Source organism: Thermobia domestica, chromosome 1 (genome assembly GCF_964235325.1).
Source record: "Thermobia domestica chromosome 1, izTheDome1.hap1.1, whole genome shotgun sequence".
NCBI lineage: Eukaryota > Metazoa > Arthropoda > Insecta > Zygentoma > Lepismatidae > Thermobia > Thermobia domestica.
The window spans coordinates 319,358,350-319,491,571 of record NC_137454.1 but is presented as its reverse complement, the minus strand read 5'-3'; the positions used below and the strand labels follow the sequence as shown (position 1 = coordinate 319,491,571).

Sequence of the window (133,222 nt, the reverse complement as noted above, 5' to 3'; positions counted from 1 at the left end):
GAGTTATTAGCTGATAAAATATATATGTTCTATACATATACACTGTGTAGTTCTTTCTTCTTTCAATACAAAGATCAGTGGCTTTCCCAGTGTTCAGAACTCCTCCCCAGCAATCGCATAGCACTTGATATCCTCTCGGACCAAGTGTGTTCCTTCCAGGTACCTTTCGAGTTTGAGGAAGAGCTAAAAGTCAGACAGAGCCAGAGGCGCATCCACGGTGGAAGTCCACCGGATCCAGACTTCCCCCAAAACTTCGTAAATCAACACAACAGGGAAATGATTGATGTAGCATGAATCGATGTAGAATTGATACTCCACCTCCAAAGTTTGGACTCCTCCCAACGAAAATTTCTGCGTGTGTGCCTCATACAGCCATGTCCGGACAATGGGGAACTGTTCAGACGAATCACCACCGAAATGTTATGATAAGAAAGAAACTGCATAAACCGGGACGCTGTCCTGGTCTTCGAGTTCAAAAAGTCTAGTCTGTTTGGATAACAGTTGGACCTAAGTGAACTTGATTGTATCTTTATTTCTGACTTGTAGCCGTACACCCATGGAATGAAATGAAATGAAATGCCTAATTTATATGCCACGATTTCGTCCTTTAGACTGACGGACTGTACACCCATGTTCCATCCTCTACGATGACGGTCTTCAGAATCTGTGTTCCATTCGCTTTCTTAGTGTCTAGCACGTCTCGTGCAATTTCTACACGAAGTTCTTTTAGTTGCTCTATCAAAATGCTGAGCGAAATCTTTGAGGCCATCCGCTGCATTGCCAAATCATCCTTTAAAATTCCATTCATAGCATCTTTAGTGACCAAACGATAGTACCCGACACAACCATTTTAGAAAAGACATTATATGCACTCTTCCTTTCAGCATGCTCAATGTGACCAAACCATGCTTTTAGTTTCCTTGAAATCAAAGAATATTGGGTACTTTAGAGACAGCCTCGCTACTGAAAGAGACGTTAAACTCCAAATCAACTCAACAACCCTTGAGCAATTATTAAATGCAAGTATTAACAAATAATATTATTTCTTTGGAAGGAATTACTCCCAACTACTTCAAGGAGATCAGTTTCTACTTGAGTCACGGTGATGTATATTTCAGATTAGCAAATATCTTTTACATTCAATACTTGTTTTGCATTCTTCCTTCTGTACCTTTTATATATATTGACGTTAAACTCGAAGCATCGCATAAAATTCAAGCAGCTCGTATGTTCATTTTAATTAATCGCACCACCCCTTTTCCATCCTCTCCACGTCAAATATCAAGAAACGCTGAATTGCGTGTTTAAGTATTTTAAATCAAGAGTCGAAATACCAAACTACATATCTCTAATCTTAAGGATTTTCGAGATACGGAGATCTTATTAAAGTCAGAGGTAAAAGTGAGGGGGGGACGCAGAAGGACGTCCTTCCCCCATTTCCAAAAATATGTATGTCTTTCCTCCACTTCCTAAAAAATACAATGAGCAAAGATCGGCACGGGATGCGGTGTGTGATGCCATGCGTCCCACTACCTTTTCAGATCCACTTTCACCCCTGATCATAATAATTGCAAACGGTATCCCTACCTCCATTCTTCCTTGACGAATTTCCAAGAACCCTTTCTTAGTTGTATCTGACTTCACAAATGCTATGTACTCTAGAAATTTGAAGCTTTTAGCTGAAATAGTTTGGCCTAGGCATTAATCAGTCAGTCAATACTTCTTCTTTTATACTATAGTATTATAGAGATTTCTTTTCCCAGAGAATTAAATGATGAGTGTAAGGTGAATATACGACTTAGTTGAAAATCTTAAGATAGACCACGTAGCGTAGCAACATCTATGCTTGCCTTACTCGATTGTTCTAGTTCTAGTTATCTCCCTTTCGGGAGATTTATAAAGAAAGTCCCAGCCTTATAGCCCAGTGGACTGCTTCACTAAATTTGTTTTAATCGTTTTTGAAAACGGAGATTTGTATAAAATGGCGCGTTCCAACATGGACGAATTCGCCTGTTCTAAGTAAATTTGTTTTTACACTATTTGTAAAATTACTTGGGGGTTAGAGGCTCAGGACATATAAAAATATGTAATAAGATATAAAAATTGTAAAGAAATAAAATTTTGTCAAAATTTAAAATTATAAACAAATTCACAATTGCACAATTGTAAGAGCATGACACTCCAGGTGTAAAGATGTCCGTCGCCATCTAATTACCTACCCGATTGTTAAAACAGTATACTTTGTCTTGGTTTCAGGTCTCTGGGCGTTGGTAAACAATGCTGGATGGGCGACATTTGGAGAAGTTGAATGGGTTCCAATCTCGAATTATCGACGAATTGTTGACATCAATTTGTTTGCAGTCATTCGTATGACACAAGTGTTTCTTCCACTTATCCGAGCCACAAAAGGTAAAAAACCGTGTAGATTTTTCTCTCTGTATATTTCATAATTATTTTACATTCTTTATATTCATATTTTTTGGAGATGGTATAAATATATTATCTATTGTAAACTTTGCTACCAAGTTTGTAGCTTTCTCATGTTTATTATGCGTACCGTGTTAACATAATTTGAAAGAAAAAATAATGAAAAATTTAACGGATCAAAATAAAAATTAATGAAAAATATTTGATTAAATTAATGTAAGGTGAAAGTATGGTTGAAATTAAAATTATCTTCAAAGTTAAATTCAAATTGAAATTTAAAATGACAATTTTTATTACTATGTAATAAGAATTGTCTTGATTTGTGAAAAAGTTAATCTACGAGTATAATTTAATCAAGGATGTTATAAAATAGGGGATATGCCTATACAACAAAATCGTGAAGCCATACGTCACAATTTCGCCACACCTATTCCGCCCAACAAGATCGCAATGTTTTCAGCCAACATTCATGGTAGAAACAAGAGTAGCCAATCAAACGTGCTGGTACTCTATTACCTTTTGGTTTCATTGAGTTAATACGATAAATATACATATGGACAGATCCTCTATTTTATAACATTCTTGAATTTAATGGATAAAATTACCATCATGGGAAAATGAATCGATTATTATGAAAACTTAATGTTTTGAAACAAAACTAATAATAATAATAATAATAATAATAATAATAATAATAATAATAATAATAATAATAATAATAATAATAATAATAATAATATAATAATAATAATAATAATAATAATAATAATAATAATAATAATAATAATAATAATAATAATAATAAAATGTCATAGAATTGAAAGACAAATTATCAATGAAAATTATGTATTTGCAGCATGTCAATATGGTCAAATAAAAACTAATACAATCACCGGTTCACCCACTTTTGAGGACAGAGAACATTGACCCAAGCTTCGAAACAAATTGAGGTCACAGTGTTCACTTCGGAAAAGTGGGCCTACTGTAATCCATTTCTGTAAATTTCTGTTTTGAAACTACCATCCATAAAGAATTTTTCATAAATCACAAACTATTGTAAAATTACCTGTTAGGTGGAAGGTAGAAGAAATTCACATGAAATCGATTTCTCCCACAACGAGTTTTTTGTTATGGAGTTTTCTGTTATAAAATAGTATAACAGATAAAATACGATGTCCTCTAAGTAATTAGGGTAAATAGGTGCCGCACGGTCCAGACAGCCAAGGGAAAGAATCTCCACAAAGCTCCAGGGCAAGCTGAGTGGAAGGGGTTAGGATTTTCAGTGCTCCACTGCAAGCAAAGAGAGGTTGGAGTCCCGCAAAGATCCAAAGCAAGTTGAGCGGGAAGAGAAAAACGAAGCTTCACAGCAAGCTGGATGGTTACAGTTAGTAATCTCTCAGAGCTCTACTGCAAGCTAAGAGGATTGGGTTAGGTTAGGGTTCTGTCAGAGCATCCTACACCTATGGATAGAATGTACAGAGTGTATCATAAAGTCAGATCATATCACTATATAACGTACATGTTCCTCTAGATTCAATTAAGGTTTCTACGTTCACATGTATAACGTTCTAGAAGTCTCATATATCATCGTGGAATGTGTTGTTCTTCCACTTGATGCCATAAGTGTGAAGGCATGTCGCCTGGGTATCATACCGATCAAGCCCTACGTATACTCAGGAGGATATGGCTTGTAATTATGCACTCCACGATAACAAACAGATGGACACACGAGCAGTTGAGTAACATGAGCATTATGTGGGTGGACGTCGTTTTGTTGAAAAGACACATTCCCTTGATGGTACAAAAAATAGGAACGGAATAGCTTAGATGAGGTATTGGATACAAATTGCACTAGTTAATATTTCCTGTATGAACACTAGAGGCAAATGATTGGCCAAGATCCTGATGCATGGAATGTCCTGTGTGTCGCTTCTAGATACACTATGGAAGGTGCCGCCCATCCGGTCCATGCCGCACCTGCAAACGGCGATCAGTCTTCAATCCAATATCTTCTTCCGTGACAACATTGAAAGTGGGACCACAGTCAAAAAAGTGAGAGAAAGTCTCCAAACTAGCACCCATGATCGTAATCCTACATCCAGCAAAAGGTTGGGGATGACCACGGGGACGACATTAGTCTTAATGTGATGCATTCGCTATACGATTCACAATGGTAGTTCTTTTTGATGCGATTATGTACGTGTGCATCTGTATGCACTGCCCTTGAATCACTGGTGCCAACATCGATACACAGAAAACGGTCCCCGCGCAACATGTTGCGCGAATATTCGAAACGATCATTCAATCTCTCTAACGCTCACTATAAGTCTACGTTCAAACTCCGTTAACTGTGCTCACTACGCTATCCTGGTTTGTTTTCGACATTCACAATCAATGTGACACATAATACGATCCAGAGATCCTCGATCACTCTAATGGCAAGACACTAATGCTGCTTCGAGCTTAGAGTTTTCTTGCTTGTATTCAATTCTTATGTGTGCAGAACACTACGCTGTTGATCGTTATATGTACAGCACTCTACTAGTAACTCACATAAATAATAATGTTGCTACTAATGTATTATTGCTTCTGTTTTTATTTCAGGGAGAGTGGTGAATGTGGCTAGCATATTGGGCCACGTAGTGTCTCCCTTCCGATCTCCGTACTGCATTTCCAAATTCGGTATCGAAGCCTTCTCTGACTGCCTACGACTCGAAATGCGACGCTGGGGTGTAGACGTGGTAGTTGTGGAGCCTGGAGAATATGTTGCTGGTAAGTAGATAGTAAATACTATCTAATTCTACAAAGGAATCAATTAGAAAGCGATATTTTTGCAAATACGAGCTGGCTCACGAGAAAAGTTTAAAAAAAAATTTTTTTTGTATTTGCATCCATTCAAGATACAATGTAAGATAATGTTCCCACGTTTTTCGTTTTCCATATATTCTAACATAACAAGAATAGATATATTTTTGACTTAATCTTACTGTTTTATCATAGTCTGTAAACACTATTATTGGTGTTGCAGTTTCAACTATATGTTTAGATTTGTAACAAAAAATTCTTGATATTTGAAAAAAATCCAGTGTTTTTTAGATATAACCCTGACTTTATTGTTAATATTGTACCGTTAGTTGATTAGTTGGGTTGGAGTTTATCATCTCTTTCAGCAAAGAGGCCATATGAGATGAGCTTAATTTAGGATCCGAACCACATAAGCTAGCGCCGAGGCTCGAACTCATGTCTTTCGGGCCGAACGTGTACGTTAACTATATAGCCACGAGGGAGCTAATAAAATTATATATATGGTGATAGTATTCAATGTTAATGTTGTCTTGATGTGGAAGTACTTCAAGCGGTTGTTAGAAAAGGTGACAGCCAACACGAAACCTTTTGATAAATGTGGTGAACTTGTCCTCGTGAATCGTTTTGGAGTGTTTATCACCATATAATATTTTATAGCTTACGCTCGATAGTTGGCATTACAATATACAATGGAAATTTCCTTAAGTGAAATTTCCAAGAAAAGCATATATAGCTCATGTATTTAAAAATAGAATGTGCTACAGACCAGACAAGGGCTGGCTCACTGGAACATGTCCCGGTACGTCCTCTGAAACATCACGTTATAAATAAAGGTACAACTTTTCATAATAAATTCTTACAGTTGTTAATGATAAATATTTCGTAAAAGGTACAGTGCGTCCTTTACATCAAACGCCATTGCGAAATCACATCAAAGATAAACAGTTTTATTTATCTTTCTCCATATCACAGTTGTTTACAATAAATATATTCAGTTACTGTTGATAAGAACCTACACTGAGAAAAATGCGTTCTCCGGACAGCGGTTTATTGTACAGCGGGGGACACTTCTAAATGGTACAGCCATATGGAGATTTACGGCTAAGGTGTACCATTTAGAAGTGTCCCCCGCTGTACAAATATACGGAATCCTCTTGCTTACTAAAGAAATCAGTATGAAGCATACGTTATCCGTATGCTACATAGGCACTGCTAGTGATGGACAGTGGGAATATTCCCGGTGGGAAGGAATTTAAAAATGGAAATATTCCCGGTTTTTTTCCCTGGCCTATAAATTCCCGGGAAAGAATTTATTTTCATTTTTTTTACTTTATCTTCCAAATTATAAGAACCATATGGCTAATTACTTTATTTTAATATATTATGATTTACTTCTAGGTTTTAAAGAATTTGAAGGTTACGAAATTTAAAATTATTTGACGGTACTTTATATAACTAATAATATGATTTATATAACTAATAATAAGTTGCATTTCATTTGCACTAAAAAGTAAGGTAAGTGTTTAGTATTGGGGGGCTAAAACTAGCAAAAGTAGGATGATTTACGGAAGAAATGAGTTGATAGTGATGTTCAAGTAGTTAAGAAATTTTCGAACACATTTTTTTTTTTTTTTTTTTTTTTAGGGCAGTAGGGGATTTATACAAAACGGAAAGGAAGTTGGAAGTGATTTATGTGAGAAAAGAAAGTGAATTGTTGGTATCGAAGATAGAAAACAATGTGCCATGGAGGGCTCTAACCATCCTTCATTCGCTAACGCTCGCTCTGCAATGCTGTCTGAATTTAATGTTGGTAACGTAATTTAACGTATGAAACCATAAAACAACCGCATCGGAATAGAATACGCAAAAAAGTAAATGCAAAAGCTGGCCCCCAATGCTAAAGAACAGCCAAAATTAGCAAATACTAATTTACAAATGATGAAAAGGAACCATTTTTTAAAGTAATTTAGAATTATGTAGAAGTAGAAATGAAGTGCTATTAATAAACCCTGAACCACCATTAGTAATAGACGTCGGTCTGTCTCCTCTCTCTGACTCGAATTTCTGAAGAAGTACTTGGACTTCTTTTACATGTGAATTAACGTATGGAATTTCGAGAAATTGGTAGAATGAAAGGTCTTGTATGGCAATATTACGTGCTAAAATATAAAGATAAGTACGTATCTTGCAAATTTTGTGAACATAAATGTGTATGCGCAAATGTTGATAAATTGTTGAGACATGTATCTTCTAGCATTTACCCAATCTAATTGGTTTATAACATTTATAAATTTAATGTGTTTATAATATCAGTAGTAGAGTCAAGTAGAATAAATCCACTTACATATAAATTTAAACTGTTACTATATAATTTTTTCACACATTTAATTGATAGAACATATTGTAAATAAATATACATTTATGGGTACTCTCTAAATATAATAAAGTGTTAATAAAGTAACATAGTACCGTTCAGAATATACATTTTAAAGAATCCTCTGGGGACAACAGTAATAATATGCTGTGATATAAAAATTAGTTCCACTTTGAAATCATAATATATTAATAGAATGAAATTTTCTTTCTGATTGTACATCAATTCCCGGATAAATTCCCATTTTGGGAATCTTCCCAGGGAATATTCCCGAAAAATATCTTCCCGGGAATTTACCCATCACTAGGCACTGCCCTTACATGTTACATCATGACGTTGCAGTATGTAACAGTCTTCCTTATATTACGTACATATATGTATGTTACCTTCGTCAGCTATATGTTATATATGTCCATTTGTATGTGAGATCCTGACCGCCTATATTTTTTCATATGCAAAGCACGTACAGATGGGACACTTACACAGAAGGTATTATAAAACATGCGTTTTCAGTTATACGTTTGCTGTATGTTGTCCAAAAATTACAGGAATTACAAATGTAACATACGATTTTACGTATGTCACATACATTTTTTTCTCGGTGCATGAAGGATACAGTGCACCCTGCCAAACATCACATTACAGATGAGTATTTTTTTCTGTATACCAGTTTTGCTGGATGAATTCATACATTTGCATAGAATAGATAAAGAGCGCAATCACTTTTTAAAAAATGTATCTATAAAGTTAAGTATCTATGAAACAAAGCATGTGAGAAATCAAGAATAGTTTGCACAATTAAAATAGACTCTGTTTCTAATATACGATTTTTACAGAATCGTAAATTACACAATCTTAATATGTATCCACATATCTGCTCATATTGATTGACCTATGTGTTTTAGAGCAGCGTTCGGATAATTTGTGGCTACTGTATTTCTAAAATATAGCTATATTGATTTGTTGGCATAATTAGATTTATTTTCTTTGACAAAAATTTTAAAACAAGAACTAAGAAGTATTTCTCAACTAGAGAGGATTTCACAGTATAGCTATTTACGTTACTAAAACAATTTTTGTGGTTTTAATATATAAAATGGCGCCCATATATATCTGTACATATTCCCGTTTGGTTTGTATTGGAGCCTTTTTAGTAAACTTATCCACTATCCTCGTTAATATCCTAGCCAGCCTTTTTTCTGCCTGCTAGGGACTTATTCATTAGTTCAGAAGAGCTTATAGAGTTAAAATGAGCTGTTAATTAAAAGAAGGTAGGTCATAGTTATTAGGACGAAGACTTATTCTTATAGTTGTATATATTTCTGTGAATGATAAATGAAATACGGATTTAGTAAAAGACCTCAATAATAGCAATTACCTTGCTGAACTTCATTGTAGGCAAAGTACATTTTATTCAGGTTATCACTAGAATGCAATGGCGGATCTAGCCCAGGGCCGGGGGTCTAGGCCCTTAGTTTTGTGAATGACAGAAGTAATTGAAGTTATTACTTATATATTTTTGAAAGTGTATAGTAAACTTATGATAAACCTATCATCGTCTGTGGTCTCGCTGGTCCCCAAGGTTTTACCTTATAGATCCGCCTCTGCTAGAATGGCCACATTTTCCCAAGACTGGCCTGAAAAAACAAGCCACGAAATCTGCGAAGTCGAAAATGACAGTTGACCCGAGTGTCCTTCCCTTAAATTTTTTGAAAGAATAAAAATACCTCCGTATTTATCTAATATTGTTTTCCTTAGGGCCTGTGCACAGGTATTTATAGAAAATATTAAATTTATTCTTTTCAGGAACATCCATCTACAAAGACAACACAGTGTTAGAGCAAGGTAGAGACATGTGGTCGCAGATGAATAATGAAGTGAGAGAGGCTTATGGGGAAAATTACTTCGGCTACAAAATTAAAACTATGCAAGAGTACATTAAGGATGGGGTAAGCATTGCATTTGAAAACGTAACTTTCAATAAGGTTGTTTATATTTTACAAAATAAGTACTTATTATAACATTCTCTTTAAAAGCAGAATTATTGAAAACGTTGAAACATGTGTTTAGAGTTGCTATTAATGAGCAATTTGTTAGCCCAGTTTCATTTCTCTAATTTCAAGGATGCTCTCGTGTAATTATTCTAGGCGGAAAACGAAACCTTTAACCTTCCCTTAACTAACTAACTCTATAGCCTATGGAACCCAGAAGTTCAATGCCGTGTTCACAAAATCTCTCCACTGACTTCTATCCTTAGCCAACTGGATTGTTTTTACTTTGTATTCATATTTCTGCGTGATCCGTCTTAATGTTGTCCTCCCATCTGCGCCTAGGTGTTCCTAATGGTCATTTTCCGATTGGTCTTCCAGTCAAGACTTTGAAAGCGTTCCTACTTTCTTCTGTATTGCCTAAATGACCTGCCCACTTGAACCTCCTAGACTTGATGACCCTCACAATGTTTGATAAACCGTATAAATTATGTAGTTCCTCGTTATGAAGTTTCCTCCATCCCCTATTTCCGTTCCTTTTGGGTCCGAATACTCGTCTCAGGATCTTGTTCTCAAATACTTTTAGTCTACGTTCTTCCCTCAGAGTAAGCGACCATGTTTCACAACCATACAGAACAACAGGCATGATTATCGTTTTATATATTTTAAGCTTCAAATTCCTCGATAGAATTTGCAACAACAAGAGATTTTGAACTGAATAATAACACGAATTCCCTGCGTTTAGTGGACATTTCATTTCTTCGTGAATATGATTTTCGTCTGTTAATATTGATCCTAGATATTTGAGAGTATTACCTTTATCAAAAGTATTATTTCATATTTTAACGCATCCATAATTTGTCGTATTACGATCCCGATAAACTTCCACGTACTTAGTTTTCCTTTACCCTCCCCTTAATACAAATTCAGAAAATTCTTTCTTAATTCACACTTTCGCGAGAAAAGGAATTTTCTGCCCAAATTTCACGTTTTTACCTATAATAGAATGGTCTGGATGGCAATGAGACAATATTTAACTATTAATATGTCATCATCGTAGGTTTTCTGCCGTTATTGGCAGGTCACTTGCTGTAACTGACAAGCTTCCATGCTTTACGGTCTTCCGCTAACCTCTTCGTTTTCACGTACGATTTTTCTGTTTTGATATTGTCCATTAATTTTAGTCTGGTTTACCCCCTCCCTCTGTTTACAGCCACCATACCCTCTAGCACGTCCCTTATGATACAGTTTCTTCTTGGCAATAATGTCTCAACCAGTTTCTTCCACTTTTCAATAATATCTAGCTGTTTATGTCTCCCCTGACTTTTATTTGTGTCCTGCTCGATCCAACTAATTCTCTCCATTCTTCTCCACACCCACATTTCGAAAACTTCCAGTCGTTTTTCATCATTTTTGCGTAATGCCCACATGTCTAATCCATACAGTGCAATACTAGGGTGCAGTGTTTTACCACTTCTTTCTCGGAATGAAATGTAATACCTGGCAAAAGTGGCCAATCCACATGGACATTTCAGGTATAGATTTTTTTTTTTTTTTTAAATCAGATATCTTCTGTGAGAACTATTGCCTCAAAGTTTCAAAATTTACCTGAAACTTACAAAAAATACCAAAGTTGTTCATTAATTTTAGTTATGTTAAAGTAAACATATTTTTGGTTAAATACATGTCAGTTGCTATGAAAACTGACATTCAAGTATAAAAATAGGGACATGCCCTTGGGGGTAGTAGGGGTTCCTCCTCTGGGGCCAGAAGGGGGGGGGCAAATTCAGTACAGTTAAGCGGATGTGCAGCTCCTCGCTCACCTGGAAATATAGCCTGGCCAAATGACCCAGAGCTCACCATGTAGAGGTGGCTGCACTTAGGGCTCCTCTGCTAGGCCTATCCAATCAACCAACCATATGTTGGGCCGGATGAAGTGATCCGATTAGTCACTGTCAGGAAAAATTGTCACAAATTGGGACTTTGATTGAAATTTAGACGCAGCTTGCCTAGAAAGTAAAGTTGACCTGATTATTCCGCCTCTAGCATCACTGGCACATACTCGGGAGGCTTCTTCAGTGACAAATTCACTATCCGTTCTACTGCTACCGTGTGGCACGGATGGACGGTGAAGGGCCATTATGGCACAATGTTGTCATGAAGTGAAAGTTTGACCATGAGCTGTTTGTTTGGTACCGTCCATAGAACTTACTGGTAGTACAGTTATTGAAACATCAGTGCTTTCCCAAAAGATCATTGCAGTGTAATCGTTTGCCTCAAAATCCAGTCTGGGAATGATGTTATATCTAATGGAGTTATGGAGATTCCCTGCTTCGTATTCTCGAGCACTAAGAATCTTATATAATGCATCTTGTCGGACAGCAAGTCGACCATCAGTCATCATGGCGAGAAGAAAGTTTCTGGGAGTGCAAAGAATGCATTCGTCTGAATGGATGAACGGATTACATCCTGGTATTCCCTTGGTAAGTATCTAAACTTTGAATGGCCACAAAGACGTGAGAGGACCATCGGCAATGGAAGACTATGTTCTGATACGGCATTGCATAACCACACAGCCTCTAAGTATGAATGTCGCACTTTCTATTAATTTCTTGGTAGGGTTTTGTTGCAATATACAATGTTAAAATTCTTTTTGCACTAGTCAACCAGCTAGCTTTGTTTAGTTTGCCAGGGAACATAGAAACAAGCTCTTCCGGGCATACTCTGGAGTCAATGGCTTGAGATATCTGGAACAAGCATCTCAGGTCCTTACTGAGTTTCCTGTGCTCTTCTGGACTATAATGAGGTAAGTCACATTTTATTGGTTTGAGTCTCTTTGAACTCTATATCTATAACTATAAGAATCAATTATCAAACTGAGTATGATCTTAACTTTTGTCAGTTAAATACACAGAGTAAGTTTTGGTTAACGATATACGAAACAATTATTTACACATGAGCATGCAAAATATTCTACGTCACTGATTAGAAATTTACAGAACGATTCAAGAAACAACGATTTATTCTGGAAATATCCACCTGGGTAACAGAACGCGGGTCAGCCGGTCGTGTCACTATCCGCCAACAGGCGTATTAGGAGCTTTGCAGGCCAAGTGACCGTAATATCTTTATTTATGTGACTCCCCAGTTTTCCTGCCGTTGAAAAGCGGAAAGTCCGGGGATTGAACCCAGGAGCACGTAGACATGAGTCCAATGCTTTAACCTCTAGACTATGGAGGCCCTCTACTTAATTAATAGATGAATGCTTAAAATACAGCTACAGTTGGTTAATACACATCTAACGAGTAAAAGTCTTATCGCTTTGGTACATGTATCAAGCATTAGTGTTGGTATAGAATGTAATTATTGCTACTTATATCAATGGGGAAAGAACTTTCTTTGAGCCTGAAGTTCGCCGCCTATCTGGGAGGTCGCCACCCTACCCACCCCAGCCTGCTAAGACGCTACGTGTGTAAACACCTCTTCTCTATTAAACGTAATAAAACGAAAATACGTTGCGTAATGTACATGTAGGCCTACTTACCTGTTTTGTGTTGTTATCTTCTGGAATATTTGTTGATTTCTTGCTGGTTTCCTCATTCTCTGGTTCTACGTTTTCATTTCCATTATTTTCTGTTTCAGGAGTACGAAAGAATTTCTTTAATGCTGCTGCCTGTTTCTCATTTTCAGCAGCTAATTGTGCTCTTCTTTTTCTGTATACATTTCCAGAAGGCTTCTTTTTTTCCGACATGTTGATAAAGAACACATTAACGCAACGATTCTTCTACTAAGAGTCGAAATTCAGGAGACAAAAGAAGAACACGCACAACATGAAGGCTGCACTACATGTACATGACTTCTGATTTATAATTTTCTTTCACGAGACATTTGACAGTACAAACAGGACTAATTTCTTTTTGGTTGCCGATAACTCAATATTGTTTGTGTGTATTGTTAGAGCGGCCGACATAGTTTTGTCGCAAGGAGTGCAATTGTCGGCACCGCGGCGGTTGTAAGTGTCAGAGCGTGTTATTGTTGCTCAAAACTCCCAACTCTCAACAATAGCCTTTAGCTTTGTCAGCGGAGATTTTTTATAGACAAATAAGGTGAAGGGATGAAGGGATTTCCTTTATAGGAGATTCAAGAAGAAACCGGAGTTGTTGTCAGTGTTGCCAATTTGGGGGAAAAGTCACTAAATCTAGGGGATTTGCCATCCATGATAGCGACAAAAATTAATTTTTCCGATTAGCGACTTTTTTGGGGATTTTGGAATGACGATTTGGCGACTTGCTTAGAAATCTAGCGACTTTTGTGCTGCAAGCAATTTGTCCTAAAATAAGTACTATTAGCTCGAATCAGTTCAGACATATATGTCTTTTTCCTTTTGCTTATTTGAATCAGTGCAGGTGTTGATGAGTTGGGAAAGTACACATCTATCAGGGAAAAATACACAACATTTATCTCTATATTCCCAATTTGATTGCTGTTATCTTTTACCTTCTACCGGGAACCAACTCTAGCTTTTAATGACCTTTAGTTTACAGAGCTTCCGTTTAGAGGCACAAATAATACATTACCGATAGCAAACTGATTATCTGTAGAACCGTGAATAGAAGTGAAGTAAGATTTTTTTCTAGACCTTTAATTTTTTTCGTTTTTCTAAACTCATTTTTGATTTCGTTGAAGCAAAATTGATCATAAACTTAAATATATTTAAAAGTGAAATTATTGTTAATTATATACGAGTCTTTCATACGTTCTTACATATAGTACTATAGCTTGAATTGATCACGTATCTTTTACTTACACACACACACACACACTATATATATATATATATATATATATATATATATATATATGAAAGGTAAAATTCCACGAAACATATTTTAGCGATTTTTCACTCAAAATTGGAGTCATTTCATCTCCTATTTAGCGACTTTTTGTAGCAACTTGTTGGCAACACTGGTTGTTATAAAGAGTAAGGCCTATGGCATGAGATAGTAACCAATGTTTCTACACAATTTATGAAATAGTTAATTTTTAGTTCACCGTTTACAATAATATAAATAATAGCAAAGATTTTGGCGCCCTCAAACTCCCCTAAAATTTGGCGCCCCTGGCGGTAGCCCGGCTCGCCCGGCCCTTCCGCCGGTACTGGTTCTCACAGAAGATATTATCTGATTTGAAAAAAAAATCTATACTTGAAATGTCCATGTGGATTGGCCACTTTTTCCAGGTATTACATTTCGTTCCGAAGAAAAAGTGGCAAAACGACCCACCCTAGTGCAATACTCCACACGAAACCGTTTTGTGAGTCTTTTTCTCAACTCTTTATTCATGGTACCACAAAATAGTATTTTCTCCCTCCTGAAGACTTCTTTCCCCATTCCTACCTTACTTTAATTTCACGTTCACACTTCATATCATCAGTAATAAGAGTACTCAGGTATCGAGAAGTAGGTACCTCTTCTATTTTCTCCCCTCCTATTTCTATAGTTGACACGACCTCTTCGTTACAATCACCCTGGCTTTTATCTTCCTAACATTTATTTTCTTCACAGCCCTTCCTCAAGTTTTCTAACATTTTATTGGTTTTCTCTTTAGGTTTCGCAGCAAACGCCATATAATCTGCAAACTGTATTCACCTAATCATTCTACTTCCTACTGAAGTGCCTGATCATTCTTCATTTTGTAAGCTCATTTCCACTATCTCTTCTAGATAAATATTAAATATTGTTGCCGAGAAATAGCATCCCTGTCGAAATCTTCTTCCAATTGCACTCTCCTCTGTCATCTCCTTTCAGAGGCGGATCCAATGGAAAGGCTATAGGGGCTATAAACCCCCTTGACACTTAGGTATACACAGGATAAAATGAGTTTCAATCCTACTTTCTTTACACTGGATAAAGCAGCAAACTATGGTTTAGACCCTCCCTTGATCATATACTGCATCTGCGGCTGTTTCTTCCCCTATTCTAACACTTACTTGTTGGTTCATATATAAGTTTTTTATGAGTCTTCGATCTTTCTATTCCAATCCAACTTTTTTCAGAATTTCTAACAGCAATTCCCAATTCACGGTCCCAGGTCAAAAGTCTTTAATAGATCAATAAATATCACATATATATCTCTTTCCCTTTTTCTATAAATCTTTCACCGATCACCCTTAATAATCCACTTGCATCTGTTGTGCCGTTATCTCTCCTGAACCCGCACTGTACCTCCTCAATACGAAATTACACATCAAAAGTTTTCAATAATCAGCAAGCTTAAACATTCTCGACAACGTTACTCAATTGCTATACTTCGATAATAATAATTAGCTTTTAAGGGTCTTATTGTTAAACAAATAACAGTGTCAAATGTATACCGTATGAAGGAGTTTGACTTTTGTGGTTTTGATATTTTCTCAATTAATTTTTAAAACCGGAAGTGGTAGTAGATTTCTATCACTTCCGGTTTTAGTAGAGATTAGAGTGGAGATAGAATATATTCCATAGACCTTTGATTGATTGCAGAAAACCAGTTCTCTCTATCTGTTATCGTGTTTACTCTATAGCGATTAATGTTAAAACCGGAAGTGGTTGATATCAGCCACTTACGGTTTGAAGAGAGGGTTATGAGAGAAGATCGTGTCTATTTGCTATAATGCTAAATTGATTTTTTTTAAAAAAACTTTTTTCTTATTTCTTGTTGTTTCTGCTCTACGTAGATCAATCCTGAAACCGGAAATTGTAGTGAATTTTTATCACTTTCGGTTTAATAGAGAGTTAAGGATATAGGTCAAATGTACTCTTGAACGTCTAATCGATTCCAGAAAACCACTTCTATCTATTGGCGTATGCCTCTATCGTCATCAACGTTAAAACCGGAAATAGTTGATTTTTAACACTTCCAGCGGATGAATCATCATTTCTCGAGGTGAGCAGCGCTATCAAAGAACTCGATTCGAAACTTCTGACTCTCTACTTCCTGATCAAAATTGATCCATCAAGTAGTTCTTAAGATTTTTTTTGCCTCTCCGATGGACACTGTGAAGCCCCCCCTTCCACAGGTGGGTGCCCAAATTTTTGTGAAGTGTCCACTACTTGGGTTCGCAAATACTCCCTAATGGTTACCTACATACCTACGCTGGTGTGCCAAAGTTATTATATGAAGGACCCCTATAGGCTAGGGCCAATTTGAGAGTGTGAGTGGGTTACTATATGTACTATACAAGATAGTACGTAAAAGTGTAAATGAAGCTTGCACCTATGACTTCCCTCAAGATCCAGCACTACACGTCGGTCTTTTGCCCCCTCTCCTTGAAAAAAATCTGGCGAGCATCCCTGGTGGAAGAATATTGATTTAGTGTAAACGAAAACAAATAGGTATATTTACATTTTTTAAAAATAACTACAGTAGAGTTATTTTTTAAAGATATTTTCATTATAAGACTTGTAATATTTAAGACAGCGTTTCCCAACCTGTGTGCCGTGAATGGGTCGCTGGTATGCCGCGGGGAAATCGAAACAAAATTATTAATTCTATACCAATCAAATTGCAAAACATAAGGGAAAATGTGTATTTGTATTTCACATTCCTATGAATCTACAATTTTAAGTTTCATACCGTGTTACTCTTGTGTACAATTTTAATGTTGAAAAAAGTATTTGTTATCATTGTTATGACCATGGTTGCTCCTTTATTGTTGCAGACTATTTGGTAATCTAAAATTTTAAAATATCATTCAATACTTTCGACAAAGCAAACATGCATACAAATTACCTACATTTGTTTTAAAAGTAAAAGAGATTTGTTTAGTCCGTTCCTTATTTAGTGATCTATTTTCTTAGTGAAAGGTTGGATACAGTTTTCGAAAAAGAAAGCGTAGTTTTGCAAATCTGAGTCCAATATTTCATTGAACTGTTTTCTATTTTTAAAATTAGAATGAAAAGTAAGCATAATGATTAACCACGGGGAAAAACCAGTGATCGAGCTTTCTTCTCTGTGAGAAAGATCATTAATCACAGAAAAAAATACGACGGTGTTTTATATTTACAAATAATAATATCTATGAGTGTGCCGCGAGAATTCAAGTTACACCTGTAGTGTGCCGCAAGTTGAAAAAGGTTGGGAAACGCTGATTTAAGATAATGGTGACATATTTTAATTGGATATCTAGCATGATACTCATCAATTGTCCAGGTTATTTAGATTTTCAAAGTTCTTATTGTTTGTTTACTATTTCAGGAGACTGATATTACACCAGTGATTCGCTCTCTGACCGATGCTGTTAGCCGAAGTTTTCCTTTGCCTCGCTATCAACCAATGACACCAGCTGAGAAGATTCAGACGTTGGTTGCTGACCATCTGCCACACTCAGTGTACGACATTTTGTACACTTGAACACACAAAAAAAAATTGAAGTAAAAATGTCCATCAACACATACAATCATTGTAAAAAAAATACATCAGAAGAGGACGGAATCATTGGACATCTAAAGAGCATGCTAAAAATTTGATTCCATAACAATAGTACCGTCCTACAATTTTATTTACTACAAGTTATATTACACCAAAAGATGCATGTTCTCTGGATGTCAGACATTATAGCCACAAATTCAAAATGTGCCTTAATGTTATGTGGGTTGGCTATACAAAGTTGAAAAATAGCCGAAATTTTTACTTAAAGATTATTCTTTCAATAGGAAAAAAAGAGAGGATTTCTTCCGACTACAGAAGTTTTATTACAAAAGAAAATGTATTTTGGTGATCTTTCGTTGATTATTTCAACAAACCAAAACTAAACAAGAATTGAAGCAAATAATATATATATATATATATAATAAGGACTCTTTAACCCACAAAAACCCAAACATTGTTCAAGTAAGAATTTTTGAACAAAACTTTCATGGTTCACTAAATGAGGGTTTTAGATAACAGAAATGTTCAAAAAAGTGTTTTTGAATGAATTGGAAACCCAATATGACACCTGTGACTCAGCGAGGAACAGACGTAGTTTACAACTTTAATTTAGTACATGAACAATTACTATTTTACCACAGTAATTATTGACCCTTTTAGATACAGAAAAAATAAATTATTAAGGAGTTAATACTTACTTATCATAGGAATAAATAAAATATATCCGGAAGCTGAAAGGCGCTCGAGAACTCCATGAGCCACATGCAGCTACTGACAAGAAAAGTTGAATAAAATTGCTAAAACCCGAAGAAAAGGAACGAGACAAAGCTTGCTACAAAGGCTTATGTGTGGCTTATAAAGTACAATGGGTATTTCTGTAAAATGTTTGAAACTAACTTTATAAGGACAACAGGAAATCAATGTGACACCTGTGATACACTGGGGATTTGTGGGTTAATATGCGTATATTTTGCTAGGCTATTATTTGTTTCTGTATTTCTGAACAGCTTGACGAAATTTCAGCTACTTTTCAACTGCCTTAGAGAAAGAGTAGACTGTGATGATTGATGGTTTGTGATTAATTTATTGAATTAAATTATTATTTAAATAGATAATGAATTTTTATCTGCATCATCTAAAATTATTTTGTCATCAAACGAAACGTAATAGATAGTTCACTTCTATTAGTATTTAACGTTTCTTCTTATTGATATTAAGATAATTTCACGTAGTGATACGTATACCTACAAAAAACGGAAGCTATATAAGAAAACATAACTTTTTATTGCTACTTATTGAATTAATAATGTATCTCTATTTACAAAAGCAAAAACTTTATGACTACGTGAAAAATTTGTTTTGTGAAAATCATTAAAGCAAACAGAGAAATTTTGTAATTCTACATTACTTTTATTAATCTATTTTTTATTGAAGACATGTGTATTGTGCACGTTTCAAGAATAATGATGACAAATAAACAAACATTTAAAAATGTGCAGTATTTCTGTTTAACAGGTAGTGTAGTAATTTCCCTCAATTATTATCCATTACACTAATACGAAGTTGGGAGAACATGTTGAACTTTGTAAATATCAGAAACCATTCAATTTAGAGTTGACATTGTGGCTGGAAAAAAAGAGTGCATACGTAGTAATCACATTTAAAGATATTAAAGTTTTGTTCACTTTTAAATCGTTTGCTCCTAATTTTATTTTACAATAATTGAAAATACTCTCAAATATTGAAAATACTTTACTCAAATATACTCTCAATAAGCTCAAATATTGAAAATACTTTAATCAATAATCATCCTCCCTTTGATCACCTATGCATAACCCTTGTGCATCAAAGTAAATAGAAGTTGTCAAAAATATTTGAATAAATGATTTTAAAAACATTCACACTCATATTTTCCCAAACGTCATGACATATTTTATTAACAAGTATCAACTTTCAATTATCTCGGAAATTTAATAATGAAAATTTGGAGTCGTTTTCAAAATGAGCAAAATATATTACTAATAAGCATAGATTTCTCTGGCAATTCTTCCAAACAATTTGATTCACTATACCCACAGAGTCCATATACTGTATAAATCTACTAGAATAATTCCTAATCTATTAATTAAGCGACCGATACTTTCCCCAGTATATATATATATATATCAAAGAACTAGAAAAAAATACCGATACACATACCTATATTTGAGGCAGAAGCTTTTGCAACAAGACAAGTACTACTATGTATAACGAGAATCAAATAATAAAATTCTGTGTATGTACAGATGGACCAAATGCCTTGCAAAGTATAGACCCTAACGAAAATGTCAAATGGATAAGAGAAGCAACATAGAACATAAATAAGTATAAATAGTTTAGTTTTGCAATAAACTAAAATAAATTATGACATACACACATACATATTCATATACAGACACACATTATATTCACAAAGGTCCAGTGTAACAAAATAAAATTAAATAGATAAAGTCTCATTGATGTCCCAATAACATAACAATTCCACAGAAAATTTTTAATCTAAGAATAAAATTAATATATAAAAGAAAATTAATAACTGCCCAGGTCCTTGTAAATTTTATTGAGAAATTTCAAGTAAACCGAACTATAAGCTATGGGAGAAATAAAAGAAACAAAAGAAATCATATCATACAAGTACTTAGATTACACATAAAAATGACACCGACACAATTAGGCAAGAAAAGATGATCCTAACTGGCATATTTTTTCACGCTCGACCCTAGCCATAGGAACTAAATACATGTTTCTGATTGGTTGCACGAGGTCAAGGTGGAACAAAACGAGCCCTGCGGAGCCTCTAACCCGTTCCTGCTACTACTACTTCTACTTCTACTACTACTACTACTTCTACTACTACTACTACTTCTACTAATACTATAACTAATACAGGGTGCGGCACGTAAAACCGGCCCGTAAAGTAAACACATAAAATGAAATGTAATGTATTGAATATGATTAACTACAACACATAAATGAAATGTAATGTATTGAATATGACTACTCACCTTCACAGCAGCCTTCACAGCAGGTGCTGAAAGTGTCCTCCGCCAGGCACGTATCCAAGGGGTGGGTCCGGGGGGTCCGGACCCCCCCCCTTCGGATCCAGAAATTAAAAAATAATTAAGGAAAAATGAAACAAAAAGAAACGAGAAAAAGATGAATCATCGTCAAAAATATAACGTCACCCAGCGTTTGGTTACTCTTTCTTATGAGGAGCTTTGTGTGGAAGAAACGGAGGAGTCAAGTTAAAAATGAATATTATTGTAATGGAATATTCCGAATTCCATCATCTCCATGCTAATCCTATGAACTACAAATGACGATCGACAAACCGGTAGGATAAGATAGACTCTCAGGTAGAACTTAAGCAATGTCCAGAATCACCAATAATATGAGCCATTTTGAATTTCGCGGCAACACTAATCCATTTTATAGGATGTCTTTACTCCCGAAAGAGATTTCGTTCCTATCCTTGACGGGATTAAACGAACATAAGAAAAAGAAGAAGAAAGAAGACAACTAGAACCGAGTTCGAATGACCTCGGTAGACTATATCTTTTTCAATTTATTTATTTATTTATTTATTTATTTATTTATTTATTTTTTTTTTTTTTGTATTTTCTTACTCAAGATTTCTTCATAGTTTCTTATTAAAATAATTACTAACATATTCTCATTTTATTATCCTAACAAACCAATATCGATATGTTGCCAGTAAAATAGTTTATATTCATTTATCTTCTGGTGTGTAACCACAATATTTCATGTCAGCCCCCCCCCCCTCCATTACGAAATCTTGCTAAACAAACAAATACGTGTTGCCAGTAAAATAGTTTAAAATGATCGAGCCCCTGGTGTGATAACCACAGTATTTCGTCCGGACCCCCCCTATTTCGAAATCCTGGCTACGTGCCTGCCTCCGCCCACTTCAACACACATGTGAGCACGATTGAGGAGATTCATATATACCCTTGAACCGATCCTGTACGTCGCCATTTTTCAATCAATTCCTGAATGGTGCTTTTTGCTGGCACAGAACGTCCTGGAAATTTCTCCCGAAACAAATTCTTTGTTTTCACAAAAGATCCAGTGAGAATGAACCCTTCAACAATGGCAACACGCTCGGGTGTCGAATACGGCATTATCACACACTGACACTCACCCGGCTTAACACAACGAGGCCTTTTTCTCAACTGGTTTCGACAAATTTCACTGGCTGCGGCTGCACGTGACTGCTGCAGGTCACGTAAGTCGACCCGACCTCGACACGCCATCTCTTGGTAGGAAAGTAGATTATTTAAGTGTTGCCAAAAACACAATATACCAGAATATTACGACGGGCCGGTTTTACGTGCCGCACCCTGTACTTATACTATCACTACTACTACTACTACTACTACTTCTATAACTAATACTTCTACTATCACTACAACAACAACAACAACTACTACTACTACTACTACTACTACTACTACTAGTACTACTACTACTACCAGTACTACTAATACTATGGATTCGTATAGCAAAACTTCACGTGTAACGTAAGTAAATTACTTTTTTTGAGTATTATTTTCATCTTATTTTAACGAAAAAAGTGTTATGAAAATTTAAAAGAATAAAAAAACTTTCCTTGGGTCGGGTTTAAACAAGCGATTATGATTAGTAGTCTGTTGCGCTAGCACGCTCGGCTACGAGAACCAACAGTAGCCAGCCTTTGATTTCTGCTATATGTATGTTACATGGCGAGAAACGGATAACTTCAACCAATCAGAACAGCGTATTGAGCTCCTATGGCTAGAGTCGAGCGTGATTAAAAATATGCTCCTAACTGTTGGCATAATGAAGCAGATCATATAATATCCAATGTGCAAGTAGTTTGAGAAAGAAATTTCGTAACAGTTTAACAGAATTCAAATATCATGGTCAGATTTCTTTTTTCAGTTAAGAAAATATTACGTCAAAACTAATCTTGTTTCTGTACTACAATAACATAACAGTACAAAATATAAATATTTATTTAAAGTAAAAATAATGCAAATTTCGTTGGTGAATAAGATAATATTTAAAAGAATCACACAAAAATAGACCAAAAGAAAATACAAATGTGCAATACTCTAAACATCAAAATAAGAACAATGACGGCGAAAATGAAAGTGAGCAAAAAACAGCATATTTAGCGAATGAGACTGGTCAACGCCATAATAAAATTCCTTTTAAGTTGAACGAAATGGAAATAAGGAGAATCGAGTTTCATCCATCATCTTTCATCATCACCCTTCATTTTCATCAATTTTTACATTACTAATAGCATTATTTGTGACACAGGTAACTGGAACTTAGGTTGCACCTGAGGATATAAAATCTCAATTGGAATTATGAAATAAAGGCAGAAGTACGAGATTCGTTCTCAATTTTCACATTACATTATTCATCCTATATTTAAAAAGCTCAGTGATATTGGTGACTAGGATCTCGGTCTGCATCTGATGATATAAAACTTCAGTTAAAGCTAAGAGCAGTGTTGTCAGGTTAAGGGGTAAGTCTCGCGGAGTAAGGATCATTGACCCACAAGGAATTGAGGAAATATTTTAACCAAACGCCTGAAATGAAGGGATTTTTTAATTATCCTGAACTTGAAGTATATAATTGAGTTGAAAATCTATAGGGATTAAAAATTTCTTTATCATAGCTTTTTGAGTCCCGAGCAGATGATTTTGGCTTGATAATTTAGTAATTTGGCTGGCCATCTCTTGTATCTGACTTTGAGGCATCCAAAATTCCCGAAGACAATTGACACTTCCTTAATAACCTCTTTCAAGAGGAAATCAGAATCAGGTATTTAACGCCAAGACAAATAATGAAAAAGAAGTAATCCTAGTTCTTTTCCTTGTAGTTTATCCAATAATGTAACGCACTACTTCATCAAACAAATATTATTTATGGGCTTTGGCATTGTTGAAAGCATGAGTGATTATTTCACGATTAATTTTTATATTATCTTCATTTTACAAGCAGAAATCTTTTTTCTTTTTTTTTTTAAAAAAAAAAAACTTTTGATTTCCTTATGTTTTTTCATGTTGGTACTATGATAACATAGAACTTCAAGTTTTAAACATTATATAAGTGGAGATATTTTTCTGGATGTTTCACATTCGTTTGAAGGGTTTTTGACTGAAAGAACCTGGCATCACTGGTTAAGATGGATCTAGTTTCATCCACCATCTTTTATCATTTTCATTAATTTTTACATTTAAAATTACTAGATTACAAATCAAATCAAATCAATAATTTATAACAACACTCGGCGATATAGATGATTAGAATCTAGGTCTGCACCTGAAAATTTAAAAAAAAAAAAAAAAAACAATTAAGGTTGAGAAAATTCCTTTTTGTACTGCACTTACTCCAGTTAAGTTATTTCAAATCAAGAAAAGGGATACTTACCTTTGTTGGTGCGATAAGGGTATAGGGTCCCTAGGTCATATTTTATTTGAATATAATTTCTTATCACCAAAGAGATACCTCGTTCTTCAAAAATTAAATAAAATTCTAGGTAAGGGTTCCTTTCCTTACAAATATATCATGCCATCATATAATTGGAAGGCAATTCAGTGTATGATTCAATTCATTTTACATAATGGCATAAGTTTATAAAAAATGAAATAAGTAAACAGAAATTCCGATATAAATATAAGAAGGATTTTTTTTAATCTTGTTATATTCAATTATGTTGAAGATAATGATTTAAATAGAGGACGTAATGTTTATGATGATGACTAAGTGTATTACCCTAAATATTCCTTCACCTGAAGAAGATAAATGGAAAATTAAAATCTTTGAGTTTTTTTTACGTCCCATGGCTATGCCGGTTAGGCTAAAGGAGACGGCGATGATGAGGAATGAATGAAATGGTGGAATGAAGAAAGTGGGAGGAAACGGGAGAACCCCGAGAAAACCCACGCATACGGTGTTTGTCCACCACAAAATTCACTTGGCGGGGGCTGGGATCGAACCCGGGACCCCAAGCACCAGAGGAAGATAAATGGAAATTTATGCAAATATTCAGTTGAGTTTATCTACCAAACACAACACTTATAGCCTAAGAAGCCTATTTCAAAGTTGGATTTACCCCCCAATACTACTAATAGTGAAGAAGAAAGAAAGAAACAAAGGATTCGAAAGGAAAAAGAAAGAAAACAAATGAAAATGGATTTAACGCTGATTAAATCGCTCTGAAAGCTTTTCATGAAGGGTTCGAGATTAAATGGCGTTCGATGTAGGAACAGCCATCTCGAACTCCTGTTTAATTCAATTTTATTCTTATACAAATGTTCGTTTTTAGTTCTTTTGCAGTGTGTTACGAATTTTTTCTTAGTGTGGACATTTTTAATGATACTAATATTAATTGTACAACGTTCATAGCTGAAGAACAATTAGTTTAACACGGGCGATTTCGGGCATTATGTCTGCGCCATTTTCTCCAAACTATAGTGCATATCAATGTGCTTAAAACAATTTGAAACTTTTTGACAATTTATAGTGTAATAGCTGACATGGCTTATGGCTGCAGCAACTACTATTTACAACCACAATAGTGGTTCTAGAAACAAGCTTTTCATTGAGTTGTATTATCATCGTCAGTATGGCCAAACTCAAAACCATAAACATTGTGAAACAGGTAAAGCAAAAATAACGCATCTTGAGCTAATCAAATTTGTTGTCCTATGTCAAAGATGTAGGGTCTATGATATTCTGTGTATCTATATCAAAGGCAATGAGTTTATTTATCGAAAAGCTAATATGGAATAGATCTTCATAATTTGGTATATTGTGTAGAGAATAAGTAGACCTATATAAAAAAGAAACAAAAATGCAATTATGAAACATGAAGTACAATTAAATTTGACTTAAGTTTAGAGGTGCCCCTCCAGTTTTAAACCTACAAAAAAGCAGTTGAAACATTAAAAATTGTTCGGTTAGGCTAGGTTAGGTTAGGTTACCCGTCAGAGTAGAACAGTGATTGGAAACGATTCTCATAGAAGCTTCAATTATCACTTGAATTCAGTAATCAATGGTTCTCATAAAAAATTAAGAGATTTTCTTCATTATTATTATATAATTTTGTAAAACTCATTGCGGAAATATCACATTCAATGCATCGATTCGCCATCCTATACGACTACCATGCTGCTGAATTATCGAAACCTTCGCGTCTTGCAAATAGTACCTACTTCTACATATTTTTTCGCGTATTAAACATAACCATAACTTTACTGCCAAACTTACACACCTAAACAGGGGTAAATTGCACCCCTGCAACCCCCGCTGCACGAGCTCCAGGAGAGCAATATATATATATATATATATATATATATATATATATATATATATATATATATATATATATATATATATATATATATATATATATATATATATACAGTAGGGCGCAAAACATAGAAAGTAGTAGCGTATAACTAAGGGTTGCGGGGGGGGGGGGTTAAGCTTCAAGTTACGCCACTAGGGGAAACCGTATAGTCGTTGGCACTCTGACAATTATTGGCACTTTCCTTAGTTTTTTCTCTTTACTAAGGAAAAATGAATACGTGTTGGTAAAAATTTCCTGCAGCTGGCAGCTCTGATCCTCTCTGCCCGCGTTCCCGTTGTTTGTTTTGCCGGAAACCTTTCAGTTGGAGGCAAGCTCTAGTCGACAGTGGAAGCTATTTGGATTTTTCAATTTTGCAGGTAATTCTTATACTTTTTGTTAAGGATATCTATCAGCTTAAGAAAAATGTAATTAGTTTGCTATTGTTTAAAATGTTCTAATATTTTTTGCACGAGAGGAATTGGGTCTACTAATCATTCCAATGGTACATTTTCAACCGATTTGTTTGTCCTGCGAGTGAATGCATGGGGTGCCAATAACTGTACGAATGAAAATATAAAATGTCAGTTATTGGCACTATAGTGCCAATCACTGTCTCTGATGCTGAAGAATAAAATAGCTTGAAAACTGTCCGATAATGCTTTCCATCTCCACATCTGTTCTTGGTCAAAATTTTAGTTTCCTACTCTAATAAGTAACAGTTATTGGCACAGTGCCAAGAACTGTATAAATGACCATGCCAATGACTGTAGGGATTTGCAGCAGAATAGGTTCTGGTAATGAAATATGTCTAATATGCCTATTGAAATTATTTGTTCATTTAGTCGAGTTCAGGGGCAGACTGGCAAAGTTTGGCCCACCCGGCTGAGTTACAGAGTTAGCCCACCATCAAAATTTATTATAATAGTTTGAACTTTGAGTTACAGCAAGAAAGTATTTTTCAAAACTCAGCTAGTCGGCCATAAAGTGCGCGTAGTCAGACACAAACATAGTTATTAACAATAGCGAGCTAGCCTAAGTCAATGTGAGTAACGGAGTAAAGAAACTCCGGTAAAGAAAAGTCTGCTGTGAGATTCAAAACGTTAGTCCCAAACGTCTGGACGGTTATGGACATTGTTGGTTTTAGCAACATGGGCATTTATTTTCTACTTTTTTTTTAATGGTAGGGCCTAGATCAATGTCAAACTTTAATTATTTCATATAAAATTAATTACAAAACGTTTTCTTATTGTTGCAGAAATCGGCACGCAATGCCAAAGATTGGAAGAAAAAGATATACACTATAACAGAGAAGTGCTTCCCTTTAAGCAATATCAAAAAGTGTAGGAATAAAGACAGATCGAAGCAGTATGGCGTTCCTCGGTCTACATTACAATTCCATCTGAGAAATCAAGATGCGAAATCATCTTCCGGACCACGACCCATTTTAAATAGGAAGAACCATTGTTGGTGATATTATTAATAAAATGTGCTGAAAAGAGTTTTCCCAGAAAGAAACAGGATATTCTTAAAAGTGTTCAGGACTTTCTCGTGAAACATCCTCGTTCTAATCCGTTTCCAAATAACATGCCGGGAGATGGATGGTATAAATCGTTCTTTCAAAGAAATCGTAAGGTTGCGGAAAGAACGTGCGAATCTGTTACAGGTGCGAGTGCTTGTGTAACAGAAAACGACATAAGATCATGGTTTCGTAATATACAGAAGTATTTTGAAGCCAATAACCTTACAGATGTTCTGCAGGATGCAACACGTGTTTACAACGGTGATGAAACAAACTTTTTGCTTTGGCCGAAAACTGGAAAGGTGTTAGCGGAAATGCAAAGGAGTCTTTAACAGTTTTTTATGTTTACTTTCAGTGCTGCAGGTGACGTAACACCCCCAATGATAGTTTTCCCTTATGTTCGTGTGCCTAATGATGTGGCTCTATCTGTGCCTACAGGATAGGGTATCGGTCGCAGTGAGAACGGGTGGATGAAAGCCGAAGTACTTTATGGATATATAGGTAATATGTTGTATCCGTAATTAAAATCGAAAAATGTCAAGTTCCCGATTATATATTTTGTGGACGGTCATAAAACTCATCTTACTTACCAACTTAGCGAACTTTGCTGGAAGCTTCAAATTGAACTCATTGTTCTGTATCCCAATTATACAAGAATATTGCAACCTGCTGACGTTGCCGTATTTACACCATTGAAGGATGGGTGGAAGCAAGTGGTACGAGAGTGGCAACTTTATAATCAATTGCAGTCTCTGACGAAAGCTAAATTTGCTCCTCTGTTGAAACAAGCACTTGACACTTACATTTCGCCATCTATTATACAAAATTTATTTAGGTCATGCGGTTTACACCCATTTGATCCCAACGACATAGATTACACTAAATGCTTTGCAAAAACAATACAAACAGTTCAAGAAATATGCGGTGGTAATGAGCAAACTAAGGATGTAGTATTAATCAGAACCGAGTTTGAAAGTATAGTAGGAACTGATGTAATGAGAAGACTTCAGGAAGTTGACAATGAACAAGTCCTTGTAAATAAGAACAAAGAACTCCATGTACTGTATCGCTTATTTCAACATTTTATAGATAATAGTAGGCCTAAGTCTTCGGTAGAGAGATGTGTTAATCTTCAGTCGGGGCAGGCGAACAATCAGCAAGGTTCACCTGTATCATCTGCATGTATCCAACTCAATGATTTCAACCACTCAGACACTGCTAGTGATGCTCATACTCTTTGTGAAGTAAACCCTAGTACACCTACCAATGGCAGTACTACAGATGCAAATGCTTTACAAAAAGGTTCCGGCTCAACTCCAAAAAAGTTAAAGACCGAACACCCATTGCTGCTAGATGTTTTAGTATGGCAAGAAACTCCTAAGAGAAAGGGGAAACAAAATGTAGAAAGACTGCCGTTTGTAAGAACGTCTCATAAATTTCAAGCTATTTTGCAAGACAAAAATGAAGAAAGCAATTAGCTGAACAAGAAAAGATCAGAAAGCAAACAAGGAAGATGTCTGAGAGAAAGAAACAACAGTTAAAACGCAGAGGAAAAGCATCTGCAAAGAAATCAAAGCATGAGGTCTATCTCGATTGTTCAACGCAGATAAGCGGTCCTTCAACTTCTAACCTTGAACAAGACAAAGGACTGACTGAATCATTACAAAATGGAACGCTCACAGGGATGCTGAACTTCGATTCGTCATCAGCTGCGAGAAGCAACGTAATATCCTGCAAACACTGTTTTCAGCCATTCTTTTCGGGAAGGATGGATCTTGAATGCGAGTTGTGCCACAGTCGTTGCATTCCATAGTACCATAAAGAACACATACCAGAAGACATAGAAGATGGATTTGTGTGTCAAGGGTGCTACGTTCTACAGGATGACAGTGAATGTGGTCTCAGATGAGGACGAGATTAATGAAACGGATTGACATAAATCATTGAAACATACAATTTTGATTGTGCATTTCCCATTTCTTTAATTTTAAAAATATGTTGTGCATTCCCCGGTTTCAATTTGTTTTTACTTCATAATGTTCAAGGTCTAAAATGTCTATTTCTTGTCTATTAATACATATAATAACTGATATTACTTCCAGTCAGGCCTACAAGCCTTATTTCTGTCAATCGTATCTTCTACTGTATGCTTTATAATAGTGCCAATAACTGTCCTCATTGGGTGCCAATAACTGTTTTTTGAGTGCCAATAACTGTAAGATCATTGTCACATTACAAAATATATTTTTATAGCCAAACTTTACATTTGTATTCTAATTTCTCTACATATTATTCAATTAGAGATTCCCAGAAAGTATATATTAAAAAATCTCCAGTATATGTTATAAAATAAGTCTGTTATAAAGATATGAATGAAAACAAATCCTTAAAGTGCCAATAACTGTATGGTTTCCCCTATCTAAACATTACATAAGAACTTCAAATCATCATTTCTTACGTTATGAGGTACCGTTTCTTTATGGGGTCGTTCGTAAGCCCACGTGCTTATTACGATTCGTTCCTCCATGATGAAAATGGAATCATCAACCATGATTTAGATGTGTATCGACACCATACAGGAAACAACAGGACCTTTTAAATTTATTTGGCTTTCGTGCCGTGGAGTAGGTCCAGCATGTTAAGGCATAGGCTAGCTTAGCTTAAGGTAGAATAAGATAGGTTAGGGTAAAGTTTACAACGCTCGCTCCAGTTACACTCGTTTAATTTTAACAAAATGGGCCCAAACTTTCCACACCCTAGCCTATTCTACCCTATTCTACTATGGTATACTCTTTTAAATCGATCCTACTTATCGATGCCCACCTGAAGCGTGTATTGTAAAGTTTACCCTATGTGAGTTTAGGTTGGATTAGTTTTGTTGAGGTTCTACAGGGTGATCACAAAGTCCCGTTACTCCCTATCGCCCGTCCACATATTTATAGATTGTCGCAGGATCGTAGCAGAGAACAACTTTGAAGTAGTGTGACTATTCTGAACTATTTGTTCCAGAGTGTCTGTGTGTGTACACCATCGTTTTAATAACAGAGTATGATTTTCCTCTATTTATGGTGTGAAATTCTTCTCAACATTGCTGGCGAGATGGCAGTAAATACACGTCGAACAGCATCCTTAAGTTCATCAACTGTCGTGGCAGCAACCTTTTGTTTCATGAACCCCCATAATGCATTGTCGCAAGATGACAGATGAGGACTTCGGGGTGGCCACTCAAAACGTGTAGGCAAATGAACGTCCAATCCAATTATCAGGAAATACCTCATTCTGATATTCTCTAATAATAGCATAATGGGCTCGTAATCCATCCTGCTGAAACCATACTCGACAGAGCAGTCCCGAGGTTTAAATACATTTAACTACAAATCCTTCGCCATATGTTTTTATAATATCCAGTATGAACACCCAATTGCTGTGTGCGCTTACGAATGGATTTTTTTTTTTTTTTTTTTAAGCGAACATTCGACAGACGCTGCAGCGCCCACATACGTGTCAAGTCGTGTTGGTGGTTGTCCTGAGTGGGACTTGTTTTTTATGCTACCAGTTGCAAACAGCTTTCTTCGCACCGTAAATTTGTTGGTTTTAGAGGAGAAGGTTTCTGAAACCTTACAGTGAAATCATGCTTAATATCTTTCATTGATTTTTCTGTATGGGGACGTTTGTAAGCTCACGTGCTCATTACGATTCGTTCCTCCATGATGTAAATTGAATCATCAGCCATGATTTAGATGTGTATCGGCACCATACAGGAAACAACAACAATTCATTAACATCTATGTAATACATAGGGGGTAACGAGACTTCCGTATCACTCTGTATGTTCCTGGACCTACTCTGCAGCGCTGAGCATATCTAATATTGTTAAGAAGTGATCACCATTTTCTTTATTTTGATTGATCTGATTATTAATCTGAATGGCGAACCATTCTTTATTTTCTGTTCTTTCTCTTGATGCTGATGAAAAATTTACTACTCCTTTACATTGTATGAATTTGCTTCTTTAAGTTAGAATAAAAAAACCTAAACCTCTCATAATGTTATTCTTATGAGACAGCTGACCCGAAAATCTTGCCTTTTTTATTTTATTGGAGAGATTTTAATTTAAATTTAATTTAATTTACTGAGCATCTACTAAGAAAATATTTTTACTGCTCTCTGAGTAACTGCAAAAATGAAGGGCATAGGTACAAGAGAAATGAAACACATATGGAGTGTAAGGTACTCACTTCTCTACAATTGGTCATGGTAACTCCGGTACTAGTGAGGGAGGCACAGTGCGACGTCGCAGCCAGTACAAACTATCGAGACCTGTTTTCGAATTCCGCGTGACGAACGCTACCTAGACCTCTTCCTATTCGGAATCATATTCGGAATATGCTGTAAGATATCTCTCGATGAATTGTAAGTGGCTACTTTGCCACGCCCGGGCACAAAAGTTCCGGTAGGTATCTCTTTTATATGATTGTTCCCAATGTCTGGCGTACATATGGGATTATTTTTTTCCCTGTGTACGATAAATAACAGTGTTGCCAAAGTCCCACAAAAATTAAAAAAAAACACTTTTTTTTTTTAAAAAAAATCACTATCCAAAATCGTTCTTGTCCTTGTGATAATTAGGGACGTCACTAGGGCTGCTAACCTGACGAAAAATATACAGTGTGATTATCGTAGGTACGACGTTCCGAATTTTTCTCTCTCTTGCTATTGTATCATACCTTCGCTCTTCATTTCTTTATATAATTATTCCCAATATCTGTCGTACATATACTTTTTTCCTGAATACGGCAAATAACAGTGCCGCCAGTGTCCGACAAATTTCAAATATATGCTTTTTCTTTTATAAGAAAATATACACTACAAAAGGGGCCAATTCAATACCCCCAACATTCACCCTTCTCAAGCATAATGGCAATATACTGGGTATCAGTAGTTAGTATATTCTTTTATGTCTATTGATACTAATTTTAAAGCTTGTTGCTCTTTTACAGAGAGTTGACTCCTAAATGCTGAGGAGGGAAGAGGGAACTAAAACACCACTACTTTGCCCCTTGCCCCTCCGCCGCGGGATCCCTAATATAAATGAACTGCACATCGTTGGAAAGCTTCATTCCCCCTGAAGAGACTGGCATCCAAATCATCTCTCTAGGTTAATTATGAGCTGAGCTATTGAGGTTTAAAATGGTGGTTCAGCCCTTGAGTTATTCGTCCTGAAAAGGTTAACATCTGACATCAGGGTCGGATTTCTATGTTTCGCGGTCACGGGCCCTTCCAAAATTGCCGCCCCTAACCACGACACCAATCGCATTGCTCTCCAAAACTTCCATTTTCCTGGATTTACTTCTTAAAATATTACTTTTACGTTTGCTGTTAAATTATAATTATTACTATTCTTATTGCTGTTCTTATTACTGATTTTATGTAATATATTCCTATATCTGGCCAGCATTGGGAGTAAATTCATTAAAACCTACCTGGCTTCTGCCTAACATATTCAACATTACATGGTGTAAAAGACGGCAAAATATAAATCAATCTTAAATGATATAAAGTTATATTATTGTACCTAAAAATTTACAAAATGAAGTTTCTGAAAGTTTTGTGTATCAAAACTATTTACGTCCTGCTTTGACACTGGAAAATTTTTAATAATGTCATCAAAATCAAGTTTAACAGTCAAGTCATTTTCGGTGGCTAAAACAGTTAAATGAACCAGTCTCTTCTGACAAAGAGTAGGTCTCAAATATTTTTTATTCTTGACAGTGAGGAAAATAATCTTTAAGCTGCACAGTTGGTACTGGTGTACATAAAAACACTTTAAGGCTCCGTCATACAAGCGAGAAAACTTAAAACCGAGGAACAGGGGTAAAAAGGGCGTGATTTTTGAGATGTTATTTGCGTGGCTTTTACCACTGACGTAGCACATACGTCACGAGATTGACAGATTCTCTCAAGCCAAAATCCCTTGCACCGCCGCAATGGTCAGAATTCGAGTCAGGAAATAGTCCGTACATTCTACACGTTGAAGCCAACGGCTCAGCTGACGCGAAAGTCTTGGACTTGGGGGTGAAACAAACTATTCTGTGTAGGGCGAGTGCTGCGGAGTGGTGTGGACGAGAATCCGTGAAATCCCGGCGAAGACCTCTTTTGTCCTGTGTGCTCGCATATATCTGCTTCGAAATGCAACGGGCAGGGGAGGGAGAAGTTGACACCCTGCCGAAAACCTGTTTGGCTCGAACATAGAAGCATCAAGTGCCCATCAGCCAACAAATCCATCCATACGACACGATTGCCGTGGCGCATAGAAGAGCCAGTTCGAATTGTTCAAAGTATGCGAAGAGAAAAGAAGGGTGAGGGCAGCCCCCTGCAAGATAATACCGAAGACTTTCTGACGACTCATAATCAACATTCTCCGTAGCAGAATGGTAGATAATTTAATTCTAACAAGGGCAAGTGTATATATATATATATACAGTGGCGGATCTAAGGGGGGAGCTATAGGGGCTATAGCCCCCCTCCCCTTGACGCTCAGGTATACACTGGATAAAATGGGCTTCAATCCTGCTTTACACTGGATAAAACGGCAAAATGTGGTTTATCCCCTCCCTTGATCATATTCTGGATCCGCCCCTGTATATATATATATGTCGGGAACAAAACAAAATACATTAGCTGTCCATATAATGAGAAAAATAACGCTCTTGACTTTCATCGTAAAAGTATTTTTGGCATTCTTGCTGTTTGCCTTTTTGAACTTTTCTGCACATTTTTCGCGCTTTTCAGTTTATTATTATTATTATTATTATTATTATTATTATTATTATTATTATTATTATTATTAAGAAGAAGAAGAAGAACGCGACTACAGTTTCCCTATTGTTTTTCCACAAGTCGATATAACATTCGCACTATATAAAAACTGCACTACAGTTCAACAATGACCTCTCGTGTGAACCTATAATTTTGTTTCGCTGTATCAAACATATCATAAAAGTATTGCGTAGGTATAATTTTACGTTGCAAGGAGACGTACTTTAATTCAAACTTATTTTGACGTACTTTAATTCAAATATTTGTAGTAAATCTCAGCTAAGGTACAGTGAAAATAGCATATTTTAGAATAATATTTGACGTCATAATATATTTTAAGGCTCTTTCAGTGCATTTTCCACGTTTATGACAAGCATTTTTTTACACGTTTTTAGTTTATCGTATTTCTTAAAGAGCGAGTCGTAATTATAGCAAATATCTGAGCTCTAATTACAAAAAAGACTGCTATATCTGTGAATAATGTGTAAATGCATACAATCACCAAAAATTCATGAAATGGAAACCACTGTGTTACACACTTTATTCAGTACGTGCAATGGTTGCGTTTCCGAAAACTTAGGATTCATCTCTTATAGGGTTCATACACGGTCCACGGTTTGTGCAAACAGTTTAACCGTGTATGGAGCTGTATGAACTGTTTGCGCAAACGTTTGTGCAAACATTTTCCACATCGAACTCGTTCGAAAACTGTTTACACGAACATGATATTTGCGCAATCACGTGGACTGTGTATGGGCATGTTTGTGCAAACACGAGGTTTATTTCTAAAGAGGCCCATAGATGATCCACGGTTTGTGCAAACATCATGTTTGTGCAAACACCGTGTTTGCGCAAACATTCGGCCATACACGGTTCAACTGTTTGCACAAACTTCAGTTCAATTTTGAGTTTGATCGCGTAAACATGTCCACTGAAGCAGCTCGTTTAGCGATAGTAATTGCTTGTGCTTTGGAAGCGGAAAGACCTGCGAAACCAAAACAGAAGAAGAGGATGTGGATGAAAGAGTGGTTCAAGAAACGGTCTAAGTTTAATCATCAAAATTTACTTAGGTAATATCCGAACTTGAGATAAGTTCGACTGTGGACTATAAAAATTATTTACGAATGGATTCAACTACATGTGGTGAAATACTGGAAAATTGATTGTATTCCTCACTGACTATCTATCCGCCTTCTAATCTATTTTCTTCATTTTAGCAACCAATTCCTCATACGCCGCATTTTTCAGATTCCTGTTTTTATAATCTTCACTCTTTACCTTCCACAGTTCAGGTAAATTTCGATAAAGTTCAATAAATTCTCTCCAGAATTGTTGATTCCTATTCATTGACGCTATAACGCAAGAAATAAGCGTCTGTACACTAGGCCTCTTACTCGGAAATAAAGCTCGTGTTTGCACAAACATGCCCATACACGGTCCACGTGTTTGCGCAAACATCATGTTTGTGTAAACAATTTTTGAACGAGTTCGATGTGGAAAAAGTTTGCACAAATGTTTGAGCAAACAGTTCATACAGCACCATACACGGTCAAATTCTTTGCACAAACAGCCTTGTTTGCACAAACCGTGGACCGTGTATGGGCCCTATAGGTAGGAGACCTTATGTAGAAACGATTATTTCTCGCGCTGTGGCGTTAATGAATAGGATTCAAGAATTCTGGCAAGAATTTATTGAACTTTATCGAAATTTACCTGAACTGTGGAAGGTAAAGAGTGAAGATTATAAAAACAGGAATCTGAAAAATGCGGCCTCACACGTTTCTATAATAATTTGTCCAAGCGTCTGAGATGCAATGGCTGTTTCAAATTTAAGTCCTCGTACGTGTTTCCGCACGCAAGATAATGCAAAGTGTCAAAGAACCTCTGCTCGCGAGATACTGCATCTTTCATATTTGTATCCTGTTCTCGAATAAGAGGAGTACCCATTTCCAATATTTCACCAAATATAGTTGAATCCATTCGTAAATAAGACCACAGTCGAACTTATCTCAAGCTCGGCAACAACCATGTAGCCAAGGGGGGTTTAGGGGGTCAGGATCCCTCCTTTGAGTCCAGAAATGAAAAAAAGGAAGATTAAACAAAATGAAATGAGAAAAAAAAGGATCAGCGTTAAAAATAAACTACAGGAAGCTTTTGGTTACTCTTTCTCATGAGGAAATTTGTATTACTTGCAATACATGGTGGCGAGGTGAGCGAGATATCCTGGAAGAGACAGGGAATTTGCAATTTCTATAAAAGTTACGGAATTGTCAGAATTTCTGCTACTAGTCAGGGAGATTGCAAGCTTCCGAAAGCATAGTGCCTTTGTTAAATTGCGTGGACATTTTTTTTAAATCATAATTTTTCATCGCATCCTTACAGTATCAAACATGTTATTTCAAAAACAATTTTCTACTGCTCTTTTGACATGTTATTTGGAACAGACAGTAGTTGACGGAATAATAAAAACAAAAATTTATGTGGAAAGAAAGTTCTGTTAACATTTGATTCAACAGAGAAAGGAACGCAAATATAGTTGAGTTGAGTTTAGTTTATCGTCCCTTTCAGCAGCAAGGCTATATGAGACGTGGACCTACTGATTAACGTGGAATCTGAACCACATGAGCTCCCGCCGGGAATCGAACCCGGGTCTCCCACGCCAAAGGCGCGTACCCTAACCGCTTAGCCACGAGAGGGCTCTCTTCTTTTATATTCTTTCCACCTCCACTTTCGCGGGTTGTGTAATCGCCGAAGAACCCAGACGATTACGCAGAACGCAGAAGAAGCCCCCGTTACGAAATCCTTGCTAAACAAACCAATATATGTTCCAGTAAAAAAGTTTAGAATGATCGACCACCGTATTTCATATCATGGCCCTCCCCCATTACGAAATCCTGGCTACGTGCCTGTCGGCAATTAAATTTTGATGACTAAACTAGACCGTTTCTTGAACCCTCTCTCATCCACAACCTGTTCTTCCTTTTTGGTTTCGCGGGTTTTTCCCCTTCCATGCACAAGCCATTATTATAGCTAAACAAACTGCTTCAGTGGACATATTTACGCGATCAAACTCAAAATTGAACTTAAGTTTGTACAAACAGTAGAATCGTGTATGGCAGAGAGTTTGCGCAAACACAGTGTTTGCACAAACTTAATATTTGTACAAACCATGGATCGTCTATGGGTCCCTTTAGTTTTGTGCCATAGTAGTTATGCCCATGGGTGGGGGATGAATGTAGATCGGATTACATTACACTAGAACAGGGGTGTAGCCAGCAGGTTTATCTAGGAGGGGATATACAATATACAAAGGTTAAAAAATTTGAGGCCTGAAAAAACGGAAAATTTTAGTTTCCGGCCTATATTTTCTAGCTATAATCTATATTTTTTAGCTTTTGTCTTTTTTTTCTCCATAAATATTATGTACCAGGTAGTTTTTTATTATGCTTAACCAAGAACTACTACCCTGGAAAAAACATAAATTTGTGTATAACTATTTCAATTTAAGCCCTTGTACACAGAACCTATCTACATAAGACTAAGATTTACTGACAAAAATATTTATTTATTATTCGTGATTAAAAAACACCATATTTTTTTTATTAACAGCTATATCTCACTTCCTGTTTTACACCAAGTAGCAAAAAAAAAAAAAAAAGAAAAAAGAAAAAAACTGCAAAACAGAATAAAAGCGTTTTTCATCAAATTTTCCATCCAACAAAAAATATGTTTTTTAAAACACTAGTTATAGCATATAAAAATATAAAGTACTTATAAAGCAGTTTAGTACCATTGTTTTATGGCAGTATTTATAGTACCTTGTTAAAACGTTTGTCTTCAAACTGTCAATAAGTCAAATAAATTGTGTAATCTGCTGTCAAAAAAAGTATTTTTCAAAGTCCATATGTTTATTATGCAGTTTATGTTGACACAAATCTAAAGAAGAATTACACACTCGAAAAATTATAAATGGTATTCAATAATATAGTTCCATTATCTAAACCTTTTCCTTTAAATTTGGATATAATTGAAGCACAAGTTTTTTTTTTTCATTTGGGTTAAAGAAGCTGCAACTTCCGTAAATTATTAATTATATGTACACTTTGTTATTTTTTAATAACTGAAGCGAAGTAATCTTAGGATAATGTTTTAGAAGTCGGTCATTTGTTGGATCCAGGGAATCATTTGGGGGACACGGATCTCTTCTTTTATATTTTTGATTTGATTTTAATTTAGCGTCCCGTTCAGCAGCGAGGCTATATGAGACGTGGACCTACTGATTAACGTGGAATCCGAACCACATGAGCTCCCGCCGGGAATCGAACCCGGGTCTCCCACGCCAAAGGCGCGTACCCTAACCGCTTAGCCACGAGAGGGCTCTCTTCTTTTATATTATTTCCACCTCCACTTTCGCGGGTTGTGTAATCGCCGAAGAACCCAGACGCAGAAATATCTGCAGAAGATAATCACTATTGGGTTAGGCACGATTTCTTATAACTTAGTACAGGTACAAGGCACTGACTCAAATTTGTATCGGTAACAGGTATCAGGTAATAGATAGCCAAAGTACTACCCAAGATAGGTACTGTACATGTACTGACTAATCAAAGTACCTAAGGTACTATTCTAGGTACAAGATTTTAACCAATTATCTCCATATCTGGAATAAAAGTAATAACAGAATTCGTCAAATTTTAAATATTTAATAATAATTCGGGGTACAGAATATACTGATTTATTTTACTTGTGTAAGTAATAGTTCCATATATACAGTACATAATAGTGTTATTATTAATTTGGTTTCCTTGAAGTACAAATGACAGAAAATTAAAAAAAAAAGGACGGGGGGAGGAAAGAAAGGGAAAGGTATGCTTAGCTACCAAAAAAATAAAAGATTGCAGAAAACTCCAGAATGACGTCAAATTTCACCCTTCTGGAATGTCAAGTTTACAAAACTGAAATGTCAAACGGAGTGACAATCCTTTCAACGTGTCACTAAACGGGTGTCAATGTGACTAAACAAAAGTTCAAAAGAACTTTTTGTGTGTGAGAGAGGAATAACCTCCCAAAATTTGCCGTATAGATCTTGTAACACTCTGTGTATTATTACTAATTTAGCTTACGTCAAGTACAAATGCAATAGAAATGCGAGTTCCAAGAGGCAAAATATATTACACTAAACAACAAAAACATTTGAATCATTAGGTGAAAAAGGAAAGAAAAAAAAAACATACGTTTTTAAAATCCGTAGGAAACGTTCACTATGTAATACAATATTAATAAGTTTAAAGTGTTCCTATCTTTCCTCACATTTCGTTTTGTAAGCTCCATAATACTTTAAAAAACTTAATAAAGCTATATGTACATGTACAGGGTGTTCCAAAACGTATGCGACAAACTTCGGGAGGTTATTCCGGACACAATACATAATTTTGAAACAAACATTTGTAAATAGAAAAGATATGACTTCGACAGTAATTTAGGAAGCCGCACTCTCTACATTGAGTAGTTTTAAAATTATATTCCCTTGAAATTCAATTTCCTACGCATTCGGCATCTTGCAGCTCCGAAACTAGTTGCACTAATGTTCAAAAAGTCTTTCTTTCGTGTCCGGAATAATCTTCCGAAAATTGTCGCATAGGTCTTGTAACACGTATTATTACAAATTATAACTTCCTAAGAACAAATCACTTAGAAAGGAGACAATTCTAACAAACCGCAAAATATGCTATTCTACTACAATAATAAAAACACCTGAATTAGTACGTGAACAATGAAATAAACACATACACGGGAACACACACACACAATATATATATATACTCTTGAAATTCATATACAGGAAACTTTCATTATGCAATACAATATTAAAACATTTCAAGTGTTCCTATCTTTCTCCACATTTCGTTTCATAAATCTACAGTATATTTACATGTACAGGATGTTACAATCAGTGGCGGCTTTAGCGGGTAGGCCGGGTAGGCACGGACCCACCCAAAAATTTTGAAAAATATATAAACGCAAGAAGTTACAATAAAGAGTTTAATATATTTTCCATTATTTATATTAATGGTAGATAATTATTTAACAAATAGTATCAACCACTACTGCAAAAGTAATTTCCTACTGTCATTAATCAATCAAATGTGTACAGACGTGTTCAAATTATTAGACTCACGCCCGTAAAATGCAAAGCTGATGTTGCAGCCCTAATTTAGGAGTTCTAAAACATGTGAGTTAAGGGTTAAACCACCAATAGAGGATCCTTCATTTGTTTACTGTACAGTTGAAGTGATGATATCACCGTTGAACAGCAGATGACATTAGTGGAGGAGAAAGTTCTGAAAGTGGTGTTTCAGTTGTATACAGCGCAGAGACCTGCACGAACCGAATTTTTCGGCCCGGGCCCGATAAATTTTAAAAGTTTTATTTTTGTAATATTTTTCACGGGCACACTTCTTCAGCGTTTGCCTTTATTCTAATTATTGTTTAACGAAAGTCAATAACTGTTAAAGAAATGCAATAATCGGCGCCAGCCCGGCCCGGCCCAAAGAAATAACAGAGTCCGAGCCCGGCCCGTGCAGGTCTCTAATACAGCGATTGTGGTTTCTATCAACAAGTTACAGTCTGAAGTGTTGTGGTTGCAGTCGTAAGCAGTCACAACATTCAAAGCGTTCAACAGTTCGAATGGGCCAGTTTAAAGTGATCGTGACGTGTTTTGTGTATTAAAATTTTAGTCTGTGAAGTCCTGTAATCGCTGCATAATGTGAAAACCAGAGATCTTTCTCCACGTAAAGTGGAAGTTATCAAAACGCTTCTGGCGGAAGGAAGATATACACAACGACAAATTGCTAGTAGAGTTGGTGTAGGGCAAAAATCTTTGAGTAGAATCTCTGTTGCAATGAGCAAAAAGCAAATGTATAAGCAAAAATCTTTCTTATTTTGGCCTTGCTTCTGCGCTCATGTAGATACATCCCTACTTTCTTCCTTGGCTTCATGCTGGGGACTTCAGTAAACTCTTGAAATGCACACGTCAAAAAATATTACACCTGTCACACAATACACACAATAATGCTGCTTTTCCTTGCCAGCAGACGTCGCATGCGGACCTTCCCTCGCGAACTACTTTATTGTATCCCTCCGAATTCTACTGTGGGTGGGGCTTAGGCCCTGTCGAACTTTAAGCACAAGATGTCGCTACAGTGCAGAGAAACTTTACGCTGTTACAAGGGTTTCGTTTTCCACGTACAGTATCGATATATCAAAACTGACTTTACAAGTTATAGTGCGAGTGTCAAGTGCAAAGATCAATGCACAATTCCTTCAAAACGGATTTTTATTAGCATGTGGGGTTCTGGAGATAATTGCATGTGAAAATGACGTTTATTCCCCATTTTTATACCAAATTTACTCATTAAGGATGAAATTTTTTAAATTTTTGTTCTGAAGGATTTGTGCCGACATGTTTTGTGTAGAATATAAAAAAGACTCCATAGTTCTATCTTTAGTCGTAACTGAGAAAAATGTTCAAAACGGAAGGTCTGTTCTGCGCGTTTTTGTGGAGGTATGAAGTCCTCTTAAGGCAAATAAATACATGTCAATTTGTGAAAGTACGAGTGTCGAGCCGCCTACTGCCGCCCTTTTCAGCAAATCCACCAACAACTGATCAAACAACTATAAGTAATAACCAACGGACTTACAGTGTAAAAATATTTGCTACGACTAATCTGCTACAATATTATCGTAGTCACGTCCATTAAAAAATAGCTTTCGGTTATTTTATTGAGTCGTTGGTGAAATATGTATTTTCAATAGTTTTATCGTTTTTAAATAATTCTTTTAAAAATTGCCGCCCTGATCCCGGGCCCATGCCAAAATCCGGTTCTGTTTGACATAATCCAGACAGGGTTATCAACACTTATCGTTTGAATTTCACTTTTCATCCCAGCGGCAAGATTTTTTTTTTTTTTTTTTTTAATACTTTACATTTATTTAGCTTCAGTTTAGTGCAGCCTATAAAGCAAAGAAGGTAATAGGGAATTAACTAAATGTATTAATAGAGGTGAATTGGCCTGGGGACCTGTAGATCAGTCAAATACCTGCCCGTATCTTATGTAAATTTTGGATTTGTAACTTTGTATGGAATCACATTATTTTGTTTCAGGGGCGTCATTTCAGAATTCGCTGGAGGGGGCAAGAGCACCACCGACATAAGACTTTCACATTTTGTAGTAGTATATTAGTAGACAATCGACTAAAGTATATGTATTTCTCAAACTTTTTGGGGGGTAATTGCCCCCTCCTGCCCCCTAAATGACGTCCCTGTTTTGTTTGTATGGAATAAGATCCTATCCTTTGTTATTCCTATTATTTTAAGATTAATATTTACACTATAGTTCTGTTTAACTGAATCTCGATTAATTGAATTTTCGGGTTAATCGAATTACTTTGAAAACAAAAGCCTTTACCAATGAAATGCCCAAAGAAACTATCAAATTTTTCAAAAGCTGAATTAAACTTCATTCTTTTAGTCGCACGGCTGATTTAAGTTTAGCAATGCTCGATTCTAATGTTCCGTTTTGAAGGCATCATGTGTTGCCAACAACTCTTATTATGCTGAAAATATATTAAATATCCAGTACTGTATATCAGAAAAATCTTTATACTGGATTAACCGAACCATCATCAGTCCCATCTAATTCGGCTAAACGAGTCTCTAGTATTGACACTATGCTTTTAAATAGAGTGTGAACGATTTTACCAGTCCTTCGTAAGTCAGTACGATCCTAGGACCCATAAAGAATAGATTTCGTGTAAAATTTCTAAATGACAGAAATGATTTATTTAGAAGCTGACTTCAATCTATTAGCCATTCGTAAGTATATATTTCCTTCATTATTAAGATGAGAATAGAAGTGCGCCAATCGAGAATAGATGTAAGCATCCTTCTTTTATTACGGCAAAGAATATTTACAATAACACAGTCAAATACAAAAGATATATATTGAAACTCTTATCAGTGATTAGCGCTGCTTTACATTCAACAGCCAGTAGCTAACTTGAAAAAGTAGACAGAGAAGAAGTTTAGGGATGAGCTACGTATAAAAATTCTTTGCTTGTTATTATGATAAATATTTCTCTTTTCAGCTTTATATGTACCATATATTCTTATGCATTATTCCAACGACTATTCAAGCATTTCTGAGGACTGCTGACAGTCACTTCGTTCCGAAACAGATAGAAGACACTAAATGCAGTCTTGACTGTTACTTTGATTTTCTAGCTTTGAGGACTACACATTTTGAGGAAGGTAATTCGTGGTAATATTAGTTTAGAACAACTAAATGAAGATCACAATAAGAGTATTTTTTTAAGACTACTGTATCCTTTTATTCTCACACACAATATTATGTACGTCACAAACTAGATCCCGTCAATGTGTTTCAATTTCTAGATTGAACTCAGTTCGTTGTGAGATTTTTCATACAGTGAGGATATGTCAAGTGACAGCACTGTTTTGCCATGCGAGTATTTCCCCCTACAAACTAACAGTCACTGCCAAACATGGTCTTTCTTTTTATATATATCACTTTGTATAAAATGTATTGAACCTTTTGCGTACAAGATCGGATTAGTTTCCCAAATCTCAGGGTATATGAGTTGCAGCGGGTTGCACCTAACATCATTTGAGAGCTGACATTTTAAGATAATAGATGTGTAAAGTTTGCAATTCTTATACTCAGACGTAAGGTATTGCGCCGTGAGCACGAGTGAACTTCCCGCAAAACTGCGCTACATTTTAGAATTTAATTTCGATAAAGGCGTATATGCTGCGCAGGACCGTGTAGAAATTTGTGTTGTTTGTAGGTAACATATGTTATCAACAGCAATAGCTAGAAGATGGTTCAGTCGATTTCCTTCTGGAAATTTTGATGTCCAAGATACTCCTTTCAGTGGTGACCAATCACAGCAAAAGTGGATAATATTCTGACAAAAGACAAGTGAGACCAGCATGAAAACACTCATAACATCACCAATGACCTAAATGTCCATCACCAAATACAGTTAAATCGTTTGGAGAAAGCTGACTACAAAACGAAGCTTGATGTTTAGATGCCACATCATCTAACTCAAAAACATTTACTCAATCGAATTTCTACCTGCGAATCTCTACTGAAACTTAACAAACTCGAACCATTTGTGAAGCGGTTGTTCATGAGTGATAAATAGTGGATAGCCTACAACCATATTGGGCGAAAACGATTATGGTTGAAGCGAAGAGGAGCTCCACAGTCTGTGGCAAAACACACAATGATGCCCAGGAAAGTTATGCTGTATATTTGATGGGATTGGAAGGGCATTGTGCATCACGAGTTACTGCCGTCGGGCAGAACGACAGAATTTGATCTATACTATCGATAATTAGTGCCAATACGTCCGACAATTGAAACGAAACAGCTGGAACTGGTCAACTGAAAGAGTGACATATTATGGCGTCATCTTTACCAACATTTGAAGCAACAGCAAGTTTTATGCGATCTCATAACACAAATGCATATCACAAAATTGGACTAGTATTGAAAACTATAGGAAATAATACAGATACATAGGGCAAATGGGCGGTGGAAGAAACAACAGGAAATCTAAATCAGTAAAGGGTTATTAAATTCGTAGGTTACTGAAGGAGTGTTAAATAAAATGGTGAGAAAGGAAGGAGATACGGAGGCAAGATAATGAATAGCAATAAGCATTTGAAATGGTGATTTCCAAGAAATGAAGAGAATTAGCAGGATACAAACAGAAACGAATAAGAAAATATTAGCTAAGTTGAAGAGAGAGAGAAATAATGTTGAGATCAGGGTTCCCACTCATTTTCCAAGATCAAATTCCCTGACTTTTCCAGGTTTTCCAGTCACTTCTCAGAAATTTCCAGGTACACCATTTTGTAGCACATATTTGTACCGGTGCAAAAAAAAAAAAAATAATAATAAATAAATAAAATAAAAAAAATAAATAAATAAAATAAAAAAAATTTAAAAAATGCACATGAAGGAAAAGAAACACAACTTTTTTAAATTATGAAATGCCCCCTACCAAATAGCCGAATAAGGCAAAAAGTGAAATCTGGTAACTTAAAAAAATATAAAAATAACCTGTACGCTATTTATGTACATTTTCTGGTCAATAATGTTGTCAATTAATTTATAAAAGTGCTCAACATTTTCAATCTGAGCCTGAGTTCACTCTTCACCCTGGATGGGGTATGGCTGTTTATTTTTATTTATTGCTACAAGTATTTTATTATTTTTCCTTTTCACAGAAGCAATTATAGTAAACATTTACAATCGTTAAAGTTGTTAATGGACGGATTCAGAAGTTAAAACATTTCATCATCAGTTTAACTATTTGTGAGATTTCTACAGATATATATTTTCTGTTTCACAATAGAGCATTCTGAGACTGATGATACATAATTACAAAAATTTTCGCAAGTCTGATAATTTCTTATCAACGTCCGCTTCCTCGCGAGATAAAGTTGTAATAATCTTGGACTTCTTAGCTTCAAAGTCTCTTTTTGACATTGAATGTGTCTCTTCTGCAGTCTCTTTCTATGTTCATCTGATTGTTCACTTTTCTTTTTCTGTAATGCATCTGTATATCTTGAGTGGGAGCAACGTACATATTGAAGCATCTTGTTGGTCACGTTCACTTTTAATGGACCACCCTCTACATAAACTGAGTCATACACCATTCTTTGAGCCACAACTGTCTCTTCATGCAAACTTTCCACTAGTAAGTCTTTGTTAATACAAAATCCACTTTCAACATTCGCGTTGTCATGCGAAAGCGTAAGTGTTAATTTCACGACAGATTACAATTCCTTATATTCTCTGTTGTCTGTTAATATGTTTGCGTACATTTGACAAGGATTATTATTTTCAAGAGAAAATTCCTTGAGCTGCTGATGGACTTTAGTATCTGAAAGAAATCGGGTGTACTGCTCTTTTGCCACACCTGCTTGCTTTGAAGATATGTGGTTATTATTTAACATTAGAAATGCTGAAGTCAAACATATTCATGCATTAACCCAGGAAATGCTCTGTTATATTTTTTTAAAGTGGAAATATTAAACCATTGGCTCCAGTAGCAAGAGTTGCCACCTCTTTCAAGCATTTGTCATTACATAAGATATGCCTGCTGTAGCTAAATGAAATTTAAACAATAAGTTATTAAATTCCCTGACTTTTCCAGGTTTTCAGACATTTTAGTGAAATTCCCTGACTTTTCAGGACTTTTTAGTGCTAAATTGGATTCCCTGACTATTCCAGGTTTTCCAGGTGAGTGGGAACCCTGTGAGATGCTGTATTAAAAATAGAATGAATTGAACATATTATACATAATTCAAAATCTGAGTCAAATTCAAAAGTGCTTTTATAGAGAAATTATTACACAACTATCATTTCAAAAGTCTGTTTTTTTTTTTTTTTTTTTCATCCAGGAGTTCTGTATATACGTTATAAAGTGGTATTTAGTTTTCTGTTTTTAAATGTGTATCTTTTAAGTGAAATAAATTATATCTAATGTGACTTAAGTAGTGAAATATTTTTAGGGTTCAATTTCTAAATAGTTTTGAATAGCAAACTAATTTTATTTATCAACAGAATATTTTAGGACTCCTTAATCTACCAGGGTCAAAGGGGAGCTACAAAGTGCCTTACTTTCAAAATTTGGGATTTTAATCATGAATATGTGTGATTCCATACTCAATATTTTTCTTTTGTGTTAACAAGTCTATAAAATATTTGTTTCCACGGGACAAATCTTTCTGCTCTGTTTTCTTTGTGAATAATAATAATAATTCAAAAATGATATCACAGAATGTGCTGAGGCTTGGTCCTCCGAGGGTTAATATATTTATTGACCAGATGAAGAAGCTAAACAGCATTTGGAATGATACTAGTAGAATAATTTCCCTATAAGGATACTTTTGGAGGTAAGTTTCAGATTTTCAATTTTGGAGATAGTTAAGAAGGTGACAGTAAACTTATTAGAACATAATTTTAGAAAAAATATATCTTATTCGGTTGTGATAAAGGTAAAATGGAGAGCTGAAGAAAACTTTAAATTGTGGACAATATTAAACAATAATTTTAGGAAAACTAAAAATGGATCAAAAGATTACGAGCTTGGCCAATAATTAGTTTTTGGATCAGGGGCTACAGAATTTTTGAGCAGCCCCTAAATTGAGTTTTCATATTTTCTATGGAATAAACATATCATACTGAATTAACTGATAGTTTGAGTTTGGCTACACTATATCTATGTCTCTAGATATAAAGGCTACAAAAAAATTTTTGTTGAAATATATTGGACCTTTTGATCCAATAAAAGAGAACAATTCTTAAGTCCAAGCGAAATTAGTAGACTCATAAGGCATAGAGACTTCTCAATAGACTAGAAAATTATGTTAAGAAAACACCTTACGTCTAGTGCATTTTTTTTAATTTATTCATGTTGAAACACTTGATATAACTTTATCAAATTTAATGAGTATGAATAATTTTTCTCTGTAATGATGTTGAGTGTAATTTGCCTTTTTGTTTCAGGTTCAACTATTAAATCGAGCAACAGAGACAAAATTTCAGTTTCTGAAAACTATCATAGGAAATATGTTGATCACACCTCAAACAAATCAACATTGTCATTCTGTTCTTCTAAATGCTTAGGTACACGGTTTCTCTCAACATACAAAGATGTCTATTCTGTTCTTACGAAGATACTCAACAGAACCGCACTTTCGAAAGAAAAGACGACAATGATAGAAAATGAAGCAATTCAAATGAAAATAGAGGAACTGTTTGATAACTATGTTCAAAGTAATTTCCTAAACGATAGTGGTGTATCTTTCGATATGAAAAAGACAAGTTTAGAAAATCCTTTATGTGTAAGACAAAATGGGTTTCATGTAATACTGTCCGATATTTTACTTCGGAACACGGATGATAATGCAAACAGCAAAAATATTACTATCGACTTTATTACTGAAACAAAGACGAAGAAACAGCGCAATGAATGTGAAGATCAAAATAAATACAAACATGAAAATAATATTGCTTTAATTTTCTCAATCAACAAACAAGAATTAAGAAAACTACACAAAACGATGAGAGGTGTAATTATTAAAGCTGTCACAAAATTTATATTTTTATTAGATTACTTCTGCAATAAACAGTTATTTCCAAACAATCTTAGGTGGCGGTTTACTGGAAACGACCCTCACTCCAAAACAAAGAAAAGTAATAAACATATTAGTAATTTCGATTTACAGACAATAGTCTGCACTCCGATGCATTTGATTGGCAATTATGAAAGCATTTTGTCGATTACAAACTATAGTCACATTCAAAATGAAAATTTTGATGACATATACGAGATAAATAGCAAGTTGCACATAAACTGTCATGATAATAAAGAATATATCTTACCATGTAAGAACAGCAACTTCAATGAAAAACGATTCATGCAATTTACGACGGAATATCGAAATCCTAGTGACTCAGATATGACTAATTTGTTGTCAATAATCAACCCTGACAAGTGTATATCTCACACACCTGAAACAAATCTACCAGAAGCACACGAATTTGCAAGTGCAACCCTTCTAGATGCTGACCATAAAACATCATCATTCGTCTTACCAGAACGTAGAAGAATATTGGGAAATTATAACAAAGAACATATTCCAGCGGTGATCAATAAAACAGAAGACGACAAATGTATTCCACCAGGTTTATATTACATGCGAAATTGTATTTTGTGTCAGCCATACCAGAGTTTCGAAACTGGTGATTATCAACTATTATTACTTGGAAGCGAAATAGAGGAGAAGAAATTTGTGAATGCAGCTGAATACGACAACGACATACAAGAGAGTTTCAGTAATTTCCATTTTCACATCAATCCTTCGCTACCTGTTTACTTAGATCCTCTTATTGCTACTTCAGGAGTGAATATAACCGATAAAAGTAAGATTATAAGAATTTCCGTACCAACAGCTGTCGGTAAGTTTATTATATACTTTTTAGAGTATCTTTAACACTATAACATTAATATTAATAATATTATGTAACGCTATAACATTAACGTATCAGATAAAAATGAATAAATTGACAGCTTTCGTAGCCATAGTTCTGTGTAGAGATGCAAAAAAGCCAGCCTTTTTGGGGTAGAGTTTTTATTATATATATATATATATATATATATATATATATATATATATATATATATATATATATATATATATATAAGATCGGGCTTTTGTTTTTAAAACGACGGAAACTTTCTCTTTATTTGACTTTTTATGAGTTTCTTCTTCAGATATCACCTTTGTTTTCCTGTAGTGGATTCTGCAATATTAAAGTATCACATTTGTTTTCCTGTAGTGGATTCTGTAATCTTCAAGTATCACTTTCGTTTTCCTGTAGTGGATTCTGCAATACTCAAGTATCACCTTTGTTTTCCTGTAGTGGATTCTGCAATCTTCAAATATCATCTTTCTTATCCTGTAGTGGATTTCGCAATCTTCAAGTATCCCTTGTTTTCTTGTAGTGGATTCTGCAATCTTCAAGTATCAGTTTTGTTTCCCTGTAGTGAATTCTGCAATCCTCAAGCATCGCCTTTGTTTTCCTGTAGTGGATTCTAAAATCTTCAAGTATCACCTTTCTTTTTCTGTAATGGATTCTGTAATCTTCAAGTATCACTTTAGTTTTCCTGTAGTGGATTCCGCAATATTCAAGTATCGCCTTTGTTTTCCTGTAGTGAATTCTGCAATTTAAAAAAGTGTCCTTACAACATTAATTACTTATGAATTCTATGTTCAGTGTGAGACTGGCTACCTTTATTAGTTTCCGAACTGGCATTTGATTAGTGGCCAGCAAGTCTAAGATATGCAACCCAACATATCACCAGCGGCGTAGCGTAAGGGAATGCCGGTATGCCCGGCATCCCCTATTAATAAGAAAAAATACATATTTCATTGTATATAAAATGTTTGCTTGTAATTATCACAATTATTTCCACTGCAATCTTCTGGATGTGCTCTCTCGCCTTACTTTGATAAGCGGAACCTACGCATGCGCGTCACTCAGATGCACATTTTCTATCTTTCCTCTTGTCGTATGCTATGTTCCTTGGGCATCCAAGCCTACTGCAAGAAACGGGGTTTTCGTCTGCTGTCTGTGGAGTGTGCATGCGCAACTACTTGCTTTCTTAACTCCCTTCACCCCTTGCAACTCTACATTTTGCTTTAGATATACGCTGGCATATCTTCAAGTATTTCCAACTCTATCTGTTTTGAACTAAGCTATAGTTTCTGTACAGAACGTATGACCGCTAACGTCAAGGAAAGAGAACAAAACATAAATGGCTAGTTCAATGCCTTTTTGAAGCATGTCGGTTATGTAAATAATAGTATAAAAATAGTTATGCTTTAATCGTAATTAAATGCATCGTAATTGTAATCGTAATTAAAGGCAAACTATTAACCTTCATCATAAATACATAGTATGTCCAGTGGCGTGGCCAGAAACTCTTTGAGGGAGCTCACACACACAAGCATAAATATATAAAGCATTCTGTACAATCACGGTCACCGATCTGGTAGACCAAGAGAGCCAGCATTCTCGCCCCTCGCAAAGATTGCTTGGGCCCTTCAATCATTAGCACATATCCCGAGGAGATGAGGGGGACATGTCCCCTCCACCCGATTTGAAATTGTGATGATTTGTATCCGAATGCCACAAAGGAAAGTGGGATGAAATTGTTTCCCTTGGCTTGTTTCATTTAAAAAAAAAATTGTGTTTTTTAAAATTTTATCATCATTTATTATTGTTAGTCTATTTTCAACTATTTGTTTAATTCCTGTAACGATTCCTATAATGCTATTGTGATCATCATAATTTTGCTCAAATAAGAGTATTGTTGCGCCATACATAGTTGATTTTCTTTCATAGTTTTGGGGAAGTCATTATTTATATTATTACAAAACATGTGTTCTAAAATTTTAATGTGGATCATTGTGGATGCGTAAATAGAAACATATCAATTATAAATATGCATGTATTCAGATTTCAGAATGTGTTCACGACACTTAATACGTATCACAATTTTATCTACATTGCCTGGTATATAATATACAACAGGTTCACCTCAGAAATCAGATTCATCTACCGTAATATGAGTTTCATCACCCCTCCCCCCAGAGTAAGCCTCAAATATGCCCTCCTCCCTCAAATCTGCCCTCCTCCAAATGTTGAAGACAACTCTGATCCTCCACAGCATTGTTTTTCAACTTCATAAATATTTTGAACATCGCTTTAAAAAATGGGAACAGTCTTACCCGTTCCCCGAATATTGAAGACAGATTTGCGCCCCTGCCTTCAGTATCAGGATCAGTATTTGACAACGAAACACACACTCAGAAACAGGCCCCCAGAGTTGGTTTAAGTGTTTTCTATTCACATCTTCAAATGATACACGTATACACTCAGGCCCATATTCACGAATGGGCGTCTGAGTTTCGGACTCAAGATGACAAATTTCTAATGGTGACTTTTTAAAGAACGAGATTGAAGTATGATATGCGGAGAAAGAAGCTGTCCACGAGAAAGAAATAAAGGGAACTATACTGGAAACGATGTTCATACAACAGCGGGGCCGAGTTTTCTTGTCACACGGTAGTGGTAAGAAGAAGCTGAGACAATTGCTTATTGGCTTCTGACGTAATCCACGCGTTTGCTTCTGTATGCCCCACTAGGCAACCAATTAGGGGGCCTCCCCCCTAAATTTTTTACAACCCTATATTTCCCATCGGTATAGCTATGTATTGCTGATTTTAGTAGTATTGTATCGCACAAGTGACTAACTTTGGCATTCCCATTTCGTAATACCACGCTACGCTACTGCATATCACAAGGGTAATTTGTTTGCTTAAGCATCTTACCAAGTTCCTAAAAGTTATACATTTTGTCGTGTGTCTTGTACGTGTTGCCTAAATCCAAATTGGCAGACAAGAAAAAATATCATAAACAAACAAAAAACACACAAACTCAAATTTGTTTTGATATAAAATTTCGCTTACATCTTACTCTCCGTTCGAGAAACATTTTATTGTGAGCTTCAGATATTCTTTAGCACCTAACAAAATGGGTCATAAACTGCTATTTTGAGTATGGTTTAGTTTAATGATGGTAAAAGATCATTATTTGCGTTTACTATGGTTATAATTACATTTACTATGAAAAAGGAAGAAATAATTCTTCAAGTTTGTTATTTACATTATCAGGGCTCATAGTGGTCTGGTCTCTTGTAAATAGTTGAAAAGTGCCAAAAGCACACGAAAAAGTGACCAAAAGCACACGAAAAAGTGACCAAAATCCCATCATGCCCTTTTTTTCTTTGTCAATTCCTCCATCTCCTCTCTGTTTGTTGTTTTGATTCATCTTTTATTCTTTACTTCTTTTGGAGCTTCCTCCTTTCTTAGGTTTTCTAAGTATGCTTTGTAGTTACGGTAAGCAAACTTAGCAGATGTAAGAAGCTTCTGAGTAAGTGGAACCAGTTCTGGCCTATTTCCAAATTTCTTCATTCCAGACATTATATGTAACTTACAAGGGAACCTTCCGAAAATGATAGTTGCAGTGAAAGATGTGACCTATGCCAATTGAAAGAGCTGTAACAGAGATGTTCATTCCCAAAAAATTAGCTGCCCATAGCAATAGGTTCAAGAAATATAAGGGGCGGAAGTTCGGGAAACAGCAAGGTTGGACAAGAGGGGGAAAGTGCAAATTCCGCAAAAGAGGGGGACACGGCAAAATACAATGCTGACAAATGATGTATAGAAAGAGCCTTGTCACAATAGGGAACAAATGAAAGCCACCAGTGGGGTTAACAGTGTTGCCAGCTGCGATGAAAAGTCCATGTTTTGCAAAGGGCACTATGTGAAGTGAGTGCAATATTCAGTGTCAATCTGTCATGTAGAACATAAGATATGATGTGTATAATCAGTGGTACAATCTAACAAGAGAGAATAGAAAAAACAGAAGTATGAAAAATACGGGAAAGACGGAGTTGGCCATAATGCGCCACATTCGATCATGAGCTGTGCATATTAGAATGAACAAAACAAGAAGCACCAACTATGCAGGAAACCGACGTCCCTAGAGTCGAAAAAAAAAAATCGAGTTCCAAAGTTGGCAGTACTGGCCATGAAAATCCAGACAATTCTAATATAGTTAGGCCACTCGCTTCATACAAAGAAAATTTCGGCAACAGGCATTCGCCTCCGCATCATTTGTACATGCTCGTCCACATTGTACGTGCAATTGTTCGATGAGACAGTGGTCCAAACCGAAGATACATTTGCAGTGAGCGCAGCGGAATACTGCCAATCCGTCACACATGGTACAATTATCGCCTGTGAATGTCTCGAAACAGTACTCTGGAGGTGTCGGAACCTTTGGTGGTCTTTCTATCACATATCCACACCTATAGAAAGCAAACATAATCAAAGGCTCGATCTGCTGTGTGTTGCTGTCGCAGTACTATCACCGCCTATATGATATATCCAGAGTGTCCCACCTAACTCTGCGACCGAAATAGTTTCAAAGCGAAAAAAAATGTGACACATCCAGTTGTGCAGGAATGTACCCATGTCAGCGGGCGACAAACTTCTGTGAGACTCAAGTGCCCCGAAGTCCCCCATCATAGGGTCCCAGGGGCCAACTTCAAAATTTCAAATAGCACCATCGGTCGAGTTATATTTCTTTCGATAAATCTTGGAATATGCCACAACGCATATCAGAAATATTTACTACTAGCAGCGTTCACCCCGCTTCGCTGCGGTCACCCCGGAACGCAATAAACTTTGTTACTTAGATAATTTTTACTTTTTCGCTTTCAAGTGATATGATAAAAACCATAGAAGATTGCAGTAAATGTTAACATTATATCGCCTGTCATTTATGTTAACCCGCCCCGCTTCGCTGCGGTCACCCCCGAACGCAATAAACTTTGTTACTTAGATAATTTTTACTTTTTCGCTTTCAAGTGATATGATAAAAACCATTATAACGCCTGTCATGTATGTAAACCCGCCGAGTGACACGGTCATGCGGGTTGCATATAAATACGTTTATTTTTATACCTATGATGAACTAACAAAGGATTTGTACGTAATGGACACCTGAATGGTCAATTATCTCAAGACACTGGTAATTGAAAATTAAAGTGATATGATAAAAACCATCTAGGGTCCAAATCCTAATAATCCCCCAAAAATAAAAGAAATTGGTTCAGCCGTATTAGCGTGATGAGCGGACAAAGGATTTGTACGTTCTCTTTTATATATATAGATATGGGATTTCAAAATGACCGCCAAAAATATCTGCTCGGTGACAAGAACAACGCGCATTTTTGGCGGCCATTTTGAAACCCGTGCTTCATATAGCAAATGTTTCTTATAGGCGGTGTTGTATCTATCCAGAGAAATATCATCCGCCCCCTGTTCCCATTAGAAATGTTACGGTTGACCCCTCGAGCCTTATGATGGGGGCCCTGGGGGACTTGCTTCTTACAAAGTTTTCTTGGCCCTCGACATGAGTAAATTCCTGTGCAATTAGATTTGCAACATTTCTTTTCGCTTCGCAGCAATTTGAGATCACAATGTTCGATGCTATGTTAAGACACAACATATATTTGTGGCGGCCATTTTGAAAAACATGTTTCATATAACAAATGTTTCCGATAGGTGTTGTTGCACATTCCATGATCTATCAAGAGAGTTACCACTCGGTCCCTGTTGCCATTTGAAAGTTTGAAGTTGGCTCCTGGGGCCCTATTATGGGGATCCTGGGGCCATTTGCTTCTCACAGACTTTTATCACCCCCTGACATTGGTACATTCCTGCACAACTGGATCCGTCACATTTTTGTTCGTTTCTCAAATCTTTCAGGTCACAAAGTTCCCTGTATATTCCCACATACGACCCAACCATGACATAATGTTTACTTCTACTATCGGTTGTTGGCTCAACCCAACCATTTCATGTTCCCCGACTTGACATTGCCTCAATCACTCTAGCATTGATGCATTCCGAGTAATGCCTGTTGCCGGAATTTTCTTTTTGTGAAGCGAGTAGCCTAACTATATTAGACTTGTCTGGATGTTCATGGCCAGTGTTGCCAACTTTGGAACTCATTTTTCTTTTCGACTCTAGGGACGTCAGTTTCCTGCATAGTCGGTGTTTCTTGTTTTGTTCATTCTAATATGCACAACTCGTGATCAAATGTGGCGCATTATGGCCAACTCCTTCTTTCCCGTATTTTTCATACTTCTGTTTTTCTAATTTCTTTTGTTAGATTGTACCACTGATTACACACGCCATATCTTATGTTCTACATGACAGGTTGACACTGAATATTGCACTCACTTCATATAGTGTTCTTTGCAAAACATGTACTTTTCATTGCAGTTGGCAACACTGTTAACCCTACTGGTGGCCTCCATTTGTTCCCTATTGTAGCAAGTATCTTTCTATACATCAATTGTCAGCATTGTATTTTGCCGTGCCCCCTTTTTTTGCGGAATTTGCACTTTTCCCCTTGTCCAACCTTGCTGTTTCCCGAACTTCTACCCCTTATATTTCTTAAACATAATGCTATGGGCAGCTAATTTTTTGGGAATGCTCATCTCTGTTACAGCTCTTTCAATTGGCATAGGCCACATCTTTCACTGCAACTATCATTTTCGGAAGGTTCCCTTGTTAGCATTGAGAGTTCTCAAAGCCGTGAAATATTCAAGTTCATCACCTACTCTCAAGAAGAATATATAAGAAGCATAACATGACGACGCAAGCAAGACGAGCATGATAAACCACACAAACACACATAAACAACGTTGAGCGGAGCGTTAACTATTACGAGAGAAAACTAAAAGACTATTATGATAGAAGAAAGAATAGCCAAAGAAGGGTTCTCAACCCCACCTTGAGAGCTTAAGCATCCACCAACTATCCACTGTGCCTTAGAAAGACTAAAAGCTGAACTGAGAATAAAGCTGACTGTTTCACATGTGGTAGCAAGTACTGAAGCTTTCAGAAGAGTAATGAGTAACAAGTTTCTGCCCTTTTCCATTTACTTTTATAATATTTTTCTTAGAAAACTGCCAATGCAAAACAAAATTACACGAAAAAGTCACCTTACCTCCCAAAAAAGTAACTTTTAGTGACAAATTTGAAAAAAAGTAACTTTGAGTGACCAACTTGAAAAACAAAAGTAACTTTTAGTTAAAAAAAGTGACTCGCTATGAGCATTGCATTATTTATTTATTTATTTATTTATTCTTTCTTCCTTTATGTATCATTATTATTGTTGGTAGGTTCTGGGACTAACCTTTTTTTTTCTTAGGTTCGGGCTTGAAAATGTTTCTTCCACGCTTCTCGATCTTCAGCCTGCTTTTTAACTCACACTATTTTCTTCTATTTTTCAAATAATCGATTAGTTGTGTTCTTCTTCTTGATACTCCCCGCTTTTCTTGAAGTTTTACCTCTTTGGCGTTATAAGGAAGGAAATTTCGTCGTAAAGTGTGTCCAATCCAATTGGCTTTCCTATGAAGGATGCTGGCTAAACGCATCATCTTCTCTTCTGTTTTAAAACCTCTTCCGAAATTTAAAAATAGTGTCTAAGGTACTCGTGCCCAATGAAAGACAATGAGACCTGGTATTCATTCATATGATCATCTGTTACAATCTATCTTAATAAACATTAAGCACAGCATTCAAAATGTGTGCCACATATTAAATTTTCCCGCCAAAATTTAAAATTTCGCTAAATATAAAATGTTACGTATAGTATAGTTCTTGACATTTTTTAGATCCCATACTAAAGCCTGATCAAAGAAAATATAGTAGGTCAAAAACAACCAAATTTTGAATTCTTTAACTATAAAGTGAACAATCAGTACCAACCAAATTAACAGAAATATACAGAGTACATTTACCATTTTTCACAATCCTCAAATACTCCTTCCAAAACTTAAGAGGAGTGCATCAATGTACACTCATGTCCAAAATTATTGTCGCATGTCTATAAATGTGTTGTTGTAGAAATATAATTTGATAACGAATTTGCCCGGTATTTCTTATAATGTATGTGTATAATCAGAAAAGACATGAATGTGGTAAATTTCATGTTAAAAGAGCAGTAAATAAGAACAATCACACGAAAATAAAACTTTCTTGTCCATTTAGTAACATTTTGTTTTACTTATTCTAATTTTCGTATTTATAATTCTATTCCTATAAAATTTATCACAAATATACATTTCCCGACTATACACATAGTATCAGTATGAAAAGTATCCTGCAAAAGTACCCCAAATTATATCCTTACAAGAAGACAGTTATAGATATGCGACAATCATTTTGAATATGAGTGTACGTACCTGTGTCATATGGAAAGAAAATTGACTTCTTTACTCAACCATATAACGATATTTTACAGTAATGGCTCACCTCAGAAGATAAATTAGATCAATAGCCGATCACGTTTTGAACACGTGGCAATACTCATATTTGGCATTTTTGTACTCATAGAAGGGGATAAGCAGGGCAACCAAAATTTACAAAGTTATGTGATTGAGTCCTAGAGAACGTTACCATTTTTTTTTTTGACAATTCTCAAATTTAAGCAATTGTCTTACGTACTCCTTCCAAATTTTGAAACGGGAGGATCAATATAACCACGTCCTATGAAAGAAAATGGATCTTTGTACTCAATGCCATTATCATACAATGTGTTAATGCTCTTCAAGGAAGATAAATTAGGTAAATAACCGAATACTCTGTAACACTATAGAAGGGGTACCCGCAGGACCTCCCAAATTTACAGAGTTATATATTCAAGTCCTGGAGAACATTTACCAAATTTTGTTTTTTGACAATTCCCAAATTTAAGGGGTAGTCCAAATGTATCCCAAAAATTAAGCAGAGTACACCAGGGTTCCCCGGTCATAAAATATAATGGACTCCTATATTCAACTATATAACCATATAACGTGATAAAGCCTCATGAAATGTGAGGAATTAGGTTAAAACCTCCAAATTTTGAATTTTCGGCAATTTTATACACATAAAAGGGATCAAGATGGACCACCCAAATTTACATTGATAGATATTTGGATCCTAGAGAATATTTACCAATTTTTTGACAATTCCTAAATCAAAAGGGTGATCCTATGTACCCCCAAATTTTAAGAAGAGTGAGTCAATATAGCCATGTCTAATGAAAGAGAATGGACCCTTAAACTGACTCATATAACCACATAAGGCAATAAGATCCCCATCAGAGAGGATAAAATAGGTCAACAACCTTCAATTCACATTTTTAGGAATTCTTTATCCAGAAAAGAAGAATGAGATGAAGTATCCAAACTTACTGAGGCACATATCCTGTCCTATACTACCATACTAAATTTTTAAATTTGGAAATTTCCAAAATTTAAGGGTGGTCCTATATACCACTCCCAAAGTTTAGGATGTGTGTCAAGGTACCCTGCCAAAATTTAGAGGGGTGGTCCTAAGTATTATGAGGTCATTAACTCTGGGCTAGGGACCCAAAAACACAAAAGTTATTCCAAGTGACGCTCATACTACTGTACTTTCGTTCCGCGCGGTGGCTCAGTGGTAGAGCGTTCACCTTCGGTGTTTGGGGTCATTGGTTCGATCCCAGCTCGCGCCGTGTGGACTTTCTGGTGAACAAACACCGTGCTCGTAGGTTTTCTAGGGGTACTCCCGTTTGCTCCCACTTTCTTCATTCCACTATTTCATTCATCTCTCATCTTCACCGTCTCCTTTAGCCTCACCGGCATAATCGTGGGACGTAAAACTCAAAGATTTCATTTCATTTGTGTACTTTCGTTCCTTACTTACATCTTGTAACCCATAATATTTATCAAGGATTCAATTCCAATATTTTTAATGGAAATTGATCACGTAGGTAACAAATAAAACTAGAAAGTTCCCCTAAATCAATTTGTGGAATTATATTTTGCATGTATGTTGCAATGTGAGAATTATGAGTACTGACACTCAACAAAACTTTCACTGGTGTACGTACGTGCAAAATTACTGGATGTGTTTGATTTGTTATACGTGATGCATAACACATAGCTCCTGCCGTTTTATCCAGTTGCGCTGCACACGTAGAACAGTCTCGAGCAAAGTGTTGCCGCAGGCCTGCAAAGTTCATAGTTGAAGGTTATGTTTGCCTCGGATGTTCACACTTTATATCATTGTTTTCGGGTGATTCTAGTGATAAAAATCGAAAAATCGATGTCAGATGACCTAGACACCCATTCCAGTGGGGGGTGACTTCCAATCCAATGACCAGGAAATTTCATATTGAGACATTTATACCTCCCCATGCCATTGTGATATAGGACCCCATCCTGTTGGAAGTAACAGGAAACGCTCCCATCTTTATTTAACAGGGAAGAAAACATCTCCTGTAGTATTTCCAAATACCGTTCAGCATTGAATCGGTACACCGGTTCAATAAGATGAATGTTCATGTTCTACTCACCATAACATTGTCTGAAGCAACCTCTTTGGAGATGTTTGTTCAGTATGGGTTTCACCCCAATATCTATAATTGTGATGGTCCAATTGACAAAAGAAGGCTCATTACTGGACAGAATGCTCTTAGGAAATGAATTCGCCTTTTACTAATTCAAAGCTCGGGTACAGAACGCCATACTATTTCTGTCAGGATTGTTTTTGGAAGTTTCGTGCTATTGTGGATTTTAAATTGAGGCTATTATTTGAATGCGGAATCCTTACAATTACTGTGTGACTAAACGTGAGTGTGTTCAAAGATGGTGTGTATTGTGTGTTGGACTTTTTGTGGATGCTGTGAAGATCATTCCCGGTGTTCCTTCATCAGTAATAGTTTTACGCTACCAATATAAGACTTGTCCACAACGCTTTCTTTTTCATAGAATTTGGCTCTTAATGATGTAACCAGACTATGTGAAACTGAGCAGTCCCTTGAGTGGCAAGGCACTTGTTAAAATCAGAAGTAATTGCACGGCAACTGCGTTGTTCAGACATTATCCTTTTGTATCTCGTCAATGTTACTGTTATTTGCCTGCAATGATACAAAATTGTGTTCACTTCCGTGCTTATCATTCAAATTAGAACAGATGTGTAAAATCTAATTGTATAAATGAATTCAGGCGAACGTGTTACTTGGTACGCCACACAACCCCCGTTTTATTTGTTTTCTATCCTGTACGGCGGACTTCAAGGTGGCCAAATACTGGAAGTGCCTTCGAACAAAGAACTCTATCTTGAATGGTGAACTTGGAATAGCCCATACCCCATTCGTTCGAATGAAAGAAGAGTTTTCTTACACCTTAATGGATTAAAGAACAAATGGGCATTCCGCGTTAGAACCGAGGGCCTGAAATACTGGTACACAAATGCTACTTAACTCAATAAGCACTTCAAGTATACGCCTTATATTACCCAATAAAAACGATAAATCAAGAGATAGTTCTGCAGAGAAAATAATGTCTCATGCACTTGATTTAGACCTAAAAGTGTTTTATAGTAAGGGTGCACGACATATTTCCCTACGCGCATTAGTATGGACAGGCCCGTATTTAGGTAAGTGCTATTCTGTGCTCGAGCATAGGGCGGCAGAATTTAGGGGGCGGCAAAATTTTGGAATTCTTTTTAAGATTCATAATAAAGTAATATTTAAAACTAGCAACCCGCAGAGTCCCGCGCAAGAGCGAGAAAATATGTTAATGTGTTTCTTTCGCTCTAATTACAGTAGTTACTAATTAGCTAGCATGTCTGATTATAATCATTATAATTATAATTATTTTTAAAAAAGTCATCCTCTCCCACCCCCACCCCCACCCCAAGGAGTGAGGATGAACTTGAACGTCATGAAAACCCGGCAGTTATCTTCCTTATTTTCAACGTCGAAATAGCTCTTCTCTTACCTATAACAATCACTATTAATAACACTAATATACCGTTAAACTCAGCGACCTCGAAAACTATGAATTCAACACTAATATATGTCGTTTTCGATTATTTTTTAAAACCACCCATTCCTTGGGAGCAGAGTATGACCTTGAAGTTGAATTGGATTATAACTTCACTATTCATTTCAGCGACCCCAAAAACTATGAATTCAACAATATTGGTCGTTTTCGTAAGGAGGGGGAGCGGCAAATCATTTGGAGCACAGGGGCGCACAATATATAAATAGGGCCTGAATATGGGAGATAGTCCCCACGGAACCACATAGCTCACAATGAGACTGTATGCTGTTGATAAGGGTATAAAACCAGCTCCATTAGTATTTGAGGCGTATGCTGCCAGAGAGATCTTTAAAAATAATTAGAGGAAGCGAGGGGAAAAAGACAGAATGCCATGTGTTTTCTCAGTGAGTTCCATATGTATTCGATATGACTAAAAAAGTTTTATTACACTAATCTGATTTTTACGAAGCTTTGCACCCCTTGTAAACAATGCAGACTGCAGTGCAGAAATGTTGCCAACTAATTAAACAAAAAATGTTATATGCAATTTTGTGCTAAGAAATGAATAAATAAAATGAAGGGGGGAAAACAATGAGATTAAAAATAAAATGGCATGGGCTTGTGATAGGAGAATCAGGAACCATTTTCTCTCGTTTGCAGTGGCGTACGCACTGCTCTCCTGAATCTTTGAACTACTATGTAAACGCAGACACGCACCAGGAGGAAGAAGGGCAGAACGTTGAATTTCTTCTACCAGTGTAAATTACAACTGAAACTTACTATCCGCTAGCTGAGAATCTACCTAAAATGTTAGGATTTAGAGCCACTATTACATGATGACTTGGTGTTCCTACTAGCAGATCTATGGTTGGATGGATGGATTAAAGTTTATCGTCTCCTTCAACAACAAGGTTCTAACACACAGCTGATTTGGACCCACAGCTGAACGAGTGATCCGAACTACATGAATTTCATCTGGAAATCGTACGCGGGTCTCCCGCCCGACGACGAGTACGCGGATCATAGCCACAAAGGAGTTCATTATCAGATCTAGAAACACGTACTCACGACTTCTATTCAAAATTGAGCTCTTGGGGGGCCGCGGTGGCACAGTGGTAGAGCGTTCACCTCTGGCACATGGGGTTCCTGGTTCGATCCCAGCTCGCGCCAAGTGAACCTAGTGGTGGACAAACACCGTGTGCGTGGGTTTCTTCTGGGTCTTTCAGTTTCTTCCCACTTTCTTCATTCCACCATTTCATTCATGTTTTCATCATCACCGTCTCCTTTAGCCTAGCCTGCGTAATCGTGGGACATAAAACTCAAAAGATTTTATTTCGTTTCATTTCAAAATTGAGCTCCTTGTACGTTTCCATTACAGGCGAGCGAGTGTTTGGAACAAGCAATTGTTCATTCTACAAGAACTTGAAAACTACTAAGTTTACTTATTTATTGAATAGAGAATTTATTATTTTATTTCCTTTGTTATATGTAATAAAGTACCTATAAAATACATTTTGAATCCTCGTGACTTATCCTTTCATTTGATATCTAACAGAAAAGTTACGCCATAAACCAATATCGGTCATGAGAGTATGAAGACTCTATCGACAGCTCATTCAATAAATTCCAAGAAACTTTTTAGATTCTACATAGGAATAAAGACACATTATTTAACATGCACATAGTACCTCCTCTTAATTTCACTGCAGCCAGAAAAAATAAGACTCAAAAGTTATGAACATTCCTATTCAATATTATAAAAATTCTTAAATGTTGAAGATTCCTTTGTACATTATTTCATTTCTGGCACCGAATATTCGGTCTTTGCATCTTTTAAATGGTAATTTATTCTGATCGCATTTAAAAAAAAAGTGATATACAAATTATAACTGAAAAAATAGCCTCATATTACTTCGTAATGAATCACTGAAACAGGTTTAATCTTTATAACTTCTCTCTATCCCCCTAACTCTCTCTCTCTCTCTATTTCTTTCTTTTTTTTTAATTGACTATTTCCTCATCTTTAGGTCCTAATGAAAGGTCAAACAAAGATCTGAAATACTATAAGGAACTTATTATCTTCAATAAGAACAGCGAGTACACTTGATTTTTCTTTTTCATTTTCTTAGCCCACTTTCATGAAATGACAGTTTTACAACCATTCTTTGTGAAAAACTGAAAAATAACTATGAGTTAGCAACATTGAAAATGAGACTAATAACAGTTTACTCTTCCATGAGCAAATAGTACACAACAAAGCAATGTATTATGGTAATTAATGTATTGTAAAGGCACAGTAAAACATTTAGGATCCGGCTCAAAACATGTATCTATATAGGACCGAAATCTTGAACCAAAATAGAATTTGTAAGAGAAAACTGTCACAACAAATGACAAAACATACGAAGTGCGCGCCACAACTTAAAGGTGTCGCCCGAGGAAGCCAGCAGATTACCTGCTGCTCCGAGTTATTCTGTTAAACATAAACAAGGCAAACCCGTAAGTGCAGAAGAAAAGCAAATACTTGATCAAATGATATCAACGTTGTTCAATTCACTTATAGGCAAAAGACCTATAATATCTAATTTTCATGTTCTCATAGAATATTTATTTACTTACTTGTAGTACTGAAGTTAGTATTTGTACATTCGCATGCTACACAATGAAAGAAAGCACGTCAATAAATTGAACTTAAGGGAGAAAAGTACCATCTGTTTTTCATGGATATACGTAATAATTTAGGTAATAGATGAAAAAGAAATAATCTCGCATAATGATATATATGCTTGCTGTTACATACCAGCACCATCTCTTTATCGTTCAGTTGATAATTTGACATAACTCATTGTAATTTCATCTATAATTACAGTTTGGAGAAAAATAACAATGTTCAGTTGCTCTTAAAGGAGGGGGGATTATATAGTATTGGGTCTTTTGCCCTATATCACGGCAATGGTGTGAGAGTGAGACGAGTAATGCACATTGCAGTAGCAGAAATACATGCACGTTTTGCAGCAGAAATATTGCGGGAAACAGACGAAACAATTTCCTCTTCACCAATCAGCAAATAGTCGTGCGCGCAGTGATACAACATCAAGTTACGCGGTTTGTTTTTGAAGGGTGCAAAGGACTGTGAAAAACGCTTTAGATGTGCTTAATAGTAAAGGTATTGTCGACTTGCAAAATGAATCCCTCGCGTCTTTCATGCATTAATACGTAAAAGTCAGCATTAAGATTCTGTCATCCCTATTATTACTAAGCGACGTTTTCATGTAGTAGCACAGTTTTCGTGTGCCCTACAAGAGAGTTACTACTCCACACAAGCACATCTGCACTTCCATTATGATTTAATGATGTTGGTAACATGCTCCGTCGCCTTGCTTTTCGCCAGAGCACACTTCAACATTAAAAGGAGCTATTCAGGTAAAACCTGGACTCATCAGTTAAGATACTGACTACCACCACTTGTGAGACTCATTATCATTAACACGTGCAGTGAATCAGAGGCACTATAAACTCCCTCTTCTGTGATGTTAGGTAAGTGGTGTATAAACTAACTGGTCGCTTCGCATTTTGCTCATCTTAGTGTCTTTAAACCATGCTTCTTGATTCAACGGCAGCAACAGTGTTAGCAATCAATTCGATTGATTAGGTAGGTTCATTTCTTTTATTAGACAAGAGGATTATGTCATCAATGGCCGATGCTATTCACAACCTCCACAAGAACTCTACGAGGCATTATCTGCTGTCTGGAATTTGCCCCATAGTTAGCAAACTAACGAAGAGCAGACACTGTACCTCTTAGTAGCGTTGGCCTGCCATTGCTGTGCCAGTAATCTCGCGATGACGTGCTATGGAACACATGCCTCCATATTCGATTGTTTATACTCACCAACCGTCTCTTCTCCGTTCCACAAGTATTCTAACACAACCGTAAACTTACTCCATACATTCTAACTAGAGCACCTAGTAAACTAAATTATGCAGTGGGGCAACTAAGGCGACTGTTGAGTCAGTCTTCATAGTTAATCCATCATTCATGCTTTCGTAATAATTTCTAACTTAGACAGTTTTCAAATATTTTGTGCATAATGAAACTTATTTTCTTTGCTCCTTAATTTATAATATACAATATATTTATAACTTACATTTTTCTGTTCCAGTTTTTATACTGGTTGGCTTAGTGTTATGTTTCTGCGTTCGTGAAGGAGGACGATGCTGGAAATTGTGTCAAGAAACGGGAAAAAGTAGAGCGTCTGATGTGGAATCTCAAAAACTTAGTTATGCTTCAAAACATCGCCGGTATTTATAATTAATCATACTGTTTTCTCTTTGTAGTGTAAGATTTCGTACAGTTGTAGTTTTAGTGAGTAGAGAGTAAACGAAGATGTAATAAGAAAACTACCATCTCTTTGCTGGACCAATTGCAAAAATGCTTAAACTGATCATTACCAAATTTAGGCCATTGATAATGAACACTAAAGGAGAAGTTTGAGTTACTAAAAAATTTAGATAGGCGCGACTTACAAGAGCTTGTAAAAGAGGAGGGTTAACGTTTTGTTGAAATCGGGTAAACTGATCGTTTCTTGTATTAGAAAAACGATTTATCAAGAGTCGATTTTGAGAAGACTCGTTTAGTGGTACGGTTCCAGAAATCATTCCATCATCACCAAGCAATTCTATCTGTCAGATTTCCCCTTAAACATAGGTGATGTGCGAAAATAAATGAGAAAAAAATATTTTTGTTTATGACTGTTTTAAGAGAGAAAGCTAACTTAACAATTGAACTATCAATTCCTTTCTCTTTTATGACCGCTTTAATGTCCATAATCTGAACTGAAAATTTTACCAATACAACTACATTATAATGCGATTTATGAAATATTGATATTTTACTGGCGACTGCTCTCTTCGATGTCATCATTGTTATAATTGGTACTGTGAAGAAAGATTATAAATACACTTTCAAATTATGCATCCCTCTACTGCCGACTTCCGTGACTGCTGCACTAAGCCTAGCCTCATTACTGTTGTTTCTGTGGCTGGTGAGATAAACAGATTCCGCTGTGATAGCTTCCGAAAGATTTGATTTTGAGTTTAGCGTTCCGTTCAGCACAGGGTCGGCGAGAGGGGGGGTCGAGCCGTGCCACCGCCCAGGGCGGCAAGTCTGATGGGCGGCAAAATTTGAAAAAAGAAAATAATACAGGGGCGGCAAAATTTGAGAAAATAATAAAGGGGCGGCATGTGAGAGTACCGCCCAGGGTGGCAAAACTAGCGCCGGCTCTGGTTCAGCAGCGAGGCTATACAAGACGTGCACCTCCAGATTAACGTGGAATCCCAACCATATGAGCTCCCGCTTGGGTTTTTACAATCATAGGTATTTAACGAAGCAGCAGCCGTCTATATTTCCGATCTCCCTGACTGCTGTAATGTCCATTATTTTAAGTAATAATTTCATCTCCTGAAATACCATGGAGACGAAAGTCAAAACAAATGTTTATAGAATTATCTAGTTCGAGGATAAATTTACAAAGGGGTCTTTTCTTCTACCTATTGGCATTATTGTGGCAAGTGTATTGAGAAATGCTTATTCAGGATTCATATTGAAATTCTTAAATTGATTTTCCTGAATTTCCATGACTTAGTACGTAAATTTTACCTGACCCAGACAATGCGAACACTATCATTTATGGTTAGGTTTATAAAAAATATATTTTTAAAGTGGTTTCCACCATCCACATAGGTGTCCAACTTTCTCCTTTTTTAAAAATACAGTATAAACTTAGTTTCTTATAATATATACCGGTACTTACTGTGAGCCAAACTAGTGGTTTATTGTATTCCTGTATTTGAAATACAACAAACCACCAGTATTTCAATAAATATACAAATAATGTTTAGGCTCTACACTAACGATATCTGCATTCTGAATACACTCATAAATACAAACAGCTAAACATATATAATAGTTTCGGCTATTTCTTTGATTATTTACAACCAATAAGTGTGACGAATATTTTTCTTCTGTAATATTTGAACTTTAATTTATTCTTCTTTTTTCAATATTTGAAATTTTAATTTTTTCGGGCGCTCCTGAAGATTCCTCATTTCTAAAGATAATTTCTTTTTTAAAACTTTTTCTTTTTGAATGTCTTGTTTCAAGTGTTCTTCATATCTTCTGCGGGCAATTAAAAATAAAGGTAAATATGTTTAACATTTTTTTTAATATCACACTGTATTGCGAGCGTTAAACTTGACAGAATAAACGTTATAAATAAAATTGAATCAGTGTGTCTTCTGGGATCATTGAATCTTTGGTGAGACTTTCCAGTGAATAGTTGACAAATTGAATCTCATCAAAAATCCGGGTTCGATCCCTAGTGGGAGAGCACAAAAGTTTAATTTCACAATTATTCAATTTCATTAATCATATGTCTCCTTTAGCCTAAATGATATAACGGTGGGATGTTAAAAAAAAAAATCCACCACTAATAACTCTTCCAACATGTTCACCATCTTACCCATCATCTCAACATCTTATGAAATTGAATTAAGATGTACTTGGCATTGGAACCCAGCAATGGTTGCTGTTAAGCTAACAATTCAATTCACTGATAGAAATTCAATTTATCTACATTAATTTTAAAAATAAGCAAAATGTTAATTTAAACCTATCCAGATGTTATTTGCGAGAACGCGTTAAATTGTATTTTATGTACAGTTGATCAGTGTTATTATATTCCGTAGCGGAAGAATACATTCTTCGCACGGGAAAAACAAAGTTTATTAATTTGGAAAATCTATTTTATGGTTTCAGGATACTTGATGAGTATTCGAATTAAGTTATATAAACTCCTAATACCTCTAAATAGCTTTTCATAACATCATGGTCAAATTAAATCGCTTCTAGAACCTGCAACGCATGGATTCATCAAAATTCATGTAAATCCGTAGCCCATCGCCATCCTCTTAATCTATTCTTTTAACAGACATCTATAAATGTATTTTGTAAAAGTTCAGACCAAGTTAAACGGCTTCAATCGGCCCAAGATCAGTAGATTTTCTCCGTTATATGCAAATTGTTCCTCAAAAACTGTTCCTTAGCTTCTAAAAGGAAGTTTTCAGAAATATAAGTAGTCTCAAAATATGCTTTGTAGTCTCAAAATTTTGTTAATCTTTCTTCTCGAGTGAGGTATACATATTCTGCGTATTAAAACATAAAATACCTGTATATGGGTTTCGTGGATATATGCTCAACACTTCAAAAGAGATACGTAATAGTAATTAAAAAAAACTAATTTCCCTAATCACCTTTCGGATTGGAATTCCTCACAGCTCCATCATATCTATAATTTAGAATATAAGAACATTTTGTACAAAATGAGAACTTTCTAGACAGAATAGTGAAAATTAGTGAAAAGTGAGAAAACATCAAATCTCTTTTTCCACTCTCTTACGTTATGAACTTTACACAACCCAGTTTTCCGCGCAGTCTTTGAGGAAACATTTCTATAAGACTTCGTACGCCCAAAAATTACCGGTAGGGATGCGCACGAGACGAGTCGAGACAGGATTTTCCTGACAAAATTCGAGTCGAGACACGGCTCTTCCAATAGAGCAATATAAAGTTTTCGAGTCGAGACATCACTTTTACAGCACATTTTCGAGACGAGACAGCCACAAATCTTGTCTCATGCGCATCCCTAATTACCGGAAGTCTGGCAAATTGCCAGGTTCAATTTACATAAGGAAATTTATCATTAATATCATAAATTCTAACTTTAATATATACCCATGAAGCTAGGATCACATACAGATAACTTTATTCCCAACTTCCAATGGTCTTTACTAAGCGCGGAGGACGTTTCTTCAACTCTGAACGTACGATAATTCGACCTCTACTGAACCATACTTAGTTCATTTACTTGGATCATTGAAGAAAGGTAGCATTTATTTAAATCACCTTTCGTTTTCAATATGATGAAAAAAAGGACAATTTCCATTCTATGTATAGCCTTTTCAACTACAAAGGAGATACTTCGGATTATATATTTCTGGCATAATTACTTTATAAATAACTGTGTTAATTAAAAACAATACATTAAACATTAAGATCATCTCATCTACTTACGTATATGTAGTCCAAGCATATACTGCTTTAATATATGAAAATTGCAAATAAGTGGAATTAAATTTTCACTACAGAGATTACTTAGAAATTATTGCAATTTCAGATTTGAAGAACACTTCTAATTTTAAGAAACCATGAACCTACGACGTGATGCTTCCACGTGGTACAATCAGAGCCTCTATCGAATCAAACGGGTATTGAACGTCAACGAAAAATCGTCTGTTACACTGCTTGTGTGCAAGTACACATCAACTTGTTTCCTGAAGACCGACAAAAATCCGCCTGGCACATTGCTTGATGCGAATACACACGACATTGCTGAAAGACCGTGACAAGAAAGATGCCGACGAACCTTATCCCACATATAATAAATGCGTGAGATTTCAGACAACCGTGTAGGGCAGAGACCAATTGTTCCTCAAACAGGCTTGCCATTCCAAGATACATATCAGCGGACATTGTCATGCTGAAATATGCGTCCGAAGTTGTCTGGATGAAGGGAATGGCCTGGACCTGAGAACTTCTCTGTCTTCAATGCGTAGCAGACGACATTCTGCCAGGTCACTGACTCGTGATATGAACCTTAAGGCCTCTTTTATGCACACGGTTGTGGTGGCGGTTTCTCAACCGTTACAATTCGCTAGTGTCCTTCCAACTCTGGTTGTGTCTGCAGGCGCTACTGGCAATGGTGGGAGGGCATATATCCAATTCTACCAATGTAGATAGTTTTTAAACTCAAAATTGAAACAAACATCAAGAAAATTTTTAGATGTGCTTAGTTATTTGTTTTCTATTAGAATTGAATATTTAGTCATGTAGGATTTATCGTTGTTCCTCTAAATAAGGGGAATCAATGAATAAGTCCTGATAAAGCATCAAAATTTGGATCTGTATTAAAGTCACTCATGCTTAGATTCGTCCACTTTAAACAACAACTGAAAATGTGGCTGTGACCGTACAGGACTGCGAGCAGTCGGCGAACCGAACCACTGTGGATGAAAGGTCCTACATAACCAAATGTAAATAGAACCATTCAACCGCCGCGGATCATAACTCTCAGAGGTTGGATTTTCAGACTGGGGCGGTTGGGCAACTGCTACCTCAAGCACTACTGCTGCGGATAAAAGAGATCTAAGTTGCGTCCAACGAGCTATCACTGTAAGAAAGGGTGAAGTGATACTTGTTCAAAAATCGACCGCCTGCTTCTCAGTACCCCAACGGTTGTACTTTGGCACACCGTTAAATCGTTGACTCAAAACTCTACACTCGTTACTCTTCAGCATCGAGCTAACACTATGGATGGCACTGTACGATCCATTACGACCATGGGGACCTATATGTCATTTCATGGTGTAACGACTTAACGATCCACTGCCCAACGGTCGCTGCATACAGTTTCTTTCTGTCCACACACATATTACTTCTGTACACATGCACCACTTTCCGTTCTATTGTATTTTAATACATAACCATGATATAGGAGATACACACCTAAAGTACGTGCTGTTTCGTTCTAATTTCCAAGAACGACAAATACAGGGAACTAACCTGTGTCTACAAACTCTCCCTCTTTATTGATGCACAGTAGCTATCGCTCCGTCCATTTTGTGTATCATGTGGCACAGACATCTTTGGGGGGTATGTTTCAGATATTGGAACATAGCACTTCTCAAGGATGATCTACTGGCAAAATGGCGTCCACGAAGAGAATCCTTGAGGGTTGGGGACAGCCAGAAGGCACTTGGGGCTAAATCTCGTGAGTACTGTGGGTGTAGCAGGAATTCAATACTGTGGTCAGCCAAGAATGAGGTCACAACATTAGCACGGTGTGGCAATACACTGTTCATGTAGAGGAGGAAATTGCCATTTTTCCATTTATGGTCACTTCTCAGTAAAGTTTGGCAAAAAAAAAAAAAAAAAAAAAAAAGAAAAAAAGAAAAGAAAAAAGTATCCAAAAGTGTACGAAACTACTCGCCCGTAATTGAATGACCCTTCGGAACATGGTGCGGTCATATTATTTACTGGAATCCCAGAAGATAGCGTATACAACACCTTCTCATTGGATACCACGTGATGAAATTTGGGAAGGGAGGTACACACGATCTGTGTGCTTCACTGCATCGACTGTCCTTTTGTTTCTGGGTTGAATAATGGAATCTGTGATTCATACATTGTCGCAACACTTTCCTAGAAATTGTGACCTCTTCTGAAGCGTGTCAAATTTGCATCTCTTCATCGAATCCTTGCCTCTTTTTGATTATCATTAAGCATTCGTAGAACCCAATGAGAAGAGACTTTCCTTAGGCCCAGTTCGTTTGTAATTATTCATTCTCGTTGTTCCCATTGTTAGACCCAATGTATTACAAATCTTCTGAATGATGACATGCCTTTCTTCTATGATGAAATTTTCAACACGGCCAATGTTAGCGTTAGTTGATGTTGGTTTTGGGCGTCCAGACTTCTGTTCATCTTTCACACTTGTTCAGCCTGCTTCGAACTTACGCACTCACTTCCTAACAGTGTTTTATGCAACGGTACCACACACCCCATCCAATTTTCATGATTATCGGCTATACAACGTCCAACTGCGGTAAGGAATTACACAATTACCCGTTGCTCTTCAACCGAAAATTCCACATTCCCGACAAGTATCAGAAATACTTCTTTTTTTTATTTTTTTTAATTTTATTTATTTATTTATTTTTTGTAGAAATGGTTTAACCCAGATAAACTGAATATTTGCTTCGAGATATGTGACGCTTATTTTTTTGAACTCTGAAAAGCCGTCTAAGTTCCTGTAACCAAAAGTGCATATACTTCAATTTTCATTTTACTGCATTAATTACAACCTACTGTTCCAGATTTCTAAGCTTACGATTTGAATCACACCAGAAGTGTCTCTTGGTCATTTTTATAAACAACAATTATGTATCAGTTCTCTCCACTGATCCAGTAGCTAGCGCATGCACCTTTGAAACACGGGATCTTGGCTTCAATGCCTAGTGGGAGAGCATTGAAATTTCTGTGTGGTTCAGATTCCATCTCAAAATTGTAGATTCATGTCTCTTACAGCCTCCGTACTGAAAAGGGATGCCAAACTTCAACATCAATTATGTACTGAAATGACATCAAAAAATCTTGTGAATACTCAAACATCGACCTTCTGATTACTATAGCTTTTGAAAGAGCTGTAACAACATTATTAGTGTGTGTGTATTTTCAAATATAATTCTATATTTACTAGTATAAAAGTGAATATTGTATGTTATATACATAAGATTGATTCTAATAAGTGATTTTTTTTTTTTTTTTTTTTTTTTGTATTGTATTGTACTAGTTCGACCTATGCTCAATCCACGACAACCAGTTCGAGTGACGATACCATCCCTTACGCTCAGCGATGGCCTTGAAATCTGAAGCAGTGTGCGAGAAAAGTGAAAAGCTTTAAAGAGAAAGGAAGCTTGAAAGGAAACCCATAGAAGAAAGTTCTAACAGAACATTCTACAACATAATTACAAATAAACTAGCAAGAAAATATTTTGAGAAAGTTACTGAAAGTGAAGTTTATGGTACTTCTTGAACTGAATACTTGGAAGAAGTTGTATATTCAAAATGGTTCAGTCAGATATTATAAGCAATAAAAATAGAAAATTCTTCATGAGATCTCTAGATATTTTAAAACCATGTAAGGTTTTAAATAAACATACTCTTTTTATTAAGTAAAAACCACTGTTTAAGAGTTATTTCAAATTAGTAAGAAATCTACCTTACTCAATGCAGTAAAACAAACATATACATATGAAAGGTTAATTTGGATAACCACTTATGTAACTATTATTTCTTCAAAATGTGGTTTTTGAATAAATTAGTTGACTAGTAGGGCAGATTTTCATATCCACATGAAATTTATCAAAGTAAACTACATAATAAGGGTAAGCCTATATCCATACAAGAGAGCAAAATTTGTTATATGAGTCTTTATCCAAATCAGCCTTCCATATGCATATATATCAATGGCAGATCTTGCGACAAGTCACATAGGTTATATATATATATATATATATATATATATATATATATATATAGATAGATAGATAGATAGATAGATTGGGAACAGATTTCTCATATCAAATGGGTCTGTGCTCAAAAGTGGATAGTTTCGGAGTTATAGGGTGCTGAAAACGTGAAACAAATGAACTTTAAAAATTCATAACTCAACTACTATGAGACCTATCGTAGTCGGGTTAAGACATCACTGAGGAACTGGTATGTGAACTATCCAAATGTCCATGTTTAAGAATGCTCCAGTACTTGCACACCAATTTTTAGAGGTAGGTGGAGAATGATCAAGTACTCCCGAACAGCCTCTCTAAAAATAACTGTGGAAGTACCAGAAGTTCTGAAAGATGAATATTTGGATAGTTCACATACTAGTTCCTCAGTGATGTCTTGACCCGACTAAGATCGGTCCTATAGTAGTGCAACCATGGACCTTTGAAGTTCTTTTTTTTCACATTTTCGGCACCTTATAAGTATGAAACTATGCACTTCCGACCACACGCATATGAACTTTTTTTCTTATTTTGATGTGAGGAATCTATTCCCAAAATATTGACAAATTATTGTTTCGAAAAAAAAATATTTTATTAATAAGTGCAGCACACCAGGATATTGGAACGAGAAAGTTTAGTGTGGTGCCAAGTACCTTTTATTACTTCTACTTTCTTGTTTCCACATTCCTTAAACCCAGTCAAAAATACTGATCATTCAAATAGTTTTACTCTTATGGAATGACTGTTTATCCCCAATCTCACGCACCATCATTTAATTACTTATTTCTCATATCATCAATCTTTATTTATTCACTTTTACACTCTGAAGAACTTTCTCATAACATAATCAAATAATCGTCCAAGTACTTATTATATCTTAAATACCGCAAAGCAAATTTAATACAGCTCTAAACTACTATACCTTTATATGCATAGCAACCGTACTACCATCTAGACGTTTTAACCTAATTCTTTCATTTTAGCATTCTAAATAATTTATATAGAACACTTTTTGTTTATTTCCAATTTGTACATTGCATTCAAGGCATGTGAACTCCACATTTATTCATATTTCTTGACTTCGATCCCTTTCTCTCTTATTTTGCCTAATGTTAGTGGAAAAAAAAAAACTTTAATTACAATTACGATATACACTGTGTGCCAATTTGAAATCGGGATTGGTATGTCCTATATTAGAACATTCAAGGTAGGACCTCCTGCACCCGTACGTTACTGCATTCTGTCTAGCAGTGCATGAAAGAATTGCTGGAATTTATTTTCTTGAAATCCTGTTTAAAATCCTTATCGTAGCCTTTTTGATTGTCGGTACATCATCAAAGTAGGAACTTTTCGGTATATATATAAGATGAACCGGTGAACAGATAGTATGCGACAACACATAGATTCCCTATCGAGTCAAAAACTCCTTCACAATCAAAACCTTTCGATCAGAGGCATTATCATGAAGCAGACGCCAAATGCAATCATCCTGATGCTCGGGGCTTACACGTGCTATTATTTTCATCAAACAATTTAGTACCTTAAGATAAAGTGCTGCAATAAAAGTCAGTCTTGTAGGCAAAAATTCCTTGCCCACAATACTCTCACTGTGACACAGATACATTAGTAAAGTCTCAATTTTTGCCATTAATTGGCGCAATTTTTGTGGTTTGTGGTGAGTTCGAAAACTTTCACTCACCACTTTGACAGTTTGTCGATGGGGATGGGTCATATTTAAAAAAATCGTCTGTCGTACACTGTTATGGTATTAATAGTAGAAGTCAACTCTCAGCAGTAATCAACTTGCTCCTTTTTTTTTTCCTGAATTTGTTGACGAATGAGACACGAAACAAGCACAGACCTTCCCCTTAATTACATCTTGAGTTATTATTTGCTTCAGTTTCCTTGTTCACCTTTAACTCTTCAGTAAGGATTCGAAACAAAGTATTGTGGTCTTCAGTACTCATTGTCTCACCTTCTCAACTAATTTCAGCGTTTTCGTAGTCCTTACTGCATCCGAATGACCAGTCTTTAATTGATTCCCGTTCTTTACTAGAAAACCTATACCGTTTAAATATACACGTACAAGATAAACAATGTCCCCATACACTTGCTGCGATACGAAAAATGTTTTCGTAACAGTTTTACACAGGCTCTTTATTCCATATGGAAATCACGATGTACCTTCACGACACGTGTTCATACTTAATATCGCACACGATCAACGAGCTTTGCATCGATTGTTGGTGAGATCTCCCTCACTTCTTCTCATTACTGAACGCTTGCATAGTGTCGTTACCGATCGAGAGAAAAAAATCAGTCGATTTAAAATTGCCCCACTGTGTACTTCACTGGATATAGTGCCAACAATTATCAGATTTGTTATGTTCAAAATAGTTACGTTCGAAATACTTTTCTTCCTTCTTCAATACCTGGATATCAAGTATTACGTAATATGTAACATACCGGTAATACTGTATATCATCACATCTTGTCTAAAGAAGTTTTACGACCAAATGTTTACGCTAAAACTAAGATGTATTTGAAGGTTTTTAATTCATATGCTTCTATTTACTCTAACTTGTCTTGCACAGTCAACGATAAAAGATTTTCTCCTTTTGGTAAATTTTATTTTGGGAATAACGGTGGTATGGCTGGAACTTACTGAATTACTGAAAAACTGTACTCAAATTGTTCTCCCATTCTGAAGTTATTTACGAAACTAACTTCATCAAACAGAAGAAGCTTTTGTCGCTGACTGTACATTCATACAGTAACGAAGGCTAACACATTTTCATACCATTCCTTGTTAACAAACGTAGTGTCAAATTACTAGTTAATACTCTGTGTAAGCTGTGTCACAATCAGAAACAAATAAATTCCCTACGATAAGAACAGCACAATATCTCTAATATTGCAATTTACAATATTGAAGAATAAAAACTGTAGTTTTATTTTGTACAGTAAACTTGTCACTTGAATGTTCAATGGTTGTGCTGGTCTGCAGTTAGTGGTGAAAAGTTCTATTACTTTTAAATTTGTATATTTGAAATATCGTGTTCCGATATATAAACAGAGAAAAATACGAAGTATAAATCACAGAAGCAACTATTTTTTCTCTTCTGCGATCCTTGCAATTTTAAGAGGTTAACAGGGCTCCCTCGTGACTATATAATTAGGTTACGCACCATTGCGAAGGAGCCCTGGATTCGATTCACGGTGGGAGCTCATGTGGTTCGGATCCAACGTTAAGCTCTAGGTTCACGTTCCATATAGCCTACTGCTGAAATAGTCTCTGAACTCCAATCTTGATTGATTGTTTAAGAAGTTCCAATTCTGTTGCACTTTCATATGTATAGGCCAAAAGCTGGACACTATTGGTTTATGTTGTAATAACTAAGAAGAAAAATAAAAGGCCTTTTTCAAGATTTATTATGAATTTATAGTAGTCTGTTATATACAATCATTTTTACATACACCTATTGGCGTTTTGCTACTAATGGATCACACACAGAAAGCTTATGCACATATATTATTACGTTTCATTAATCACCCAGGTATAGCCTCAGTGCTTGGTTGGATGTCTTCAGAATCTTCCTTATCTGGACTAGAATCTTTAGGAACTGGTGCAGGATTCTGAAAAGCCAACAACATTTAAGAATTCAAAATATGAACTTAAATGCCTACTTTCGTACACAAAACATATCTCATACTTTTATTTCGAATTTATCCAACTGTGAGCACTCAATACGATGTAGCATCTGCAGAACGATAGATTCCTGGTCCTCAATTGACATACACTGAAAACTGTAGTTCGAATGGAGCCAGGAAACTTTTAAAAAGGGTCTCTCCTAGTAAGATAGTGAAATCGGTCCTTGATCCAAATTGGGACGCTATTGACCCAAAAGGTTATCCTTGACCTAAAACTACCTAAAAAAAAATTGACCCCCTCCCCTTACCGAATTATCGTATCATACATTCTTAAAATTGAATATTTTTTAATTTTGGTGGGGGTGGTCGAAAAATTTTGAAAGTTTCACAGATTGAAGATACTATCTAGATGTAAATGTGCAATTTTTTTCAAAACCATCGATGCGTATTTTCTTTATTTTTTTGTGTTGAAAATTTCAAAAAAAAAAAAAAAATGTAGAAAAAATTGGGGGGAGGGGGAACACGTTGCTGATTTTTTGATTAAAACATATATTTTTTTCGGGGCCTGAAAGTGATGACAACATTGTCAGACAGAAATAAAACTGAAAACAAACATGTTTTTCGCACAGTTTTTCCACCATTTTTGAGTCCTTAAGGTGAGGGCTTCTTCAAATCATTCTTTGCCAAAGTTCACAATTTTCATTTCTCTTGCGTTCCTTTCGCTTCTGTCGTTCTTCGGCTGCTTCGATTGTGTCCATATCGGAATAGAAACACAAAATTTATCTCCGTAACAGTGCTTCCACTTCAACCGACTCTTGCACAACAAAGTTACACAGCTCGCGGAAGAGAGCGCCACAGTGTATGTGGCCAGTGAAGCAAGGACTGATAGATACGAGGAGCCGACGCGAGGTGTGTGTAACTTCATTGTGCAAGAGTCGGTTGCAGAGGAAGCACTGTTACGGTGATACATTTGGTGTTTCTATTCCGAAACGGACACAATCGAAGCAGTCGAAGAACGACAGAATCGGAAGGGACGCAAGAGAAAGGAAATTGTGAACTCTGGCAAAGAACTGTTTGAAGGGGCCCTCAGTGAGAAAACTGCGCGAAAAACACGTTTGTTTTCAGTTTTATTTCTTTTTGACAATGTTACCATCACTTTCAGGCCCCGAAAATATGTATGTTGTACCTAAGGGTATAACAAATTTTTTGACCAAAAAAAGTAGCGACGTGTCCCCCCAACAATGTTTTTCTACAATTTTTTGAAATTTTCAACACGCAAAAAAATAAAGAAAATATGTATCGATGGTTTTGAAAAAAAGCACATTTACATCTAGATAGTATCTACAATCTGTGAAACTTTCAAAATTTTTCGACCACCCCCACCAAAATTAAAAAATATTCAATTTTGAGAATGTATGATACGATAATTCGGTAAGGGGAGGAGGTAGGAAAATTTTTTTTAGGTAGTTTTAGGTCAAGGGTAATCTTTTGGGTCAATAGCGACCCAATTTGGATCAAGGGCCGATTTCACTATCTTACTAGGAAACACCCTTTAGAAGTTTAAGGAATGTACTGCAAATTACTGAATTACTTTAAATACTTATCCAAAAACCTTTAAAAAAAATCTATTGAGAATATATTCAGTTTATTATGGCTTTTCGCTAAGCTCACACCATTTTTTTTTTTAATTTTATTAAATAATGTAAAGACAATGAAAAACAAAAATTTTAGAAAGTGAAGCAGATAGTATCTACAAAATGTTATAACAAACTAATATTTGTTTTCAAGGCCTTTCGTATAAATTTGAAAAATGAAATGAAATTTTCCAGTTCAACGTCCCGCGACTATGCCCTTTAGGTTAAGGGAGACAATGATTAAAACAAGTAAATGATAATAGAAGAATTGGTGGAATAAGAAAGTGGGAGAAAACGGGAGTAACCCGAGAAAACTCACGGACACGATGTTGTCCACCACAAACTTATTTGGCTGCGGATCCAACCAGTGCCCTACACACCCGAGGTATGCGCTCAACCGCTGAACCACCGTGCCCCCTCTGTGTGTAAATTTGGAAGCCCAACAATTATAGCGTCATAAACTGAGCACCCAACTTTCTAATCTACAAGAAAAGTTTAGTAACAATTATTAGTTCACATAATATCATTTTGTAGACACTACCTGGCTTACTGGCTACATTTTATAGATAGATAGATATACAGCGCCTGATTTAGGGGATTCACCGGAGCATGTGCACCCCGTTTCATCGTAAATATACACTATCTCAAACGAGAAGCTAGCAGTGAAAATAGCAACATTTTCCGAAATTTTCTGCTGTCAAGTTTCTGTTGGGGCTTAAAAGAAAGCGAAGTTTTACAAAAGCAATACTTTAAGTCGATTTTCTAAAGGATGAAGGAAAAGGATTCACCAACCAAAACAATATTCCTCATTCACACCACAGAAGACTAAAGGCATTTAAAAAATTCAAATATTGGTAGTTACTGGTGCAACCCCCGCCAGAAAATCCTCGATCCGGCTATATATATATACATTCTTGACTGTCTTCAAGTTATTCACTACAGTAACAGAAAAGGGTGAGTTTACTGAAGAGTTTTAAGGAATCCTTTACTTTATACTTACATTCACTGCCATATTACTAACGCAACCAGAATGAACTGTTCAGGAATAGTATAAGTCCATAAATAATATCGTAGTATTAATTTCAACATTAATAGATCCAAACCATATCCACAAAGAAATTAAATGTAGACTGAAAGCCGGGAATTCCTGTTACTATTCGGTCCAAACTCTTCTGTTTTCGTAGATTCTATCGAAAAACTTAAAGCTTAAAATACATAACACGATGTCTGTTGTACTGTATGGTCGGTTACGAAACATGGTCGGGTACTCTGAGGGAAGAACGCAGACTGAAAGTACTTTAGAATAAAATCTTGAGGCGAATATTTCAACCTAAGGAGGAACGGAATGGGGAATCGAAAAAACTTCGTAACGAGAAACTGCATGATTTATGCACCATTTACCTAACATTGTTGGAGCCATTAAGTCTAGGATAAGTCGATTTTCATATTTCTATGCTGTCACGAAACCTGGTGTAAGCATACCAGTAAAGTGTTGCTTGGTCAAAACATAGTAATATTTCTTTGTCTTGAGTATCTAGTCTGGAGAAAATCTTCTGTTCTTTACAGTTTTCAGCAAACTCGTCACTAAGGATATGAAAAGTTTGAAGATCGTCAAGGAGAAACTTTTTTCGTCGTACATTGAGTGAATACTAAATCACATGAGGAACTAACCATAACGGATCTATCTCAAGAGATTTCATTATTCAATTTTTAAGACCAGAATGCAGTGGCAGTTACGTAAATATTTCAGTTTTATTTGTGCCTTGGCCTATGCTATATCTGTCCCATATCTGGCGCTAACTTCTCTGTCCACATTTCTGATAGCAGAGGCTTTCTTATTTCGCTATATCAACTCTCAGTAACTCTGGATATAATATTGTGTCTATAGTATTACGTAGGTATGGGGCTATTTGTATTGATATTAAAAACTACAAAACAGCTGAAATTCAACAGAAACACGAAAAACCTTGCAGCTTTCTTTAGTTTCTTTACCAAGTCTCACCTTAGAAAGCTCTCTCTGTTATAGAGATTTAGATCCGTTTCTCTATCTTGAAAGCTTGTAAAAACCTTGTTTTGTGCTTGGGATATCCGCTAAACGAGATTTATATCCTGAACGTCTCTTACTCAGCCTGTCTTCGACACGTAGTTATCAGTAGCTTTTTTCCCATTGATTGAGCAAGTTTCTCAAAGGGTTATGAAATACTGATGAATTAACTTAAAATAATGAATCCAAATTTTGTCACGAATGAAACTGCCTTATGCTTATGGCACTACTGATACTATTGGCAGACCCGATGCCCAGACCTCCCTATTAAATATACATGCGAGAGGTGGCAAGTCAGGTTATTAATGCATATGCGAGTTCTGGATTATCAGTTGTAAAGCTATGAAACGAATAACATTAATCACATTTCTGACCCCATATTGAGCCAACTGTTGCGTATATTCACATATATTCAGAGTAAAGGCTGTGTAATATTACTATCGAAATATTTATCTATAATGCGTTGCCCGATTGAACAGTTAACTTGCCTGGTACAACCATGACGTATAATAGCCTTACTTAATCAGAATTTTTATTACTTGTACCAATCCATTTTGATATCTGCTTCAATGAGACTTCAATTAGTATTTCTCAGTGACCTAGTACTGCTCGGATTAATAGATTAAGTGAAATTTCCAACTTTGCCGATACGTGCGTCGACTGATATCTTCATATCAATTACTTAGCTACTATGAGAATAAGATTTTACATTTACACAAATACAAGTGGATAAACATATTATTTTAGCAACTACACAGTAATTTATTCTAGACCAGAATATAGGTGTATATATATATATATACATATATATATCTCAGTCATCAAACTAACAACTGTTCACGTACCAGTCTTGCTGATCTCTCTTGCAGCAGGCCATATGCAAAATGATTTAACTGAAAATAAAGAACATACACATTAACACAAAATGAAAATATCTACACATACATGCTTGCAATAACACTAAAGATGAGTTACACATGGTTAGCTTAATTCACACGCTGTTATTTTATTTGATTGAAATGGATTCTTTTAACAAACAAACAAACAAACAAAAACAAAAAAAGTTAAAAATTATAAAATTTAATTTTTTACATATTTATATGTTACTTTATTTTAAGAATAGATCCTACTATAAGTTAAAGAAAACTAACCCTCAGGAAAAAGGAAAGAAGGGAAAAAAAAACTAATGCGGCGAGCTTTAGGGAGCCAGGACCTACCAGCCGGCTTGGGGCACTCATGCATTTGGGATGATGTGTAGTCAGCATATCGGGTCCCCTTAACATTAATGCTGGTTTTTTAGACTAGAGTTTGCTCCTTTCTTTCAAGTAGCTTCCAATTGTTCTCACAACGCCGGACGGACGCCGCACAGCCAATACTATCTGGTAAGTACGAATGGTATCCATTTCTCCTATAACTAGACCCGGCAATGCTTGACTTCGCTTATCTCACGAGAAATAGTATTCTAGTGCAGCTAAAACGTTGTAAGAAGTAATGGATTGAAATTACCGTGACACAAATACACATTTGCATTTATAAGCTACATTTAACCTAGACACTACCGTGATTTCAAATTAGCAACTCATTTCACTGCTGTATTGATATTGGATATCATTCCTTACTGTAAGTATTTCTTTCAGTGAAGCTTTAATACACTAGGACTAAGCTTGCATGTAGTGCATCGACTTCCCTATCGGGCGAGGTTCTTCTTCGTCTTTGAGTTAACGAACAGCCGTTTCTGTGATGATTCTTGTTCCATCCTAACGCACTATGTTGACTGTAGATTCGGGTTTTGTAACTTGACTCTAAAAGGGCGCAAAATTGGCCACAATGTATGTGAAGTGAAACAGTCGATAATACGTAGTAGTAACACACAAAAGGTGCAAATGAATATTTCTGACTTCATTTAGTTGTGATTTACAAGGAGTCAGAAAGAAGTAAGTTATAAAATGTGGTTTATATATCTTGTTTCATGAATATTTTTCACTAAATGAGTATTAATAATAATAATAATAATAATAATAATAATAATAATAATAATTATTATTATTATTATTATTATAATAATAATAATAATAATCACAGGAACAAGAATACATTAATATAATACTTTTTTATTTTCAAGTAACACGTATGACCTATTTTCCGAAGGATTTCCAGTACATTAGAAAGGTTAAGTAACAAGTTTGAGTATTTAAATCTTCTCAATTTATCTTGAACTCAAGAGGCATGAGAAAGTTGTGAAAATACACTCTGATTATTTGTTTTAAGAAGTTTAGACCGTTTAACGTAACGCCCCATAATAAATCTAGTAAAGACATCAAAGGAATACACATTTATAAAGAAATCGGAGACAACTTCAGAGACCGCCAACTCATTCGTTACCAGAATATTAGGACAATCAGTGAAGTTGCGCTTTAATCAAGGAGAAACCAATAGTGTGGAGATTGAAAGAGGAATCAGGCAAGGATGTAGTATGTTACCTCAATTATTCAACATTTACAGTCCCTAGTTCGATCCCAGCTCGCGCCGTGTGGACTTTGTGGTGGACAAACACCGTGCTCGTGGGTTTTCTCGGGGTTCTCCCGTTTCCTCCCACTTTCTTCATTCCACCATTTCACTCATCTCTCATCATCACTGTCTCCTTTAGCCTAACCGGCACAATCGTGGGACGTAAAACTTAAAGATTTCATTTCATTTTTTTTCAACATTTACAGTGAATGTTTAATGAAGAAAGCATTAATGGGAATCGGGTATTTCAAAATTGGAGAGATCATGAACAAGGTCAGGTATGCAGATGATGCGGTTATTATATTATAACTGAATACGAATTACAGGGTATGATGGACAAAATAGCTGACGCTCGGAAACTATACGGAATGGAAATCAATGTCGAGAAAATCGAAAGTCATGATAATATCCCGTGGAAACGCGACTTATGGGTCAGAGTAGAAAAAAGAGAACTTGAAGAGGTCAAATATCTGGTAAGTATTTTGACAAGAGACGTTTACTGCACCACAAAGATAAGGTCTAGAAATGTCGTACTCAAAGAGGCATTCAACAAGAAAAGGCCATTTTTAACTATTGGACTAAGGAAGAAGTTTGAAATCTTTGAGTTTTACGTCCCACGATTATGCCGGTTAGGCTAAAGGAGACGGTGATTATGATAAATGAATGAAATGGTGGAATGAAGAAAGTGGGAGGAAACGGGAGAACCCCGAGAAAACCCACGCACACGGTGTTTGTCCACCACAAAGTTCACTTGGCGGGAGCAGGGTTTGAACCCAGAACCCCATGCACCAGAGGTGAACGCTCTACCACTGAGCCACCGCAGCCCCAGGAAGAAGTTTGCCAAGTGGTATATATGGAGTATTGGATTGTATGGTTCTGAGACTTGACTATTACGAAAGTTAGAAAAGAAATATTTAGAGAGCTTCGAAATGTGGTGCTGGAGGAAGATGGAGAAGATAAAACGGACACAGAGAATAACCAAATGAAGATGTTTTAAAATGGGTAGGAGAGAAGAGGATGTTCTTAACCATCAACTGGATTGGATACGTCTTGCGAAGAACTTGTCTTCTTCATACCGCCATAGAAGGAAAATGGAAGGAAAACGAGGAGTAGGAAGAAGAACACAACTGATTGATGATCTGAAGAACAGATGAAAATGTTGGGAGTTAAAAGAGGAAGCTGAAGATCATCGAAACATTTCCAGACCCGAACCTAAAAATAAAATAAAATAACTCATTAGGCTCATGACCGGCCAAACGGCAGAATACTTAATAATAATAATAATACTGAGAATGTTTCCAAAGTTCTGGAAATTTCTTGAAGTTCTTGAATATTAATAATTATTGGCACTAGACAAGACCTGACATGTTTTTCTTTTTATGGAAAGACAGCATAAAATAATCAGAAGTTACTAAACGTTTATATGCAAGTTTTCGTGACTGTAGATCATTTCAAAGTCAGTAAAACCAAACAGAAGGCGATTCACGCAACGGACGATAAGTGCTACAACATTGCAATAAATGACACAAACATTACTGCTGTAGAACGAAACCGAGTGATTATTTGTGAGATTAGGGCAAGTATAGATATTGGTACATGGTAAGTTCTTAATATTCTGCACATTATTTAATCGTGAGCAAGGTTTCAGCTCGCCGAATACCTCGAATGTTGCGGCCACAATAAAAGCTGAACGAAGTAAAAACTTGTCAACTTCCAAGATCTTTTGCAACTTCATGGTGATCAATTTTGGCGTAGGTTAATAACAACAGATGAAACCTGGACCCAATACTTTAACCCAGAACAAAATTACAATTTAAGAAATAACGGTCGCGTAGTTTCTTCTGTAGGCAAGGTAATGATTACTTTTTCGGGATTGTAATTGGATAATCTTAGTGGATCGCCTCCTAAGTGAAGCATAATTACGGCAGAGTACTATTCCAAACTTTGCCAATGCGAAAGCACTTGTCAAACAATGTTCTGGAAAGTTGCATGTGAGATCTAGACTGCAAATAAGACAATGCATGATTCATACGATCTGCTAAACAAAGAATGTTTTACGTGATTTGCATCGGAAATGAACTTCAAATCCTTCCTAATTACTTGACCTGGCAGCCACTGATTATCATTTGTTTCCCAAGTTCAAGAAACATTTATGTGGTGTGCATTACTGGAATTTCAATTAGGTATATGAACTAGGCTTTAAGTAAAAGTATAAAGAATAAACGCCATCCCAAAGAGTTTCTTCGAAGAACGCCTTAAGAAACTACTTTAACTCTGGGAGAAATGCGTTAAATTAAATGTACTAGGATAATAAGGAAATTAAACTCCATCTGGCTGTAAATAAACACCTGCACAGATACAATTTCCTTTTTCAGTAAAACCTGTCAACTTGGCCACCTCTCTAAGTTGGCCACCTGCTCATCTTGGCCTGGTTCGTCTGGAACCTGCATTTTCCCATAAGACATTCGTTACTTATTACTCTGTAAGTTGGCCATCTATCTTGAAAATTGGCTGCATTGAAGCAATGTTTAACCTATGATGATGATAATGACAACCTCATTATTATTTCTAGTTTATGAGAGAGCATATGCCTTTAAGCGACGATAATAATCAGTGAATATCTCAAAAACGTGGAGTTTTAGGGCTTCGTGCCCATTGAGACTTTTCATCAGGGGACCAAAATACACAACATACTGCAATACCAGCCAATCGAACGGAAACTGGATTTCGATAAGCTCTGAGCGGGATTCTTTGTATACCAGAAGCCTAAAATGTACTGAGTTTTAGCAAGTTTTTCGAGTTAGTCATTAACATACAAACTAAAATGTAACGCTTTCAATATGGTTCCTTCCAGATTCCAAGAAGGTTTTAATCCTAGAGAAGCTGAACGTACTGACTGTCATATGTTACTTAGAATATCGCTTTCAGATAGTGATGTGCAAAAGGAGGAAATATTGGTGGTAAATCTAACTATACAATGCACATTATACTTTGACTATATTTTACTTTCTGCTATGATACGTTTATTTTTAATATATACTATGCCTGAAAACTATGCTCTCAAATAATTGTGTACGCATTGCCACAACCCGATCTACAGGAAACCGCCATTGCTTATTACTTATAAATTTTGAATTATTAATTAATCTTTTTATACTGTACTGTGAGAAACTACTATTTAGGAGCAGAAAGGAAGGACAAATAAAATAAAACGGATAAAAATTATACAAAGTTTACTGAAGATACGTTTCACTTATTGACTTATCAATCGAATATTTCATTATATTGATATGTTGATAAAACTACTTACCATAAATCCTTTTGGAAGAGCAACTCCCTGGAATCGGTACAAATTTTCTATGCTGCTGTCCAGTTTATGCACCTAAAATAAACAATAAGTTTCGTTTTATTCAGACCAGATTATTAGTTTTACACTATTAAGGGCATTTTATTATTCAGTTGATATTAAATGAGTTTCTCACGCAACTTTGGGATCAGGAACTCTTTGCACCCTAAAGTAACTACAGAGAACTACTTTAGTACTAAAGACAAAGATCGACAGAACGATTATTACCTTCAGAACAATAATTATTGAGAAATTAGCGTTGGGGATTACTTCAAGTATTCCAAGCATTTCTTTGTTTTCTGAGACTGTTCATTAGATAATTTAATGAAAATACAATTTCCATATAGTTCCAAAACAAATGGAATTAACTCTTAAGTAAATTAATTTTACAGTTAGATGCTTACATCGTTACACACTTCTTTCAGAAGTTCCCCGTGGCGTAACAAATAAAACGTTTATTACATAAATAAGTCATTAAAAGCATCTTATAACTTACGTAATAGGTTAAGAATCTTATAAAATACTTTTGGTATCCAATTATTTTCAGCTTCATTTTAAGGTAAGAATATTTTACGGTAAATAAAATCTTTTAAATTTGCAATCTTTACTTTGGCAGCACATTAGCGGAATCACTTAGATACAGCTGAGGCTATGTAAGATGCGGACTTACAGCTTAACGTGGGATCCGAACCACTTAAGCTCCTACGGGAATCGAACCTGGGTCTCCCATACCGCAGGCACATGCCTTAACAATATAGCCACGACAGAGAACTCGTCTCTTTAGGTTATGAGACAAATCCCCTTGTGCAAGTGGAAAATCACTAATAGAACAGGAGTTCTACTGTATTAGCAATTTATTTTACGCAAAAGATAACAGTCACTACCAAAACATGACGCAGTTCTTAGTTTGAACCTGGAAGGAGAGAGTTAATTATAAATCCACCAAAAGAATAAAACTTTTGAAGGTATCAGCTTGGAATCTTTCCATAAAAACCTTATATTTATACACATTTATGGCAGTCCCAGGTCTTTTGCGAGGGGTGTAATGTGGCAATATGGGAGGTATTCCTACCAAACCAATTGGTTAGATCCCAACTCGCGCCAAGTGAACTTTGCGGTGGACAAACACCGTGTGCGTGGGTTTTCTCGGGGTTCTCCCGTTTCCTCCCACTTCATTCATTCCACCATTTTATTCATTTCTCATCATCCCCGTCTCCTTTAGCCTAACCGGCATAAGCGTGGTACGTAAAACTTAAAGATTTCATTTCATTTTTTTCCTCCCAAACCCAGATAAAAGATTAGGGTTAACGTCAGAAAGGGCATCCAGATGTAAAAAAAACACCCACCAAAACCAAAAATATGATATAACGCTTCAATCTAGCCTCGAAAAATGCTAGGGCGCTCACCGAAAGCGAAGCACAAGGGTCTCGACTGTCTTTTCTGAATCTCTGAAGATTCAGAATCTTAAATATGGGCTCTATGGCCGGAAAAGGAAAGGAAGTAGCAGAACTCATGGCAGGCATTATGTATCCAGGGAACGAAATGGAGAGGAATTAAAGAGAAGAACCTAGGAAATAGGAATAAACTACTGTATAGTGTAGCAAATCAACTAGGTAGCAATGGGATAAAAAATTGTCCTCTGTAGCGAAATAGGTAGATATGCAGTTGGTATATATAGGAGGAACGAGTGTTAGATTGTGTCTTGAAGAAATGTTAAATATTGTGAGCGTTTACACCTCGCAAGTGGGATGCGAGGACGAAGAAAAGGACGCTTCTTGGAATTATTTGGAGAAAAAATTAACTAGTATACCAAGGTGGCGATTTGAATGGGCATGTTGGTACTAGAGGAAAGGAGAGAATATTTAATTTTGCATTAACATCTGATTATGCTACATGTACGAGAAGGTGCTGGGAAGTATTTAGCTTTGCCTCCTTCCCATTGTGTGTTTTCAATAAAATTCGTTTTGTTTGAAATGACCCAAAATTAAAGCATTCAGACTAATGAGCCTATTTTGTTGCAAGTGAGGAATGAAAATGGTGAATCAGCAGTGGAGTTCAATGATGTTGAAACTAGAGCAATCATCAAGTTCCTCTTCCTCCAGAGGAAGTCTGCAAAGACCATTACTGGCAACATGCTACAGATAATGGGGTTCACGCTCTGTGCTGTGCCACTGAAGACGAACCCCTGTCCTGAGAGACCATAAATACAGGCTTGCCCGAAACAATTTAAAAGGTACATGAAATGATTCTCTCAGACCGGCGAATTTCTGCTAAAAAGACAGCAGAGGATCTAGGTATTTTCGGTGAATGCGTTAGTGTCATTATTTGTGATCATCTTGACATGAGAAAATCTTCCGCGTGGGTGTCCAAATAGTTGCATGCAGATCACAAGGATGCAAGGATCTTTACTTCCGAAGATATTTTGAGCCGTTTCCAGCTCTAATTTTGTTGTATGTTTGGTCATGGAAGATGACACACGAATTTATTTGTATGTTGAAGAGACAAGAATAATCAAAACAATGGCACCCAGTCATTCACCGAGGCCAAAGGAATCTCGGGCGCAAAAGTGTACTTCATTCAAAGATTCTTGCTAATGCTTGCTGGGATCAGGGTGACATAATCTTTGTTGATTATCTACAACACTGTAACACCATAACCGGAGCTTACTATGTATCATTACTAGATAGGCTTTACTCAGAACTGAAGAAATAACTCCGTCGAAAGTTGTCCCGAAAAGTAGTCTATAGTCATGATAATGAATGCCCCCACAAGAGCAATATTACAATAGCCAAATTGGTTACATTAGAGTTGAAACTTCAAATCACCGACTTTATTCACCTGAAATAGCCACACCTGACTACGTCTATTCTCTCTCCCGCTAAAAAAGAAAAAGAAACAACTGAAAGAACAAAACTTCAGCAACATTTCTCAATTAAATTGTACTGTTTGACTCCCAACTATTATTATTATTATTATTTATTTATTTATTTATTTTTTATTTTATTTTATTTTTATTTATTTATTTTATTTTTTTTGAAGGTATTAAAGAAACTGCAGGACCGAAGCAAAATTGTATCGAACTGAAAGGGAAGTATGTTGAATAAATTCACTCTAAAACTTTGACTTTGACTTGTTTTACTTATGAAAGCTAAAGACTTCTCAGCTCCCCCTCGTAACATGTTCTAACAGAAGAATGCAAAGCACTTAATTACAGATAAAAATGGAACAAGGGAGAACCAAATAGTGTTTCTCTTATGCAGAAGACAATACTTGAAAGAGATAAAGAATCGTAAAATCATCAACGGAGAAGCAGTTGGAACACCGCACAGAGTCCTAGTAATGGATTGAGAGTTTACCTGGAGAAGGACAATAATTGCTAAGGAAACTACACCTAAGTGGGTAAACTCACAGACCCAAATTTAAGATGAGAGTTCAAAGAAAGAGTATTACAAGAACTGCAATCAGTAGAAGAAGCCAACAAATGGTGAGAGATAAGCAGTTAGGTCAGTAAACAGATAGGGAGGGAAATATTACGTAAGACTTCAAGGAAAGATGCACCACCAGATAAAAACATTTGGTGGTGAAATGAACACGTACAGAAAGTAATCAAAAGGAAAACAAGTGAAAAAAAAAAAAATGGGATAAATTAAGAATAGTCAAGGATTGAGAACGAGACCGGAAAGCGAACAAAGCAGTTAAAAGAGAAGTGGAAAAAGCAATGTCAGAGGTATGATGAGCAGTATACGAAGGACTTGAAACTAGCAAAAATGAGAGAAAGTTCCTACGGACAGCCGGGGTATGAGACATAATCCTCCAGAAGAACATAAAATCAAAAGAAGATGGGAAGACTACCACAGAAAGCTGTTAACTGAAGAAAACTCAAGAGTAATCTTGGAGAACAGTGTCCAAACCAAGAAGTTACAGGCAACGTAAGAAAAGAAGTGACATTAGCGCTATGTAAAATTAAAAAAACGATAAAGCAACTGGCCCGGATGACATAAAAACCTGTGGAAGTATGGAAATGCCTCGGTGAAGAAGGAATAGATCTATTCTTAAATTTGATGCAAGAAGTACTAGTCGAAGAAAGGATACTCAAAGAATTGGCAAATAGCATAATAATACCAATTTTCAAGGAGAAAGTTAATGTTCAAGATTGCAATAATTATACAAGGATTAAGCTCATGTCCTATACAATGAAGATTTGGCAAAGAATCATTGAGACGAACTCGCAAGGAGACATCAATAGGAGAGGAACAATTCGGATTCATCCCAGGTCGGGAAGCAACAGATATTTTTTGCAATTAACAAATAATGGAAAAATACCAAAAGGTTGAAAGAACTACATGTATTATTTACCGACCTGGAAGAAACTTGTAATCGAGTGCCGAGTCAAGAAATCTGGACATGTATAAGAAGTAGAGCTGTACCTGAAAAGTATGTCTGCCTCAACTTCAAACAAGATATGTATAAAGAAGCTACGGCAAGGCTTAAAAGTAGTATAGGCTACATGGGCCAGATACCTGTCAGAATCGGCTTACAGCAAGGATTTTCCTTGAGCCTATACATATTTAACCTAGTTATGGATGTCCTATCTAAAAGAATTAAAGACACATCATCCAGGTGTACGCTGTTTGCAGACGACATTGCCTTACGTAATACCAACAAAGAAGAGTTTGAAGAGAAATTAGAAGAGTGGAGAAGAGCTTTGGAGGACAGATCAATGGTGTATTTTACAATCAATGGTGTATTTTTATATCATACGGGTATACCATCGTAATTTTATAATAATTCTCCTATTACACCTTTTTCGTCCGAGATTTTTTTTTGGTTGTTTGTTTGTTTGTTTTTTAACTACAGAAGCATTGCAAACTATGTTTCATTAGGTTTTAGAGCTTACACGTGCGGTGGATAGGGACTGTAATATCATCAATTTGCTCTTTAAAAAAAAAAAAAAAAAAAAAAAAAAAAAAAAAAAAAAAAAAAAAAGGTTTAGACAGACGACTGGATCAACACAAATATCGGTATTACACGTGACCACCAGACACTGCACGTGTTTCTGGCTTCTTCTCTCGGGTCCCCTCCCCCTGAACAATCCTTTCTTATCTATGTTTACAAGTGAAAGCCAGTGGTCAAAAAAAAAAAAAGTGCCATTGTTTAGTTCTGGAGTTCACACAACAACGAAGTCTGAAAAGAATTAGGTACGAACTAAGATCCTAGGGTAAATATTGATTTGTTAGGAAATTTTTATATTGCTTCCTTTGTTTGAGGAACTTTTAGGCTTATTTTTGGGATATGCGTAGTGCAATGGTAAATAGCTTTCCTGTCCTTACTTTTCAAGATATCTGATTGGCCTTTCTGCACAAGCGTCCAGTACACCTCTTAGTATTTTTCAAATGATTTTGGGGTCTCTAAGTTCACACAAGGCCAGTCCACAGGGATCAAAACTTTTAAAAAGAGAATTTTTCAGAAAAATTCCCATTTCCCTCAAATTTCCCTTTTCTGATATATGATACGGACATGTGAGTGGCGCTGGTTGAAAGGCTGCTCTATTGTAAGAAGAACAAGGTACGAACCATGATCCTAGGGTAAATAGTCATGATGCAATAACTGCTTGACTGAAAGTCTAATATTTACCCTAAAATCCCAAGAGCATAAAAGGGTTAAAAATCGGTAGGAAGAAAACTGAATACATTAATTTTGAAGGAGGAGAGAAAACCGTACAGATAAAATAGAATATAAAGAAAGTAAATACATTTAAATACCTAGATTTCAGTGTGAATAAGAATGAGAATTTCGATTCGGAAATAGAGTGCAGAATTAAGGTGGGATGGATGAACTGGAAGATGATTTCAGGTATTCTTTGTGATTAAAAGATAAGTGTCACAGTGAAAGGAAGAGCATACAAGACCGCACTAAGACTCGCAATGCTCTACGGAGCAGGAACTTGGAGAATCAAGAAGGCGCAAGAGAAGAAACTGGAGGTGGCCGAAATGAAAAGCTCAGATGAATGCGTGGCGTTACCAGTTGGATAACATTAGAAACGAAAGAATAAAATGCAGTGTTAAAGTGACTAACACGTAGAAGAAAATACAAGAGATACAGTGGTCTAATCACGTAATAAGAAGAAACAATGTTTATGTAGGCAGAAGGATGGGAACGAAGGGAGCAAAAAGCATAGAGGAAAACCAAAAAGAACATGAATAGATTGAATGTCTACACACAGTAAAAACCGAGGTGTTAATACAACACAAAATGACTACCACTTTAGTGTGTTATTTGTGTGTTAATTTAACACTAAAAACATCACCTTCTGGGCATTTCAGAAGTAACTAGTAATTGTCAGCGTGTATTTGAGTGGGATTATATTATTTGCAACAAGCAAAGCTTTACGCAGTATATTTGACATCAATGTCAAGTAACAAATAACGTACTATGTTTTGCTGTAATTGGTAAAATAGTTTTGTAAGCCTATGAATTATCTGACAAGTTACATGAGTAGCAGCTCTGCCATCTGTTGTTCTTATGTGCTCGGATATAAGAACAATAGATGGCAGCACTGCTACTCATGTAACTGTTGTCAAACGGTTTACAGGCTTAAAAAACTACTTTCGTGACTGTTACTGAACTCGTTACTTGGCATAAATACTAAATATACTGCGTAAAGGTTTGCTATAAGCAAACAATAAAATCCAATGCAAATTCTCAGCTTGGAAGGTGATGTCCTTGGTGTTAAATTAACACATAATTAACACCCCACAGTGATAGTCATTTTGTGTTGTTTTAATATCTCATTTTTTGCTGTGCAGACTTAGAAGAAAAGCGGTTAATAGATGATATTTGGGACCGAGCAAGATGGAAGCAAATTATTAAAAATCGATCTCGCGTAGGGGAAAAAAAGAGTAAAAGAAAGAAGTCAAATATAACTATTTATTACAATTACTCCGTAAGTTGGCCACTTGGAAAGGAAGTTGGCTTTTTCAGTAAAAACAAATATGGACAAGTTCCAGCACATTATGGTTTTAGATTTTAAACAAAGGTCAGATCGTGAAAGTAAAAATTATAATAATTTTGTACTTATACGAAGTTCAAAGTGAATTAAGCAAAGTGAGAAAACCTGTCGTAGCAGCTTCGGTTTCCTTTATACGCCTATTCCGTAAAAAACACTATTTCTTCCCACCAAAGATAATGGTAGCATTTATATATAGTTGCAGCTTACTTTTACCATACGAACAATAATAATAATAATAATAATAATAATAATAAAATTATAGAACTTACCGCTGTAATACTGCATCTTCCTAAAAGATTTGTATTCCCAATCATAGGTCCTCGGCTAATATCTACGTGATCCTTTACTCGATACAACGTCACTGAGTTCCCTACAAGGAATATTTAATTAATAACGTAGTTTCAGTTTCAGTTGTGAAGCTATTTTGCATTGAAAACAATTAAACACAAATAAATCAATAAAAATACTAGGTTAACCAATAAGTAACTACAATCTATTTCCTTTGAGGTTTGATCTACGGCATTGTGTGCTCACCAGACGCTAGGCGTCACCGTTGGCTTCGCCTGTGGTAGGTTGCAGTGGTATCACATCAATCCGCTTTGCACTGTTGCGAAGTAAAGGTGGCCGCGCCACTCTCTGTTTGCACTAAAGAACAACAGCGTACTGTCATCTATTTTTTGCGGTTTGAAAGTGTATCCAAAGCGAATACATAGAAGACTTTCAGTACAATACAGGGAGAATGTGTTATCCCGGCGAAGTGTTTACCAGTAGATTAGACAATTCAAAAGTGGTGCAACGAGGGTGAAAGATGAGGAAAAATGAAATCTTTGAGTTTTACGTCCCACGGTTATGCCGGTGAGGCTAAAGGAGACGGTGATGATGAGTAATGAATGAAATGGTGGAATGAAGAAAGTTTGAGGAAACGGGAGAACCCCGAGAAAGCCCACGCACACGGTGTTTGTCCACCACAAAGTTCACTTGGCGAGGGCTGGGATCGAACCCGGGACCCCATGCACTAGAGGTGAACGCTCTACCACTGAGCCACCGCGGCCCCATGTGAAAGATGAGGAATGAGCAGGGCGTCCAGCTACAGCAACAACTAATTACATTATTGAACGAATTCGTACCTTGATTCTGAATAACGGACGAGTGACTGTTGAAGAAGTGGCAACCCATATGCAGATTAATCGTAGTGGTGCATATGAGATCATGCATAACAGGCTCAACTTTCACGAAGTCTGTGCAAGATGGGTTCCGAAAAGAAACTCATGAAGAGCGCAAGGCGAAACCGCGTGAGAATCTGTTAGCACGTACTGGTTATGTAGAAAAATGATATCAATAAAAACATTGTACATTTATAAATAATAAATAATAAAAATTGATTGCAGATACATATTGACTTAACTTCGTAGAAAAGTATTTTTGGAAGGATATCGGATGGTTCATTTCCAAATATTTAACATCTCACCTTATGTCTGTGCAACTGAGGGAAAACCCGAAAGAATCTCAGTGTATCATGGAATTCGAACTCGAAACCTTCTGACTGTGAATCAAGGATTCTAACTGTATCGGCGCTCGCTGTGGCATACCAGAATAAATTCCAAGGGAAAAGTAGGCGATTTATTTGACTGCAATAGAAATACTATTTATATGTTCAGAACCTATAAGCAGACGTAACCTCACTCAGTTATTTTATCAAAAGGGAACTCACATTTTGTAATAATGTTCGAACAATGAAATTCATAAGCATTCAAACTCTTAATCTCTCTTTTCCTAGATCACTTAAAATGTGCACAATTAACTGAACGTAACACTGAACACATGAAAACTATTAATCAAACCTGGAATCAAAAAACAATTTCTTCGATCACAAACAAGTACCCCTTCATGACCCAGTAGCTAACGCATACGTTGTGGGCTCATTGAGGATGCTTGCCTAATTTATAAACCTAATTAAATGGTTCGGATGATTCAACTTGAACTCTCGCTGCTGAACAGGGACGTTGAATTTCAATCATTCAATTGAATTATAAATTAGTTAGGCACAGAATGAGCACTGCCGTACCTTGAAAACATTTACAAACTGTTGTACGATCTATGTTACGAGATGTAAAACTGAGCAAGAATTAAAGAAATAATTGCAACTAGCTCATCAGAATCTGGATGAAAAGGTTACTTTGCTTCTAAGCACACTTCAAAACTTGGACTAGAAGAAAATACGTAATGCTGGAAAAACAACTTATGACTCATCTCCAATTAGATGAGTTGGAACAATACGGAAGGCGAAATGCATTACATATATATATATATATGCATTATCAGAACATACAAAGGAAAACATCTTTGAAACAGTCAGTAGTGCAGTATGTCTAGATGGAGCAAATATTATGACACACAGAATGATCTATACATATCGTAGGTTTAGTTAATTTATTTATTGAGCTTTAGCGCGTCCCGTTTCAGGACCGAGGCTATATGAGACGTGGACCTACAGCTTAAGGTGAGATTGAACCATCGCAATGGGATCAATTTCCAATGCTCTCGCGTTGGGAATCAAACATGAACCCGTGTGCACCAAAGGCACGTACTAGCCACTAAGTTGCTCCAAGCGTAAACCACCCCTTGTACACTTTTCAAGGTAAATAAGTTATGAAATAATTCATGAAACACTTATTTTTGAAATGTGAGCAAAATTACTTGAGTCATTTTTGAGAAAAATCATCCGAAAAGACTCTTCCCTCCCCCCACCCCAAAGAGTAAACTATCGCTTCTGGATTTTCCCAAGACAAATTACTTATTCTCAAGTACAGAACTGTTAACGAAATATTGATGTATGGAATATAAACCAAGTCATTACGGGAAATTTTGAGAAAACCGCAATTCATGGTTTTCACCTTTTAGGAAACTTTTTAATTTTTTTATTATTTTTTATTTTATTTTATTTTTTTGTGAAAGAAAGAAAATTTAAAACTTCCTGATCCCCTAGAAAATCTTATGAAAATCTTAAGTTTAAATTCAGTTTGGACACGTTGTTCGGTATACCTCTAAAGCAATGTATATACGTATATCTGGATGAAAGGACGGATACACATTCGAAAATCATTTTTCGGCGTGTAGGGACCTCGAAACGTAAATCCGTAGAAATTTTTAATTCGAATTTTTCACGATCACCATACTTTCTGCTCTCCTATCGTTACTAGAAATTAAAATAAATAGGCTGAAAAAAAGACAGCGGTTTAAGTTTATAGTTGCACACGCGCTGCAACAACATCCCAGTAGCATTAAGCATACGGAAGGGAGCTCCCTTTATTAATATGAATATATATATATATCTGCATCGCTCCTTATCTTCTCGTATTGTCAACAAGTGACTGCAGCGATTTGACAATCGCCAAGCTACTTTCATGGTAGTTACAAATTTCTTCATCTAGCACTTGACTCAACTTTCTTTTATCCTTTGTGGAATCGTGATGGAGGAGTGGGAAGACAGATAATAAGTGACAGAAAGCAAACACGCATTGTAAAACCAAAATATAAGCGTGGTAGTGTATATAATTCGAGTTTTATTTTCACGATGACAGAATGTGATGTTTTAAAATGTTCCAAATCGTTTTTTAATCATTCTATAGAAAGTTAAGCACCATGTGTTGTTCCCTAATTTTATTACAAATATGCCTGAAGAATGTGGTAATATATTTAATTCAGCAAATAAAATTGAGCACACTTAATTAATAAAATATACTTTATACCTTACAGTACATGATATGTTTCATTTCATTAGTGTCTAATAACATCGATGACGAAGTTTTGTATACAAGTGAATTTTAGATTTATGTTGAGCAATAATTATTCATATTTGTATGCGAACAATAACTGAATAATGTAATAATAGTCACAGCGAATGTAAACTTAAATCAATAACTATCAAAACAAAGAAGATATTTCTTTGTCCATATTTTCTAATATTTGAGTGAACACTTTGGAATAAGGAGCGCGTTCGCAGTGTGCACATACCCAGTGGCGTTTCTATAAGGCGACCATAAGCTCCCACCTACGGGCGCAAGGCTCTGGGGAGAGCCGAGTAGCCGTTAAAAAGAACTTACTTTTAATAATTTGCGTGCATGTCAAGCAAATTACTATCCTTTTGTTTCCTGGTAAAGAATTTAAACATGAAAGCTGTGGCATTTCTCGGAAACGAGATGGACAACGAGAACTGATGTTTATAATGCTCTGTTTGTATCTTGGAACGCAATCCACACGACGTTGGTTTCGATTTAACAAGATCCTTGTGAAAAGAAATTAATTTTATGCAAGGCTGTTGGAGTGGACAGAATTTGAAAAGTTAGTAACAGCATTTGTAGCAGTGTCTTGGATTTATTGAAATGATTGAATGCTGTAGGTAAAAGACTTCAGTCAGATGATATAGACATATTCATTGGTCTCATTGTTCAAGAGCTTTATACATTTCTCATTGAACTACTTAAAACTACTATTATCTGATTTTGATACACTTGAAGCAAAAGCAATGAAAATCTCTCGTAAAAATTTATAAAATTGACATTCAAAGGAATAGAACAAAGTCCTCTTTGATGACAGCAAAGACGAAAAGAAGAAAAAAGAAAAACCAGACAGACATGTCTGGGCAAGAAAACTTTATATATATAATTACTTGCATCATTGAGAAGTTTACTGATTAGAATATTCTTGAGTTAGATACAGAAAACTTCAATCACAAATGCTCTTAAAATACTGCCCAAAAGACTTCGAAGAATCCTTTGTGAATAAGTGTCTACTTCCAAACTCATCTCAAATCCTTAAATGAAAAACAGGCTATCAGTGTTAAGTACAGTCACCAGAAGAAAAAGTAGGAAAGCCTAATAAGAAAACACACTTTATCTGGATATGCAAGTGGAAGTAATCAAAATGAAGAAAACTTTTCTCGAACTATCAAAAATGATGAGAGAGAAGAAATTTAAATTCATCTCTTCATATGTTGACATCGACTTTCGGATCTTCCTGTGCACGGTTGCTTAAAACATGTCCGGTGAACGATCATTCTCTGTTCTAAATATGTATATATAAAGAAAAAAGTTATACGATCGACATTAACAGAAGATCACTTGAACGACTTAGCAATTTCGTGCATTAAAAGCAAAATTACATATTGTGAATGTTTTAGAAACAACGCAAGATGCAAGTTTTTGTAAGACGTGTGCTATTTAAACCCTAAGATTGAGATTAGAAATGCAGGTATCGGAGCATCTAATGGCATTGAAAATAGCTACTTTGTAGACCAAATGAAGCACAAAAGGAGACATCGTAGACTAAATAAAGAAAAAAAGGAGACTTTGTAGACAACCCGCCTCTGATAAGGAACTTCTCAAATCAACTTTCAGTCTTAAGTTAGAAAATGTAACATTTTTTTTATAGTGATTTACCCCTACCAAGATGCCGGTTAAGACCAGAAATAATTATATATATATATAATTTCCAATCTTCACAAATGATTAAAGACATTTTTAATTTTCGAACACACATAAAGAAAACTGAGGAACAAAGCTGTAAAGTCTTCAACAGAACAAAGCTTTTATTTCTGGTCCTGGATGGGGATTGGCTTTTTTCAACAATAACATTATTATGATTTGACTTCTTAGGATCATTATATATATATATATATATATATATATATATATATATATATATATAATGATCCTAAGATGTCAAATCATAATAATGTTATTGTATTAATAATGTTATATATATGTATGTAAAACCTTTGCACTTGGATAAATTTCAATTCTTCTTTGTGCATTAAAAAACGATGTAATTAGAGCATTTCTCTTCTTTTCAACACTTTTCTGAAGAGCTTGAATGCCTTTGTGCTCTTTGCATTTCTCTTCTTTCAATGACATGACACCTTCCAACATCCTTTGAGAGATTTGTGCCTTAGTAGACTAATGTTTCAAAAACAGAGACTTTAACCAAAAAAAGATACTTTTAGATGAAAAAGATACTAGTTCCGATGCCTGGAAATGATATTATTAACCTTTAGGACACGAAGTAACTATATTTAGTTACCTAAAAATAAGGCTTGGGATACGAAGTAACTATTTATAGATACCTTGCAGTTTGCCCACTAAACCTAATTGTTTTTTAACTTTCTGGGTATCACATATATGCACTTGCATGTGTTTTATTCAGGAGACATACTAGGCAACTGCAGAAATTGGCGCCGTATCCCAGGTTTTATTTTTTAAAAAGGCTCCGTAATTAAAAGGTTAAGACATTAGAGTGTTAATTGTGTTTTTACGTTGAAAATTGAGTGTTTTTCTGTTCTTAAGCTACTACATTACGATCACAGATAAATTAACTACAAATTTTGTATTTAGATAATAATAAAAAATGTTACTGCAAAATAATTGCTTGAAACTTACTTGACTTAAGAACAACACCCATACTACTATTTTTTTTTCCTACTGAGGCGTTAAATTTGTGCTTCGCTTAGCGGCACAAATTACTCAAAAAGCCCCCACATATACTTTTGATATACCGCTTTTACAGGTCATGATCAGCTATTGCTAAATACGTGCTTCCAACGTGAGACTGTATAATACTTTAATTGAATGAAAAAAAAGAAGAAACATTCCACACCACTCACAAAAAAGAAATTTTTCCTACTTGAGACAATAGGATGTAAAACAATTGTCGAAAATGTCTTTCTTTATTACACTGAAAAGGAATATATTAATCCGAAGCTTATATTAATCCGAACAGATAATATATCCATTGTGTTCGCATCCTATGCGGGAACTTTCACGAAAATGACTGTTAAGTCCCACCATAAGAACTGGTAGGATATCGTATCATGAAAAACCGAAGCTTTTGGATGTTATTGTTTATATATTAAAAAAGTACTCAAATTACCTGAAGTTGACTGTGCCGCCACTTGTGGAATTTGTTCAGATTTAAATTCATTATCAGCAAACATATCTTGAGCTAGTTTGACATCGACTTCTAATCTTTCGAATTTTACTTCTTCGGAAGCAAGTTTCACCATCTGAGCTGACAGAATTCTTAACTCATCCTGAAAACCAGAAAGAAAAAAAAATCACAAAATTCCTGTATAGTGTAGTATACTTTATATTCTTTTATTGCTACACATCAGAAGTATAATATAATAACTGATTATACGATGAACAGTGATTCTTCTTCTTGGTGTCACCATCCTGAAAACCTCATGCTCTCCAGATAGCACGACAGAATGATACAGAGTGCTTACTTACCTCTATTCGGGGGTCTCTGGTTTGATCTCAGATCATTTGACATCATGTTCGTGGGTTTACTTGGGGTTTTCCTTTTCTTCTCATATTCTCATTGCATCAATACTTCCATAATTACTAAACTGCATTTACTATCCACTTTCTTTGTCTAAAGAACACAACTGTGAGATGCTAAATTTAAAATTTCATTTTTATGCTATCCTTCATTAGTCTAGTACAGAGATCGCGGCTAATTCGCAACATACAAAGTGCTACATTTTGTGAAGTCTTGAAGTGTCAAAGAGCTTTTGAACAGTAGTTTCCTTTATATTCCTCCCCTTCTTCCGATAAAAAGTTTGGTTTACTTTACAATATATATATATATATATATATATATATATATATATATATATATATATATTCCACTTTTCAACTCTTTTTCCTATAGTAAGACAATTTTTCTCTTCATTAAAAAAATTTCCTTCTCCTGCACTCTTAAATTTTAGCAACCTACTATCCCATTAGTTTACTGTCGTTCATTAAACTTCATTTATAAATACTTACAGCTTGGTTAAAGTATCATGTGACCACCTTACTCTACCTTTCAACATGGCGCCCATTTAGATGCTTCTCTCTTTTTCCTCACTACTTCTCCCCCACCCTATCTCATGAAGCGTTTTAGTAAGTGTTCACAGTTTACTTTCTTTTAGTGCTGTGAGTATGTTTAGACTTTTTCTAGTTAACTTACTCATTTTCTGTTTCCGCTTTGAGATTTCTTTGTTCCAACACTTGCTCTCTCGCTCTCTCTCTCTCACACACAAACACATACACACGTAGACACACACACACACACACACACACACACACTCACACACACACACACATATATATATATATATATATTCGTAACGATTAAATAGAACATTAAATGTCTGGGTTGACAACGAACAGAGGGCGACCGCAGAGCCAAACTTTTGGTAGTAGTGTGTATCATGGCATACTCCGCACTACGTGAAAAACAGTAGAAAGGAAGTGTACGATGAACTGTCGAGTCTGAGTAGATGGTGATAATGTAAAATGGGTTTCCAAAGAAGCTAAATTGCTGGCGCACGGTTATGAGCTGCGAGCGTAACGAAAGTGGCAACTGTGTTAGTTGTGTTATGTGAGACGTTTCTAAGGTCATGAGATCTACAAAACTCACGAATAAATTATATCGGCGAAGAGGAACAGTAGTCGAAAGAAAACTATCAGTGACAGGTTCCGCCAAGCATTAAAGCAGATTGTCGCTCAGAACCGTTGTGCAACTGCAGTGCAAGGGAAAGAGGAATTCAAGCTGCACTTCTCATAGATTGTGTCGAAAATCGCAGAGCGCCATATGACATGATATAGAAACACTGGGTCGGGTTGCACGGGTGAAATCGCTGGTAAGGGACTGAAATGATTTAGCACGACGTCAATGGTGTTGTAAACATATAATATGAACCGCTGATCACTGGAAGAGTAAATAAGTGAGTGTGATATGGTAAATAAGTGATCGTTCACCTTATTTTAAATCGCAGGCCATGTTTATGTGATGTCAACGCCCAATTAAGCGTATGATCCGCAATTCTCCGTCTAACCGTAAATCACGGTGACGGCTTTGTGGGGTTGTGGACCTTAATATCCTGTTTCCTGCTTGTCCTGTGCTGATGCACGCTGGTCGCGTCACTGCCCATGATTACGTCGCCATTTTGGGGAATCATATGGATTCTACGGACCAGATGTTCCATATGCCAGGATGATAATGTGCCCATCCACACAGATGGAGCTGTTGTGGCGTGGTTTGAGGAATATCGGGATGAAGTTGAACACCCTGCCTAATCCTCGGACCTGAACATAATTGAACATCGTGATCCGTTTCGTAGACACGAATCCGGCGTGGATTTCCACCTTCATTCTCTCAGGGAACTGAGTGATGCATTGCATGTGGAATAGAATAATATTCTACTTGCTACCATTCACGACCTCTATGACTCCATTTCACGTCACATCAGAGTTGTGTGGTCTAACGTTAAACTAATCTGGTAAACTGCACCTTCTTCACGTGTTTACCTTAAATTGATATGGATCTGTATATAAAAAGATACACTCAGAAATGAAATGATGTTTTAAAGCACATAATTCAATGTATTCTACCTCAATTCAGCAGAAATTCTTCCCAGTGTAAATAGAGTTAATATTTTAGTTTATTTATTTTTATATTATAATTAGGGACACGAGTTTCTCGCACTCTGAATTCGAAAATTTCGCGTTTCGTTTATCATATTTCTCGTTTTGTCGCATTTTCCAAATGAAGTTTCGCATTTTGTAGCTCTTGTAGAAAAGATATTCCCTAACATTTTTTACAATTGTTTCTTTTTTTCATAGATCATTACAGAAATAAACCATTAATTACCTAAAAACAAAATATACTGAATATTTCACTTGACACTGTAAATTTCACTCATAGAAAATTATATTTTATTAACCAAATTGAAGGAAAATCAGTAAACTTACTATAAGTAGGAAAGTTTTGCTGTTTTCTGAAAACACATAGGTAAAAGTTACATTTGTGCATTAAACATAAGCACACTTGGAAGAAAACCTCTCACAATTGGCATTGCTTGTTGGAAGCCACACATATGTAAGTGCATTTACAACAAACTTTAAACAGGGGGCCGCGGTGGCTCAGTGGTAGAGCGTTCACCTCTGATGTCTGGGGTCCCGGGTTCGATCTCAGCCCCCGCCAAGTGAACTTTGTGGTGGACAAACACCGTGTGCGTGGGTTTTCTTGGGGTTTTCCCGTTTCCTCCCACTTTCTTCATTCCACCATTTCATTCATTTCTCATAATCACCGTCTCCTTTAGCCTAACCGGCATAACCGTGGGACGTAAAACTCATTCATTTCATTTTCAAACTTTAAACAATCATCACTTCGGAACTTCTGTCCATTCATAACATTCACTACACTGCACTTTCCAGACGAATCACTTGTCAAGAGTTCATAGGCCACTTTGTATAACTCCAAATACGGTACTTCATAATCAGATGCTTGCATTTTTCAAACGAAGGCAAAGCTTTAAAATACTTCCTTAACTCAACAATATCTGGTTCACTACTGCATGCAAATACAGAAGGATCAAACAGCTTTCGCAAAGCATCATATATTTCTGTAGTTTTGGAGTCTTTTCTTTGGGAAGAAAGCTTCAAGAATGATCTTTCTGCACATTTTTTACAGTCGCATTCAACACTACCCATCGTTTCACTTGGTAACAAACATAAGTGTGTGCTTTAGTTTTTTCACCAGAGGCCATGCAGAAAACTGTCTAATTGAGTACTGAGTCTGTCAAGATGACTACTCAACAGATGTGCTGTAGGAGATTTGTCCGTCTCACACGGGATGTACTTGAACCTGAGCCCATAAAGTGGGGGTGATGTATATATTTCCTGAAAGCTTGGTTCAAGGTAAGATCAAAACCGGTTACCAAAATTGGGGAAGTCTCAAGCATTTCGCTTGAGGGCAGCACGTTACTCAGTTTTATTAACACCTTTAAGTGTGTCTTAAAGTCCGTTGCAACTCCGAAAACTGAAAAGATGGGACGAATATGAAAACAGAAAAACATGTCTTTTATCATTTCAAAAGTATAACGTATCAAAGTAAAATAAATTGTCCCAGGGTTCCCCGCAGAGTCCCAGACGGGGCCCAACTTAAATTTTTTAAATGGAAAGGGGGATCAACTTGCACATCGTATGAAAGTCGGTGTTAAATAAAAGAAGATAAATCAAGTCGCGACTTTCTATGATAAGCCTGTGCAAAATAGCAGTGGGTCAAAATATCAACACAATCTTCATTGCAAAGTCTATGGCCACTCGTATGTATTTGAAACGGTGGAATAGGTGTAGAAACAAAAACACGGATATGTCATTATTTCAAATGTATCATGCTTCCAAGTAAAAAAAAAAAAAAATATAAAAAAAAAATAAAAATAAATAAAATTAAAAAAAAATAAAAAAAAAGTTCCAGGGTTCCTCGCAGGGTCCCAGACGGAGTCAAACTCAAAATGTTGAAATAGGAAGGAGTTCAAATTGATTATCGTATGAAAGCTTATGTTAAGTGAAAGAGGAGGAAACAAGTCTCGACTCTTGAAAAAGTCTATTGCCACTCCTATTAATCTGAAACGGTGAGACAGGGGTACAACAAAACAAAACAAAAAACTAGAATGTGAAAGGAACTGATCTAGTGGTTCTAAGTATTTGTCTAAATACGCAGCAACATGGAACCAACTACTCTAGCTAGTCAGAACAGGCTCGGAAAACAATTTGGGTTCAAGATCAGGATACTTCTCTTTAAGAAAACTGGTATTTGCTTTTGAGTTTCCTTGAGTTCAAAAATGCATTTTTCACTTTACACACAAAATTATTCAGTTCTTTCAAGTGTTCTGCCAGATATCTCCACTCAAGCTCACTTTGTGTGACCAATACTGTACTCCACATGAACCATATGCGTGCCAATTATCACAGACAACATTCGAAGTATTTGCACATATAACTTGCACTGTCCGAGATAAAACTAAGAATATTCTCATACTCAATGCTGTAACGGTGCAGTGTGTCTACTATCACTTGAGAACTTGTCTACTATCACTTGTAGTTGTATTAACTGCATCCAGAAAACTCTTGATCCAACAGGGTTCCTACTAATCTGGAGAAATCTATTTCTCTGACTTCTCCTCGACCTTTGGCAGGAAATTTGATGACGTTGATATATAAGTAAGGAATAAATAACGGTGAATATTTATATATGAGAACATTTATTTTATAGAGACAAATAATAATCAATTGCTCATATGTACATTCCACTTACCACTCATAAAAATCTGAGCAACGTTCCATACTGTGATCATTAATGGTTGGCTAAGCTGAAATTGGTGTATAATTACTGTTAGAAAAAATATATTTTATAAAATTTCCCTGACTATCCCTAATTTCCAGTCTTTTTCCCTGAGTTTCCCTGACTTCCCTGACCAGTAGGAACCCTGTCCAATATTCCCTCCGTTGTACGGGCTAAAACTACAAAGACAGCGGTCAGTGGTCTCATCGCACATTACTGCTACTTTTTATCCCACGAAGGGGTTCTCTGGCTAGCTAATTAAAACACTCCTCCCCATCCAGATGCGGTGGTGAAAGCTAATGCGCAACATGTTCTCTATAGGCGTGTCCAAATCACTCAAAATGCACCGTTCATGCCACGTTTTACCGTTTCGTCAGCGGAAAACTAGCGCTTTTAAATTAATGAAAACATATTTTTAAAATTTCGCGTTATATCGCGTATTATTAGAAATTTCGCGCAAAGCTGACAATTTCGCGTTTTATCGCGCAACGGAAACCAATCAAAATGCACATAAAATATCATAAAACGCCAAGAAACTGAAAACTATTTAATTCTGACGCATTTCGTTTTATTGCGCATTGCGAAAAACTCGTGCCTCTAATTATAATAGTTATCAATACAGACTGGATTTGATTAGTAAATGTTGGTAACAATTTTGAGGTACTTTAAAGTTGTATCCAATAAAAGCCAACTGAATGTCATCCAATTTGAACTCATTCTGAATATGTCGTATTGTATCAAAATAGCCGAAAATCACTTCATTTGCGTACCAACTTCTACTAAGGGATTAACGTATTGCTAACTGCTAGAAATTCTAATACTAGAAATTCTAACAAGGCGATAGGCTACAGAAAGTTTGAAGATTTCTTAAAGTAGTGGACAGTATCCAAATCAGCACTCTACTTAGATTAGGAAACTCGAAATTCGAAACTCTTTGGGATCTATTATATGAAACTGAATATTCTCAAACAGCGCCAATGCTCCTAATGTATTGGAAAATGACGGGTACATATCTCTGCACTAGCAAAGGATTAGTTATTTTCTAGCATACAGTTTGATCGTATGTACGTAAGCCAAATATGCCTATATTTTCTTTACCACTATAAACTTGGCAACAATGTAACACACACATCTAGGGACATCAATAGAGTATTTTACTCTAAAACAGTTAATGCAGTGTACAATGATGGGTAAACTATTTTTACACTTCATTTTCGAAATCCTCATTACATTTTCAATAAGTAAAATGAATTTAAATCCTTTGCTTCAATCACAGCTTTGTACTACTTAATTTAACTGAGACATACAGATGGTGATCAGAAAAATGGAAACACCTGTAGTTGGCACCACGTCAGATGTATGGGTTGGCAGTGGTGTCGTGGCGCCCGCAGCGCCGAACCGCTGGTGGTGGTGTGTTAGGTCGGTCTCCATACTACGTCAGGCGCAGTGGAACAGCAGTGTCCAGTGGCTGCAGCAGACGGTGGTAGTGTAAAATGGGAGACCTCTCAGATTTTCAAAGAGGGCAAATTGTTGGTGCGCGGTTATGTGGAGTGAGTGTGACGGCACTGGCTACTGTGTTAGGTGTGTCGCGTGGGACAGTGTCGAAGGTGATGACGTCCTACACAACACACGGGAAAACCACATCGGGGAAACGGAACAGTGGGCGAAAGAAAATTATGAGTGACAGGTCACGCCGGGTATTAAAGCGCATTGTCACGGAGAACCGACGTGCAATTGCGGAGCAAGTGACGGAGGAACTCAATCAGTACCTCCTCCACCCTGTTTCGACAATCACAGTCCACCGCGAATTACATGACATGAGCTTACGGGGTCGTGTTGCACGGGCCAAACCGCTCATCACGGACCATAACGCTTTCGCACGCCGCAAATGGTGCCGCGACCATGCAACTTGGACCGTTGAGGACTGGAACCGTGAGATATGGTCGGATGAGTCATTCTTCACCCTATTCCCAATCACGGACTGTGTTTATGTGTGGAGAACGCCCAAAGAAGCTTATGATCTGCAGTGTATCCGCCCAACTGTGAAACATAGCGGCGGCTCGGTGATGCTGTGGGTCGCAATATCATGGTTTTCATTGGATCCTGTGGTCACACTTAGCGGACGAATCACTGCCAACGATTATGTCGCAGTTTTAGGAGACCACTTGCATCCTATGGTCTGGATGTTGTTCCCGGACAATGACGCCATCTTCCAGGATGATAATGCACCCATTCACACAGCTGGTGTTGTTGCAGCGTGGTTTGAGGAACATCGGGATAAAGTTCAACACCTCCCCTGGCCCGCCCAATCCCCAGATCTTAACATAATTGAACATCTGTGGTCCGTCTTGGAAACACGACTCCGGCGACGATTTCCACCTCCATCCTCTCTCACAGAACTGGCCGATGCCCTGCACGAGGAATGGTGTAAAATTTCACTTGCTACCATTTACGACCTCTATGCCTCCATCCCACGTCGCATCAAGGCTGTTCTGAAGGCGAAAGGTGGCCCAACACCATATTAATCTGGTAAGTTGCAATTTCGTTCAGGTGTTTCCATTTTTCTGATCACCATCTGTATTGTTCCATTTTTCACAGCTAGTGTTGTAAAAAAACGGTTTTTTTTTCTGTGAAGTTTTTTTTTTTTCAATAAAAAACATCGTTCTTTTTCATGTTTTTTTCAAAAGTCTGTTTTTTTTCTGGCAACTATTATTTATTCATTTATGTTGCAGATTATTGAAATAATCAATAGAACTTGAGTCGAAGCACTCGTAATTTATAAATCGTTTGTTTCTTTATACCTGTACGAGCAAAATTGTGTAATTATTCCTTTCTGACCCAAGTCATTTTGGGTGTTTTCCTACATTTTCAGTTAGTGACTTATTGCTCAAAAACCATTTATTCGATTGATATGGTTAAGACCTTGTTTTTTTTAGAAAATGGATGTCGCTATTTTTTGGTGTAAGTTGTATTTCAGTGCTGCCAACGGGTGGGAAATTGTTGAGGGAAATGTAGGGGTGAAAATTTACAAAAAAAATCCCTAACCATATATCAAAATTTTATGTATGTATCACCGCTGCTGCCATATGGGTTCAAGTCACCTAAAAAAATTCTGCGCTATGTTGACAAGGTACAGTGAAATCCTAAAGTCGCTGGCTTCCATTCAAAGAGGTAAAGAAAAAATTCTCTGTTATCATACATATGAAATTTTGACACTTTTTACGCCTCAGAAGCAAAAATCAACAGATATGGCGAGGCTACAGCTTCTCTAATTATCCTATTGAAACTTTTTATGGTGCGTTCTGTAGGTCAAAGAGTAAGCTTTCAGGTAGTGATACATTTGTTTGAATGTAGCCAACAAGAGGGTAATAATAAAGGGGAAAAGGGAAATTTTCCGAAATTTTCAAATGAAATCGGGAATTAATTGTTTTGGCTGGAAACACTGCCATCAGACAGACGAAAACTATCTGAAAGTAAACCTTCATACCCCAAGAATATATCCTACAAGTATCATGGCGATATCTAACAAAGTAAGCATAAAATTAAAAAAAAAAGTCTCAATCTAACTCAGAAATTCAACATTTTCTTACCATTAACAGAACATGGTTTATTATATATATCTCAACTGTACTTCCCCTAATTATTCTAGTGATACTTTTCATGGTGCGCTGTGTAGGCTAAGAACGAGGCTTTTAGACACTGGTACGTTTGTTCTAATGTAACTAACAAGAGGGAAATAATAGACAAAACAGATAATTTTCCCAAAATTTCCCCGTTAAATCTGGAATTAAAATTTTCTGTAGCTGGCAACACTGCTACCAGACAGACGCAAGCTATCTTAAATTAAACATTGGTACACCGCTAATGTATCCTACAAGTATTATGGCGATATTTAATGAACAAAGCTTCTAATTACCAAAAATATGTTACGGTAAACAGAAAAGTAGGTAAAAATTAGAAAAATCAAGGGTTAGAACTCAAATACAATTTTTCATGCGTCCCCTAATTACCCCATTGTAACGATCTGTACTCGCGTTTGTTCGATTGGCGTATGCTGACTTGCACTCGGACGTATACGTACGGATTTATAAACAAAAATTTCGAATTTTTTGCCCAAATTTAGGGAAATTTTAATTTCCCTGATTAGCAACACCGCGCGCAGGCCCGTCTGATTGATGTCAACAGTTAGGTATCCATCCGAGGTATCTACCTGACAAGTCTTAAGGAGGTCTCTCTACAACGAAGGAAGCTACAGGGAAAAAAGAAATAAAGGAAATTCGAAAATTCACGAATTTTTGACTGGGGTGAAATTTGAGAAGGGAATTCGACACCAGAAGAAAAATAAATTAATATGATAAAGTATGGTCCAACCACATTTGGCAAAAATAAATATCCCGATATCTTAATTAGTGTCCACACAGGAGCAGATTAAAAAAGTGACACACCCGTGTGTGCCACTTCGGCCACCTGGGTCCGAAAGGGTTACGAGTGTACACTTGATTACATTTGTTTGACTACTAACACGTGTTGTTGTAGTTATAGTCTCGACTAATAATAATATCGTTGTTGTAAACAATAACTTTATAGGAAGATTTTCTCTCCTTTTTACAACTTAGTTCCAACACTGTTGGTGAGAAATGCAGGGTGTTTCAAAATGAATATCGTGGTTTTGAGTCTTCGTAGTACTTATTACATTTTACGTACAATTATAAGCAATGCATCAAGTAAAAGAGCACCTCAAACAGTCTTTGTTACAAGTGTTCGATGTGAGACTCATTCGTCACACGGCACACATCTAGTCGATAGGCGAGAAAGGCCCATAAACTTTCCGCCATATGACACAAAACACATTCAATTTAGGGGAGTTTCGTTTCAACTGTAATATCTCCTGAGGATTTACTGACGGCCAGATGCCAACATTATGAGTGTTCACATTAGCTCTTAGGTGAAATGTTGATTTATCACTGAAGACGACACGATCCAGAAAATCTTCATTGTTATGAAGCAATATTTCACTTGCGAAATTGGCACGTAAACCGTAGTCTGTAAACTTTAGACCAGTAGCAACTGCAGACAATAAGGACGTAGTTGCAAGCGTCTCCTTAATATTCTTCACACAGACTGTTGCATTGTAACTACAGATTCAGTCTTTATTAAAACACAAAAAGCTTTCTGCTCTCTAGTCTCCATCTTTGCTACTTGCTCTTTCTAACGGCAGATAGAAGAAACAATGAAGAAACAATGCATGTGCATGCGTGCGTACAAAACTGTTTGAGTTGCTCTTTCATTTGATATAATATTTATAATTGTAAATTAATTGTAAGAGATACTACAAATTTTCAAAACCCTAATATTAATTTTGAAACACCCTGCATTACTTGAAATTGTGTTGTCCTATATTCATGTCTTTTATATACGTATCATCAGGGCCGACCCAGGCAATTTGCCGCGCCGTGCAATGGCATAATTTGCCGCCTCCCCCTTTCTCCAGAAAGAACAAATCTTAAAAATCATGATTTTAAGTATGCTACTCCAGCATGAACAACGACGGGGAGGGTAAATGCAGTCGCACTCAGAAAGGCTCAAATACTTTCTTAAAATACAATACAGTTGTGTCTGTTTTTTTCTTTTCTTTCTTTAAATATTAATCTATTATAATAGTGAAAAATAAAGCAAACACACCTGCAGAGGAAAGTTGGTAATCCTTTTTATAGAATTCAATATAGAGCTTCAATCTCAATGTATCAGTTTGCAATTCCAGTGCAACTAGCTCTTTTATCTTTATTTCTTGATTTTTCTTCTACATCTTCTAACATTAAAAAAAAAAAAAAATCTTGTTTCTATCTTCAATGATAAGGAACTTGTTTCTGACAAAAACAAAACCAGTTGTCATATCAAAATTGTGATAACTAACTAAATGGAACAGATATTCGCTACTATTCGAGAATTGAGTTCTTGCATTTGACAACGATCAAGCAATTTGTGTTAGGATTTGTTTGACCATTTGCTTTAGCATTGTGCATGTGACCTTAAACTAATGCGACCTAAACATAATTTATGAATGTAGTATTCAAATAGGTCAGCTTAGTAAATGTAAGTATCATCATCATGAAGTATGTTTCCAACAAGAAATATTTCATTTAAATAATATACTTATGACAGAAATTGCCGGACCTCCAAACTGCCGCTCCATGCAAATGCACGTGTTGTATATATGGTAGAACCGGCTCTGCATATCATATATATCTAGTCGACAAATTATTTATATATGATATTTAGAAAAATACTATTAGGCAAATTAGTATTAGTTTTTACCTTTAGACAAGTTATTTGAATTTTATACTGTTTGTGACAATGTTTTCGTACTTATTAAAGATCTATTTTCACAGAAAAACAAAATTTCATTTCTACTTTTATTTCTTAGCTGATATTGATGAAAACTGCTGAAACCCGAATTGTTAGTAGGTATGCTATTCATAGAAATTATAAATATTTGTAGCGTATCAATATCTAGCGTTTAACTTATGTTGCATTTTACGGTAATTATACCTACCTAAAAGTATTTCATACTTAAAAATAGACGTAAGATGCGTTACAGATGACTATTTGAAAAAAAAAAAAAACGAAATTTAGAAAAAAAAACGAACGATTTTTTTTCTATTTACAACACTATTCACAGCATAATTCAAAAAAAAAATGGAGCACAGTAACATTTTGGGAGTTTAAAAAAGTTAAACAAGAATTAATATTGGAAAAACTAAAAATAATTAAATAAATAAACAAATAAAATAAAAAATGGATTCTTATATTTATATTTAGAAACTAAATATTGTTTCATGAAAACCTGAGGTTGTGGGTTAGAGATCCCTAAACGATTTGATGTGGAATTAGCAATTTCTAAATACATATGTGATCTATGTTGTACGGCATATAAGTCGGAGGATATGTGGAAATTTTCGGAGAAACTGACACAAGAGTATGATAAAATATGGACTGTTATGTCATTTAGTACGGCAAGTGTCAAATATACTTGTTAAGTATTTTGTGCTAATATAGAGATAGTTATGGTTCGTACAATATACAGATAGTTTCAAACTACAGAGTGTTCGGGATAAATTTGTCACTTTGCATGTTATACATAAATATGTGGTCTGTGCACTATCGAGACTCTAAGTATGTTTTTACTCTGTCATTTCAGATAAATTCGTGGTGTTAAAAAATGAACCAGACGAGTCAATTACACTGGGATACTGGGAAAAAAAAGTCACCTGCATCATAATGATTCGTACTGCCCATCCAAATTCTGCAAATAAGACAACTGATTTATGCGAATACTGGACCAGCAATACGATGTGAAATGCAACAGAAACCAGAAGTCGTGTCTGGTAATAGAAACACAGACGACGTCAGTATAATACCATTATGCTGAATACCATAAGAAGAGGAATAAATGCTAATTCCTGACAGAAAAGACTCGAGTAAATCGTCTGATAATGGCAAAAAACTCCTTAACAAAATGAAATCCCGACAAGCTGCCAACAATGTAGTTCTTCTTAAATGAAAAAAAAAAAAAAAAAAATTGTGAAAGCCAGGTAAACAAACCCTCCAGAACTTGTCTGCAATCCATCAGACATTCCTTTTGTCCTAAATTTCCCCAAAATGCGATGTGTTTACATGAATCTCCTGTGAGGTGATGTGATGCCATCGCATGTCTTTGAAAGAAAGAAAAAAAAAAAAAAAAAAACTCTGGCTCAATTCGAATGACTGTGGAGTTTGTGTATACTTTAGCAAGGTGTCTACTAAAATTTCAAACTAAAATTTCGTAAGCTTTTCTTTCCCAAACCATATAATTTAGTCACATTCTCAACTGTGATTTGGGTGCGTATTTAGCCGAATTTTCATGAATGCAGTAGAAGCGTGCTTTGCTTACGATTTGGTAGCGTCTAAAGCCGACCACAGACATTTTTGGTGGTGAATTTTGACGTTTGAATGAACAAGATTTTCCAGTCTATACTTACCAATCATTAAAAAAAAAAAAAAAAAAAAAAAAAAAAAAAAAAAAAAAAAAAAAATCGTCACCCAAAAGCTCGTGACTTTTTCTGACTTTCATGAGCGTTTTCTGATTTTGTAACTTTTTCATGACATTCGTGACTTTCGTGACCGATAGACACCCTGTTTAGTCAAGCATTGAGTAGAAAGGTAACTACTGGAAAACTTTACATGTAAGATCATGAGTCTGCTTTCTATGAAAAGAAAGAAAGAAAGAAAAAAAAAGAGAGAGAGAGAAGTCTAAGGACCTTTTTTTGCATAGAATTTTATAAATGTATAGCGTATTAATGTGCTAGTACAATGGATAGAGTGTGTGTGGTTTCATTCTCCCAGTAATATGTTGTACTGATCATTACGAAAGTAAGCCCGCCAAGAAATAATGAAAATAGGCCTCACAAAAAAATATTTTTTTTTTAAAGTTATGACGTCATCACCTTCTAATGTCTCGACGCAGGAAGACGTGAAACCATACGTAACGTGGTCTACAATGCCTCTAGACTAAAAAAGTAAAAAGCTTTATTGGTTCTTTTTTAATCGAATAATGAAGACATTGCTTTAGTACCTAAAAACAGGTACTAGAACTTCAAAGGATTAAAATAATAAATAAATAAATAAAACTTAGTACGAAACGAGAACTTAGCGACTCACGAACCCTCACCTCAGGATCCAGGAGTGTGATCTATAGGTTGGAAATCACTAGCCTAATTACGAAAAGCTGTAACATATTAAGGAAAAATTGAAAACAAACATGTTAAGAAACGAATTACATGCAACCAAATTGTATTCAACAAGTTTGTTTCTCGCTCGTTCATTTTTCTACTATTATTATACTACACTCTTACGTATAAATTAATTTCAGTTAGAAATTAGCCCAAAATTTAATAGCTCACCTTTGTTGGCTTCCAATTGTCAAGATTAAGGCTGACATCATATATGAAACTTCCGCTCTTCACTGAAAATAAAAATAAATAATCTCAATTATTTTATAGTGCATTTTAATTGATAATGATAAGCTACTATTGCTTTTTGTAAACCAATAGCGTTCAAATGACGAGCTCCGGCCATTTTATCTCAAGTTAATCCTTGACCAAAAAAGTTCAATTTTGATTATGAGTAAGTTCATTGACTACTTCCCAAGATCATCTATGTGACGAACGGTCACGTTTCAATCACAAAAGGACCTTCGAAAAATAAGACTAATTGAATAATATGCTTATAAATTGCGTGAAGCTGAATAAAAATACTTACGGACAACAGGCCATGCAACTATGGGAAAAGAATTCTGCAACACACAAAGAGTGAAAAAGTGACTAACTGGATCGGAAATCGAACCCGGGACTTCTGCATAAGGTGCTAATACGTTAGCCACTACGCCACCCAGTCTGCTTTCCAGAACAGCCACTCACTCTCTCACTCTCGAGATCGGTGTTCTCGTCTCGGACCACGTGGGTTGTATCTCAGAGTCCTTCTGCGATTGGACAGTCCTGTGTCCATATACCGAGCACCTTATGACGCTTGTGATTTCATATATATTAATGAAAGAAGGAAACAATCGATCTTTTTACACACCAGATCCCTTATAGGTGCAAATTCTGTAACAAACAAAGAACGAAAAAGTGACTGACTGGACCAGGACTCGAACCCAGGGCCTCCGTATGTAAATCAGAAACGTTACTACCACACTATCAAGTGAACTCTCTGAACAGCCATACATACTTCCAAGCCTAATATCGGTTTTGGTTAATGTATTGGCACATAAACCAGAGACCCGGTTTCGAACTTCAGCAGAGTCGTAAATTTTTTCACTCCTCCTATATCCAGAATGACCGAAGTTAAGGTGACAAAGTCTGAAATAGCATTGAGAAATAAAGACATTTTTTCTTATCATGCATGCAGCCCATATTATAGTATTATAGTGTAATTGTCGACTTCGTCTTCTATTCTCTTTAAGTATTCAACACTTTCGTTGACAAATCAAACAGCGACAATTACAAATATCAATACTATTTTGAATTCTTTATTGTCGTTTCCCCTGCAATTAGCTATTTTTTTACTGTTATAGTTTTAGATGTAGAAACTAAACCGAACTAAAACCCCCACGAATTACAATGACCGACTAGATGACCTTTCGATGGATAAGTAATATAATCGACACTCTTTTTGGCTTTTTAAAACAGAATTCGCCACCTTATATTTTAAGTTGCTCCATCACTGCCTCATAATACTGAGTCGAAACCGAAAAATTTGTGTCCCACAAGAATCGAAACCGAAACTACCCACGCTAAAGTGAAAAATAAAATGAAATGAAATCTTTAAGTTTTACGTGCCACGGTTATGCGAGTTAGGCTAAAGGAGACGGTGATGATGAGTGAAATGGTGGAATGAAGAAAGTGGGAGGAAACGGGAGAACCCCGAGAAAACCCACGAGCACAGTGTTTGTTCACCACAAAGTCCACACGGCGCGAGCTGGGATCGAACCAGGGACCCCAAGCACCGGAGGTGAACGCTCTACCACTGAGCCACCGCGCCCCCCACGCTAAAGTGAGTTTAATCGGTATAATAATAATAATAATACTGATAATAATAATAATAATAATAATAATAATAATAATAATAATAATAATAATAATAATAATAATAATAATAGCAATACTAATTTATGGTGGTTACAAGATAGAAATTTCTAACGTAGCAAATAATATTAGAAATCAATCTGAGACCAGTATGTTATCAAAGAAGTAGAAGTATGCATTTAGAGTATAACACTTAAATATGAAAACACCATAAAGCACCTGTGTTTTAGTTTCAAATTACTCACGACTAGAGAGAATCTGCCATACCGAGAGTGATTGAATGTATAGCTTTCCTGGGAACGGATTGAACAGCATAATGGCTAACACATCAGCCTGTACGCTGGAGACCCGGCTTCGATTCCCGGTCTAGTCGTAAAAGTTTCATTCTTTGCATATTAATTGAATTTGCACCTATGAAGAGCTGATATGATAACAAGTCGGTTATTTCCTACATTTATCATATATTATAAATAACACAATAGTCAAAGTACAACACGAGTCGTGATATAGTACCAGCTTCAATGGTGACAGAATGTATGACTGTTCAGGGATAGGACTGGTTAACGTAGTGGTTAACACATCCGCACTGTAAGCCAGGGACTCATGTTCGATTCTCTGTCCAGTTGTGTATTTTTTCACTCATTGTACATCATTACCTATAGAGGAGTTTGCCTGATCTGCGATCTGTTATTTCCTTCATTTACATATATATATACACAAAATGTCCCATAAGAAATGCAACCCAAAGTTTATATCGAGTATATTTTTTGAAGTAAGAATGGTAGAGACATGATTTTTGTGATAAGAGTTAGCGTTGTCTATGGAGATAATTTGAGAATAAAACCGATGAGACAAATCGTAACGTTGCACGTTGTATTGTCAGAATGCGCTATTTTATTTTTAAAATGGTGTTTTTTTTTTCTGATTATGTAACCTTTACCCGTTACAACTGTCAACGCTGCAAAACAACATGCAGTTCTTGTCCCATCCGATAAATATTGATGTGTACTATACATTTACATTACGAATTACCGTGATTACTTCTTTTTTCTGTTCCTCGCAATTGATCATAAGCAATTTGTAAATTTTTTGAATTACACTTCTGGTCACTTAATTACTAAAATTCAACGTTATTTGTCTCATTCGTTTTATTCTCAAAATATCTCCATAGACAACGCTAACTTTTGTCACGAAAATCACGTCTTTATCATTCTTACTTCAAAAAATATACTCGATATAAACTTTGGGTTGCATTTCTTTTGGGATACTCTGTATAATACGCAAACAGCCTTTAGCTATCTGCTTCAAAATCTAAAGTCAAGCACAAAGCAGCTCAAGATGAACATTTTGTAACTGAAATTAGTTATTAAGGGAAAGAAGAAACCTTACCATTCGGTGGTGGGAAACTGTGTAATTTAACTTGAATATTGTCCTTAAAACTTTCTTCAACGATAACTCCCAACATAAACGAACAACTTCGCCAAAAGGCTTTGTTTACGTGAAAAGGATCATTCTCCTTAAAATGCAATAACCGAAGTTCACAGTCTTCTTCTAAAGGACGATGCATATCCCATAACTGTCCGTTCACTTCAGCCAACGCCGATCTATTCATAAGCATCTCAGACATGTCTGAAAATAAACAAAAAGCTAAAAATCATCTTGTGAATTTCAGGTATTATACCAAAATAAGAGACATACAAAGAGAGTCCGATTGCTTTTCTAACGCAAGTAACTTCACCTAAAGCCCACAATATTTTTTAAAAATTACAATATCCGCTTCATTTCTTCTATTTGCTCCATAAATGAAAAAAATAACGTACTAGATACATTGAAAACTTCACATTCTGACAGCTTTTAAAGATTTGAGATTTTACACAAGATCGCCATAAAATCTCAAAAAATATTTTTTTCCCTTTTTTTCTTGATTTTCGATTATAACCATAATAAATCTAAAAATGAAGAAAACAATCTTAACTTTCCTAATGCTAAGGACGTCTCATATAGCGGCACTGCTGAAACAGACGCTAAATTCAAATTTACTCAATCAATAGGTCTCGTCAGATCCTACGGAAAACTAATAATAACTATCTTGTATATGATTTACAGAATTCTTAATATAAAAAAATATGTATTAAATACAATTATTTAGACAAAATGACCTTCTTTTATCAATAAGATAAATATTTTATAAAACTTAATGCAATCTACAAAAATAACTCCTAACTGGGTTTCTAAAAGCCAGAAACAAGACTGAGCTAATGTTCAGAGAATGAAATCAGTTAACTCATAATTGCAGGTTATCGTGAATCATGTCTGAGCTGACAGAGTTTCAAAGAGGACAAATTGTGGGTGCGCGTATAGTGGGAGCTTTCGTGATGAAATTAGCGGAAATGTTTGGTGTATCAAGAGGCACAGTTTCGAAGATCATGATTACCTACGAGTGTTCCGGAAAAATCACATCAGCGAAGCACCAGCGTAGACGCAAATTGTGTTGAGTGACAGAGACAGACGCACATTAGGTAGGATTGTGACCGAGCAGATCACCACGGCGCCAAAAGTCACAGCTGAGCTGAATACAATGCTCACAAAGCCTGTTAGCATCAAGTCAGAAGAGAATTCCACAAGCAGGGCATTTATCGCAAATCTGCAATTCCCAAACCACTCGTGACTGTTAACCATGCTGTTATACGGGGACAGTGATGCAACGCCCATAAAAACTAGAAAACGGAGTAGTGGAAGACTTGTTATCTGGTCGGATGAGTCTTTCTTTACATTGTTTCCAACTGCTGAGCGAGTTTACGTATGGAGAACGCCAACAAAAGTGTACGATACAGACTGTCTGTTACAAAGGGTGAAGCATTGTGGTGACTCAGTGGCGATTTGGACAGCCATATGCTGGTATTCTGACGGAACCATCATCTCCCTGCATTCCCCGTCGACTGCAGGCCGTTTTGCGTGCCAAAGGTGGTAATACTTGCTAGTAATAAAGATAATGTGCAAATTTTCAGGTGTTTCCATATGTTTCTCTATCCCCTGTATGTAACACCAAATACTACGAGGGATTTGAGTGGTACCCAACGGAAGTATTAATTTTTAAAACTAAATTTGACTGCGCTATGCAAAATATTTATTTGATAATGAAGCAGAATGCAGTTAAATGTCGCTGTAACGCCAGTACAACGAAATGTTCAGAATTGCAAAATTATTTTTTAGAGTCCTTCACTTTCTTTTATTTAATGAGTATTAAAAAATGTCATTTTAACGAATTTCGAATTTTTAGTATAACGAATGAAAACTTCCTTTGTTTGCCTATATTTAGCATTATTTCTTCACAACATAACTGAAAAACATCCTGTTATATGTATGCTATAAATATCTTTTCTTTTTACGTTATTTTATTATCCAAAGGTATGGTGATCATTTTCATACAGGTATGCAATCGGTCCAGCAGGATAGCGATTTGTAAGTAATCAATGAGTATTATTTCTTTGAGTAAGCTTAGCGCATCTTGCAATGCAACAAATAAGAAACCAAGTACCAGTCACGATAGAATCTCCCATGTTACTGTATAAAATATTAAAAATGAACTGCAATTACCGTATTATGGAGTTATTTTAATTATGTACCGATATATATCCATTTTAACGTAACATATAACCTTAAGAATTGTTTAACACATATTTATTTAAAACAAATTGCTACTATACTTACACGATTTCATTGTTTAATTTACCACATTTTTACCACGTTCTTACCACATTTTTTTGTGTGTAAATTCACGTTGAAGTAATGTGGATTCTGCAGTGGGTATAATAACAGGTGAGTTCTGGAGAAATGATTTATTTCAGTATTAAAAAAAAAAAAAAAAAAAAAAAAAAATCAGTAATTATTTAATATTAGAGGTCTCCAGAAGTGTTCATTTATAACACACTAATAAATTGGCAACTTTCAAATATATTGTTTTGTTATCCATTTTAAATAAATATAGCAGTTCGAGTACACTTGGACCCTCTGCCCAAAACTAAGAATCAAAATACAAATCGTTCTCCTGGCATTCCCCAGACACTTTTGTTTTTGCCAAATAGTCATCATGGTGTCAATCCGTTTTTGCAACCAATTCTGGTTAACAATTAACATCTTTAACTCGTCATCCAAGACACTAGCTGTTTACCACTATTTGCATTTTGGTTACTCTTTGTAATTGCTCTTTTCCTGACCTGATCTTGCAGAGATGATTCTTTACTCGTTTTCTTCTCTCTTTTGCTGGCCAATGATGAAATTTATTTCTCGGTAATTACTGACTGGATCTGAAAACATTTGGTGGGCGAGTAGCCCATGGTTTAAAGAGATAAAGATAGCTATATTGCTGGTCGGGCTCGGCAAGGGAGACGGTTGACTCAGCTTGCTTAATAGTAGAACTTTATTTCTCAGTAACTACTAGCCAGACCTGAATGAAATTTGGTGGGCAAGTAGCCAATAGTCTTAAAAGAAAACTATATTTCGTATCCGAGCTAGGCCAGGGACAGGCTCGGCTCACTTGTATATGTAACTTTATTCCTCGGTAAGCATTGACTGGATTTCAGCCAAATTTTGTTAGCAAGTTGCACATCATCTAAAGTAGGTATATGTCAAACTCGTGGCCCGCGTGCGGTCCTTGACTCATTTTTCTGTGGCATTTCACAAGGAGGATGAATATATATATATATATTAAAAATACAAAAGGAAATTATGCAATTGGTTTAAAGTTGAATGATAGCGTAAAATCCTAACTTGTGATAGGTACAGAAGTTCAAGTGAGTCTGGCTGTTGAGAAACTTTAGCGTTTGATGACTGAATTTGAGGAAAAGGTTCGCGATGTCAGATCTATCAAAAATGAGTTCTCCTTGTTTTCTTCCCGTTTACCAACCGATGTTGAGAAAATGCAGTCCATTTAAAGATGGAATTAATAGAAATTCACTACCATTCAGGTCTGAAGAAAAAAAATCAGTGAAGTGGTTGTCCCTAAATTTTACAAATAAGATACCTGTCTGCATTCTTTCTAAAAACACTTAAATTTACATCGAATGTGATTTCCATGTTCGGTAGAACGTATCAGTGCGAACGACTTTTCTCACCCATGAAAAAGAACAAGTCCCCAGCGGAATGTAGGTGAACTCATATTTATCTGACCTTTGTTCTAAAAACTGCTACTGCAGCACTTTGGCTCCACACATCCGAAAGTTGATAGTTGCATGAAAAAGATGCGAGGTGTTGGGAAAGAAACAATACAGACGGTTGATCCGTCTGTGTGTGTCCGAATTTCACATCTCACTTTAAGAAAGCCAAGAGACACCATCGATGGCCCTCGATGTGAGCACCATGTGTCTTGGCAACAGCCCTGCACCGTACCTTCCATTCTAGGAGGCTCCGTTGAAGTTCAGGAACGGAAATCTTGAGCTACTCTTCCTGGCGGGCTTTCCCGATGCAACGGATAGTGGTGACACGACGAACTGCAAACGCTCTTTTCAATAGACCAAACCAGCAAAAATCCATGAGACTGGCATCAGCTGATTCCAATGGTATGTTCTGGAAGGAAAAAGCCTCAATGCCGGTGTCTGCCTTTATCTGTTGTAGAAATCTCTGTGTACATAGAATAGGATGTACGTGATGAGATCTTATCCATATACACATGTACTTCATTTATTGGATTTCCATACGAATGGGGTAGATCTTCTGTAAAAATTGGTGTGAACATATGTCACTGATAAAATGCGAAGCTTATTTGGTAGCTTTTAGGCACCTGCCGAATCATTAACTTGCCTTCATAGCAGCATCCGCTGACAACCAGAATCCCTTCGAGAAACTTGCTTTACACTGATGGATAAAGTCAGGACGGGTTTTTGCGTTTCATGGGGTGTACGTTACGTGTCGAATTTTACCTCAAACTGAGAGATAAATCCATATTTCATCGAGTGTGACAGCGAACTTCCACTTTTTCCCTGATGGATGGCGTTCGTAGATGCGCCTGTAGTGGATCGTTCTCTCCCTTCGAAGGCCGAAGTAAAGACATGTCCAAGACTTTTAAACACCATTTGGAGTTTTAATTTGCCACGTAGGTTGCGGTTCATAGTTGACTGTGACACGTCCAATTGTCTTGCCATTTGTGTAGGAGGATTTTCCTGCAGGGCCATTCGGCGCAACTTCCGATCTACATGTGAAATCACTGCAATACACAGTCGCTTTCTATTCCCTTACTGGGTGAACGAAGGCTGATACGTCGTAGTGTTTATGTCGATAAATTTATGTCCTTAATGGTCATTGACTCCAAAGCACATCCATTTTTCATGCACTGTTTTTGAATGTGTCACGGAAAACTTCGCGTGGTAAAATGCTACGACGTAACCTTCCCAAAACCGTTTTACTACGGGAGCTATGATGTACACACCAGACACATGCGAACTTCGTGCGATACTAGAGACCTTTGGCTTTCTCCTGCTGTTTCATTAAATCATTCGGATCGGTTGACTGCGAGCAGCGGTGAAGGTTTAAAATCGGACGCATATAGACGGATCAGTCTTCTGTGCGTATCCACACACGGATTTATTTTGTTTCTTCTATTTTTTAAAGTACTACAGCATTAGGTAAGGTTTTGTGTATTTCCTCACTTTTTAAATACCGTGTTTTTTATTTTTATTTATTTATTCATTTTTGCTTTCGGCCCGCACTATTGTACACTGATGATTAATTTGCTCACATGAGATACTGAGTTTGACATTATTGGTTTAAAGAATAAAGATATTGTTATATTGGTGGCGGAGCTCAGCTACGGACAGACTCAATTCGGACTGTACGCGGTACTTTATTTCTCGGTAGCTACTTGGCCGGATTTGAATTAAATTTCTTGGACAAATAGCCAATTGTCCGAGGGGTACACATCGCTATATTTGGCGCCCGAGCTCGGGCAGGGACAGGCTCGGCTTTTTATTTATTTTCCTGTTTTAAGTACATATGAAGTAACTATAGCTAATCATTAAAAAAAAAAAAAAAAAAAAAAAAAAAAAAAAAAAAAAACTTTAACTAACGAAAATGTAGTTAGCACGGTCAGACTTCAGACATCTAAATTATGTTCAAGTCCGGGAATCGGATGGGCTAGGACAGGTATTCATTTTCATCCAAATGTTCCTCAATCACGCACAGCAGTTCTAACTGTGTGAATTGGCGGATTATCATCCTGGAACAATATCTGGACCACAGGATGCACACGGTTCCCTACAATAGCGATATAACCATGGGCAGTGACGAGACCGGTACTTGATAGCATAGGACTGACCTCACTGAAAACCAGGATCTTGCGGCCCACGAGATCATAGAACCGCCACTATGTTCCACGGATGGGCGGAGACATTGCGCAAAATACACTTCTTGGTTATAAGCCACACACATAAACACGGCCCGTGGTTTGAAATAAGGTGAACAATTACTCATCCGACTACATCATACGTTCCCAGATATAAGCGGCTGGTGTTGCATGTTCCACACCATTGGCGCTATGCAATTATGATACATTATCAATAGTTTCGCCTGTAGAAGATAATGCTAGAGTTTCTCTATCATTTGCAGTGCAGTCGCACGAGGTTCTGAGTGACAATCTACTCTAATATTCGGCGGGACCTGTCACTGAAGGGTTTCTTCTTTGACAACTGTTTTTCGCTGATGGGTTTCGGGGTGAGCTTTGCAAACTGTCATCAGCTTGGACACTGTCCCTCGCAACACACCCAACACACTTGACACTTTCGTCACGCTCGCATCACATATCCAAGCGCCAGCAATTTGTCCTCTTTGGAAATCAGTAAGGTCGCTCAATTTAGGCTATGAGCTTCAGCTCAATTCACAGCACGTAACTCACTCTACTAATAGTCTGCCGCTGCAGTCGCCGCTTGATCATTGCCAACCAAGACATCTTACGTATTTTCAACTCCAGCTGTTGCCATTAAATTGATAAGTATCTGTATATACGTGGTGGCAGCAAACATAAATAAAATTTCATCAAATATATTTTCCTTTCGAACTTTACAATAATAATAATAATAATAATAATATATGTTTACTTGTTATAATTTATTCCCTTATTATAATCTACCTTATCTTGAATCAGTGGTTTAAAGTTTTGTTTTACTCCGTTTTAAGCTCCTAAGCCGTGTAAATGCAATATCTAGTACTCTGCTCCTTTTCTATCACGGAAATATCTTTCATTATTTAAAGGTAGTAAATATTAAAATTCGAAGTAGCAATGATTGCTGAAATTCCATTTAAATATTACTACAAAAATTATCCTCAAACAAGAATAACTCTAACAACAGATGTACAAAAACACACACATTTATGCATCACGAAGAACTTCCAAGCTTCAGTAATTTTAAATAATAATAAGCATTAATATTGCAGAAGTAGCATAAAAAACAGAAATGATCAACTTACGCTGCGCGCAGTTAAACGGAGTAGAGATCTTTTTATTCATGAGCAGATTGGCATCTTTAGGAAGGCCTTTATATTTTACTTGTATTTTCTCTATTCGTCCAATAATGCCCCTTTGTCTCTCTTGTTCCTTTGAAAACAAGTAACTTCTTTTCTTTCTAACCTCTTCATTGGTTAGTGGTAACGTGGAGAAGCAGCCTAAAATAATAATAAAAAGAAATATAAATCGATGATGTTAGGAATTGAAAGGAATATTACTATAAGATTTATTTGCCTGGCGGAAAATACGTTTATAGTTAGTGTTAGTCATATTAACCAATTACCATCTACAAATTGTAAAATAAGTTTCATTTCTGATTTCTATTAGTAAAGCTGTTTATAGTGATATTTGAGTTCTTATAATTATTTCCTCTGTCAGTATTGAGTTCAGAATTTATTGTGCGGATACAGATTTATATACATTTCTTTATATTTGTGAACCTTATTTTTGAAATAGAAGTTTTGGATTAATTTCTTAATTTCGATTAATATATATATAGGTATAATCATTAAAAATTAAAAAAAAAAAAAAAAGACAAGAAATAAGAAGTGTAAGAAATTCTATCCATAACCATCTTAGTGCTTCTATTGCTCAATGCTGAGAAAGGAAGTTCAGAAAATGCTTATAAAAATATAACTTTGGGGAGCACGGATAAGAGTATAAGTTCAAAAATGGTCTAAATCCCAGAAATTCATATCTGCGGTAAAAGTGTCGAAAAGAATTGAGCGATTACACAGTAAAAGTCTCAGATTGAAGCAAAGTTTGAAAATGTCCAATGGTAGCTTTAGTATGACTACCCTCTTCCCAGCCTCCCTCCCCCCCCCCCCTTAAAAGAATCTTTTACGTAACCTGCAATACAAGAATTGCCTTACTCGAGATCAATTTAGTCAAGCAAAGAAAAAAAATTATATTCATAGTCTCAGACGCTATTCAATATAACAGATGTTAAAATTCAGGACAAAGTAAGAAACCTGTGTTCTTTTGTTCCCCCTTAAAAAAAAAAAAGCCTGAGACACAGGCCGCCACAAATAACGCCTCGGGCACCATTTCTCACGTGCAAATTTCGACAAAATATTAAAATATTCTATCCCTGGAACAGTTGAAGATAATTTATTTCCTTTTATTTTATTTGAAATATAAAAATATTAGTGATTAAAATTGTATCCTGCGTTTGGAATATGTGTCAAAGTTCTTTTTTTTTTTTTTTTTTTTTTTTTTTTTTTTTTTTTTTTTTAAACATCAAATATATCAATTGAAAATTTTCCAATACATTAAACCAGCTCCTGTTACCACATTCTCTATATATAAAAGGCTAAGTTGGTATAATGGAATATACCACATTCTCACATATTGGTCTCATGAAATCAAAATCTAGTTTTATTTGACATGGCATTTTAATTCTGCATAATGGCAACTAACAAACACAGATTTCAAATATATTGAAGTTTCCTAAATATATGTGTATATTTTTGGGACATAAATTGTGTCAGAGAATTATCTAGTACTGAAACGTGGTTAATAGTAGGAATCTTTTGTAGGTTCCTAAACATTTTAGCCAAGTGTGTGTAACACGAATGCCAACAGGACAGACGTATATCACGACAGTGTATGTCCTGATGAAGAGAAAGATCCAAGATTCTAACGAGGAATTGTTTCGAGCTGTGATTCAACGATGCAACGAACTTTTCCTTTCCCCTGACTCTGCAAACGTTGTTGAGTTGACTTGAGTTTAACGTCCCGTTCAGCAGCGAGGCTATATGAGATGTAGACCTACTGATTAACGTGGAATCCGAACCACATAAGCTCCCGCCGGGATCCCTGCAAACATTATCATGAATTTTGAAATACCAGCAATGAACACAATCAAAACAACGTTAAGTGATTTTATTCGTGTACAAGGATGTTTCTTTCACTTCGTTGAGTCTACGTAGAGAACTATTCAAGAACTTGGCCTTACAAATATTTACAAACAGAATGACGAGTTTCGTATTTTGCAAAAAAACTGAACAGCTTTGAATTTTTTCAATAGGAAATGTACGTCAAAGAATGAAACTCCTTAAAGAAGAAGCTGTAGAAGAAATAGTAGAGCTTATGGATTACTTCGACCACATGTACGTTTCCGGTACATATCGGCGTGTTCGTGTTTTTGGAAGAAACGATGATAACATCCGTTTGAGAAATATGCGCGCTCTTTTCCTTCAAGAAGTATGGAATGTTCACGATGCCACATTAAACAAGGAGCTGAGAACAAACAATATATACGAGTCCTAGAATTACAAGGTAAAACATCTGGTTGAAATGTCTCATCCGTCAATCCGGAAATTAATCCAATATATCCAGCAAGATTAAGGCATGGTCTTGACAGTACTTTTGCAGACTGCCATAGGGAAACAGTCAACCAAGAAGACGAAGCAAATCTAGGAGCATTCGCAGAAAAGAATCTAAAATCTGTGCTTAGCATACAATGCCGGAACGAAGAATACGGAAAAATTTTTGCATGCTGTTTCATTTAATATTGTGCACAATGCAACTTAAAGGTGTAAATATAAAGTGCATGGTTTTAAAAATACATTTCTGGGCTGTTGGCATTGATGGTCATGTTAACCAGTCACCTTTGAGGGACGACGTCCATCAACGAGCACACTATCCAGGGAAAACAAGGAAGAAAGTATTGGGGAAGAAAGGAAGTAGCCTGGGACCTATATGTGAAGTACTATCCCGGCATTTCCCTGGTATGAATGAGGAAAACCTCATTCAGGATGACTGGTCTGAAACAGCTTTTCACACTTTTTCGACCGAGCACCCCCATCGGGAAAATATAAAGTGCACTGTATTAGAATTGGTATTATTATGAATCATATATTATTGTAAATTACATGTTGAAATTCATTTGGTTTTCATGCATAAACGTATATTCAAATTTAAGTATTATTTAGTTTCGACCTAAGTCACTTGGTAGTGTTTACGGTCCGTTATTTGTAACTGTGATGAGTATAAATACAGTGTAAACATTGGCATAAAAACTATAGTGCATAAAATACGAACCAATTTGTGCTAGGTGGCCACTAAAAAGCATAAATGTTACCTTATTGAATAAGGGTATGAGCGCAGCAGGGGGACCGAGCAACAGTGACGAGGTGAGTTCGTAGGGAGCAGGCGCGTCAGGGATGATGGGTATACGCATAATAGTTTACAACAGCTCATTATAAGTCACAGTACCGGCTCCGGAGCCGTACATAGAGAGATATTAAATGGCATCCACAAATTTTTCTGTAGTTCAATAATTCCTATGGTGCCAATTAGCTGTTACTGTACACACTTGAAAGAAAGTAAAAGTAAATTACAAACCCATTAGAGAATAATTTTGACTTCTTTTGAATACCTAATGAAGCTGCCAATATTATCTTCTACTGGTGTTTGTACACTCGCCACTATATGGCTCCTCTTGCTGCAACAGTTCTATTTTATAAGATATAATTTAAATATTTATCATATTCAAAATATATTATCATTTTTCTGTATTTCCGTTTGGTACGGTTTTGGTGCGAAAATTTCCGTTTGCGTCATTTCTTGCTTCTTGGTGCTAAAATTACCGGGTTAAAACTACTAATGGCAAAATTACCGTGCCGCACTAACTTTTCAAAGTAATACAATAGAGAGGAATACATATCTTGTCAAGAACAAAGAAAGGATTAAAATAAGAAATAATTGTAATTAACATGTAAGTGAGAGACAGAAATTAAAGAAGGAAAATATGAAATAGTATTTCAGTTTAACGTCCCATGATTATCCCCGTTTGGCTAAGAGAGATGGATGCTTAAGGCATGTGAATGACAGAAGAAGTGGTGGAATGAGAAAGTGAGAGGAAACGGAAGTACCCCGAGAACCCTCTCACACACGATGTCGTCCACCACTAACACTTGGCCGGGGTATCGAACCAGGGACCTCATGCACCAGAGGTAAGCGCTCTACCACTGAACCAATGTGCCCCGGAAATGAAACAAGTCTATGTAAGGTATATTAAAATAAATAATAATAATAAAAAAAAAAATAGCAATATAACATTGAAAACAGGCGTCTTATTCAGGGCCACAATCTGCGGAAGATTATACGAAAACACAAATTCAACCCAGAACACCCCAGGTAAGTAACTATACCTGTATTTGATAAAACTAGTCCTAACTATTGCTTCACAGTGCTTGAGACTCTTAGTTTTGTAGGTGGGATACCTGCATCTAAAATAATAAGGTCAGAAATTAATTGTGTCACTGCCATTTTATGATTCATAACAGAAGCACTGCACACAATATACACATTCCAACACCATTTACTTATTAAAATAAGTTTGCGTTTAGTAACTTACAATATCCCACTCGTAACTTCCGTGATAAGGGACTACATGACGAAGAGGTACAATTATTATGATTTAATGGCGGAAAAGGCAGTGTAGAAATGGTGCATATACGTTAAGGATGTGACATATCGTGTGTGAATTTTATAGTCATAAAAAAATAACGAGCGTCAATTGTTAAAATTGTGTGGAAGAGACGAGCTACTGAATAGGAGAATAGTTTGTCGTAAGTGTGGAAACGAATTGAAAATACGGAAGTATTGTACACAATTTTCTTCTCGAGATTAGGAAAGTTTACACGCCTCTGCTTTGAAGGCGACTTATAACTCAACGTATCCTGTTAGGTGGCCACGGCATTACTCGAGCAGACGGTTCCTTAATATTTTGAAACATTTCCTGCATCTACAGGTTAGGTTAGAGCTTTGTATTTCCTCAGCAGGGCATGTACTAAATGAGAAGCTCCATTACTACTTGCAGACTAAATTAAGGAGGAATCAGTATAAACAGTGTGGACGTATGGCATAAAAAAATAGTGCATAAAACACGAACCAACTTGTGCTAGGTGAATATTAAAAATGCGAATGCGTATTTACTCGAGCAGACGGTTCTACCAAAATTTATAGGTAAAATACAATATGAAACATTTTACGTGAAGGAATGTGTGTGTGAATCGAAGTAATTACTGCAGTGCACAGAGTTTGTGTTCTTCCACTAAACCTCATTATTGCGTATAACCCCCTGTCGCTCGTGCGCCTGCTCCCTACGGACGCACCCCCTCGCTAACGCGCGGGCTCTCCTGCTGCGTTCCTGCCCTGACTGGGTTAGATAGCATTCGTTTTTCAGTGGCCATCTAACACAAGTTGGATTCCGTTTTATGCACTGTAGCTTTCTTGCTATACGTCCACACTGTATTTATACCGAACTCTCCTAAAATCAATTTGCAAGTAGCATTGGAACTCCTTATTTAGTGCATACTGTGCTAAAAGAAATACAAAGCTCTAACTTAAACTTAAAAATGTAAGAAATGTGTTAATGTTTGGTATGACCGTCTGCTCGAGTAATACCATTTCATTACATCAATTCGTTCCAAAATCAAAATTTGAAAAATAGTAATTAAAATGAAACTTACGAAAATTGAAATGTACACTTTTATGATAACAGATGAAAGTTTCAAGTGATCGTAGATTATAAACACAACGTCTATTCAAAACCTTCATTGTCTGGGCGAGTGTTTCGATACTATTTCCCTACGTATAAGAACAATACATATATTATATTAAAACAAAACAATTATTTTCGTTGAAAGCATATTTGTAATACGAATGTAAATAGCTCGCATGTGTTCTTCATTTGTTGCATGCGGTGCCGCTAATGTTGCCAACACTATAAGAAAAAAGTGGGTAAAATTAATTGTTAAAAATGTCAAAGCAAAACTCCCTAACAGAAATAAATGTTATCATCATCACTTTCTTTTTCAGTTGGAGTCCAAGCATTTTGTCTCAGTGAAAAACTATTGTTGGAATCAAAGTCGTAGGCATTAACGCCGATCCCAACAGTTTCAGTTTCAGCGACTATCCTATAATATTTTTTTCGTGCGCTACCCTAGCTAGCGGTTTGAAGACGACCTCCTCGGGAGAGTAATACTCCCGGAAGTACGTTTTTCCACGCGCTACTCTAGCCAGCTGTTTTATGCGCTATCCTAGCCAGTTGTTTTAAGTTGGTCACAAAATTGATATCATGAAGCACAAGGGGAACAAAACGAGCATGGAGTACAACATGGAGTACAAGGGCATAAGTACTACAACTACTTATTTTCATATTATTTTAATTTAATAAGTGTTATAGAAATGTAAAAGAAGAATGTAAAAAAATTTTCCTTGGGCCGGGTTTGAACTCGCACCAAAAGGGACTTTTATTACTAGCATATAGCGCTAGCCCACTCGGCCACGAAGGCGGACAACAGCAATCGTTTGATTTCATATTTTAATACAACGTGGCAAGATGTGGATAACGCCAACCAATCAGAACTGTATTTCTCGTTTCTATTTCCGGAAGCATTACTCTCCACGACCTGCTCGGGAGAGTAATACTCCCGGAAGTACGTTTTCTTCGCGCGCTACTCTAGCCAGCTGTTTTACGCGCAATCCTAGTCAATTGTTTTAAGATGGTCACAAAATCTATCATTTACTACAAGGGGAACAAAACGAGCCCTGCGGGGTTTCTAACTCGTTCCTAATACTACTACTACTTATCTGCACAAAAGTAAGTAAATCACATTTTTGAGTATTATTTTCGTATTATTTTAATTTAAAAAGTGTTATAAAAATGTAAAAAAAATGTTTAAAAAACTTTCCTCAAGCCGGGATTGAACTCACGCCAAAATAGATTTTTGTTACTAGCATATAACGCTAGCCCACTCGGCCACGAGAACCGCCAACAGCAATTGTCTGAATTCCGCTATTTGAAAGCAACGTGGCAAGACATAGATAACGCCAACCAATCAGAACTGTGTTTTCCGTTCCTACTTCCGGGAGCATTACTCTCCTGAGCTAGTTCTTACTCTCCCGAGCTAGTCCTGTTTGAAGTTGGTCATGTAAAATGTACAGAAAAATGTGGGCAAGAGGACCAGGCCCGTATCCACGGAGAGGCAGGACGGGTCGGCCCCCCTAAAATTTTCTTGGGCCCCCTAAAATTTTCATGGCAGGCTTGCAAAAAAAAAAACTCGATTAATTTTATGTGTTAAAATGCCATAAAAGAGATTATTCCAAGAATATTTCCATTTTAACTATTTAATGAACACTTCTAAAATATTTTAAAGGAGTTAAAGTAAAGTTTATCAGTCTTCTCGAATCTCGATATGAAATGACACTATACATATTGAAGCAAGTTTTTACGAAAGAAGGAATATGTTCATAATACTTCATGCCACAGTTGTAATAGCGATCTGGAAGGTAGGAGACGAAGTGTGAAGTGCTTGCTGCAAGCCAAATCATAAGAACACAGCAGGAACAAAGCGTTTATCTTTTGCTGATTGCAGTAACGGCGGTAGGTTATTTTTATTCTATTGTGTGGTTGTAGTACATACATGCATTTCAAAATCCTCGTCAACAGCAAACCTTAGAGTAACTGTGGAACAATTAATTGTGAAGTGAATTAAGAGCTTCGAGTTCCTGTTAAAGACGATTTATTCTAGTAGGGTCCAAATTATTTTGGTATGATATGTAAAACAAGAACTGTGGTAGAACATTCACCGAAAAAGTAATGGTTGCAAAGATTTTCATATGATTATTCTCGTAGAAGAATAAAGTTAAGCTAAATTACCTTAATTAGATGGGTAACGGAGCAAGTGAACACAT

At 36.1% G+C, this 133,222-nt stretch overlaps 2 protein-coding genes across 3 annotated transcripts; one reads left to right on the top strand and one right to left on the bottom strand.

Annotated features, from left to right (window-relative positions):
• The first annotated feature begins 24,424 nt into the window (after positions 1–24,424).
• Positions 24,425–73,684, top strand: LOC145662729 (uncharacterized). 2 transcript variants are annotated; one of them, XM_081728604.1, is made up of 5 exons: positions 24,425–24,595; positions 43,896–44,058; positions 48,356–49,810; positions 66,020–66,158; positions 73,325–73,684. In XM_081728604.1, exons 2-5 carry the CDS (start codon positions 43,902–43,904, stop codon positions 73,395–73,397), a joined length of 1,824 nt encoding a protein of 607 aa, XP_081584730.1. In that variant the 5' UTR covers positions 24,425–24,595; positions 43,896–43,901; the 3' UTR covers positions 73,398–73,684. The 2 variants fall into 2 exon arrangements, with proteins under 2 accessions (XP_081584730.1, XP_081584723.1); XM_081728597.1 differs by lacking the exon at positions 24,425–24,595 and adding an exon at positions 25,301–25,720.
• A 3,773-nt stretch (positions 73,685–77,457) lies between these two features.
• mRpL39 (mitochondrial ribosomal protein L39) lies at positions 77,458–131,241 on the bottom strand. The gene is made up of 9 exons (XM_081728614.1): positions 130,996–131,241; positions 125,479–125,673; positions 118,411–118,650; positions 115,339–115,400; positions 101,156–101,315; positions 94,501–94,601; positions 87,187–87,258; positions 82,214–82,261; positions 77,458–77,675 (listed from the first exon to the last, which is right to left on the bottom strand). The coding sequence occupies exons 1-9, from the start codon at positions 131,081–131,083 to the stop codon at positions 77,589–77,591; spliced, it is 1,053 nt and encodes a 350-aa protein (XP_081584740.1). The 5' UTR covers positions 131,084–131,241; the 3' UTR covers positions 77,458–77,588.
• Between the last annotated feature and the right edge of the window lie 1,981 nt (positions 131,242–133,222).

Coding starts and splice junctions, on each gene's coding strand:
- LOC145662729 (XM_081728597.1), top strand. CDS start 25,685: ATGGCCAAACTCAAAACCATAAACATTGTGAAACAG. Junction 25,721..43,895: donor CCATAAACATTGTGAAACAG/GTAAAGCAAAAA, acceptor TTCTCTTTTCAG/CTTTATATGTACCATATATT. Junction 66,159..73,324: donor TATGCTTCAAAACATCGCCG/GTATTTATAATT, acceptor GTATTGTACTAG/TTCGACCTATGCTCAATCCA.
- mRpL39 (XM_081728614.1), bottom strand. CDS start 131,083: ATGAAGGTTTTGAATAGACGTTGTGTTTATAATCTACGATCACTTGAA. Junction 101,316..115,338: donor ACAATTGGAAGCCAACAAAG/GTGAGCTATTAA, acceptor TCTGGTTTTCAG/GATGAGTTAAGAATTCTGTC. Junction 82,262..87,186: donor CTCTTCCAAAAGGATTTATG/GTAAGTAGTTTT, acceptor CTTTATTTTCAG/TTAAATCATTTTGCATATGG.